Genomic DNA, 144,179 nt, shown 5'->3' with positions numbered 1-144,179 from the left:
GTCAGCAACTCCTTTATTTTTGTTTTCACTAATGGGTTTAATGACAAAGGGGCATGGGGAACTGTAAAGAAACTTGGTGGGAAGAAAGTAGACTGAGTTACAAAGTAAAGGAATTGCTGCCCAAAGCTGAACTTTCATAAAGCAGAATTGTCATTTTACCTGATCTGCTTCTGGCAATGTTCAGTGAGGGCAGAAGATGAAGTCTGCAACATCCAAATGCTACCTGACTTCTCAGGCTAGGATCTTCAGGGGAATTGGATTTTGTATAGGTCTTCTGCTGGCTCTAGCCACAGGGGCAAGTATGGCCCATAAAAACACAATATGCTACTTCCTACCCACCACTGGTTTTCAAATTGTCTCCACAAACTAAAACTCAGACACCTCTGTGTACACTCATACTGGAATGTGATGTGGCAAGTAAACCTGAAGAGAAGCTAAGAAAATCCTGTAGTGGTTAAAATTGTCATGTATTCAGAAAGCATGAGTCAGAATGATCTCATATGATCTCAGATATTATACTGCTGCCACAGTCACATAACTCTCATCAGTATGAACAGAAGTCAGGCATCTTAAGGAGAGACAATACTCCAGAGAGAAACAGAACAACAGAGATTTTAAAAGTGAAAATAATTTCTGATAGCTGTGTCAGTCATCTAATTTTAGTGTCATCTTGAATTATATATATAGTATGTAAAGTAACATGAAACAGCAAGAATATCAATTCCTGATGTCAGAGAGAGGAGTTATTTCTGGCAGGTTTTAATGGATCTGCTGTATCATATGGAAATTTCTTCCAGCTAGCCAGGAATAAAACCACATACAAAACTTACATTCTAACCTTGTAATGGACCCACACCAGGGGACAGTGACAAATTCACAGTTTATGCTAAAGCCACATGTTGTGGTTACTGTCTCTTCTAAGACCCGGTGGGACTTTATGATTGTTGCTTATCTATTTCATAGCACCCAGAAGAGCACTACCTCTCTCGAGATGATACATGACCCTTGCTGGAACACCAGCCTTCTGGTTAAGGGCTGTTCTGAAGCCAGCACACAACATGAGTGGAGCCAAGGGTTTCAAGTGGTTATAGTTACCCAGCACTGCATGCAAGCACTTTAGTTTATTAAGTGCTAAGTCAACACGTAAGAGCTTTTAGCACAGCTGATGTCAAAAAGTAGGAGCAATGGGACAAAAAGCAGAAGACACCCAACCACACTTAGACATCACAACTATGATGCTGGAAGAACATACAGCTGCAATGGCCACACTGCCAGCACAGAAGCAATTAATTGTCAAGTTAATTTGAGACAGGAGACGGTAGTAGCTTTTCAAGTCTGCTCAGGAGTGTCTCACAAGACCAGGAGCCACTCACTGGGCACTGCAGGGGAACCAGTCTGACAGGACCCTGGAGTCAGTGGAGAGGGAAAGAGAGAAAACCTGCAGATGAATAATATTTTCAGGCAGCAGTATCATAGGAAAACCATGTATTAGAAAGACAACATGATCTATCCCAGCACCAGGAACAGGTCAGAAAGACCGGGACAGGATGGCACGTCTGCTGTCTTGTCAGAAATCAAACTGCAGCCTGCGGTGGGCCTTGAGCTGGGTTAGGTACCACTCCTGCGTGGAGAGCAGACCCAGAACACAAATAACATAACATGTACAGGTTTTTTAGAAACTGAAAAGAGGGTCCAGCTCTGGGAATCCTGATAAGAGTCTCATCTTCGAAAGGCAGGAGAAAATGGGACTAGTGCCGATTGCACCTGGCCTCCACGGCGCTGTCCTCGGCCGGCGGACACCTGAGTGACCCACAGGCTCCGTCCGGGCCCTCGGGGCTGTGCCGGGGCTCTCGGGGCTGTGCCGGGGCTCACCCGGGGCCCTCGGGGCTGTGCCGGGGCTCACCCGGGGCCCTCGGGGCTGTGCCGGGGCTCAGCCGCGGCTCCTGCGGCACAGCCCCCGACCCTGCCTCAGGCACGGCAGCGCCGCCGCCCCGCTCAGCCCCGGCTCGGCTCCGGCTCGGCTCCCCGGCCCCGCCCGGAGGTGAGGGAGGACCCGGCGCTCCCCGCCCGCCGCCACACGGGGGGAGTTTCTCCTCAGCGCGGGCAGGTGGGGCCGCCCCGGGCCCGCCCCGCCTCAGCCCCGCGGTACCCGCGGCGTCCCCGGCCCGGCCGCTGCCGCTCGCCGGGAGCCGCCACCGGCAGCAACAGGTCCGTGCCCGCTCCTCCCTCCGCCTGCCAGGCGAACAAAGGGGCCGAGCGCGGCCCCTCCGGCAGCCCGGCCCCCGCTCTGCAGCCATTTGCCTCGCCTGGCATCGCGGCGCCGCTCCCGCCGCCTGCCCGGCCTCCCGCCCGCCCCGAGCCCCGCCAGGCGCCGCGGGAGCCGCCCCGGAGACACCGCGGGGCTCCGCAAGGTGAGGAGCGGGACGGGAGCGGGAGCGGGGCCGGGGCCGGGGCCGGGGCCGGGCGGCCGAGCCTCTGGGGAGGGCTGGTGCCGGTGTCTGCGGTAAGGACCGCGATGTGGAGCCACGGTAGCCGTGTGTGTGTGTGAGAGGGCTTGCCGGAGCACTGCCAGGTTTAATCGTGCTCTCTTCTCCTTCCTCTGGCCCCTTAATCCACCTTCCCTGGGCAGCGGGAAGGCCGGACATGTCCCCGTATCCCTTCTCCGTATGTCGCAGAGGAGCCAACCCTGATGCCTGCGTATTTTTTTTTCCATTTTATTTATTTATTTATTTATTTATTTATTTATTTTAATGCTGCTGACCTATTAAAAATCTAAGTGACTCTTTACACTAACGTTTAGGGATGTGTAACAGCAGGAGATCGCTTCCCCCTGTAAATTCTTCATGGCGTGCTACCCCATCCTACTGAAAGCACACGCAAGTCCTGGGTGAACAGACGCGTGCAGGATTTTGCAGGGTGGAAGATGCTTCAAAAAAACTTGTACTGAATTTCAGTAGGTAGGTTTTTATGTCTGGTGCTTTAAAGCAACAAAAAGCAGACTCCTAAACCCTAACTTACCGTGTAGCACAGAAGATGATAGTATTAAATCCTACAGCCAACATTTTTCACCCATCAAGAAAAACATAAAGCCCTCTAAAAATACTAATATTCTGTAAAGCTTTTCCACAGCAATTAAACCAAACAATAGAAAACTGGAGCAAAAAGCTAGGAAAAAACTAGGGCAATAAAAAATAGAATAGCAATAAAATAGAACAATCCTTCTGTATGATCTGAGAAGCAAAACGGCTCTCTCTTTTCCAGGGACTTAACCATCTGTCTCACAAAAAGGAATTAAGTGGAATGTTTGTGGGAAATAATAATTAAATTGTCACTAGTATTGACAAAGCAGTATTTCCTCCCTTGTTTAACTGTTTGGCCCATCCTACTTGTTCTGCGTTCTCCTCTTCCCAGGGCCCATCACACAGCATTTATTCACTCTTTAATTAGGACATCCAGTACATGCCAGTGGGATGCTCTGGTCATTCACTGCTAATGGCACTGTCTGATGAGAACCTGCCAAGAGCCAAGGACTGGTCCTGTGCCTGTCCCAGCTCCTCTGTGCTCTGCAGGATTTTCTCCTGGCAGTGGTGCTGCTTAGAAGCTGGAGTTTGTGGGACTGCACCTTGATAATATCAAAAGGCTGAAATCTGTAGTAGCTTCCTTTCTTCTATAAATGCCATGTTTGCATCACTTTTCAATATAACAAATAGTCCAAAGAGATGGACAGACTTGAAATGTCAATAAATCTTAGAGCACCATTTATTTGGCAGGAACATTCAATGAAAGTCATTAACTGGCTTTACTATGGTAAAGCAGGATTATAGTATTTAGGGCTGGCCTAGGTTACCATAGAGATGACAATGTGGTGAGATGACTCCGTCCAGATCCTACTTACCAGGGCTTTCTGCATCCTGTAGTATCCTGTTGCAAGAGGATATTAGGGGCAGCTGACTGCTAAAGAGGAGTATAATAAAACATGAAAGGAAATCCTGCAATTTCTTTTAAGGTAGAATTAAGCTTTTTCTTTAAATACTTTTTTTTCTTGGTGGGATCCTTTGTAGAATTTGCAGGGATTTTTCTGTTTATCCCTATTGACATTTTACAGCATTGCAGTTGGGAGCCTGAACAGAAGGAAAGAAGTCGTTTTATACCACTTCACATTCCTGAAAATACCTATTTTAAAAATAAGCTCATTTTCATTGTATTTTATCTCATTACCTTTCTCAGGACATGACATTTTTACTCTTGGTGTCTTATTTTTCAGTAAAATTGTCATCATCTATTGTTTCTGTTTCATGTTTGGTCTCAGTGTTGTTTTGTCAGCGAGCAGGCATGATTAGTTCCTTTCACTGAAGAATTACTTTATAGCAGTTGGGGATTTGACAACCAGTTTAACCTGATATGTGACTGAGCTCTCATTGAGCAGCAAGGGACCCTGCTCCTTCCCTAGCCTGGGCCATACATTCCTTCCCGATTCCCTGTGCCAGAACTCTTCACCATGTGACAACACAGTGAATGGACAGAGATTTTGCCTTCCTCCTGCAGTTAATTAAGCAAGCACTCAGTTTACACTGCAGATGTTGGCATTACAAGTGGGGCTAGTCCTGTGAACAGAGTGTTTAAATCTGTGTGTAACTCTCTGCAGGATCAGGACCAATTGGTTGGCAATGCTGCACCCTTTTCTTCATCCTAAAATGCTCCTTGGATTCTAACTGGCAGTTTTGGCTTCAGGAGGATTACAAGACTGGGTCAGTATTGTATATGGGGGATTGAGTGTTTATGCAAAAAAGAGCTGGCTGGTTTTTTTTTTTTGTTGTTGTTGTTCTGAACTACACATTTGGTACTTTCCAGTTTCTTTCTTATACCTCTTCAATGAGGATGGCAGGAATTCATGGTGGGTTAAGTCAGTTTATTTAATGCAAAAGAAGCACAAGAGAAAAATCCAGTGGTTCTACAGATCTTGCACGGTCTGTCAGGGGGAGAAGAAAGATGTGTCACATAAATGCTTTTCAGGTGTGATGTTTCACAAGCTGCCATTGCTGTGCCTCTGGCTGAAACAGACAGGTTGACAGCCTTTTTTAACTCGCTCGGAAACACGCCAGAAACCACAGTCATTCTATACAAATCAACATGTTGGTCAAGCAGCTTCCATGCTGTTATGTTGTCTGTCACAACATGATTTGCATCAATTGAAGTTATTTTACATTTATGCATTCACAGATTACCACAAGCTCTTTTTTGTTTTTCTGGACACTGACTCCTCCAGCAGTACTTAAGGAGGTAGGTAAGTTTTGCATCTGTTTTGGATCTCTAACTGCTGGAAGGCTGCTGAACTTCTGAATCATTTCAAACTATCAACCTGTCAGAGTTATACAATAGTTTTGGGCTTTTTTCTTGGAAGCAGTTCTGCTTTTTTTCCTTTCCCCCTTTCTTGTAAATAGATTGAAAAAACAGGCCTTAAGCTCTGGAAATGAAATTTCTGCAACCCATATTTTAGGTGTTAGACAGTAAGAACTAAATGCCAACCCTTTGCTATTGGAGTGGCATGTGAACAACAAATGTTCTGATTCCGTCAGTCAAAGACAAATCTGTTCATGTGAGAGTTTTTCTGTTATTGTAGCTTCTTTCATCTTTCCTTTTACAGCAACTCCCTGCATTGCTTTAGTTCAACAAAAAGCTACCGTTTACATTTGTCTGTACAGTTGTGGTGGATTAACCCTGGCTGGATGCCACGTGCTCTATTACTCCTCTCCTCAGCTGGACAGAGGAGAGAAAATAAAATGTAAGCCTTGTGGGTCAAGATAAGCACAGAGAACTATCACTCACCAGTTACTGTTATGAGCAACAGAGTCAACATAGGGAAATCAGAGTGGGATAATGAGAAATAAACCCAAATCTTAAAAACATCTTCTCACCATACTTCTCTTTTTCCCAGGCTTAACTTTACACTTGAATTCTTTACCTTTCCCCCTTCCCCAGTGGTACAGGGGGACATCGACTGGGCATTGTGGTCATTTCATCACATGTGGTCTCTGTTGCTCCTTCTTCCTCACAATCTTCCCCTGCTCCAGCAAGGAAGAAGGTTCTCCACAAAATTCTCTAGCGTGAGTCCTTCCCATGGGCTGCTGTTCTTCACAAACTGCTTCAGCATGAGTCCCTTCCATTGGGTACAGTCCTTCAGGAACAGACTGCTCCAGCATGGCTACTCTGTGGGGTCACAAGTTCTGCCAGAAAATCTGCTCCAGTGTGGGCTTCCCACAGGGTCATGGCATCCACAGCATCCACCTGTTTCAGTGTGGGGTCCTCCACATCTCTGCTGCACCATTAACCTCCATGGCCTGTAGGGGCACAACTGCCTCACCATGGGCTGCACCACGGGCTGCAGGGGAATCTGCAGAATGGTGCACTTCCTCCCTCTCCTTCTGCACTGGCCTTGGAGCCTGCAGAGTTGTTTCTTTCACATATTCTCAGTCCTGTCTTCTCTGGCTGCAGTTTGCTCCTGCACAGTAACTTTTTCCTTTTCTTAACTCTGCCATCCCAGAGGCACTTCCACCATCACTGATGGGCTCTGCTTCAGCCAGTGAAGGGTCTGTCCTAGAGCTGGCTGGCACTGCCTTTATCAGACTGGGGAAGCTTTTGGCAGCTTCTCACAGAAGCCACCCCTGCAGCCCTCCTGCTGCCAAAACCTTCCTATGCAAACCCAGTGCAACAGTGTAAGAAATCCAGGTGCTCATTAAGTTAATGGGAGTTTTCCTTGACTACAGTGGGGTTTGGATTTAAAGTGATGTCAGACTCTGGCTTTATCAACATTCTTTGTGAAACTTAGGTGGCAGTTTCTAGCTGCAGGCTACTAACACAAGCCTTGTTTTCTTCAAAGCCATGCAAGGGAGCAGTACCCAAACATACTTCTTCAATAACAATTGATAATTGAGTTTTGAAGTTTGGTTTCCACAGTAGATTCAGAAACAGTAAAAGTAAATGTCATTTGAGTGTGTTGTAGTGTGAGCTTTGGAGTTTGTCAGTGCCATATGTCTCAAGAAGTTTTAAATTTTGATATAGGAAAATGAGGACAAAGACTGTTTGTGTGCATTCATGTGATAAAATTCACTGGTGCTGCTCTTTGTTGTTCAGGATGAGATCTGTACCGCTCATTCTCTGGGATAGAAGACCTTTGAGACAGGCAAGAGAATTGGAAGAATCTGTTAGTCCAATACCTGGACAGTATTTCTGCCAAGACATTTTGCAGCCTTATGGGAAATAAATACTTGGACTGTATCCCCCAAATCAGGCAGCTTTTCACATGACAGTGGCTGAAAAGTCTCAGTATTTGCCTTGATGATATATTGTTGTGTATCTAAAATCTTCCCAGTCAGAAGCAACCAAAGTTTAGACTTGACTGAAACATCAAAATCTCTAAATAGTCAACCACAAACCAAGACCCCTGAATCTAAGCTTCTTCTCACACCTCCCAAATCATAACCATGAAACCAAACATTTCTCTGTCTTGCATTCTGATGTAAAAGTCTTCCTTCTTACTCTGGGTCTTAGCTGTACAGCTCTGTCCAGATTGCAAACAAATAAATGCAGGGATAGCACTGTGACTGTTGAACATGCTGTATATTTAACTGCCTGCATTAGCAACCCTTTATTCTGTAGCACTTGAAAATGACAAGTTTGTATCATAGATTAGTCAGACATACTACAGTCTTTACTTCTACTCTGTGTCAAAAAGTCCAAAAGCAGATGAGACAGTCCTGTGATCATCATCACCTTTCATGGTTGTGTTGCCAGTCTGCATGTCTCTTCAGAAAGAGCAAGAATCGTTCTGGGGAAAGATAATTCCAAAGTGAAAAGCTGCATGTACATTTCTTCACGGTATTCAGGATGATCTATTTGACACCTGCTTTTCCATCAAGGCCATTGGCCAAAACAGAGAAACCAAATAGACGTGAGATGAATGATTGAACGTTTTGACCTAATTCATAGAGAAGTTACTGGCTTGGCATAGGAGTAAAATTCTTTGGCCTGTTCTTGCTGGAATAAGATTAGATTACCAGGCAATCTTTTCTGTCCCTTTTAAGACACCTGTCTGCCTTGTTCAATGGAAAAAAACATTATAGTGGAAGATACTGAATTGCCTGCTCCAAATTCTTGATGTAAAAGTTGAGCTTAGTCAGAGAAATCAGTTCCAGAAAACCTTTGCCTGAACACTCAAGCTCAGCATATGAAATTCACATTATAGTAAAAAATGCTATGCATCCAAGGCAGAAAGTGTCAGGCCATGAAAATAAGAGTATTTTAGTAGAAACCTATTTTATTTCTGTCTCAGAATGGTCAACAAGTTTTAGCTTCTACTAATGTAAACAGCATACATTACATTCAATTTTCTCTTCTTTCCCTGTTTAGTTCCAATGATTATATAAAGTCATTTCATACTTTAAACCCTCAGTTGCATCATTGCTGCTAAAAGCATTCCCATTGTTTGGTGAAGTCTGGGCTGACAGCCTACAGGTACTCTTGATAGTCAAGGCTTGCCACAGAAGTACCTATGACTGCAGCATGTTTTTTCTGCTTTGAGATCAGCAGGAGTGTTTTTCAATCCTAGCACAAGTCAGAATGGCTCAGTTCTCCAGGCAGTATAACTGAGCCCTGACCCACAAAAGGCAATGGGAAGAAGTACAGAAACTACAGGAAGTAGAATACAGGATTCTTCTTCCTCACCCTCAAAAACATTTTTATTGTTTCTCTGAAAAGTAATACTGCTTTAGTCTGAAGGACAGTAACCCTTCTTTCATAGACTTGATGGTTTGGGCACTTGGTTGATATTTGGGAGTTTTAGTCTTGGCAGGCAAAGGAAGGGGTAGTGACAAGTTTCCCAAAGGGCTTGGTGAGAGCTCTAATTATTTTACAGAAAGGCAAAGTAGCAGCAAGAGTTACTACTGCTACCTTTTAAAATAATTTAGGTTTATTTTGCAGAGGATTCTGGGCTGAGGCCCCCAAAGCAATCAGTCCCCTGATTGCACAAGCTAAGCACTTCATCACCATGGCCTTTGTTTTGAGGATCCAAATCACTTGGCATCTAATTGTACCCACCCATGCATATGTGTGCAGAACCTGTCTATACACACAAGATCCATCCCAGATTCCATTCCAGGTGCTGGTTACAGGTAGATCAGCAGTGCTGTGCTGATCAGACACACAGCATCTGTCTCTCTTGCTGGGAGGTGCATCCCACCCACAGGTCAATTCTGTGTGAGAATATGGCCCTATGTTTCTCCACCTTGGTCTGCTTTTCATGAAATAAAAGAAATCAGGCATCTGTGAGCCACCCAGTAGGTCATGGTTATAGGACCAACAGCAGAGTGTACCAGCAGCGTTTCTGCCATGGCAGAGAGAACTCTGTGCAAGCTAATTCCTTTCCTTCTTTAAGATTAGGGCTGTCATGCTGGAGGTTTTGCTCTGCTATCTGATCTGGCTGTCTCAGGTCCTACATCTTTGCTGCATTGCCAGCTGCCAGATAAAGCTGCCCTCAGAGTCAGCCTTGGCCATGTTTAGCGCTGTGGCGGGTCTCTCCATATTTGAATCCAGTCCAAGGTCTGGGTAGAGACAATGTCTGCAGGAACCTGGAGTTCTTCTTGAAATCAAACTACCTGTAATGTAACTTTTAGTTGCAGCTAGAATGACTGTAAACCTTAAGTCTGAAGAAGTATCTGGGCAAAGAAACCATCTCCAAAAATGAGAAGTGTGCCATTAACCATGTATCTAAAAGATCTCTGCCTGTCCTAACATAACTTACTTATTTTGTCAGTAAACCAGTGAAACTGTTCAGTTTCTAAAAGCGGGGCTTTTAGAAAGGAAAAGCTCCGCTTTTAGAAACTGAACAGTTTCACTGGTTTACTTTCTTAATTACCAGATCTAGAATTTGTCTGAGGAAAAAGTATTTTCATTATTGCCTCCTCTAGAAGTTTTACTTTCTTTTCCTAGGTATAAGTCTAAGATAAATGGGACTGTTTGCTTCCCTTTGAAGTCTGTTGTAACCTCTCACATTCGGTCTTTTTCAAGCACAGTGGTGATATAATTTGGCAGTTTTCTGGTGCTTTGGACTCTTCAATCTGTATGTCCTTTCCATAATGATGTAAAAATCAAAATCAGTTTTATCTTAGAGCAAGAATTTAATTTCCTCAAAAAATGTTGCCTCATCTTCTGTATTAAATGGAGTACAGAGCAGGTGTGTTGGAAGAGTGATCTCATTTATGGAGACCAAGTGCTGTTCTGGAATGCAAAACCAAGCCTGACTCTACTTTGATTTTCAAAAATCTGTCTAAACTAATTTGCTGGTTTGCTTGACTTGGCTTCTCAGTGGATATTCTCCTCCTTCTTTGTTAGTACCAACATTGCCAAAGTGTTCATTGAGACTTTGAATATGTTGGCAATTTGTTGACAATACAGTTTAATACTGAAAAGCATTTCTGCAGTCAACAGTACCACATTATGGTACATTACACACTAATGCCTAAATTAGGCTTTTAGTCATCACAAGCTGATGCTTTGCTTCTAATCAGTGCTTCTGGTGTATTCAGTTTCCAGAATTTAAGGTCAGAAAGGATTTCTAGATCAACTAGTCTCCTTGTGTCAAATTTTATTTACCCTTGTTTCCCAAGTGCCTTCCAGCGAGGCACATACTGAAGATCCCCTTCATCACATCAGAATAAAGATCTTCCCATGTCAGATGAAATGTCCAGCTAGACCAACATCATGCCTCCTACATGAACCATAATATAGTATTGACAGAAGTATGTGGCAGGATAAAAATGTGTTTTTCTCCATGGGATACTGCTTTGTCTTTGAATATTAACACCCTGGCAGTATTCTTAATTAGGATCCTCCTAAGCTGAATGAGTAGCCTAAACCCTTTTTAGGTTTAGGCTAAACTCCCTTTTTGGAGCCTAAACCCTTTTAGGGTTTTATTCTGTAGACTTCTTTGAGCCCATTCTTCACTCTCCCCATCAATTATGGTTAACTTTAATTAACCACAATATGCTCTAGCAGTCTTTTTCCTCAGTAGCATAAATATTTTGCTTTGTTTAGACTTACACTTCGTTTGCTTAGGGTTTCTTCACCAGCCTAAGAAAGCCTTCAGCATGCAGATTTTTCATGTGCCTACACTTGTGCACAGTCATCAAGTCACTGAGCAAACATACCAAGCCCTGAAGAAGTGTCAGCTCTGCATTTCTTGGGCTGACTAAGGCTTGCTGTACTAGTTCTCCAGGCTACTAGCACAAGCTGTGTTTTCTCTAAAGCCATGTGCCTAGGCTGGGTATCACCTTTTGGCTTGGGAGCTGGTGTGCAGTGTGGAGACAAAGGAAGCCTTTGGTTGCAGAATGCTGTTCTGAGTCTCTCACTAAAGTTGGGGGGGGGAGGTGGTTATGTCTCTGAAATTATTTGGTACTCTTCTCTCTTGAAGATTCAAAATCCTCAAAGATTTTGCAATGCTACTTCCAAAATGTAAAGCCTGACCATACATGGTTCCATCCATTCAACCACCATGTTCCATTGCAAACCTACTAATGCTGTAGAGGAAAGGGAACATTTTCCCTGTGGGTACTCTGTATTTCCCAGTACACACATTCAAGGACTGCATTCATCCTTGCAGCTGTAGCACCATGCTGGTATGTTTGGTATTGCTGTCAATTTAATGCAGTGTTAGCTGTGCCCAGATATGATGAAAGCAACCAAACTTCAGTTTATCACAAACATGACCACATGCTCTCATATCTAGAAGTGTAGTTGTGAGCTCATGTGTAGAATTAGAAATTCTACAATTTTGTCACATAGAGTATGGTGTTGCCATGACATACTTCTCTCTTGACCTGTAGTGCTTTAGTGATATTGCAATCACTCAAAACTTCTTTTTTTTTTTTTTTTTTTTTTTTTGTTAAGACTTTGTTTACTCCAAGGGATATTGGAGACAACTTGCACTTAATCTTTGCTAGATTTTGCCTTTGTAGGAGTGGCTATTTCCTTTTTGCTGTGAGAACTCCTGAGAGACAGTACTCCTCCCAAACTATTTCTGAAGAGTCTAAACTGGAAGGAATTGAAAAAGATAGTTTCCTTTTTAAAGAAATGTTTGTCACTATGGATATCACTGTTAGGAAACCTTTTCTCTGGTCATGATGGCTGTTGAGAACTTGTATATTTTTAGTTTAGATTTGTTAGCTGTAATATCAATCAGGCTTTTTATAATATTTTTTTAGTTACTTATTTCCTCTCTTCCTCCCTGCCCAGACACACGCTGCCTTTTCTTCCCCTGAGTTTCTGATGAGGCCCTGCTGTCCACATGTTTCTTGTGTGGTCTGTAGTCATAAGCTGCAACTCTTAAATGTTTATTTTTCTTTGTGGTTGTATGAAAATGTTGTAGTTATGAGATAAAAATCAATTCATACCTCTTTTACATATTTTCAAAAACTTACAACACCTTGAGAGGTCAACATTTGCATCCACACTTGAGTGTGAAGGCAATACTATAAAAGCCACATATTCAAGCAGACAGGGCAAGACACTAGGATTGTATTGTATGTAACTTTAAAAAAGGGAAAGAAATAGCATTATTCTTCCTGCTGTTTTTCTTGAGGTGGCACACTGAAAGACAGCTGTACTTTTTTCTTACAAACAGGAGGTTAATCAAGTGGTTAAGATTTAGAGTTTAAATCTGTAATAGGATCCAAGCAGTGAAGGCCCTTTCAGAGAAATGGCATCTTTATGCTCCAAATGTTTTCCCCATCTACAAAGAGAACATTTTTTGCTCCAAAATTCACAGATCTACTCAGTGACTGGGAGTGTTACAGACTGTTTTTATAATCATGCAAACTACTCTACACTTGACTCTGCCTACACTTCACTCTGGCTAGTTCTACTTTTAAGTCATTGTTTAGTTTTCAAAATAAATATAAGGGATGTTTTTTCTCTTTTGATGATCCTGCCTCGTTGGTCGCCTTACACATCTCAATCAGATGACACCCCTATCCCAAAGGACTTCTCTACTGAAGTAAAAGTTTGGTAGCCCAAGTTTTTATAAAAGCATTTTTTCTGGACTAAGGTGGAGCAGAATGGCATTCTGCCATTTCTGAACTGGTAAGTCTCCTGAGGAGGATAGCCTGGTTTTGTAAATTAGAGTTGCTTATGGTAGGGAAAGCACTGTTTTTGTCTACCATGAGACTGAGTCAGAGCCATTTCCATTTGTGAACTGGAGAGAAGTAACCCAATTCCTCCTACATGCACATATTCCCTGGAGAAAGTGGGTCTTGCTAGAGGAGGTGGTTTGGATCAAAGGCTATTGGCACAGCACAAAAAAAACGAGGAGAGAACAATTCAATACAAGTGTTTAATTGGATTTTATCAGAAGGACTGCCAAATGAATGCAATGCCAGGAAACTTTACCTGCAGCTCTTCATTACAGTTTCTCTGTCAGAAAAACTGTGCCTTCTTATCTGTGCTGTTACTTGAGCAGTGTCTCACAGCATTTGAGGTTGGGGCCAATATTCAGGATATTGTGTGTCATTGCCAAGTCTGTAAATACAGTTCATGTTTGTTGGCAGCTCCTCTGTCCATTAACATTACATCATCCCTAGACCAAACCCATGATAATGAAAACATTTTCAGACCAAGTAATTCAGCTTCTGACTTAAAAGTCCCCATTATAAAAGGTGACCTCAGTCCATAGAGTACTGTGTACTCTCAATAGCTTGCTTCCTTTTCTAGTACCTATCCTGTTTGTGAGTTTTGAAAAAATGTTAAGACCGAGTTTATTTTAAGCCAAATGAGATTGTTGTGTGGTCAGATTGTCCTGAATCATCACAGCTATCAAGTATCTTCTGCAATTATGTACTTTTTGAATATTCTGTGTTGCCAGAAGCAGTACAACTCTTTGATCACTGTAGATAAGAAAAGAATGGAGAGAAGGCCATTTCAGCATCTTCCTGTTTCATATGACCTTTTAACTCAGATCAGTCGTGTTACTCAATAATGGAAAGGTTCCACAACTTCTTTCAATTGTTTTTTCAGCTTCATTTTTGTTTAATTCTTGTATTTTGCTTTCAACTAGACAGAGGTGCTGAGATTGCTGGAGTGGTCAATGCCATCATGGTCATTGCTGTCATTGACAAAATCCTCCGGACCCTCTTTCAGCTTTCCTAAGTCTTCAGCATTACCATATAGTTTCTTGTTGCGTTAATTGCGTGTGGTACTTTGATTTAAGTCCTTCTCGTGCTCAGCATGAAATTCAGCATATTCTTGGTAATTAGCTTTGGATATACCAGAGCATAATTTTCTTCAGAATTCTGCTGCTTGCCATTAGCAAGCAATGTCATCAGTCCTTCCTTCTCCTTGTGATTCCTCAGGGGAATTGTAGTGGGTTAACACAGGTATTTGTTACAAGCTTTTTTCTCAACAACATTTCAAATGTGTCAAATCAAACTTCTGAACCAAGCAGATATTTGAATATGGGAAAAGGCATGATTACTGTGCTTGAGGAGGATCTCACTTTTTTTCCCCATTAGCTGAGAAAGTTGAAAAGATAAGTTTTTCTGGTTATTGTTTGAACTACTTTGAGTATTCTAAATGTTCTAGATTTTCCAATGAAATGAGTTAGATTTTCCTTTGAGACATAATGCAAGACATACATTTCACCATAGAGAGATATTACTGGTATTAGAGTTGCTGGTTTTGACTTCTCACATTTAATCGCCCATACTTGTAATTTTTGGTAGCATTCTTTTTCATTCTTCCTTTATAATTTCACTTGCAAAATCAAGCCACAGACCAAGAGCTTGAAACTATCTGAACGTACTCAATCTTTCTTGTAGAGGGGGTACATAAGTAGAAGTTAGGAGAAGTGGTGTCAGAAGTGAGGTGTGTCAGGAATGGCCAGAATATTATCAGTTGCAGTAGTTGCTCTGTGTACTGCTAAGACTCGATGAAAAACATAATCACATCAACAGGGATGCTGCCCAGTTTATTAATGAGCCAGTACATCTTCCATAGACACACCAAATGTGCACACAGATCACTGCATTTTTTCTTGTCTAGTTTAAACCACAGAAAACTCAGGAAAGCTTGACCTCCAGAGTTTGGGTTTGGACAGCAGGAAGTCTGCCACTAAAGCTAGCCAAAGTTCATACAGTCATAGTTCCATAGAAAGTTCCTAAGTGCCAGATTTTTAAACACTCAGATGAGGAATACAAAGTTTGTGAAATCTGTTCATTCTAATAAGTTTTAAAATGCTGTTGTTACGATCTGAAAGTCTCCAATACCCAGAAATCAAACCTTAGCAATGATTCAGACTAACTGCATGTGATCAAATATAGTAGAAAGTCTTTCACTGGGCAAGTGCACAAAATAAAAAGCCATGAGGGAAGACTGATACTATCATTTAAGTAAAGTTTGCATTGCAAGTATGGGTTTCTAGATTTCCAGTCTGTGTCAGCGGTTTCCAGACAATGTCACTTACCAATTACGCTTTCAGTAAAACAAACCCTAAAAAGTTAGATCTCCCTAATGCTAATTTAACAGGGTAAATTAATTATGTCTGCTGAAAGGAAGCCACAATGCATATTTTACATAGAAATGAGTGTTCCTTGAGGACTGTGAAAAAACTGACAAAGGGGATTTTAATGGAAATTAATAACCTCATTATAAATAGAATCAGGGCTGCAGATAGTTACTAAATTTTATTACGTACATTTAGACAGTTTTTATGTGTCACTCATCAAAACTTAAACCAAGTTTTGATGCTTGGTTCCAAGTCTGGGAAATTCATAAACAAACATGAGGCAAAGAAATGGCACTTCATTAAATTCTAAAAACTATATTTGTGAAATGAAGGTACAATTGAGTGGTGATTGTGCTGACAAAGACTAACCTACTTACAGCTATGAGGGCCCTCCCTGTATCTTGCCTTTTCCCACAAGAGACTTCATGTTCTAATTATCTATTGTGATTTTTTTTTTCTTGCTTCTGCTTTTTATTAACAGAAGCTAGAAATCTTTGAATAAAGACATAAAGCAATCTTTATGAAGTCTGATTAACACCTTGCTTATGCTTTACAGCTACATATGCTGCTACACAAATGTGAGATAGCTCTTGTTCCAAGCACACAAAAAACACTTTCATGTGTTTCATAAACACTTAGGAATATTAGCATACGTATGGTGTCTTTAAGATAGTCTAGGTATATTACTAAAGGAGACATAACTTTAACACTCCCAAACTTCTGACTAAACAGAATATATCGATTTAAAAAATAATAATCTTTCTGCCCTTTGTTTTAAACAGGGGGAATGCATATGAGGAGCACTGATGTGAAGAAAACTTCCCGAAGGTCATGCAAAGGCAAACTTGGCTAGTGGGGACTCGCCTTCCAGAACAGACTGCAGCCTCAGCCTTCCACTGAAAGAGTTGCACAAGGTGAATATATTATGATAGTACTCCTCAGTAGCTGCCGTTGAAGGAGATTTTCGCTCATCACCCAGCGCAGTGTAGGGACCAGTTATCATGAAAAGGATTGCAGTACCTGCAGACTGCTTAAAATTTCTGCAGAGCAACGGGAAAACCAGAATTGCTTTTCAGGCTGTTGAGGCGCTAATGGGGGCGATCCCGTGTCCCACCAGAACAGCTCAGGTTCTCGGGGGCTGAGTTAGCGCAGTTGGCCGCGGGGGTGGCCGAGCCGCAGGGTGGATCCCCCGGGAAAGGAGAAGCGGCGGTTTAGCCCCGGAAACCAGAGACGGCCCCGCCTGCGAGAGCGGCGGCCCCGAATCCTAATCCTGGGAGGCGGGGGGGAAGCAGCGGCGGGGGAGCGGGGCAAGGCGCGGATGCTGAGCGCTGTGGGGTCTGTCCCGCAGGTGATGGCAGCGCTCCGCACGGACCAGGCGCGGCGGCGGCGCAGGTAGCGCGGCTCCATGGAGGGCAGCGGCGCGGGCCCGGAGGAGGAGGAGAGCGGGGCCGCGAACGGCGCTCCCCCCCCGCCGCCGCCCACGCCGGCCGCCCCCTGCGGCTTCAGCTCCTCCCTCTGCTTCAGCGCCGCCGCTGCCGAGCCGCAGCCGCCCGCGGCCGGCGGCCGGGTGGTGCAGAGCCAGTGGGAGATCAACAACGCCGCCTGCCAGCCGGATGAGGAGGATGAGGAGGTGGTGGGGCCGCGGGACCGGCCGCCGGAGGAGCCCGACCTGGTGATCGAGGTGTCGGGCCGCCGCATTCGGGCGCACAAGTCGGTGCTGGCGGCCAAGAGTGACTATTTTCGTGCCCGCGCCTCGCGGGACGTCCTGCGGGTGAAGGGGGTGAGCTACGGGGCGCTGCGGCTGCTCATCGACTACGTGTACACGGCCCGCATGGGCGAGGTGCGGCACGACAACCTGGCGGAGGTGGTGAGCGGCGCCCGCGTCCTGCAGATGCCCTGTGCCCTGCACTGCGCCGCCGAGGCCATGCGCGCCCAGCTCTGCCTCGGCAACTGCTACCAGCTCCTCTGCCTGGCCAAGAAGCAGCGGCTGGCCGAGCTGCGGGAGGCTGCCTATCGCTTCATGAGCGACCATTACCTGGAGGTGCTGCGGGAGCCCAGCGTTTACGGCCGCCTCAGTGGCGCCGAGCGGGACCTTATCCTGCAGCAGCGGATGGATGCCGGCCGGCCCTGCTTGCTGGTGGCCGAGGTCAGCGACGCCTTCGAGCGGCCGGGTGGTGGCAGCCGGCCACAGAGCCGCGAGAGCAGTCGGCCACAGAGTCCCTCCTCCGTGGTGTCGCTGGAGGAGAGCGGCTCCCTCATTCACTGCTACCAGGAGGCCAGCGGCGAGTGGAGGGTGCTGACGCGCCTGCCCGAGGAGGCCAATGCCAAGGGCTGCGCCATGTGTGTCCTCCACAACTACCTCTTCCTAGCAGGGGGCATCGTGTCAGGGCCGGTGGGCAGCGAGCCCCGGGCCCGCCTTTCCGACAAGGTCTTCTGCTACAACCCCCTGACCGACACCTGGAGCCAGGTGCGGCCGCTGGCTCAGCCCCGCTCGCAGCTCAAGCTGCTGGCCCTGGACGGCTACCTCTATGCTGTGGGGGGCGAGTGCCTCTTCACTGTGGAAAGGTATGACCCGCGGGCCGACCGCTGGAGCCCCGTGGCACCTCTGCCCAAGGGTGCCTTCGCTGTGGCTCACGAGGCCACCACTTGCAACGGGGAGATCTATGTGTCGGGAGGCTCCCTCTTCTACCGCCTGCTCAAATATGACCCCAAGCGTGACGAGTGGCAGGAGTGCCCTTACAACAGCAGCCGCCGGCGCTCTGCCGACATGGTGGCCTTCAAGAGCTTCATCTACCGCTTTGATGTGAGCAGTGGCCGTGGTGGGGAGCAGGGCCCCGGCGGCGGGACGAGCGGCGGTGTTGAAGTTTTCCGGTACAACACGGTGGCCAAGTGCTGGAGCCAGTGCGCCAGCCTGCGGCCCAGCGGCGGCCCCGTCCAGCCCTTCCGCTGTGCCCCCTTGGGCAACACCATCTACTGCGTCAACCGGACCGGCACCCTTCGCTTCCGCCTGGCCCAGGACGGTGAGGTGGAAGCAGATGGTGGGCTCAAGGGCACCTTTGACGGGGAGCTTCTTAAAGCTCCCTTGGATGTTAAGGGTGTCCTCCTACCCTTCGTGCTTACCCTGCCCGAGAGGCTGGACAAAACAGGGGACCAGGAGGGCTCTCTCCCGCTGTAAGGTGGCCAGCCTGGCTCTGGCTTCCGGAGAGGGGAGTTGGGTTGCAGATCCTCAAACTCCCATCTGCAGAGGGACTCTGTGTGTTGTGTCTGCAGAGAAAAGGGACTTCCCCTTTCCTCCTCTCTGCTCTCAAGATGTTGAGCTGGTTTTAACTCAGTTGTAACTCTTGTCATGTTTGCTGTGCTTTGTGTGAAAAGCCAAGCACACAAAAGTGAAAGCTGCTATAAAGGATAATCTCTGGATTATGTTTGTGCCAATCCCCAGTCTGAGAAAAACGTTTTTACACCTGGATTTCTAAAACATTTTCGACAACAGTGTCATAATGGGACGCTAGTGTTGGTTGTGTGTTTACACATAGTTGTAATCTGGGCTGGAGCCTTTTCTGTCATTTGTGGTTTTTTCCCCTCTGGGATGATACTGAGGGATAAACATTGCTGGCAACATAGTTTAGCTGTGTTTGTTTTCATGTTAAACCAACTATTTCCTGTGTTTAAAAAATATAGGAAGAACATCTCCATCGCAGCCTTTTATTTCTGGTGCAATAGATGGTTTAAGGAAGCCGTGGCACTGTATTAGTCCCAGGAATTTCAACCACAGATATAACAGATACCTAAGTTAATGTTTTAAGTAACACAAATGTGTGCCGCATGTTTTACTTGGAATGCAAAGAAAAAAAAAAAAAGGTCAAGTTACCTTTTTAAAATGTGGCATTTTATGGTAGATACAAAATGTTGATATGTTCTTTATTTGAAAAAAGTAATGGTTTCTGTATGAAAACATACAGTTTTATAACTTTTTTTGGTCAGAGATTAAATTAAAAATTAATTGAAGGTGTTCAGACTGCAACCAGTTGACATGACTGTGTATGCCACTAGAGCTGGGGAAAAACTTTGTACTTCATATGCTCTTTAATTGACTGCAGGTGAAGGAAGGTTAACCTAAACCAACCTGTGGCAAAAGGCCTTTCCCACTTTTTTCAAGACCATCAAAAGGAGACATGGAAAATAGGAATGTGCTACACATGTTGATTATAATGTCCACTAGCATGATGTTACTTCCCTGTCTTTTGATTCAGAGACTGCTTTATTTATTTTGAGCTAATGATTGCTGTAATCAATAAGTCCTTGTTAACTGCAGTACGTGCTGATGGCGTACGCTGTCATTGTGATTCTAAATGCCCAAGAGTGCTGTTTGTGGGGCAGCATCCAAATGAGGCAAAACCACATAAAACTTCTTCCTGCCTGTGGAAAGTTGGAGCACACTTGTTTTTGGAGCACAATGTTTGTCGTGTTACTCAGAACTGGAAAACGTAAAATAGTCTGCACAGACTATATTGAAAAGGGCACATGAATTTATTTTATACATTTTATATTTTAAAAAAGTCAATAGACAAGGCAAATGTTTTAGCTTTATGGTAAATCACTGAGAAACCTTTTCTGAACAAAGAACCTGTGTTTTTGCTGATACATTGCTGTATATTCAGCATGGAACTCTCATGGACTGTGGAAGAGAATTGTTTATACTCAAAGCTATAGTATAGATTCATATTTTAGAAAGACATAGGGACCTTGCATCAAGAAAAGCAGATCTTTTTATGTTTTATTGAGATGTTTTTGTTAAACAGGACTTTAGCATTTACACATAATTGCTAGTTCCAAAGGAAGGCAGCAGGCTCTGTCCTATGAGACACCATCTGTACAAAGGAGAATAGTGAACTTCATAGATATTTCTTTCCTTCACTTTAATGTTTTGGGGTTTTTTTTTCTCTTCTCATTTTTGTTGCACAGGGTTTTAATGCAGCTGATCTGGTTAGTCATTCTACAGAAAACAGTGGTCCAGTCCTAGAAGTTCTTAGCTGAGTGAGGCTGTTCCCTAGTGAGCTAATTAAAGCATCAGCCAGGCGAGAGCTGTAGGCCTGCAGAGTGTGACATTTATCTTAGCCTCAGTACAGGTTGGTGCAGTGGAATTTAACATCCTTCACAGAATATTTGATTTAATTCTCAGACAAGAATCCTTGGGAATATTGACTCTAAATTAAATTACAGTGTTGTAGCTTGAGCAGGAAAGAAGAATTACATGTTTGCTTTCAGCATAATTTTTATGTTAACTGTAGAAAGTATTTCAAGCTGTGTAGGTGCATACTTTAACTAGAGATGTAAGTACTAGGCCAGATTTTGAAATAGTAGCATCACCAGGAACACATACAAGGAAACATCTGTTTTATCTTGCAATACAACTCAATTTCATAGTTCAAAGATTTACATAGTATAGTTCTTACACTACAGCATAGTGAGATATCAAACCAGGTTTTGCATTCCTATTAATTAAGCATTAAGCACTTCCATTCTGCTAATGCATGAAAATACTTCTTAATGAGTTTTGGGAAGTTTCCATGATTTAAAATGTGACAATAATCCACAAACTTTTGGGATAGAATGAACCATATCCTTTCTTCCAATATTTATTCCTGTCCACTATGAAGAAATACATTTGGAAGTAAGTTCTACAGTAATAAGTGTTAAACAAACCTGTAGTGGTTTGTTTTTTGCTAGCTCCTATTTTTAAAAGAAGTTGAATCAAGTGCTTACCTGCTTTCACTGTTTACACAGTGTCAGTGGGGAGAGTCTGGGCTTCATTAGTAGCTGTCTATCAAACCTGTTTCCTTTGTACACTGCATAGTCACAGCCTGTGATTAACAACAGAGGCATGTTTCTAGCCAGATTTCCTGCTCTGTGGCCTCTGTTTCCTCCCTGGTAGGCCTGAGGCAGGTTTGCTGAGAATTGTTTTTTCCCCCAATTACATCTTCACAAAGAAACACCCTCCCCCAAACTGGGGTACTAAAACCTGAATTTAGATAGTGTTCAGGCATTTAAAGACTGAAATTGTCATTCCAGTACCCTACAGTTTTACTTAAACCTAGCAATAGCTGTCTCTTTGACCTGTGGAGCTGCTGAGCAGGTCCCCTCCACCCATTTGGAACTGCTCAGAGCAGTTCCACACCTACCTACCAAGTGGGATATCCAGAAACCACTGTCGGAATAGGGTTTAATTTAGGTACAAACCAAAGGGCCAGGCCACGCTGAAGTCGTGTTTGCATATGTTTTGCTTTTAAAACAGCCATTTTATCTAGAGTAGCCTGAAGTCTACCATATTTGCATAGGAACATGGAGATCTGTGTGTGCTTTCTTAGCCTGCAAGCAGTCCACATCTCCCACCCGCTGGTTGTCAATGGACTAAAGGAACTCTTGGAGCTAGTCCATGATCTCTAAATATTTATGCATTTTGCATTGTGTGTTAATTGGCTAAAAGTCTCACAAATCATCAAGGTAGTCATCCTCACTGAGTGATCTGAGACTAGCTAGAGAGACGCAGTCTGCCCTGCTGTCTTTCTCCCCCTTGAATCTTACAGTCCTGTTTTTTTAATGGGACATGCAGGAGATAGTTGCCCTAATTTTTCAGGGAGTAACTTTTCCTCCCTAGACTACTCCTATTTTCAAGGTCATCTGCTAGAGAATTTAGGCTTAAATTCCCCCTAAACTGGGTAAGGACTAAACTAGGGCCTTGCACTCTGTGTGTGTATGCACACGCCTGTGCTCTGAAATCTCCATGGCTGGTCAGGAGAAGTACATTGGGACCACCTCCTGCGGCTCTTTCTCAGGGGTGAGCTTCATGCAAATCCTCCAAAAGCACACAGAGGCTCCTGGAGATTGAGTTCTGAGTAGATTCCAGGCCCCACCTCCTGGATGGGTAATTCAGCATAGATTTAGTACAAATGGCTACAATCAGGCAAGTTTTCTTTGGAAAGCTTTTGCAGACAGGCTCTGTGTTTTGGGTCACCATTCTGAGGTGAGATAATCCATGCACTGTACTGGGAGGCCAAACAGGTAATTTGGATTCTTCTCAGGGGTACCACTTTAGTAAAGAGGCATTGCAGTACCTAACAATGAAATGCCTAAAGCCTTAATTGAATCTAAAACTAAATCCTGATTTCAATGAAGAAATGCTATTAACAGATGAAACTTTACCGTTTCTATCTATTAACTGGTTCCATAAAATAGAAATCTTAATTGCAGCAAAAGCATGTGTACAAATTCTGTTTACACTTGAAACTAAGTGAAAAAAATAATTGGCAAAATAATAATCTTGTTTGATCAAAACTTGCACTGTTAAGCAACATGGGGAGGATGTTAGTCATCCCTAGTAATGACTGAAATTGTGCAGTCACCAGTGTAAATTCTGTCCACAGAAAGACTCTTTGTAAATAAAATACCTGGTAATATTTAAAGTGATAAAATAATAAATTACTCACATGAAAGCTATACCTCTCCTGTGCTGTTTGATTGGCTATCAGAGTGCTGTATCCCAATTACCACTATTCATGAGGGGCTATTGCTTTTCCTGATTTACATAGTGTATTCCATTGACTGCTCCATAGATGTGTTAACCTTCATTATCACAAAGCTCAACAGTGGTGCTGGTGCTTTGTGTCTGGACTGATATGTAATGTTTCTTCTGGAATGAATCCAGATGTAGACAGAATCCTATCTTTGGGCTTTTTTGGTTTTTTCCCAGTAGCATTGCTCCTGGGAAACTTAAGAAAACACAAGAAGAGGAAATGGTAGTACTGTTGAGCAGTCATAATAAAAAGCATTTTATAAATTTCTCTTTTTTTCTGCTGTTATTTTGCACACCAGATTGGCTCTGGTTTAACAGAACAGCTCTGTTTGGCTATTACTAATATTATGAGTACTATTGTAGCAAAGTATGTTTCTACCTATTTGCTGCCTCAGCTCCTCTCTGAGGTAATGTAGTGCAAGTTTGTAATAGTTCTATGCATTTAGTAGGTAACTGGAACTGTTCTGACTTTATATTACTGCTACCAAAAGCAGAGATTGACACACAAGCTCAGTAAAATTGTGCACTCAGAATATGTAGTCACATACTTTGATTTGTTTTGGCCTGCTGAATGCTGAGAGCTACTGGAGTGAACCCACTGGTATTAGGAATCAGCAGGAGTGCTGGTTTTGGCTGGGGTCGAGTTAATTTTCTTTACAGTAGCTGGTATGGGGCTGTGTTTTGGATTTGTGCTGAAAACACTGCTGATAATAGAGATGTGTTCATTGTTGCTGAGCAGTGCTCACACAGAGCCAAAGCCTTTTCTGCTTCTCACCCCACCCCACCAGTGAGGAGGCTGGTGGTGCACAAGGGCTTTGGAGGAGACACATCTGGGACAGCTGACCCCATCTGACCACAGGGATATTGCAGACCATTTGTTGTCGTGCTCAGCATATAAAGTTGGAGGCAGAAGAAGGAAGGGAGGACATTTGGAGTGATAGTGTTTGGCTTCCTAAGTCATCTCTATGTATGTTGGAGCCCTGCTTTCCTGGGGTGGCTGAACACTTGCCTGCCCAAGTGCAGGCCCAAGCAAATTAATTCCTTGTTCTGCTTTGCTTCCAGGTGCTTTTGGGTTGGTTAATAAGCTGTCTATTGCAACCCATGAGTTTTCTCACTTTCCCTCTTCTGATTGTCTCCCCCAAATCACTGGGAGGAGTGAGCGAGTGGCTGTGTGAGGCTGAGCCACTGGCTGGGGTTAAACTGGAATAGCAGGCTATTTTGGAGACTCTAACTTTCATGAATTACTCAAAGGAAAGAAATGGGAGTGAGGGATAGGAGGGAGGAGATGAATTCGGAGTCAAAAGTACCTACTATCTATCCAGTGAAACACATAGCAGGGAAGAGAAACCACAGTTGGTACTTGAGACAGTGATGACTATAGGGCCAGGTTTTTTTCAAGTATTTCTTAAAATAGCTATGTTTTTTATCAATTATATTGCTAGTGTTACCATTTTGCACCTGCAGTGCTTCTTAAACCACCACACAGTGTTTAATAAGCTACCTTTTGCAGGAGTCTCTTGCTTTGCTTTTAAGTCTTAGTGGATAAACCCTGGACAAATTTGTGAAATCATGAAATAACAATGTCAAAGCTGCCACTTTCAACAGATTAACTAATGCAAATTCTTTAGACACTGTTGACAGTTCAGGTGAATTATATGTGTAACTGATGTATTAATAGTTTCATTTTTGAAGCATATATAGGTAAAACCTTTTATGTACTCCCAGTTTATGTTGTAATGAAATAAATACTTCAAAAAAAGCTTATGCTCCCCATTAGGGATTTCTGGGTAATTGTTGTTTTTTCTTTGTTATCCATCCACAAAATGGTGTTATATTTTTTCTTAAAAAGCAAAGACAAAATTGTACAAATTATCACACAGGTAAATATTTAGGAAATGTTTCTAAGGCTAAGCAAAAAAAAAGAATATATTCATTTCACATGTTTGGAACTTGAAATATTCTGCAGTGAAAGCATTTTCTTAAATGCAGATTAGCATATACTCCAGTTAACTTTTATTTCCTTTTTTTTTTTTTTTTTTTGACAGTACGTTAAAGTGCATTATTCATTTACTGAAGTTACATGTTTTTACAAGGTTTTTCCAGAATACTCTCCTGTGTTGTGTCACATATGTCAGATTTTTGGCTGGAGTAGATTTACAGCAGCATAAGTAAGAACAGAATCAAACACAATTTAAATTCCCTACTTTGTCTCCTACTTATTTTTTCATCAGCTATTTTGCTTGACAGGAAGTCATATGACCTGTTTGAAAACTCCAATATTCAGAGACTACATGGAGTTGGACTTGCTGTAATTTCTCTTATTTCCTTATCTGTTGCAACATGCAAGCTTTCTTACATTTTCTTAATAAGGGCTAAATTCTGCTGCTGATTAAACCAGGGTAAATCTGGAATAGCTCAGCCAAACATCTTAGATTAGCAGAATTTATTTTTCCATTCAGCCCCAGAGTTTTGTGTCTGTTACAAAATCACTGGGGACCTCCTTTGGAAAACAAGAAGAAAAGTTCTGACTGAGTAAGACTCAAGCAATCAGTCACTTGAGTGTGTTTTGGGGGTTTTTTCTTCAGTAGAACATAAATTTTTTAACTCAAATTTTTCTCTGCGTTGTGAACTACACATTGGGAAGTTTTATCTCAAGTATATAGTCCTGCTTGATTCACTGAACGTTTTGCACCTACATCTCTCAGGATGCTTAGGCCCCAGGCTCAAGCTTCAGGTGTAATCTGGTAAATTATGTGGCTAGGTCCAATAACCTTTGCCATGATTAATTTTCCAGTTCTGAAATGCTAAACCAAACAATTGTAGCACAAAGGATTTGGATTTCAAAGATCTTTCATTTTGGGCACACAAAATCCCCTGTTGTTGCCTGTTTCCAGGTATCATGCATCACTTGTGTCTGTGTATTCAAAATTCACAGTAAGTGTTCATGTAAAACATCTGCAAGCAGATGATGTTGACCTGTATTCCCTTGAAGGCAGAGAAGTCTCGCTGTAAAGACAAATCTTCAGTTGCTAGACTGTTCAAACAGGGAAGTTACATGTAGCTGTCAACTCTCATGTCATACTGAGTAATTATCAAGTGAACAAGAATGTCATCAAACATGAGTTTACAGCCTATGAGCAGATACACCTATCATGGGTGGGGACAAAGGAAACTCAAATCAGTAACTGTTAGTGCTGGGACTGTGCCTAGAAACAAACCCCATTCCTGTTTCAGGATTGCATTGTCTAGGCACCTGTCAAGAGAAGAAAGAAGTCCTAGGCTAAATAACAGCGTGTGGCTAAAAGTAGGCCAGGAAGCAGTGTGGCAGTACCTGCAGGCTTCTCCTTAAAATGAGTGGGAAGAGGATCTGTGTCTCATAAATCCCAACTGGAGCAGCTGCTGGTGAGCAAGCTCAGGCAGACGGAGGGGAACACAACTGTGCCTGACAGCAGTGACACCTGCCTGGCAGGTCACTGGTGGTGAGCAGTGACAAGAAGGAGCTCAATGAGCATCCTGCGAATGACAGCTGTCCTGATGCAGAGTCCTTGGGAAGGAGAGAGAAAGCAATACAAGCCTGGCTGTTTTGTGCCATGCCCTTCACTACTGTGCTCTCACCCTGCAAGAGTGGTGCCAGCTCTCAAATTCCCTGCTGAGCAGCTTATACATGGAGAGTCTTGAAGGTGATGACTTTTTATCCTCCTTTTTTTTTATTATTTCTTTTTCTGCGTGTTTATTTAATTTGTCTTTTTTTCTTATGCAGTCTTCTCTTTTTGCACCTCTCTCATTATCTTTTTCCCCCCCCCCTTTAGAGGTTGTGTGCATTTGTCTCCCTATTCAGACATTTCAGTAGGTAACATAGGGAATCTGTGAATTTGGAAAAATTACCTTTTGGAAGTCATTGAAACTCCTTCCCTGAGAAGACCAGACTTACCTTCTGTAGCCTGGTAATTTTTTTTCCCTTAATACAGCCTTAAATTTTTTAGATGAAGTGTGGAAGACTTAATCTATGTGCTTTTTTGGCAAAAAATGGAACCATGAGCTGTTCACTTCCTAAGGAAATAGAGAAAATTGTGAGCAATTAAATTATTCATAGTGCAGACTTAAGAAAGAGTTTGGCACCTTTTGTTAAGCTTACCTGAGCTTGTAGTCACCACAGAACTGCAGCTGCAGGAAAAAGTATCTGCAGGATTGAAATATCGATCAGCTAGGAGATCTTTGAGGAATAAATAGCACAAACTGCAGCAGAATGAAGTTAATTCCCACACCATTTAGAAACCATTGTCTCAGTGATCAGAGACTAATTTACTGACAACTTGTTAGTGCATTGCAGATGAAGGTGGTTCGTTCTTTCCTGTGTCAGCATGATCTCCATCTCCATGTCTCACATCCCATTCTGTTCCCTGACCTGCTGATTTGCAGTTCTTTGTACATGTGAAAAATTGCAGAGTTAGACAGTAGAAAATTTGTAGGATTTTTTACCTGTTCTGCACAGGTAAGTGGATCTGTCATCTGCAATGATGGATCATTTGTTTCTCATATTTTTCTAAGTAAAGAAAAACATAGAATCTTTATTAGAACTAGTGAAATAAAGGCTGATATTAAAAATAACTTTAGGGAATGCAAATAAGGAAAATAAAGTTTTTCCATCATTGCCCGTCTCTTTTTAGATCATAGTGAAGTCCTAGACAGGTAGTCTTCTTAAAAATAAATTTTAAGCTCTTTGGAAAATGCAAAATCATGCAGGTCCTGGTCTGGGAGCAGCATGCTGCAGGAACTTCGATGGACTAATTAAGAGAAGATCAACCTCTTTCCTTTATGTTCTTACTGAAGTTCTCTGCTCCTGTGTATCTACTGAAAGCAAATGCTGATTCTGACTGTGTGATTCAGTAATATGCCTTGGAGGTGCAGTACTCTATCACCCTAAAGCAAATGAAGTATTTCAAAATACTTACTGAAAGAAAAACTGAAAGAAATTCCTTAATTAATCATCAGCTTCCTTCATATCTCCTTCTTAAGTGCTTCTTCAATGAAGCCAGTGTTATTTAAATGTAAATTATGTCTGGTCCAAGTCTTGTTTGCCTTTGACAGAGTTTGAGTATAAAGGTGTGCTGGTAGTGCATATGGAATGTGTGACAAGCTTGGTCCATAAAAAGCCCATGCTGGGTCTTACTCATCTGGCTGACACACTAATGGGAAGAAGCCCAGCCTGTCATTTACCTCATCATATCTGCTGTCATTGCTACATCAGACTTTCCAGCAGGTTATAGGTGTACAGATGTGTGTCAGACGCACATCACTACATATGCCTGTAACACGTTTTCATCCTAGTCTAGCTAGGGACATTGTGCCTCCAGACAAGAAGAGGAGGTCTCTGCTCACCTCATACTCTTTGTTCTGGCTCCCACTGCTTTCTGACCAGACTGCCTGGCTCAGTGCCTGCAGAAAGGAGCAAAGCTCTATATTCCCTCTCCCAAAAATAAGAGAGGCACTGCAGCTCAGTTGTTACTCCTTTGTAGGTCTCCAGGGAGAGTGCACTTCCAGGCTTCCTCTTACTCAAATTACAAGGTTGCCCTTCATTCCCAAGAGCCTAGAAAAATGCTCAGCTTACATGTGGTAAAAAAAAAAAAAACAAACAAAAAAAAAACAAACCAACAAACTTGTAAAAGTTATTTTTTAAAGGGCAGTAAAAAAACCAGTATTTGCAGTGGCTGCCCTAAATGTTGCTACTGTATTTGAAACAGCTGGAGTGTAGGACCCCTCATCAGATCCCAGGCTTCCTCATGTGCAGTTTAAATGTGAAGGGATTCAGGCAATAGGTTCACTTTCTTTGAACTTTTCCTGCTCTCTGGGGACACTAAAAAAGTCAAAGGAGCCATTTAAGTGACTGCAGCAGTTCATCTTCCACAGTGCTGCTCAGGGACTTTGCATTGCTGTGCCATGGCAGATGGCAGCAGGTGGGGAGAAAACATGGGAGGAATATGGAGCTTGAGTGAAGCATTCTTAGTGAGAAGAAATCACAGGTGCAGATTACCTGGGAAACAGTTCCCTGTTCATATTTTTTTTGACTCTTACATATGCTTGCACATAGTTTAAAAAAGAAAAAGACATAATTCTATGGGTAGTGAATGATTAGTTCCTGCTGCTCTTGTTTTAGGAAGTAGAGACATCAAGAAGACCTGGTTTCATTTCTGGTTCTGCATAAAATTCCATTTATTACTAGCGAAAAGCTGTTAAAGCTTTAGTTCTCTCCAAAGAGAAAAGTGGGGGTCAGGAGGGAGAGAAAGGTGATTCAACTCATTAGGTACTGGAAATAAGTTCATTGTTTTTTCATCAGTAAAGGACTTTGGGAATATTGGCTAATAATGTGGAATGCATTTTACTATTTCAAAATTTTACTGTACTTGCTCCATTCGAACAGAGTGTTTTCTTCTTGTGAAGCTGACCAGAATAAAAAAGGAGTTAAACCATTCCTACTTTTGTCCCTATTTGTGTCCTTTTTGTCTCTATTTGTGGCAGCATTATTCCTGGGCTCTGAAAAGGCAGTGGGATGCCTGCCTTTCTGTACATGCACAGATATCTACAGCAGAGGAACCAAGTGAGTGAAAACAGAGATGTTACAGGAAATGGTGATACCTCTGCTGTGCCAATTCATCTACCTTCGTCTCTTGCTCCTGTATTTTATATCAGGAAGGACGTGTCGTCTTGAGAGAAGTGTGATGACAACGTGGTGTTCTTCCTCAGAGTCTCTTTTGAGAGACTTTATCTGAAATTATGTTCAGTGCCTTGCCTTCTACACATATTTAGGGTTACAAATCAATTTTCAATTTTTTCACTCAATTTTTTAAGATTTTGGGTGAGATTATGCTTTTTTTTATCCTAACTTTCGAAAGTTACATCAAAAGTACTGAACAGTTTAAGAGTCCTTTGCGTGAATTACAACAGGTAGGACCTTCCTTTTTTCTTTTCCAAAATCCTAAAAGGGTAAAATCTCATTAATCTCAGTGCTGAAGTGTTTCTTTTTGTAAACTTTAGAGAATTTAGAATTCTGTCAGAAAAGCAACAAAAAAAAAAAAAAAAAAAAAGGAAGAAATGTAATAAATCCCTTTTACAAGGGAGAAAAGACCCAACCAACTAAACACATTCTCTGGAAAGGATTGCATTTTCATTAGATTTCATAGGTCTTGTCAAGGGCTGCAAATCTGGATACATGAAGTCGAGAACAATACTGATCTGTGCTTCCTGAAAAACTGCTTCTGGGACATCTCTGTCAGTGTCTTTCCATGTGCAGTTGTAAGGTTGTAAGGGTATCTAAAATATACTAGCCATCCTCATTAAAGACATTTTAAGTATTTCTGATGGTGTAGTTCACTGAACAGTCAATTCTTGCCTCTGCTTCTACTGGTGATTGCCTCAACACCTCTGGTTTAAAATTTCAAAACAAAGTATGGAGAAACACTGGGCAGTTCCGTTTGGCAGTGTGGTAACTCTGTCTTCATCCAAACTAGCTACCAGGAGAGCTTCCTCCATTTCAAGGGCACAGCCTGCTTATGGAAAGAGCTGCTTCCAGCAGTCCTTCTGCATATAGCTTCCCCTTCTTTTCAAAACTGGAGGCTTGGATGTCTCTATGCTGGAAATCCTTTACAGACACTGGCTTTTAGTAAACAGTGCAAATTGTTTCTTCTGGGTGCTCAAGCATCCTGTGTAGCCTCTTGCATTCACCACTGCAAGCCATTTGAGAAGAGGGAAAACTCACGAAGAGGTGCTACAGTCAGAATACTTGTTAGTAGTTTCCACTCATATCTCTTCCACAATTTTCTCCTGAGTATCTGGCCTATACATCTGAATTGGAGCCAAATGTGTCTAAGTTTAGCTGGGTTCTTGTAATAAATAAAGACAGTGTTTTTCCTGTAGGCAGGATGGGGCTGCTGGGGATGTGGAACACAGCCTGTTGATCCAAGCTGCCATTTGTGGATATGACTTACTTTAGACTGATTACAGTTTCAGCAGAAACCCCACTTGGGAAACCACACAGTGTGGAGGTAATTGAAAACAGAGCCCTGCACAAGCATCTTTTAAAGTTTAGCACTGGCCTTTGAATTTGTAAATAGAAAAGGCCTGTGACTCTGCAATAAAAACAGTGGCCCTAGTAAATTTCAAGACGGAAACAGAGACGTTATTGTTTTCTCTCTCCTCATATAGTTTGCCTTTTTTTTTTCTTTGGTCTAAGAAAACTATAGCATAGTTCCTTTAATTAAGGGACAGTAGACAAAGCTTTGTCTGCAGGGCAGTGTTTGTGTCAATGCACACAACTGAGTTTACAGGCTCTGTATTTTCCTCCACCTTTTTATTCTGTTTAGAAAAGCAAGACACTTTTCATAGACTTTTTTTTAAAGCTAATAATATCCCCTATTTTAAAGGATGGCTCCCACCACTTCCAAGAGCTTGCATCTAGGCAGATGACTTTCCTTCTGGTTTTTGCACTTTTCTTTCTGTTTTGTTCACTGATGGGTTTATGAGCACAGCCCTCATGGTAATAGTTTACGTAATTATATATAGGAAACATAAATTTTACTTCTTTGTCTGTTGTTAAGTAACAGATTTCAGTAATTTCCTTAGCCTTTGTGCTAATTCTCCATCTTTCACTGTTCTTCTCTTTTCTTCTCATTCACAACTCCTTTTACTACTCCTTAAAATGCCAGCTGTGATCACAGTTGTTATCAGCTGTATTTTCAGAAGAGATTGTATGAAATGTTTTATTGTTCACTAATCACACAGACACCTTTTAGCCAAGGAAAGGATCATCTGACTCACCCTGGAAAATACGACTTTTCAGAATCATCTGTGGCTAAACTCCTACTCATTCAGCATCTCCTAGGTGACAGTGACTTCACGTACTCCACAATAATTTAAAATAAAATATCCCATGGTTACAATCACTAGTTGAATTATGATGATGATAGCGTGGTTTGGTATGTAGCCCAAAAAGCTGCAAAAGACCACTGGGATTATGAACACTGTGGTTTGTAATGCAGTTCAAAAATCTATGTAAGACAGAATTTGGATACTAGTGGCATTATTTTAAGTTGGATTGTCTATCTGACCATTGCAAGCATCAGTGGAACAGAACTGGGAAAAAGAGGGGGAAAATCAGTCAAAAATATCTCAAGATAAAGAAATAGTAGTTTGAGTCTTTTGATAAATGTTTCGCTGTCAAAAAAATCAAGTATTTCCAGAGGTAAGGTACTTACCCTGGGATGTTAAGATCTAATTATTGTTACAGAGATGCCTCTGCCCAAATTAAGGTGCAAAAGAGACTACGGGACTCCTTCTCCCACCCTGGCCTTGGGAAAGTGTGTGCCAACCTGGCCTCAGGAAATAAGTCTGTGGCTATGGCCTCCCCCACACTGAACCCAGCCAGAGCTGATTCTCAGGACAGCTGCTGGGTTTGGCTTTCCTTGTGGATACATTCCTCTCCTTAGACCAGTGATAATTGGACAGTAGTACCACCCTTCTCTCAAGTTCATGTTAAGTGGCTTAACTCACAGTCGAGTTCCAGTCAGGAGGTATATTCAGACAGGGAACAGGCTTAGGTGGTCACAGCTTCTTTATAAAAATTTGCTATACTGGGCAAAGTCCTTTTAAAGAAATGTATAAGCCATAACATTTCAGTGTCTCATATGGGAGAAAACAGCTATTACCTTACTGCTAGTAGGTGGCATATAAATCTAAATGAAGCAGGTGATAGTAAAGCAAAAGACAGATGAAATTTGCATAAACATACAAACTGGTGGGTTGGATGACAAATAATGAAGTGATAGTGGCAGTGCAGAGGTGCTAGGGTGGGCAAGGGGATGATGATCTCTCACAGCAGATGAGACATAACTGGAGCATAGGCATCGAGGGAAGATAAGAACTGTGCTTTGACAGAAGGCCTGTTTCCACAGCCAGCTTGCAGTTTCCTTTATTAGCATTACTAACTGCTACTCTACTAAATTCTACTTGGCATAAACAAAGCAGAGGCTTGAGAGTGAGAGATGAAAGGTTTATAGTCTATTTGAAAGCTATGCTCAGCTCCTGTTCAAATACCTCCCCTGGATAACATACTTGGCTGGCTCTTACCCATTGCAACTCCTTGAAACAAGAAAACACACTGTCATTTCAGATCAGAATATGGAGGAAAACCTGAAATTCTTAAAAAAAGAAAATGCTTTGTTTTCACCTTTTAAAGATTTGAAAGAGCTTGTAAATTTGGATATTTGGGCAAAACAGCATTTTCCATTGCATTGCATTTTAAATTAATAAAAATTTTAAAATGCTGATGGAGTAACAGTCAGTCAGTTAGAAATTGTGTGGGAGGAGGGTGTCAAGCCTGTCCTGTCTCTACCTCCAGTCTATCCAAAGTGCTTAAATCCAGAGCTGAAGTAGGTTGTCAGCCCTGGCTCGATCTCTCCAGCAGCCTGTGATAGCTGGGAGCTGTGATCTGCTCTTCCCCTCTTTGCCTCCTCATGGATTCATTTAACTGCCTCGAGGGCTACTCTCAGCTGACCCCACCACAGGGCAGGGGAGGCTGAGAGGAGCAGACAGGGAGAGGAAGGAGGTTGTAGAAGCAGAGGCATTGTCTGTGTGAGCTTGTTTACCTGCACAGAAAAACAGGGACTCATGGTCGTTGTTACAACTCTACATCCTATTTACAGGATGGGGGACATCTCTGGTGCCAGGCCTAATGGCTCCACACTGTTTTCTTTGAAAACTGCTTTCTCTGAAAGCTGATCAGCTTTTATAATCATGCCTAGAGCACCCAGTTCTGCAGAAGGCTGCAGCTCTCTGCTGCATCGGGAACCCCTGACAGCCTCAGTCCCTCCCCATCACCTCCCTCTCTCCCACATTTCTTCATGGCAAATTCATGATCCTTATTTAAGCCCATACTAGATGGTGGTGCTCTTACTAGGAGAACTCTGATGCTTCCTATCCCTATGGCTGGGTAACGTGTCCAGACTCATGATTTATGCAGAGATAACACAGATATCTGTGAGGCATTAGGGACTCACACATAAGTCAGCTGATTGTGGGAATGGCCTGGGATAGATGGAGTGAGTGGAGTGAGTTAGACTGGCAGAAAGTTTCTCTATTTGTGTGATTGATTGTGATCAGTGGAAAAGGTAACAATGTAATTAAGGAGACAATTTTTCTGCCAGGGTAAGGTGCAGTTCTCTTAGGGAGGCTTTATGGCACAGCTGACTAGGAATGATGGTATGAGCAAAACTTTAGAGTTTAAGTCATATCCAAATACTTGGATATGCCAGTACTCCAGATTATTTTTAAACAATCCTGAAGGAGTAACTAATATCTAACTCCAATGTCTACTCTCCAAAATAGGCTATAGACTTATGTCCCTCATACAGGCCATCAGATGTTTCATTATTTCATGCCAAAAGCAGCAGTTTGCTCAGAAAAGACTGAGAAAGGCATTCATAGACTGTTGATTGTATCAATAGGATGTGATAATAAGAGTTCACATTTCTCTGGGCAGAGAAAAGGGATGAAACTGTTCTTCCTTCATACACAATAAACCACTGACAATTGCCTTTGATACACAGGATTAATCTCTTTCCCTGCCTTTTGTGCAGTTCCTGACCCAAAAGGAGGTTCTGAGATGTCTGTCTGAATGAGAGATTGTTAGTGTGATAGGTCTATTTGGTGGACTTGGAGATAACGTAAATGTGGAGCTGTATGACAGTGTTGGAGGTTTTCCGTTGTGCCCAAAGAGGCATTTATGTTCCTAGGGCTCAATGTGGACTCATTCTGTGGTGCAGTGGAGATGAGTAAGTTTTGTGTGCCTGGAAAAAATATGATGTTGATGAATTAGTTTCATGGAATCATTAAGATTGGAAAAGACCCTTTAGATCATCACAATGATTGATATATTTATGGGAGGGGGAGGGGTGGGGAGGCGGGCAGTGAGCATAAAACTGTGTTTGTCACAAATCTTGTCTCCATTTGGAACAGAAGTACTCCGGTTCACTGGGATATACCACACACATTCATACCTTGTATTTGTTGCCTGAAAAGACTGTTTTTGATGTGATACTGCCTCTCTTTCTCTAAAATCTGTGCCAGTTGTTCTGCCATACAGTTTCTTAATCCTGTTGTTGCTAACTATCTTCTAGTGCCTTTTGTACTTTAAGAAGTTTTAAACCACATTGTTCTAGACCCTTCAAACTGAAAAGTCTCATCCTCTTTTTATGACAGTGAGATGATGCTGAGAGATTTAAGGCATGAGAGATGGGATATAAAAATGTGCTGGACACTGCTGTTTGCTGCAGACAGATTCAGAGTCTGGTCCCTCTCTTGGTTGTTTATGCAGCAGAGTTTTAATGCAAAAGGCTTAAGAGCCCCAGGATCAGGAATAAAAACCAGCATGATTGATTCTTGCTCAGCTGTGAGCCACAATCACTGCAGGCAACGGTGTCTCTTGTCATCCCTCTGATCTAGAGTTTGCATTCCTCTCAGCAGAGGAGCCTAGTCTGCCGCAGTGCATGTCTTGCTTAACAAGTGAAGTCAAAATGCAGCAGCAGCACAGTGTGGTATGCAGGATTAAGTTTATGCTGAGCTTTGCTACTCTAGTTTTCTTCAGCTGTAATTCCTATCATCTTCTCCCCCGACTGCTGTGAGTTCCTCTGGCATCCCACAGTGGGTCACTGGCATAGCAAAATGAGGCCATCACTGGAAACTTGGTGCAATGATTAGAGTGGAAGCTGTATCTGTTATTTTTTTACACAGCTCTCAGAGCTGTCCTCTGCTGTGTCCTCTCACAGCAGCTTCTCTTGCTGCATCACGTTTGCAGTGAGCGATGCTGCTAATCTGCCAGGCTGGGCCCCTGCACAGTGGATGCTTCCTCCTTGTTGACAGCTTGCCTAGGAGGGATTTTGTGCTGCAGACCTTGGAAAAAAATTAGAAAAAACAGAAGAGATAAATGTTGCCCTTCCTCCTTTGTCCTTGTGTGAAAATGAGCATTTGGGATTCTGCCTCTGCGGCCACACAAAAGAGCCTTTCTCTCTGCCTATCCCCAGGCTGAGTTTCCTCACTGGTCCCAGTGTTCTTCTCTCTGGATACCATTCAAAGGACAACTTGCAGTAACTAAATGTCCTCTGCTGTTCAGAGGGGTCACTGCATCAAATACATCATGTCTTTAAACCCTTAACCAATCCATCAAAATCATTATTCTGTGTAACACTGAGGGTTTTTTTTCTGCATTTGAACAGCTTTACCAATGCTTAAAGAGTATTGCACATGTGTTATCTATCTTCCTAAATACATATAAAATATCCTTGAACCCTAAGCAGAATAGCTGCTGTGTCAGCAGATGCTGTGCTTAGCTTAACAGTTTGTGCCAGCATAGTTTTACTGCTGAAATGCTGTTCACAGGTAAAACAATCGAGAACAGGTCTTTTTTTACTGTAATTAGATCAAATTTCACCTGTGGGATTCAGTGAGATTATTCTGGGTGGAAACTAAGCATATGTCCTTGCCACACTGGTGCCGTATTTGCAGACAAGCACAGAAAGAGAAATATCTCGGGGAAAATCTCATTAAATGACTGGTAGATATATTAAAAATGTGTATTTTCTTGAGGACTTTGCTCCAACAGGTTAGAACTGAATGAAATGCCTTAGCTTTACCTTTTTTCTTCTTTCAGAAGAAAAGAAGCTTTGAAAATGTGTAGGGAATTAGAGGACAGTGTTGGAGAAGCAGACTGCAATACTGTGAAAGGGTGGTAGCACTTAGTGGGCAAATAGTAAAACGTAGAAGAACTGGAAGGTGCAGGAGCAAGAAGATGTGAAGTCTTTTAACTAGGGAGTTTAGGATATCCAGAACTGTAACAAATGGTGTGAATATTTTGGTAGATGGAAGTCTTGCTTTTCCTAACTCAGGCTATGCAGTATTCAGAGTGACTCACCTGAGATTGCTTCATATTGTACATGAAGTTCCAGGTGGGCAGATGTCCTATTTGGCTTTTCAGGTGCCCAGAGTGAGCTCAGGCTGTTGAGCTGAACATGTTTTTATGTTTTTCTTCTGGAAGCTTTTATTCTGGTGGTCTCAGGAAAGAAAACACAAAATTCCAAGTTATTAATCTCTTGGACTTAATGAAAGGCTGGTGTTCTTTCTGTCCCATTACCAGACTGTTTAGGCAATGTGATTCTTGAAATAAGCTTTTTTTTTTTTTTTTTTTTTTTTTTTTTAAAAAAAAAAAAAAAAAAAAAAAAAGTTTTATAATGCCACATAGTCTATCTCCCTCTTCTTTCTGGACAAGGTCCTGGACACTCTTCTGGTTTACCCATTTGGTCTGTGTCATGTTGTTCCCTGCCTTGTAGTAACAAATGTATCAGTTTCCTCCTGCTTCCTCCACAGATCTTACCTTCTGTGTCACCCACATGGAGGCTGTGTGTCTTTTCTCCCATATGCCACGGCTGGCAATAAAAATGAGCTTCATGAGAACAAGGAGGAGTTTGCTCTCCAGAAGTGCTTTATCACACAAAGTGTCTCAGTATGCATCTTTTTCTGGGGATGAAGTCATGCGGATTTGGCAAAAAGCAAGGGGCCTGCAGTACAGCAAGAAAGCTGTGGGATATTCCTAAGTGGAGTGAAAAAGAAAGGCATTCCCTTCACACTTTGAGCAAAAGTCATGAATGACACTAAATGCTTCTCTTGTGGATGTGAAATTAAATGTGAACTGGAGGTAGGGTGCAGCTGGCCAGGTGACAGAGTCTCATCAAATCCCTCAGGATAGTATGGGAAAGCAAAGGATATTGGGCTGCCATGTGAGTCTCTTATATACCAAAGAGAAATCTGCCATTTAGCTAAAAAGTCTGAACAGGAGCATTATTTGTAAAATGAGGATTAATTGCATGGGTGAGACTGGCTGAAATATTGCACCTCCTTTCAGGCATTGTCCTTGACTGGAAATGTGGACTCAGTGGAGAGAGTTCAGAGGGAAGCAACATGAGTTTTGGGAAATGAAGAAAGTTTCAGAGCACTGGCTATGTTTGATTTAGAAAAGGAAACCCTGAGCGAGGAATATGAAAAGTCTTTCATTATGTAAAACAGCACTATCAATGATTGGTTGATCTCTTTGTTTCTTTAAGAAATGCAGAAAGAAGTCAGATTAATTTTTGCTTACTCTCTGGCTAGAAATATTCAGGCTGGATACTATGACAATTTTTAAAGGTAGTAATATTCCTATTAATCTACTGAAAGTTGCACAACATCCTTATTTTTTACTAGTTTATTACTAAAAATCTTAATGCCTGAAATGCATTACTCTGTATTTTGTAAGTTCTAGAAGTGTCTTTAGGCCATACAGTACTATTGAGTAATTTCAGGATTAATTGAACAAAGATGCCATGTTTATAACAATATATGCTTCTAATTATCTTGAGAGCACTGTCTGAGAGCTTATGGGCTCACCCACTCACATGTAATCTCATGCTGAACTTTGAAGAGAGCTCAGCAGACTGTAGTCTAATAAAGCACAGGAGGAAAGTAACTTGGAGAATGAAAATCCCTCAAAGAGGATAACAAACATTGAAAATGATTGATTGATTGATTAAATGATTCATTAAAACGATGTGAGGAGAAAGAACAATTGATGATGGCATGTGAGAAAGTGACCTTGGCAAAGCAAGGTATGCAGGTGACAAGGGAGTATCTGGCACAGAGCTGTACAAGAACCATGTGAAAGGGGGAGAGTGGGCAGACTTAAAGCCATGGCAGATGAAGCGTAGGAGGCAGCAAAGAAAAGCTGCCATATACATGGGGATGAAGTAATAGATCTCCTTCCCCCTTCCTTATATTACTGGATGGGAGGAGAGTCTGTTTTGAAAGTGCTGTAAAGCGGAGAGATGGCATTCTTCAGTGTGGACCTACTCTGCACAGCTCCTGAAGAAGGCTTGGTTGTCATCAGGAACTTGTGGCTCTTCCAGGCCTGCCTGCTCAGAAGCACTTTCCTATTTCGGTCACTGCAAATATTCAGTGTTATCTGGACCTCATGTTCCTTCTCCTGCACCAGCCTACGTGGGAACAGACAAGTCTTGTCTGTTTTAGTTTCTTTGCTCCAGTTATACCCTGAATTTACACTTTAATGATTCCATTCCTTCATTTGAATTTTGTCAGTTCTCTTATGGTATGCTGTTCTTCCCTGCTACAATTACAGACTTCCAAGATGGTTGGTGAACCTGCCATAATACGCACAAGCTGCTTCAGCTCCCTACTCCTCCTGTGGTAGTTGTCTCTCCCCTGCCCTCACTCCAATATTGCTTAGCAGTTTTCATTCTCAGCAGCTGCTCCATTTTTAAGTCTACCAGATGCTGGTATTAATAGATAGATAGATAGATAGATAGATATAGATATACATACATATATATGTGTATGTACTATTAAAATGAACAGGTTTATGGCTGTTATGGTTGATCCCTAGAACTACTGGCATCCCTAGGACTACTTTATACTGCACTGTAAAGCCATCTTACCTAGTAATACAGGACTGTCTTCAAACCTCCACGGGCAATGATGCCTTGCTCAGGCTGAATCCTGTACTCAGGAATTGTTTGGGAAAGTGCCATGTCTCATAGTCCAAAAGAGGGGAATTTGAATACTGTTTCAGTATTGATGACTGAATTACCATGCCTGGGAATCTCTTGTTAGCTTGATGAGTAGACAGTGTGTTCTACCTCCCGAAGTTGCCTTAGAGAAGGCTGCCTCTCCAGCAATCTGCACTCACAGTATAGGACAATTATATACAAGATGGTAAATCATTGCTGAGAATCAAGTTTGAATGGATTAAATGAGAAACAGTTGTGCATCAAAGTGAATAAAAATCAAAATAATGTCTTGGATCAGTGGTTATGTCTCTGGGTGTGAAGTGCAGAGACTTTTGTGATCCCTTCTCTCTCTAAATATGTGAATATCAGTATTTTCTGTATGTGTATCTAGAAGCCAAATCTGGGCAGGGAAGCTGATGCGTTTCTGTGAGAAGCTGAGTTCCCAGCAGACCAAGATAAAGTCTCTGAGGACTGTAGCTTGTTGGAAAAATATTTTCCTAAGGGATGGTGGGATTGCTGCTGCCTGGACCAACAGCGAGGAAACACATGGTGCTATTTGTTACACATGATTTTGTGCTTGTGCTCCCCTGGGAGTAGGTGTAGCCATAGTTCTGTGTAGACAGATCAGTTACAGGAAAAATCTTCTGAATTTTATTTGTTAAATACAGGGACTTTTTTGTTTCTTTGCTTGTTTTTTGTCTTTTAAGAATGTTGAGTTTAAGGATTAGGTAGCCAAGAATTTGTGTGGTAGAGGGTCTGTGCTTTCCTTCTGGTGTAGGTGCTAGTAGAATTTAAGTACCCTTCTGAACTAAATTGAAAATTCAGCTCGAAATTTTAAACACACTTGGGGTTCTGATATTTCTGACCACTTTTTGCCCTTACTATAATAATTCTCCTCTGGAAATGCAGCTTCTGAGGGTGCACCTGGCGTTGTGAGCTGAGAACTTCTTGCCTTGGGGCCCCATCTAGTGGGTAGTGGCTTCTACTGAGCAGCAACAAGGGCAGCTTTATTTGTGTAGCTGAGAAAAGCAGGAAAAGGAGCTGATGCAAAAATTTCCTACAGAGCTTAATAATCACAAATGAAATAATTGTTCATTCTTGTCCTGCTGTTATTTTTTTGCTTTCTCTCTAACAAAGACAATGTTACTTCGCATTTTGTGCTGAGGTATTTTCAATAACATAGTGGAGGCATACCCTATCATGGGGTCATGGGGTAAAAAAAAAGAAAAAAAGTAAAGATGAGAGAAGAGAAACCATCAATTTCTTCTCTGTACCCCTGCATTTCTTTTATTAATGGAATGGATGCATTATTTCACTGAGTGTGCTGCAGTCATTGGTAAGTGACACAAGGATATGGGTATTACTCTGTGAAGTTATTCATAAGTTAAGAGGCTTCTTAGGTAAACTTTAAAATAGGAAACATTCCAGCCATACTAAAAGGTCTGTCAGAGCCAAAAATTTTAAATATGTATTTTGTCTTGACAGAAGTGCCAGATGCTACAAACCCTGTTTGGACAGGACCTGTTTGTTATATATATTTATTAGGAAAAGAAAATGTCTTGATACATGAAAAAGGATTTTATCCAAGTTACTTTTACAAATGACATTTTCCTAGCCCATCTGTCAAATGAATCTAGTGAGCCAAATTTGGATTTCAACTACACTTAAGCCATTCAGAGTAGCCCAAAGGAGTAAGATGAATAGCTAGACAAAACATGTGGCCACGGCTGTCTAATATTTTGCCATTTGAAAATAAAAAGAAAGAAGGAAATAGCTAACCTATCTGGTAAGGACAAAGCTGTTTTCTCTGGTAAATGTGTTTCACAGAACTAGCTGTTTTGAAGACAGTGTTTGTAATATTGCTAGCAGTCTTTCAATTTAAGATGAACCCAAATTAAAGCACTTTCTGAAGTGTTTCTGTGCTATCCATATCTTCAGAGAACATCATAAGGGGTGGAGATTGGGTACTCCTGCATTTGTGTAACAGAGTTATTTCACAAAATAGTTATTTTATAAAGGATAGGCTGATTATTTTTATTAAGCTGCTTAGTGGGGTTATTTAAAAATTATGCATGAAATTCCCAAGGTAGAGATATTGGAAGATAGAGGAGAGCCTGGCTAAAATAAAAAGACCATGGTTGAGAAAGAAGCTTTTTCATACTTTGCCTGCTGACCTTGAACATCTTTTTTTCTTTTTAAATTTAGTGTGTGTGTGTAAAGTGCAAGTGAAGTAGCTTTCCATGCCTTCAAAATCTGACTCTTCAGTTTGCTATTTGTAACGGAGAGAAAGTTTTAAAAGACAATATGTGAGTGTGTTTTAGTATGAAGGAGTGATTGAAAAATAATTTCTCTTTTTATTATTACTGACATATTTTTTGTATTTTCTACAATTAGTTTTCAGCCGCTTTCTTTTGTTCTTTAGCTTCTATACCTGACATCCTTTTAACAACACATTTACATTTCCCTATTTTGTTAGCCTAGGTTAGTTTTATACTGTCTCAGGAGTCATGTGGACAGTGGGAAAGATCTTTAGCTGCAAATCCTGGAGAAGTTCCAAATTTATTTTTTTTTCCTTCACTGTTTCTCAGCCTGCAGGGACTAAAATAGTTTCCAAAATAAATGGTCCTGGAAAAAATTACTTTCAGAATAAATGATCTGAAGCACAATGCTGGAGTTACAGCAGCTCGAATGGTCCCATAAGTCCCATTATACTGACCAAAAATTGACCCAAGAAGGGCATGAAGGTCTGACAGAGCTGACTACTTAAACGATTTTTAGGAAATAGATCTTATTTGTGAGAGAAACCTTTTATCACAAATATATATATATATATATATATATATATATATTCCACTCTAGAGTAGATAGCAAATGCCTTTTTCACTCTGATTTCTGAGTTTCAGAAAAAGTCCTTAAACTGAAACAGTATTGATACTAATGATAGATGGAAGTTCTTCTTTCACCTGTATTAAGTGTTGCATCCCAGGTTTTCTTCTATATGGTCTCTTAGATAAGCTATTTCCATTTGATATTTAATATTCCAATTTTAGAGAGACTGGGCACAGTGTCAAAGTCAGCCATTTGGAGAGGGAAAATTCAGTCTCTTTTTATTCCATGTGAAAGAATACCAAAGAGGAGGAGTTGGAACAGAGGAATAGAGCCTCAGGCCCCTCTAAAGAGCACAGGGCTGAGGGGATGGGCAGATGCAGAGTGCTAAACCTCGAGCTGCATGGCCAAGGGCTGTGGCTGTCTCCAGCTCAGAGGGCAGGCTTTCCCTGAGGAGACCTTTGGAAAATGGTCTAATGCTTCCTTCATTCTGACCTTGATGTCGGGCTTGGTGAGCCAGCAGCAATAACAGCTCCAAGGCTGGGGGGAGCAGCCTCATATCCAGCCACTCTCCTGGCTGCCCTCTCATCTCTTCCTCAACCTACATGGTATGGGTTGGGCCCTACACCCATCCTACACTTTCCCACTGTGAAAGGGAAAACAGAAGCATATCCTAAGAAATCACAACCAATGTAAATTCACCTTGATTGTTGCCCAAAAGTCCTCCATGGTCCTGAGAAGCCTTTTCTAGGAATTCCAAATCCACACATGTACTTACCTGTTGAATGCAAGTGAATATTTAATATACTATAAATATGATATTTAATATGAAGTTTGATATTTATCATTTAACTGCAGCCTGAAGTTTAAATAATTTGCAATATTGAAATCACTGAAACTTGCCTATTTGAAACTGGAGTTTATGTGTCATATTATATTGCAGAAGTTAAGTGATGCTTTAAAATAAAATCCAGCATTGGAATGGACCAATTGTCTAAAGGCAAGTGCTATATCATGGAAGCCTTGCTCTGTTATTTTGGATTCCTTACTCACCAAATGCTACATTCTGTGGTATAAGGAAGGCAGTAGACACTTGATCAAAGCAGTTTTGCTGGTGGCCAACACAATGCAATGTGTTTGAAGAGAACTCAGAGGTGTGGAGGAGACTTTCATCAGCTTTTCTCCCCAAATGTAACTTTGGAGTTAACAAGAGCCTCCTCCTGCCCTGCCTGTGGCCACATCTCAGTCCTCCAGGGCCAAGCTACAGTTTATCACATTGCTGAGCATCACTAGGAAGAGCCTGGCTCTGTCTTCTTTACACACTCCCTTTAGGTATTTATACACATTCATAAAATCCTCTGAAATTTCTTTCCTCCAGGATGAGCAGCCAAGATTTCTCATTCTCTTCCTGTGTATCAGTTGCTCTAATCCCTTAATCATTGTCGTGGTTTGTCGGTGTAAATGCTTATGCATGCAAATTTTAATAATGAACATGACAATTATTCCAAATATGGTAAATTAAATACTAGTTGTAAATGGTGGCCAGAATTATCAAGTCATGAAACCTGGTTAAAGAAATCTGAGGTGATTTTGGATATTATTAAACAACTTTTACAAGCAGCTGTATTTGGATAGCTGCCATTTCAATTATTTCCTGGAGGAAGTTGCTGATCTTTGATGTTGATCTTTAGCTGTAATGTATCTGACTGAAAGATATCATCATACTTGGTTCCTCTTCAGATCTCTTTCATACACAATGATTTATCTTTTCTCCTTACTGGGTTGTTGTTTTCTATTCTTTTCTTTTAACAGCTTACATTCACCAAGCAAATATTCATTAGCTTCTGGAGATCAATTCTGCAGATCAATTCTTTGACCTTTTCCTCCTTAACATCCCTGGTGCATATTACATAAGCTTTTTCTTAACATAAGAATGACTTTATTATGCCAGGCCTAAAGCACATTTGGTGTCCTTGCCCTGTCTACAGCAAATAGCAGGTTATTAGGAAAGTTTTAAAGAACAAAGCAAATGTATGTGTTCTGCTGCTCTCCAGAGCAGCTTACATCCTCTTACCCAATTTCAGGTCAAGTCCTCTATGGGAGGAATATAGCACCTCTGCAGCTGTGAATTCAGAAGGGCTGGATGTGAGGGCTGCTTTCAGGACCAGAATTAACCCACCATGTTCTAAGTGCCTGTGAGTTCCATTAGCAGGAGGTTTGACTGGCTGTAGAGAGACCCATCAGAAGACTCTTGGATGTCATTATTAGTTATGTTGGTAAGTTATGTGTTACCCTGCTTGTTATGTATCTGAGTAGTGAGAGATAGTGGCATTGTCATCTTGGTCATTGTCTCATCTTCCAGGCTGGCACTAATGATGGCACATCTAGACATCTCCCTTTCCTTTCTTCTTGAGAACTATTAAGGGAGGTATGTGGAGGTGTGAGGAGGTGGAATAGCAAACAGTAATAATGAATAAGGCACACAGAAAATCAGAAGTCAAACTGTTGAGACAACTACTCTATGTTACCTGAGAATTGAGCTTTAGTGGACTATTTCTATGTGGTTGTCATGAGGCACAATTGTTTCCCAGGGTATGTGACACATGAGGAAATTCCTGTCATACTTCTGTTAGAAAAGGAGTAACACTGCACATATGTTCCTTTCTGCTGTTAGACAGGGTACATGTGTGGTTGTCTGTTCTCTTTTCAGTGCCATATTTTTTTTCCAGCTGAAAATGAAGGCAGTGTTTCTGTCCCACATGTATCATACACGAGTTTAAAGTGTGTGATTCATCAAAAGTGCACAGAAAACCAGCCATCATATTTTGTTGTCCATCTCAACTCACCAAGTCCAGAACAGAGCTCTTACTTTCCATTACACTTGCCTCTCTTTACTGGCTTCATTCATGATTCCTGCAAAGACACCATCTTCCAAGCTGTCAGGCAGTCTCTTCACCAGCAGCCATCACAATCAGCTTTATACTCTTTACATCTTTATTCTAATTCTACCTAGGATTTAGCTGGAAAAAACATCTACAATACATATTTGTCTTTTTATAGGCACAATGCTGAAGCTCAAGTCAAAGCTTTTATATTACAGTTTAGGAATGCAATGCAGGTTGCTTAAATAGCATTTCCCAGAAAACTTTTGAAAATATCATAATCCTAAGTTGTCATTTCGGGTAAGGTTGCTTTTCCTACATACTTCCTGTTTCTGGAATATTAACTTTTTTGTAACAGAGTCAGAGAATGGGTCATGTGGAAAGGACCACAGTAGATTCTGTGTTCCAATCTCCCTGCTCAAGCAGGGCCATCCTAGAGCACACGGCACAGGATTGTGCTCAAATGGTTCTTATATATCACCTGTGAAGAAGACTCCACAGCCTTTCTGGGCAGTCTGTCCCAGTGCTCAGTTATCTGCGCAGTAAAGAAGGTCTTCCTCATGTTAATGTGGAACTTCCTGTGCATCAGTTTCTGCCTGTTTCTTGTCCTGTTGCTGGGCACCACTGAGCAGAGCCTGAAAACATCCTCTGGCACCCTCCCTTCAGATACCTGTAGCCATCTCAGTCCACGTCTTCTCAAGGCTGAACGGGCCCAGCTCCCTCAGCCTTTCCTTGTACAAGATGTTCCAGGCACTTAATCATTTTCATAGCCCTCACTGGACCTGCTCCAGGGGCTGAATGGTCCTCTTGTCCTGAGGAGCCCAGTACTGGACACAGCACTCCAGACGTGGCCTCACCAGGGCTGAGCCAGGGGCAGGATCACCTCCCGTGAGCTGCTGGCAATGCTCTTCCTTAATACACCCCAGGATATTATTGGCCTTCTTGGCCAGAAAGACACACTGCTGGCAAGTTCATATTGCTTCTCTGATATGAACTCCTGCATGGAAGGTAATGATACGCAAATTTCAACTCTAGAAAAAGCAGCACAATTCTTTTACACTAAGTATAATAAGAAGCTGGAGAAAGGCATAAAGGCACACTGCTGGTAAGTTATCACTGCAAACTATTTCTTCCATTGCTTAATGTTTAGCATGACCTATGTCCATCTCTCATCTCTGGTTGAATATCCACTATTATGTCAACACATGGTTCCAATTTCCTTGTTACTTCATTGCTTGCTTGCAGTATCTTCAATGAATCATTCTCTTTTTTCACATATCTGGAAAATTACAATTATATAAACAGCTAAACCCCAAACTTATTTTAATTCTTTGGGTTTTTTTCTACCTTGTTCACAAAAGTCCTGAATTCTTTGTGCTCGTAGGCTGTGCTGCCAGAATAGTCAGAAACCAATATTCTATCTAGCAATTGCAGTGCAATAGGAGTGGGAAGGTGAAGTTTGAGGGTTTATATGTGAGCATCTTCAGAGGAAGAAAATACAGGGTTTTTTTCAATCTAAGAAGCCAGCAAAAAACTACTGTGTGGAAGGTAATGCTAAGCAAATTTTAATTCTAGAAAAAAAAGGCACAATTTTTTATATACACTAAACATAATTAGGAGCTGGAGAAAAGTGTGAGCAATAAGTAAGGATTAGTTCCTGGATAAATCCAAATTAAGACCTATTTCCTTTTATAGTATAAGTACTTCAACCAGATGGTGTTTTAACCATGTTTTTTTCAATTGCGTGGTGTCACTGCACAGAAGTTGCCAGCACAACTGAATAGACTCTGAGAGTGATAAGACAGTGATAACTATGATACTCTGACCTCAAACTATATATTTCCACACAGGAGTTCCTATGCATTGAAAATTCTGGGCTGCTCATTTGGGTTCCTTTGTCAGGTAAAGAACAATGATCTACCACAGAACTCATTGGGGATCTAGGCAACCTCAATAGTTTCTGTGATGTTGTGATGTTACTGCTGTTGTACTGTCATAAATATCCAGGCATCTTGACAACCACACTCAGCTCAAGATTTTTTTGTCTCCTTCGCTGCTGCAGTATTTATGTCACTTGGGAAACACTGCCAGTGGATGGGATTGGGTACAAGTCTAATCAGAAAGGCCACCGAGGCAGGGAAGGAGGACAGCTGTCCTAAGCATTCAGAGCTTTACATTCTGTGCCGTTCTGATGTGACGTAAGCCTCAAGATATTTATTAAGCTGGATGAAAGCCTGCTTTGGTCTTGCAGCTCTCTGAATCTGCCTGCCATTTATTTAGGATATGTTACAGTAGATACCAGCTGCTTGTGGTACCTAATGCCGCCTAATTGCAGTAGAAAATCAGAGTAAAAAAACAGATGGTGCAAAAATTTTACTGCAATCTCAAGCTATCTGTGTACCTGGAACACACAGCTATCTCTGATTAATGTTAAGAATAATAGAATTTTTTTTTTGATTCAGATATCAGTAAGGTAGAGATCAAAATATATGTACTTATATCTGTAAGTTTTTCAATCAGTAATGTAAACATTGCCCTGTAAAATACAGTTGCAGAGGATACTCAGCAGGCCAGTATGTGAAACAAGACCTAGTCTGGATAAATTATGAAAAAAAGAACAAATTAACAATACTTTTTCGAAGTTTTGTTTTAATGTGAACAGTGTTTGTGTGTGGAATCCTACAGTTTTTATTGGGGTAAAAACACCCTTTGAAATGAAATTACTCTGATGCTATCAAATGAGTCAAGGACAATAGCGGGTGACTGATTTAGTGACAACTGAATGGCAAAGAGTGAGAAGATTAAATAATCAGTTAAATGGCATGGACAAAGATTTCAGCAAAATCTCCCCATTAGGAATACTCACAGCTGTACAGGAGGAGCAGTAGCAGGAACGGAGAGAACTGGTGATGTCCAAATGTAGCTTGACCTCAAGCACCATTATATGGAACATGGACAGAAATATTAGTTGGAGATTGGGATGGAATAATCAAGTAGGTCTCTTCAGTATGAAGATGTAATGAAATACTGATTTGTTTTTATGCACTAAGGCATTGCTCTTGAAGACCTGGAGAAGCAACTAGTGAGCAGTTGGAGAAGAATCAGCATAGTTCATTAACACTCCTGCTAAGCAGTGGTTTCTTTCTTTGTTCTTGCTAAAAAGATGAAAATCTATCAAAATAGTGTAAATTTGGGGCCTGCCTGAGACCACTGACCTTAGCACACTTCTTGTTATATCTATATCTATATCTATATCTATATCTATATCTATAGTAAACTCATTCTTTTTGTTTACAGCAACTACAGAATCAAAGATATTGAGCAGTAGTGAGGAACAGGAATTAAGGCGTCCAGTTGATATATCCTTAAAAAAATTGTGCCTGATCTGCATTTGCAATAGTTCTTGCCCATTTACAGTGAAATCATTCCTTGGACATGTTGTGGATGTAAGTAATTTCATTCTGAAATAAAAAAGTACAAATTTTGTAATGAGAGTTACCTGGTTCCAGGAATACAGTAAAAGTTCATTATTCTAAAGTAGAATAATGATCATATATGTCAGGCAATATATCGTGTGGCATGGGACACACATCATAGCTATGTGCTTTCAGTGACATGAACTGTTGGATATGCCATAAAAAGTTCAATGACCTTGAATAGAGTGATATGCCTGAACTTGATACCCTTTGAGGTTTTCATAGCTCTCACGTTGGACTCATCATGCAGCCACTGACGTGTGATGTGCTGTGTATTCCTTTCCTCCTCTTTTTCCTCTGTGAAACAGGAGCACATAATTTCCACATTATCTGTGTGAGGGTATGTGGAGTGTGAGAAGATTTTTACCTGGAGATGTTGGGATGGGGTGAGTGAAGATCCTGAGGACCAGAGGTGTGAGAATTGGTAGACCTGAATAAAGTGATCAAGAAATGTTTAGGGGAAGAAATCAGAGGAACAAAGGGAGGATCACCTAGAAAGGGCTATAAAAGGGACTGATTGTGTATAAAGGACACCTATCTGACTGAGGCCTGTGCCTGAACACCACAGTCTATCCTGTCTTCATTCAAACCTTTCTTAACTATATATCTGTGTCATCCATGTATGTGAGTACTGCATGGACTGACTGCCAGTTAGTGGGGGGACTGGCTGCTGGCTATTGGTGTCAGACTGGGGGGTTTAGGTGCCCTTATACTCTACATAAAGCTATCTAGAGGGACCCATGGGTATGGGGTGCCTGCAACATCAGCCATCCTGAGAGTGTGCATCCGTTTGCTGCCAGCAGTGACGCAGACAGAGAGAGAAAAGGCAACCAGACAGCAAATGTGTGTGTGCTTTTGAACCTGCAGGGTGTCATGTCTGTGCCTTTACCAGTGATCTTCAGCTTCTGTCAGCCCAAGAGGAGAAGGGGACAGAACCAGAGTTAGTTACAGTCAGACACAAACTCAAACAGAGAGGTTATGAACATCAGATTTTTTTTTTTTTTTTTCCCCACTGTGAGAGTACCCAAGAGCTGGCCCTTGTTGCCCAGAGAGGTTTTGTATTCTTGTCATGGTCTAACCCCAGCCAGCAGCCAAACCCCACACAGCTGCTTGCTCACTCCCACCAGCAGGATCAGGGAGAGAATTAGAAGGGTAAAACATACTCCTGGGTTGAGATAAAGACAGTTTAACAGGAAAAGCAAAAGCTGCACACACAAGAACAGCAAACCACAGAATTCATTGCTTCCTGAGGGCAGGCATTTTTTCAGGCATCTCCAGGAGAACACAGCCCCATCACACACAGCAGTTACTTGGGAAGACAAATGTTATCACTCCAAATGTCCCCACCCCCCACTTCTCCCTCCTTCCCTCCCCTTTATGTACTGAGCATGATGTCATATGGTCTGGAATGTCCCTTTGGTCAATTTAGGTCACCTGTCCTGGCTGTGTCTCCTCCCAGTCTCCCATGCACCCCCACTTCCCTTGCCAGCATGACAGCATGAAAAGCAGAAAGAGCCTTGGACCTGCTCAGCAATAACAGAAGTATCTATTATTGACCCTATGTTCAGAGAAAATCCAAATCACAGCTCTATATCGGCTGCTGGGAAGTAAATTAATTCTACAACAGCCAAAACCACCACAAGTCTTCATTTTTGGAAATATTGAAAGTCTGGACATGGTCCCATCCAACCAGCTCCAAGTAGCCTTCTTTGAGAAATGAGCTGGATTAGATGATCTTCAGAGGTCCCTTCCAACCTCAAACATTCTCTGATTATGTGCCTCAGTTTTCTGTGCTTGTTTGATGTGAATACTATATGTAAATGTTGTAAGCAGTAACTCCTGCAGCTGACAGCTACTGAAGTCTGAATACATTAAAATAGGCTTTGAATGGTGCTACTTAATGGTGGATTCGGGACTGCAGCTGCCTTGCCTTCATTTCCAAGTGTGGCAAAACCTCTGGACCACACCACTGAAATGTTAGTCCCTGTCTCTGCCTTCTTACAGCCTGTGGTTCTCTCTAGATTTAGTGTGCTGTTGATGATACTGGGGTTAGCTGATAAGGATTACTGTTGCAGCAGCAGGTACCTGCCAAGTGTGTTGTGTGACACTAGAATAAATATACCAGAATAAGACCAAACATTTTTGTGGTTCTTGTCTTCTCACAGGTCTCATTGTAAAGGTAAATGAAGAGATGCTACTGAGCTGATATTAAATCAAGAAGGACACGAATCTAAGTTTTTCTGAGTCAGTAAAACCTTAATACTGACTCTGATGGGCTTTAGAGGGGCTTCTTGGATAGCAGGGGGACACATTACTGTTTAGATATCCTGAAAAATAATTTATTTGCTATAACTCAGTGAGTTGTAACTCAGTGGTGTGTTTGTCTTCTTAGAAATAAATGAAGATACTTACTAAGAGATTCACTTTACCTTATGTTGCAGGAAAAAAAATCCCAACATTTTGTATGCTCAGGTATTTTAGTGTTTGTTCAAAGATTTATGCTAAAATTGTTTGATGTTCTTGGTGCAGTTCAGTCTAGCTCAGATGAATTGCTGATTGAAAATCCTTGTCTGGCTGTTTAAAACATCTTGCATCTAATGTGGGGTGTTTTGTTGTCATTTTGTTTCATCTGCCATTGTTCTCTCTCCTGGGAGTTGTTTACTGTTCCTTTAGTTGGAAGTGTATTTTCCTCCTCCAAATTACTTGACTCTTCTCTGGTCTCATCTCCACACAGCATAGTTTCATTTCTGGGAAGGGTAGTTTTAGCTTTTGACAGTTTTCAGCTGCTTGAAGCCAGCCTTAAAATACTTGCAAGTTGGGCACTTTAAAAGAAAATTGGGAAGTTCTATTAGAAGAGAGAAAATGCATCAAGAAAGAAAAGAAAAGAAACAGAAAAGAGGAGGTAGAGAGAGAAATGGCTTAGAAGTCAGTAGGGTTTGTTCTCTCCCCACATGAGAGAGGCAGTAAGGTGTATTTCCCTTGGGGATTTGTACTCAACTGCACATTTACAGTGCTGTCAGCAGTAAAGTGCATCTGTTACCCCTCTCTTGCTACCTAATCTTCATGAGCAGCTGCACTCCCTCCAAAACTGTTTTGAGTTCAGTCCTTCAGGTGGTGGTATTCTCTTCTGAATGAGACACATTCTATTGGGTTTGTATGTGGAGCTCATAACTGATAATCCTGAATTTCTGAGCAAAGGCATTAACAGAGGAAAGAACATGAGTTTTTTTTTTATGTGTTTGAATTTGCATGCACTGTTTTGTCTTTCATTTGTAACACCAAGGGAGATGCTGGGACTTGGCTAACTGTGAAGAGAGGCTGCTCTAGGATCACCGGTGCACAGTGTCCATTGTTCTAGCATGGCTTTAGAAACCTCACCACAGGGCTGTGTGAATAATTAGGACTGCTGCAGAGATGAGGAACCTCACCGCTAGTTACCAATCTTTTAATTTATATGAAGCTATAAATATGCAACAAGCATTTGAAGAAATCAGTAGTCAACGTATTAACAAAGCTGGGCTTCAGAAGCTGCCATACAAAGATGTATTAGGGCCTTCTTAGAACTGGGGAAAGATTAAAGCACAAGGCTGCTATTAAGGCACCCTTATAGGCTAAAAACATACCTCTTCTAACACCATTACACTTCATTTCATTACTCTTTTGATGTTTAATCCAATGGCTAAAAAGCTAACACCTCGTTTTCCTGAGCTCCATTTCAGTTGTTTTTCTTCCCCTTTGCTGAAGTTGTTGAGATATTACTTAGGCCTGTATCAATTAAGCAACCCACACCAGGGGACTAGCATAAGATAAAGAAATAGTTCTAAAATACCAAATTCACAAAATACCAAATTCACTTAGCACATGCTAAGTTTTAAATGCTTGAATAATCCTTTCGATACCCTGTTAAATCTCTGCTTTAGAAAAGTTCTTAGGGAAGATCTTCTGTTTGGGAAGTGGAAGGATAAGGAGAGGGCACCTTCTGTGTTAGGGAGCAAGTAGGAATATAATGTAAATTATTTCATAGTTAAAATGCTGGATAATTTTTGGTGCTCTGCTGCCTAAATTTCACCACCAATGAATAACACAATCTTGCAGTTTTCCCTTCTATCTTATTTTGTAATATCTATGAAGAGATGAAGAATTTATTTATTGTCCTTCCTGGACACAACCTGAGACTGGCCCTCCTATATGGCTTGTTCTTGCCTTTGGCATTTTTCCCACAGTCCTTAGGATGCGCTTCCATATTTTTGTCATCCAGCCACACCCTGAAGAAAACTTAAAATAGAAGAGTGCTCAAGTGTAATGGCAGACAGAGCAGGCTGTAAATGCCTCCATTTCTGTAGAGATAATAAATATAGAACAAGAAATGGAAAGCAGAGTGTAGTGAGAACTTCAAAGTTTTCTGAAAAATGACCTTTTACCTCCCACAGGAATATTCAATAGGAGAGAAGAGATGGAGCTGGGTAAGTAAAGTGGGTTTGCTCTGGATTATTACATGCTAATTACTTTGACAGCTGCTTCTGAAGCAACATCTACATTCAGGGCATATGCCACTCTGTCTGTCTCTGTAGATCCAATTCTGTCAGACTGAGTTATAATTCAAGATCAATGGGAGGAAGGGAGAAGTCTGTTTCAAGGGAATGGTAGCCCTAGATGATACAAAAGTAAGAAATGTCCTTACCAGAGCTATTTAGGAAACTTGGATGGACATTGCAGATGGGATAAGAACAAGTTATTTAAAGGCTTTTCCACCTCTTGCTCTGCTTCCCTGCATATATACATAAGAAGAACACAGACTTAAAAAGAATACTTTTCGTCTATCGGTGTCACATACCAAGCAGTGGAAGAGATTGTCATTTAGTGACTTTGACAATGACCGGATTTCTATATAAGTAAATTGAAAATAGATCCTGTTATTTTCAAATAATTTTAAGATCAATGAATTCCCTACCTTTTGTATGTTGCTAACTCACTGATTATTTGAGTCGTTATGGGCTAAGTCAAGAGTTGTCATTAGGTCTGCCATATAGCCAGATTTTCACAAGCATGTTGTCCAATTTCCAGACAGAATAAGAGGAATGTGATTAATTATTCATGCTTGTCACAAATCCTTGTCAGAGGTCCTACCCCTCCTTCCCTTCCCCCATACAGGTGCAATCCCTGTGGAGTTGTCTACCACCAGAATGGGGCAGAGTGACTGATCCCAAGCCTATCAGCTCTGCAGAGCCAGTGCTGCTACCCCATGCCATCTGGGCATGTCAGAGCCACCACAGTAGTGCCTTGTAGCTTCTGGACAGAAACCCAGGAGCCCTACAGGCAGCAAGCATCCATTTTAGTTAGTAATAATCAGGAACCATCAGGGACCACCAAGGTCTCACAGAGTTGACTTCTTTGGCTGTATTTTTTCCTCTGAGTGTTTATGCCTCCATGCATATAAAATTTTTTCTTACTTTACTGATAAGACATAGAAAAATCTCTCTTATATCGACTATTGATGTAATAGAGATGGAAATAATAAGGGTTTTATACAACTGGTTTGCTTTTATATGTTGCAGATATTCTCACATCCAGAGAGCTCTTAAGGAAGCAATAGGGAGGCTCATTTTACAGCCCAGAGCACTAAGGAGATCTCGTGTCTCTATTAATAATATTCTGGAGTTTAAGTCTCCTCGCTGGCCTTCTAAGTTACTGATCATTTTAGAACTTCAAACTTTTCTAAATAAAGAAATTAAACTGTTTTCTGACATTTAATTGCTTCCCATATGCTTGGTGTTGTTGGGAAAAGAAACCCTACTTTTAACATTAACAACTGCTTTTTAAAGGAATGAGGTTTGTCTTTTATTAAAATACAGTATTAAACTGCATATAGGCTAATGCTTTTCTTTTGCCTTTATATCACTGCCTTATTGCGTATTAGGCTGACCCCAGTTTTGGGAGAATCACTCAGTTAGTTCTAAATATAGCACTGCATCTGCCCTTAAATAGGAGTGAAGGGGCAGTAGCCTTTGGAGAGGGGAATTACTTGTTTTCCTTGGGCAGGGTTTGCTAAGCTGGGAAAGGCTGGTCTCCCTCTCTGCTTTACAGTTTTTCTATATGCCGTGGTAAGTCCATTTTCTATCCATGTTTTTCTTGTACAGAACAAATGAGAGTGCTTTTAGGAGGGGGTTGGGTGCTTTCATGTAAAAACAAAATTACCTTCCTCAGGGAGAACAAGCAATAACTAGGACACAAATTGATTAATGGAAAGCAAAACAAAAAAAATAAAGTAAGATTGTTTTTTCCTGTGCATAGTCACCTTGATTTTATTGTGTATTACATTCCCTCTGTTTCTTTCTGCATATAAAAAACTAAATTACAGAAATCCACAGCTCTATTCATATATATTCTTTTCTGATTGCACAAATATTGACAATGCCACTTGCTTGCGTGCTTGCACTGTATGATTTTTCTGAAGTCTGTGTGTAAATAATTAAGCATAAAATCCTATAGTAGCTGGCAAAACTATTTAGCCTGCTGAAGTGCTGAAGAATGGGATGTTGTTAGGCAAAAAAACCCCAAACAACAAAAACAAACAAACAAACAAACAAAAGCTACTTTTATTTTGTTCCTGCCATGCTCTCAAGTACAGATTTCCAGAAGAAGTGTTTCTGGTGTCCATGTTGTTCTAAGCTAAGTGATAGGTTCTGTGCCATATGAAAATTCCAGCTAAATACCACTGATAGAGTCTTGGGAAATCAAGTTCATGCTCTTGAAATTATGCCTGTGTGTTGATAATGCCTATGAGCCAATAAAAGTAGCATAATGAAAGATAATAAATGTTGGGATGATGGGAAATTATTTTTATAATCTCACTCTCCAATGGTTTTGCTGTCCGGTTGAAGGGATATAATACACTTGTCAAGTGAAGGGAAATCTTCAAACTTTGTCAGAACATGTTTGAACTCTGTGCATTTGGAATGTTAGGGTGGCAAGGATTCAAGTCAATGTGGACAAATTGAGCCTCACTTAATTCCCAGTCTTGTATGATCATGAATTCATGAGGTAACATCCATATTAGTATCTTATCTGGGATATATACTGTTCAGGTTCTATTAGAGATATGGAAAGAAAGTCAGTTTGGAAGCTTCCACTCCTTTCCTTCATGAAAGTCACAGAAAATGCAAAATTATGCTCTTTTATAGTCACTAAAATACAGGATCTGGTGCTTCCCTCCACAACAATTACCTTGCTGGAGGGAAGGGTACCCATTACTCTGCCTGCTGCTCACCCCCACAGAGCACAGATCCTTATCATGGATTGTAGACATGACTGTGACCACCCATAATATATTTCAAATTACAACCACACTAACTGTTCTGTCTAGAGCGTGAAACAAGCCATTCAGGGACTATTACAAAGTCCAGGTGTTCATTCTAACTAATCATAGATGTGCTGTAGCCAAATGATTACATTAAATTGCTGAATCTACCTGTATGTCATTGAAAACAGTATCATTTGATGTTGGGAAGTGTTGAAGGTCTACTCATTCAATGCATGAAATTAGTAAAAATGATAGACAGATCTATGATGGCCGGTACTGTCAGCTGCTTGAAAATGTTGCTTTTCTGGAGATTCAGATAAGTAGAAATAGAGGAGAGAACTCAAAGGTGGGATTTTTTTATTATTATGTTTAGTAACAAAAGTAATGCATGCATTTAGGGGGATTATTAGAATCTGTTTAAAACCAGTTGGTGAAATGAGGAAAATATTATTTCTGTGGAAAGAAGATGTGATCGGTAAAACATAAGACCAGCTATGATGCAGCTAAATAAATCAAAAAGAAAAACACAAGAAGTGTTCAACCTTGCTAAATGATGTTTAGAACTCAGCATAGTAAGTGAGAATTCCATGATATTTTTTAAATGATGAGCATTTGTGTTTTATTGTCGAAAAAGCTAAAACTAAATTCTCATGTGGACTGAACAAGATCTTCAATGGGAGGACTTAAACATCTTAAAATGTTTAAGTATATTAAGTATATTTGAGTAGGTTTTTTCATTCACAGAACGTAATTTTCTATGGAAGATCTAAATATGCACATGTGTACAGAGAAAAAAGATTGTAAAGACATACTAGAAATTTTGCGAAATCAGTTTTTTTATCAGATTAGTTTCTTATAAAAATGGAGAGGAATTAACCAGATCCTCTACATCCCATTCTGTTTAGACTGGAATGTCTAGAGCGACATAATGACTCATGATGTTTTTACATGGTTTCCACCAAAGTCAGTTTATGGGAGAAAATGATAATACATTATAAAGTCTACAATCTCTACAGCATGGATACACCATCTAGAAAGGATCACATATTTTTTTTAGGCAATATGGTAATTTTTTATACTGGTCATTAGGAGCAACCAATTAGTAGAAAACGGTTTTTTTTTCCTATCTTTCTTTGTGGTATGTAGGTGATATGGATTTAAATATATTTTATCAGTTAAATATCAGGGTCTTTTATGCATCATAAGTGTAAAAGTTGGCAGCTTCTTGAAAACACTTAACTTTGAACAATGTGAAGGATAGGTAGCAGAACAAGAGACAGGTAGAGAAAAAATTGTCTAAGCCATGGAAAAAATGGGACAAGGCCTCAAATCAGTTCAAATGGTCAAAGAGATTTCTGGCTACATGAGGACAGGCAAGAACTCGTGAATAATTTTAGGGACTTCTGCAGATGGCCAGGAACAGAGATGAGCACAGAAGTGCATGTTGCATGGTATAGCACTGGCAGGTCAGGCTGAGAAAATACATCCTGTACAGTGCATTGCTCATGACACAAGCCTTTTGAATCTGGGAATGCAAGTTGTCTATCTATGGTGTGTGCAGCCATGTTCTTCTCACCATGGCATTTGTCAAGCCATCCATCAATTTAGTTGGTTGTGTGCCTGCTCTCTGAGGCAATGTAAATGATCATGCTAGAATTTACTGCTTGTCCTTTAAATCTTAAATTAACTCGCTTATCAGACTAACAATGTTTATATCAGACCCTTGGCTTCTCTGCTCAAGAATGTGGCCCCTTGTCACGTGGTCCTAGGTTACGGCTTTCTATTCAGATCAGTATTACTGTGTCACAAAACTATGCATATCCTGACCTGGGAGCTCAGCCTTTTACTCACGGTCAAGTAAAAATTTTTATATGCATGCTACAAAGCATGAAGAAACATATGTTTATGTAAACTGACTTGAACAGTCTAATTCACCTGTGGTTCATGTCATTAATCCTTAAGGACATTTTGGCTGAGGTAGTATTTCTCTTTGTGTTTAATAGTCTTCTGAGTGGTTCATGCAGCACATAGATTAGTGTACTTTTGGTCCTTTTGATGTCCTCAGCATTTACTGTCATAGAAACAAATAGGAATAATAAAAATAAAAAGAAAGGAGTACAATGGTGCTACATTGCACTAACAATGTAAAGGTCAGATGATACACCAAATGTTTTAGGATCACCTTTTTCCTGTAATTCTAGTTCTTTTCTTGAAATCCAGGGTCATTAACAGGATGTGAATGGATGTAACTCATGGATTGTTTATGACACACAGGCCATGTGTTTCAGCAAGGCCTCCCGAATTCTTGCAGTAGAACTTGGTACTAAAACTTGAGATTTGCTTTTTTTATAATAATTTAGATAATTACATTGTCTTTCTCTAGACTTACTCTTTTTTTTGTTGCCGTTGTTATTGGACTCTCAATTTTCCACTGGGATTCTTTCCCCCCAATTTCTCTGCCCGACCAATTCCTTCATCTCACTTTTGAGTCAATTCTCCCAATTCACTTGCCAGTATAGGCAAGTCCAGGTGTCCAGACACTGTCACTAATAAAATTTTGATTCAGCTAAATCAATAAATTCACTGGGGTTAAGCTGTCATCAGCATATCATGTTCTCTAACTATCTTAGTGGCAGGTTATCTAAATATTAGAATATATTTCAAACTTCTGATATAAATGTGTATCAGTGGAAAACTGGTAAAATAGTCAACATATTTTTCCTAGGAATACAGTATAAACTTCTTTTATCAGGAGCTCGCTAACCTATATGCTGCTTTTACAGTGGGACTTTGATTTTGCTCTTTTGATACTTTTCTTTGTAGCATTATTAAGTATTAAATACATACTCTGCAAACGTTTTTGAAATTAACGGATGATTACTATTACATTTGGAATTGTTGCCAGGCAGTTCCCCTCTGTGTTAGGAGAAGGCAAAGTGAGTCTGGCTGCTAACAAGCTCAGTTAATTGCTTGTATGAAGGCTGTGAGTGGATGGCTACCTTTGTTTCTATACTAAAGATGTTTGGGTAAATAAAAAATATACGAACCCAAATTTGAGGGGCCCTGAGTGCTGACAAATAGAAGAAAATGTGCTAATTAAAATGTTAGTTGTACATTTAGTGAAAAAGCCTGGACTGTAAATGACAATGGTGTTTTCTCCTCTGTCAGAAATGAAAATAAGACTGATTGGACGGATCTGTCCAGATAAATGGGCATTTCTCTGCAATCCTTATAACGTGGATCTCAGTGTGAATTATATACATGGCAGCATTTACATGTATGTTGATGAATTCACAGGATTATTTAACTTGGCAACATGTAAACATGAGTAGTGCTTAACAGTGGAGTAAGCTTAATCTGTGTTTGTCTTTTACACCTTTGTTTAGGCAAAAAGGTTAATTAAAAAGAGAAAAAATACCATTAATTGTCCAGTTAACATATGAATAAATGTGGAAATCCAGTGTCATGTACACAATAGGCACACAGACAGGAGGAACAAAACCAGGGTTCAATGTCTGCATGTAGCATCACATGATGTGCAGATATCAAAACTAGGAGAAGCCAAGGCTGCTCGTGGGTCTGTGTAGCTCTGTTCATGTAACCAAGACATTGTGTCATATGTTAATAGGTCTGTGAGGTCCATGTCAGCTCAGCATTGCATGAGGGCATCTTGCTAAGCCAGCATCTCTGTCTGAATAAACTTAGGTCATGCTAACTTTCTTATTTCTCTATAAATATAGCAATATATTTCTTTAATGCCTCCACAGTAATGTTGTAAACCTGTTTAATTTTTGTTTTGCAGTGTCTTGTGCTTTGCCTAAAGCTCTCATTGCTGAACTTGTGACTTGTCATTCTCATATCTTTTGAAAAAGAGCTGAAAAGGTAAGTTATGCAGAAGATGCAGTTATGAAGTGATAGATTGTAAAGGTCTCTTTAGATCTCTGAATATTTAAAATAAGATATGACTTCTATTAAATACATCTACTGTTTGCTCCTTACTTTTTCTTGGAAAAGTAAAAGTAGCTGATATGAGAATGTCATAATTTGGGAGCAGCTGACTGCCCTTGACTATCTGTAAGTAACAATCAGACACAGTTACAGTTTTCTACTCTACTTAACCAATGACTAGCATTTTCTTTTTTTGATAAATACTAAATGCTGGAAGCATGGTATATACTGTAATTTTAATTTGTTATATGTTTTATCTAAATGAGTTTATAAGACTTCTATTCAAATCCCTTTGAGCTTTCATTTGATATACATCATGAAGCTGCTTATTTATGTGACTTCTTGTCACAAATTTGGACTTTTAATGTGAGTCTGAGGCAGGTTCTTGGCATGGTCCATGTCCAGGCAGGACCAGGCTGTGGGGAGCTGGAGACTGGTTCTGCTGTGTCATTTCTGGGGCAGAAAGTGGCCCTGCGAGCTGACATAGGGTCCTAGGCTGTGGGCAGGGCAGGAGGAACTCTGAAGGAGCCTGGGCTGGAACAGTCAGGTCTATTGCTGTCCTCAGGACACTGACACACTCCTAACATGTTCCTGGGTGAGCTGGTGTAGCTTCACTTGCCATGGGTGCCCTGAGGTGGATCCCAGGCTGTGCCTCAGCCTGTGCCCTGACTGCTGGCATGGAGCTGGCAGCCTGCACCCTACAGGGAGCGTTAACAACAGGGATGCTCCCCTCAGCTTTCAGTAGCGTGTTGGAGGTCACTGCTGCAATTTACCTAACTAAATCTTCATCTGCTTTATAGGCTTATACTGGGAGCTTCCTTCTGTTGTCACCAAAGTGTAGGTGCCTTGTGGGGGAGGTTTTGGCTGTTCTCATGGGATTCCTCACCACTGTTCAGGCCATGTGGCCCAGGAGCAGAGACCCCCATATCCTACCCAGACTGCAATTACACGAGCTGGCACCTACTCACAAAATGGCTCATGATATTCCCCACTTTTGCAAGAAGCTGTCATCATATTTCTAATGAACAAAAAGGGACGTGGGCACCTCTGTGTTCTTTTAATGATGTGGTTGGCAATCTGCTCAACTCTAACTCAGTGGGAAATGTGCTCTTATCCCCCACACTGCTTCTAGGAGCACTCTGAATGTTTCTTAGAACCTTTTATCCAAATATTGATCAAAAACTATGCCATACTTTAGAGAAAGTCCACAAAAAGGAAACCAGAATGATTGATATCCAGAAAAAAATGCCACGAGGAAAGATTGCATGAGCCAGCTTTGTTGAGTTTAAATAAGACAGCAGAAAAGAAAAGTAAAGAAAATCTTCAACAAGTTGCTACGAAAGTGAGTGAAAACTGTCTATTTGTTGTCATGGTGAATGAGACAAAAACATAGTGAGCCTAAATTGCCAGAATGGAAAAAGTGAAAGGTTTGAAGAGCAGAGAGCTGAAATGTCTAACAGTGGCCAAAAACCTGTCAAATTTCCATCCTTGGAAATTTCTCTGGAGGCGTTAAATGACATTTGCAAAGAAGGGGAAAAATGATTGAGTGAAACATCTTTTACACTATGTTCTATGATTCCATAACTCACACTGTTCAACTGTTAAGATACAGCCTGAGGTACCTACCTGTGTGACTAATGGCTGTGTTTGCTGTCACAAATTGGTGCAATTTTTATACATTTGGGCATGTTCACACACATGTCTACATATCAAAAAATATCAAACCAAAGTGTCTGAAATACATGCTGAATGTGTACATGGCTAAATATATGGCTAACTCCACTCTCTGCAGGAATTACTGGTTGTTACAGAGGAAATATGTCTTCAGTAGCAGTGCCATTTTACCAGAGGAGGCACAAGCACTTTGATCAGTCCTATCGCAACATTCAGACAAGATATGTGCTTGAGGAATATGCAGCAAGAAAGTAAGTGCCACGTATTTGAGCATAGATAGGTCTCTGTTTTGGGTAGTCAGTCCTTAGAATCAAGATACTTACCTTTCCCTTCCACCCCCCAAAAATGTGATTTATATAGAATGGCGGTTTTCCACTTCCTTTCACTGACATGCTCCTTGCCTATATTCTCCCACCAGCACAGCTAAACTTCCTAGCAACATTGCAAAATACTTACACAGACTTTTTAGCTTAGGATCTGTCCTGTCCTCTAAAAGGAAAATTCTTCCTTGTAGGCTAAAATTGAAACCCTGACTTAAGAAAAATTGCCGTGAAATTTATTATAAGTCATAGAAATAAGCTTTTTACCCATTCTTCCATATGACATGATGATATTCCTTCTCCTGAAATTGGCTATAACTAATTATAGTTTTTGTGATTCAATTTCCTTTTTTAAACTTAAATGAAGGCTTAATGCTTCTCATTTGAAATCTCAGAGTTTTAACCAGAAAATACATATTCTTTTTATCTCAAAGCCTGAAACTTTGTATTGTTGCTTCAGAGTCACTGTTCTCCCTACTTAGTAATTAACATGCCTACCTAGCTGTCTATCTAGCTGGACCAGATTCCTTTATGAAAGAGGACAGTTGAAGAAAGTTCTGTGAGATATAAAAAGCAGAAATACTTTGAAAGAGATAATGCTATAGGGAATCTTTATGATTTGTGTATTAGACAGGCTGGTACCCTTGGGGTTCACTGAAATGCTATCATCATACCTGAATGATTGAAGACTGAAATAAATATAAATTTAATAGAATGAAATAAAATGCCTAATGATCCCCAGTGAGAGATGATGGGCATTAAGCCCTAGAAGGAGAAGTGACAATCAGCACCTAGTGCAGTCAGTGAAGATGCGAAGGTTTCTCACTGAACAGTACTCAGTCGTGATGTTCAGCTCATTCAGCTCAAAGTAATTTCTTTGACATTTGTGAGTTCAGGTTTTACTTGAATTTCTGAGTTATAACAATATCTTTTAAATTTGAAGGGCTGCTTCCAGGCAGGCTGCTTATTATGAGTCATCTGGCTTGGGCAAAACAACATGTAGACTATGTGCCAGGAGGGCACGCACCTTGGCCCATGAAGCAATGCAGGAATCCAGGAAAAGGTAAAGCTCTGTTGGTCCAGTCTGACCTGTGTAGTGGCTCTGGTCCCAACTCTTTTGCCAGGGCTCTTTTCAGAGTTGACAGGACTGGAGGCTTCCCTGTCACTGTTCTTCACTTATCTGTTTTGGATGGAACACTAAATGTCTGAGTGTCACTTTAAGTCTCATATTTCAACCCTGAGTTGTTCCCCTAATCCCTACTCTGACCCATGAAAATAGCTTTAAAACAAACAAACAAAAAAACTGGAATCCTCCTGGTACCCACAACTCATTTTGAACAGAGCTACTCCACTATTCCCAAATTTCTAATTTGGATCAATTTAAGTGTTTTAAATTCTTTCCTGTATATCTGTCATGTCTCAGTTACCGCCCTGATAAGAAGTCCCAGAGTAACTGTGCTGATGACAATATTTCCCTTAGTGAATTTCACTGTTTCTGCTCTGCTTTGCTCTACGGTTACTGCACCAAAAACATGGAGGATTTATATTACGAGAAGGAATTTTGCCTTGTTCGTAGAAAATATGTTGTGCAAATCATATACATCTATATGGTTCTGGTATTTGGATTGGTTTGAAATATATACCTCAGAACAGAAATCTCTAGGAAAATCAAATGATTTTGTATAGTTTTATTTAGGTTTTAAAAACTGTTTTTAACTTCAGCAATATAAAAAAAATGGCAAAACATGGCTGGTATTTAAAGTACATTGAAATGGTACAAAGAATTATTTTTAAGTATCAGACAAATGATATTTTGATTCACTGAATTTCATGGAAGTTTTCATATTTGGGTTATATTTTCAGAGTCTTGCCATTTGTTGATTATATTGACAGATGTTAGAAATATCTGATATTCAGTACCTTCTTTTGTAGGAGGAAAAGAGTAGCACAGGCTGTTTACTGAATCAGCATGAATGAAGGAACTAGCTCCTCCTAAAAACATCTATGAGTTGGGGTATTTTTAGGAATACTGAAAAATCTGTTGAATTAGGTTTCCAGGGAACAACTCACAATTTTTTCAAAACTTTGTATTTTCCTTGCAGTTTCTATAATACTTCCTGCTCATCCTTGTCAAAGGACACATTTTTTTGCGTGCAACTGTTCATAAGATCCTTGTGAACTCCTTGATCTGTATCTTTCACATGAGGTCAGGTGATACAGCCCATGGAGCTACAAGAGCTCCAAGGTTCTAAAGCTTCCAAAGCTAAGGGTGCTATGTAAGCAAGGCACAACTTTTAACAGGCTGTAAACAGGCACAGAACTTGCCTTCACTCCTCTGCCTTCCTGTGTCCATGGGAAGGAAAATCAGGGGCCAAAAGGAGAGCTGACAGGTTCTTAAACTTGATTACCAGAGGACTGTGGGGAACTATATCATTGTGACCACAGCAAAGTTCAAGACTTAGAGCTATGGCCCCACAAATACAGGGGGAAAGAATATTGAAGAAAATTCAGATGATTTCATATACTCATTATTGGGATATGCAGACAGAGGCTAAGAAAGATTCCTAATCTAAATTTTACATCCTACTGATATGGTTTCAGAGCCCTTGGTTGTCTGATGTGTATGAGTGACAAACTTAAGCTTCACAATGGTTACCTGACTTTTTTTTCTTGTCCCACAGGAGTCATGAACAAAAGTCTCATGTAAGTGATGAGAAAAGAATCCGTTTTGCCAGTGAGTTGTCTGCTTTGGAAAAAGAGATTCACACAGCCAGGCACCGTGCTCGAGAGCATCTGGATAGACTTGCCGTGCAAAGAATGGTACCTGCTGAATCTTTTTGCTCCTATGCAAAAAATAATTACAAGATATACTGAAATTTAGGCCTGTGCTTCAAATATGAGTAGTGATGAAGCATCTTTTTGTGAATTTAGTTAGATCTCCTACCCTATTTGAGTCTAGTGCCAGATGCTCCTGTTTTTTTCCCATGTTTAATAGGTAGAAGAAAATATGGCTCTGGAAAGACATATCGTTGAAGAAAGGATAAGCCGAGCCCCTGAAATTCTAGTGCGCCTGAGGTCTCACACTGTCTGGGAAAAGATGTCTGTGAGCCTTTGCTTTACTGTACAAGGATTTCCAACCCCAGTTGTACAATGGTAAGAGACTGGCCTTTCCTAGCCCTCTAAAAATGTTGTTAAGCTTTTTTCATTTGAAAGTTATGCTGTAGCTGATAAGTGTCATGCATATAATGGCTTTGTTAAATCCCCTTTATAATCCTCCTAGATGTGCTGGATCGTAGCAGTTGATACTGCAGTGGAAGGAGTGGGAGGAAAACTTGCTGAGTGGCCCTGTGCAATGTGAGAAGCAAACTCAAGCATTTCAGGAGGCAGACAGTGGAAGGCATTCCAGTCTTTCTGGCTGTTGAGTTTCCGAACACAAGTGGGAAAATACACAGAACTCAGAGGATACTTTCTAAGCCAGGATAAAAGTGCACAGCACCGGTGTTGTCATGGGCTGTAGCTGTGGTCATTGAGGAGGAGTGACTGCCCTCCTCTCTCGACAGGTGCTATTCTGTATATATGAGAGCCTCAGGCTGGACCGTAAAGACCTAACATGAGGCATAATTCTGTTGCTGCTCTCCTTTTTTGTGCTGAAGCATTTTACTGTGGTGCAAGATAAAGTTTGCTTCCCATCTTGTGTCAGGGCTAGTGGACTTGAAAGTTCAAGCCCCGTGCCATCTTCTCTTTTCCTCCTTTTCTAGACTGAGTGCTCACCTTCTCTTTCCACTTCCTTGCTGCTATGATGATCCTGCTTTGCCTTCATGCCCAATATGTATCTATCTATCCATACATACTGGAAAAGACTCAGTGCAAGTAGAGAGAGTTCAGATGATACTAAATGATATCTTGATCCAAAGATCTACCAAATGGATTAATAGTTGCTGATATTTATGAATTTTATTTTTTTCTTGATTTGTCAGGTACAAAAATGAAGAATTGATTTCTCCTGCAAGTGATCCAACAAAGTACAGAATTGAAAGCAAATATGGAGTGCATGTGTTACATATTAACAGGTAAATCTTTCTGGGGAATACAACAGGTTTTTTTATACTCTATACAAAGTATTTTATATCAAATACAATTAAAAATTTACACACAGGCTGAAAAAGAATTCTTAATTTCAGCACACTTTTCTGTTGGTACTCAGTTTTAGGCTGAAGAAGGCTCACTGAGTACCTGAATATTAGATTATGAAAATGAAATGATAAATTAGCTACTTCTATTCATTAACTTCAACAATCTACAAGATATAAAAATAAGAGTCAAGTGGCTGAAAAAATGGTAGTTCCTTTTTATTTGAATTATATCTTCTCAGCATTTGAAGTGGAAAATAATATGTTCTTGTCATGATGAAGCTCTTTTAGGTAAACATAATTGTAGCTGAGCAGGGCAGGGATATACGGCTGTATTTGTTTTACTATATGCTGGGTTCTGCTTACTTTTTCATCTCCTTTTTTTTCTTCCAAAAAGTAAGAAATTGTAAATTACTTTTTTAAAGGTTCTAATTTAATTAATTTTATTTTTTCAAAATGTTAACTTTGTGATATAAAATGTGCTTGGGTATAACAGCTTCCCATAAATTAATCCCATGCCTTCTGAAACAATTGAAATGTTACATGAGACTTGGTGTAACCTTTAAAAAAAATATAAAAACCCAAAAATGATAACATGACTACAATATTTAAAAAGAAAATGCATATCTTGGGACACAAACCCCTTCTTCTAATTTCTCCAGAACATGAGCATCAGCTGTGCTGAAACAGCTGGAATATTTGTGGCTAACACTTGGCTGACCAAACATTTAATCTTCTACCCTGTCTCCATCTGTCAGCAGTGGAAGCAGCCCTGAGCACAGCCTTGTGGCATTAGTACAGAAAATAAATGCATCATTCCTTCTTCTTTTGGGAAAGACTACTTGCCTTTGTCGTCCTGCAACCAAGTCCAGCCCAACTGTCAATCTTTTCATAGCTCAGGATGGGAGAAACATATTCCTGTACAGAACCTGGCAGCAAGAATTACCAGGTTGTTGCTTCCTAAGATGCTTCAAAGGCACTCAGTCTTCTATCCCCAGGCCATGAATAACTTGCTATCTGCTCTTTGTACCCATGAAATCTGTCCATACCTCTGTTTCTTCCCACCTACATTACTTTTGAAGATAATAACAGGTTAAAATATACAAAAAAGCTTGTTCTTTTGCACTCCTCCCACTTTCAGCAAGGAAATGGAAAAATTTGTCCTTTGTCTGGATATGTGTGAGTGCCAGTCAGGAGATGAAACTTTGGTCACTTCCTGACAATGAGTGACTGTGACTGTTTATTTCCCTTGGTCAGCACTCCTGAGGTGAATCCAGATGCCAGATATGCAGTATGGAGGCTCTCTTGAGACATTTTGGGAGTAAATAGCTTTTAGAAGAAATGAGAATCAGTGCTGATGCTGCTTCTTCCTGAGCACCTGTAACCATCAGGCTGAAGGGTAATAATGGCTTCCATCCCCTTGGTGCTTTTTATGTCTTTTCTCTGCTGGTTATCAGTCATGTAGGCACAACCAGCTTTAGGGGTGTTAGACCCAGCTGTATTTCAGGCAAGTTCAGAGATAGCACAGAGTCATTTATTGGCACCCACTCAGGTTTTCCCACCTCCTGTCTACTAGTCCCAGACCTGCACGTAGTCATGCCGACTCCCTCATATTCAGCCAAGCTGCCATCTTCAGAGACTCTTGCTCCATTTCTCTTCCATTCTGTCTGGCAGTCAGTGTTGTCTTTTTGCCACCTACGGATTCCTGGCTGCTCTCCCACAGATTTCCCTTCTACACTTAAAATAATACTGGGAGATGGTTATGATTTCTACAGTTTATTAAATTAATATTTCTATTTTTTTTTCTTTATTACTAGTCCATTTTATTTCAAAACTTGATCATCAGCTGTATTTTCTGTCTTAAACACACAGCAAATGGACATGCAGGAAATTTTGTTAGTGCATAATTAACATTAAGTGTATCTTGTATTGAAAGAAATAGATGTATAAATAAAGGTTAAATATGTAAATTATTAATGTTTTTATACAAATGTATCGATTAATTCTGTATCTTCCATTAATATCTTTGTACACTTACTTATATTTTGTATTTTATGAATAATTTTCTTTTTCTGGGAGGTGGAGCCATCGGGAGTTTCTTCCTATCCACTTCTGTGCTCTTCTCAGCTGTTCATACTAAAGTGCTGAGCTGAATGTAATCTTATCCACAGTCGCTCAGAATGGCCTTGGAATTTCTTGGCCACTTTTCTAGCACTTCAGCGAAGCCCAGGGAGTAAAATTTTTCCTTCTGATGCAAGTGTGATATTTATTCCTGCGAGTATTCCCTGATCCCAGTGGAAACATTCCTGAGGCACTGAAACCTTACCGTCACCTTGTTGTCTTAAAGTAGTAACTGGACACAATTTCATCCCCCACTGTTTGCTGTTCCCCAGAACCCATAAGTCTACACAGTAATGAGATAATTTTAATTTCTCTGTCTCATATTTTTATGATGCAACAGTCTCAATTACCACATTTTCTGTGTGCATTCAGTGCTATCATGATGATGTAGTGTCTCTTCCTTGCTCCTTTTAAACATCTTCAAATGGGAGTCTGAGCTCAAGATCTCCCTTGAGCAGTAAAGAAAAGGAGTTTGGAGTTCAAGTCTATTTTTTGCACATCTCATAATTATAGCAGAAGTGCTATGCACTGGGGTAGTGGTTCATCTCATCTTTCAACTCTCATCTGATAGGTTATTAGTAGGAGACTGTGAGGAATCCTTGGAGAAAAAGCTTCTGGTAGTTGAAATGAATCATACATGTCTGAGAATGTGTGGATTTGTTTAAAATGTATTTTTTTATCCCACATAATTTAACTATGGATAGGCACATAGTACAAGAAAAGATTTCTGTATCAGTGGTAGTCAAGGTGAGGGTGACCATTGCTTTATGGCAAAGCTGAAAAATATTTTGATGTTAGTGAAAATCTTAGTAATTAACAGTTGTAACATTTTTAACTTCTTAGTTGCTAATACTTTTTTAGCAACAGAGTTGGGCTTTTTTGTTTCTTTGTTTACTGCGATGACTTCTTATATGGATCACTTGGTTTTATTCAGCTGTGATTGACTATCTTGTACTCCCAGCTACACTAGCTGGTTGACTGGTGTGTAGAGACAGCAGGATACTCCTCCCTGGACTCCCACCCCTCAGTGAGCAGGAGGGTGAGCTGAGCTGGGTGGTAGGAGCAGGGAAGGACATTTGACTTTCCAGAGCACTGTCAGTGTGATGTGGCCACACAGATTCAAATATATAGGGCTCAAGTTTTGGCAATATTTTGTCTTTTATTAGGGTCTTCTCTTTCCTGCTTAATAAAATCACAGCCTAAGCAGTGAATGTCATCGCAGAGGAAAAGGTTTGCATCTGCATCAGCAGAAGTGTGTGGCGGAGCCAGCAGAGTGCAGTGTAACTCCTGCTGGCAGCAGGCACAGCCAGCCTCTGCTCTGGCGCTCCAGTGCTCACACCGCCTGCACTGCTTCAGAGAGAAAAACTTAAAAATTGAATGAATCTTCTCTTCTAGATTTCTCATTTAACAAATGACCCTGTGCGGTCAGTAGAGTGCTATTTTAGGTTGATTAGGCACAAAAGGCTTGAGATGATTTAATCTGGAGAGATAGAGAGTTAGGCGTGCCCTTTCTCCGCTGGAAGTGGAAGCAGAGCAGAGCAGAGCAGAGGTGCTGAGACAAAGGCGATCCCCTGGCGCAGCCCACAGAGCCTTTGAGCTGTGCAGGGTGGGTGGGTGAGAGACTGCAGCTCCCCTGGATTTTGCAGGTATGCAGTATCAGTGGCGGTATAGGCAGCAAAATGCTGCGCTGCTCTCTTTTCCTTGCTGAAAAGGCAAACAATGCGATCTCCCGACTTGTCAGTCACTGTCCCCTATAAGCTGCAGTAGTTGGGGGGTTGAGGAAGTGGCCACCTCATTACAGAGGTCCCTCTTCCCTAAATATGAAATCCAACCAAACAGAAAGCATCAGTCAGATTCATTCTGACTGGAGAATCAGGATAGGAGATGGCAATTCTGCGGAGTATTTACATATTTTGATGTCATACAGCCGTAACACTGAAAATTTTGTCATTTGGATTCAAAGGAGTAATTTTTAACTCTGTAATTTACCACGTACTGCCTCATGTTCTTTACATGCACTGAATTGTGTTCTAATTCAGGCAAAGATGCTATTTCACTTTTAACTCCTGTGTTTAAATCTACACTAGGCAGTTGGATGAATATATGCATTTTAAATAGATGTATCTGCCTGGGGAATGTTCCCCACACAAGTATTAGCACTTCAGGACTTCATGTGGATTCAGAGCAATTTAATTTTCACAAAAAGTATTAGTACCTTGGGACAGATACAGTTCTGCACTCACATTTTATGCTATCTAAATGTACTCTATGCATATTTTATCTGACCTTTGTAAAGGCTGAAAAACACACTCTCCACCATAAAACAAGAATAACTGTTAGACCACACCTCGCCTCCTGGGTACTTCAAATGTAGTTTCTAACTGGTCATGACTCAGTGCACTTTACAGTGCAATTTAGGAAATCTAAGATTTTTTTAGCATAAAAGGAAATAGATAATCCTCCATCTGAGCATTATCTCACACAAAAGAAAAGTCAGAACCTTATGTAACTTGCCATCCTGTCCAACTTTCTTCATAGTGGATGTGCAACAAAAATGCTGTCTAGCTCCTAGCCACTAAACCCCTACATTTCCAATATAAGATTTAAAGGGGTTTCAGTGAGTACTAGGCTGTCTAAGATGGTTTATTTCTATTCTGGACAGTCAGATGAGTGATCATAGCAAAGACATATAAATTGCTTTCAAAGCAGTAAGCTATAGAAAATGGGTAGAGTTGTTATGACCTCTTAAATAGCAAAAAGTGCCTAGACTGTGGAGTTATGTGTTCATAATAACTGTAAGAACCTCATTTCTCTTCATAAAAAACAAGGGAAGCTGTAAGAATGTGGTCAGCTATTTGGTCAGTTACTTCTTTCTTATGTTCTCCCTAAGAAAATGAATTATAAATCTATCACTAACTTTTGTCAAATATTTGCTCTCAGATTTTGAGCTTCTTTTGGCTAAAGATGTGACCCTTTTGTGAATCTCCTGTTCTAGAGACATTTAAGATCGTTATCTGTTTTCTCTACCTTGGACATCATCACAAACAGAAAGAGCTCATCAAAAGATGTATTTTGTTGCTTCTTAGGAGTGCAAAACTATGGGAAGGGGATTGAGATGAGCACAGATATATATCCATTTGAAAAGTTAATCAGGTATCTGCCATTCTGCTTCATTTTTGGGAGGCAACATTGCAGTTCCTACACCTTTAAATTTCCAACACTTTGAGTGGTTTAGCACAGTTTGGGACCCAAAGTTAGTCCACAATACATGTTTCTCTATTTTCTGGATCATTTCTAAGCCACTTTTTGTTTAAAAATAACTCTCTCTTTAGATCCTAAATTCTGTGTAATTCTTGCAGATATAGCTTCCTGTTTAGTTATTTTATCTGGCATTCTGCTGAAAAATGAAGCCAACACTGAGAGCAGATGATGACTGGTTTAAAGAGAGATTTAGTCAGAGTTAACCTCAGTCAAGCAATGCTGATTTTTTTAATCTTTGTTGTTAACACTCTACAGCAACAACAAAATGTTAGAGAGCAGTTAAGTTGGATTTGAGAGAAGTGAAGCAGCCTGAAGTAATGCTTTGTTTATGTGAGGAAATGGCCTAGTGCAGCAGTGGTGGCATAATGTTCATCATTCATTTATGAGCTGTGTGCTGTGTGCTGTCTAAATCACATTCAGGCCTGATCAGCACACACAGCGTGGCTCTCCCAGCAATGTCCTGCCAGGTGTAAGTGTGCACCTTCCTTCAAGAGAGTCTAGCCCATCCAGGAGAAATCTGGGCATGCAGGTTGTAGGAAGACATTGTGCACCTCTGTAAATCTTTGGCAGGATGTGGGTTGGGTTGTGCCTTGAGGGGCAGGAAACCCTTATAGGGCAGTATGTGGGGACAAGGACTGCAGGGCACATTGTGGCACAAACTTTCTGCCAGTGCCTCCTGGGCTCTGCCTGGCACTGCAAATTAAAGACATGCTCTACCACAGTGACCTCCTGACATGAGATAGACTAGTTTTGTCACCCTTCAGGACAGGGCTGCCACACTTCCAGACTTTTCCACTTCTGGAAAGGGTCCCTTACTATCTCCTGAGCTGTGTGTGGGAATCCTTTTGGTGAGCTGGAGCACACCCAGGCATGGCAAGAGCTGTTCTAAAACATTGACATTAGGGCAATCGAGATCCAGTTTCTGGGGATGAATGGTGTTTAATTTGCTAATATGTAATATATGCTATTAAATATACTATGTACTATATTTACACTATTTACTGTATATTCTATATATAGATTCTTAAATTAGGGATATAGCAGAGTGACAAAATACTTTACAGCTCCAGAACAGTTAATTCTGCAATGCTCCTTGTAAGAAATTTTCGAGATCCTTCATTTGTTGTTAACTTGTTTTATTATAGTAAGATACTGTACTGGACTGTGATAAATGCATTAACTATGTACATTTCAGTATAGAAGCATAACATGCCTTAGGAAATTGTCCTGTACTGCAATTTTATATTGCTTTTTGGCATTTCATTACACTAGTGTTAAATAGTGTGAAACTGAGGTAGTAAAAAAAATGTTCTGCTTTTAAAAATTCATTGCAAAGAAGTGTTGTCAAGTCTGACATCTCTCAAACAAGTCCAGAATCAGTAAAGCTTTATACAGCTCTGGGAACAGGTATTGTAACTTCTTTAAAATCCTTCATGAAAACAAACTGTTAAATAACATCCAGCCCAGATAATGGTGATGAATGAGATTATACTCAGCTATTGGCCAGTCACAAGTGGTGATCCCCAGTGCTCAGTGTTGGAGCAAGAACTGTTTGATATTGTTGTCAGTGATGTGGATGAGGGGAATGCGTGCAGCCTCAGTTAGTCTGCAGATGTCACCAAGCTGAGTGGGAGTGCTTGTCTGCTAGAGGGTAGGAAGGGCCTGCAGAGGGATCTGGACAGGATGGATCAATGGGCTGAGGCCAGCTGTGTGAGGTTCAAGAAGGCAAACTGATGAATCTTGCCCTTGAATCAAAACAACCCCAGGCAGGGCTACAAGCTGGGCACAGAGTGTCTGGAAAGCTGCCCGGTGGGAAAGGACCTGGAGGTGCTGGTTGACAGCAGCTGAACATGAGCCAGCCTGTGCTCAGGTGGCCAAGAAGGCCAATGGCATCCTGGCCTGGATCAGCAACAGTGTGGCCAGCAGGACCAGGGCAGTGATTGTCCCCCTGTAGTTGACACTGCTGAGGGCACACATTGAGTCCTGTGTCCCCTCACCACAAGAAAGACATTGAGGGGCTGCAGAATGTCCAGAGAAGAGCAATGGAGCTGGTGAAGGGTCTGGAGCACAAGTATGATGAGGAGAAGCTGAGGGAAGCAGGGGTGTTTAGCCTGCAGAAAAAGAGGCTTAGGGGGGACCTTACTGCTCCTACAACTGCTTCAAAGGAGGCTGTAACCAGGTGGGGCCAGGCCCTTCTCCCAAGTAACAAGTGACAAGACAAGAGGAAATAGCCTCAACTGCACTAGGGAAAGTTCAGTTTAGATATTAGGAAAAATCTCTTCACTGAAAGGATTGTCAGGCAGTGGACCAGGCTGCCCAGGGAAGTGGTTGAGTCACCATTCCAGGAAATTTTCAAAAATCATATAGCTCTGGCCCATGAAGTCATGTTTTAATGGTTTAACGTGGTGATAGTTCTGGGTTGATGGTTGGACTTGATGATCTTAGAGGTCTTTTCCAACTTTAACAATTCTAAGATTTCAATTTTTTTAAATTGTTTTTCAGTCTCATTGTGCCTGTCCAGACTGCACTAGCCTACCCATCTTCAGGCTTTTTGGTTACGTAGTCTACTCTTAGGACTTACCCTTATGTCTTTGATAATTAACTGTATGATAAACTTTTAAAATGATTTTTTGATTTTGTGAAATATGCGGCTGAAGGGTTGCCTCCAGGAGGAGCTGTTAGACCTGTAAATCTAGAGAGATAAATTGCAATTTAATGGAACTTACATCAAATTGTGCTTTAGCCATCATAGTACAGATAGTATAATTTTTATGATATGACACTGTCCAGAACATATGCAAGAAGTGAAAATTAGGTGTCTCATGTGTCTGTGACAGCTGCTACATGCTCCAAATTTGGCATCCTGTTATTCAATTTCCATAAAACACCCTTACATATTCCTTCTCCCACATCTGGGGTATCTGACCTCTTAGAGGACAAGTGCAATCAGAATTTCATCACTTGGCAGTTGCCAAGAAGACACAAATTTGTTCTTCTGAGGGGAAACTAAATGGATGCATTCACAATATTGTATCTCATAACTGAAAACTTTTGAGTGGCCTCCATTAAATTTAATACTAAAAACTATTCCTGATGGACTCCATTTTAAATAAGAAAATAACTGGGGCATCAAGGTTTGTACTTGTATCTTAACAGCTGGTCATATATGTGCTCATGGAACTTCGAAGAAGGATGTATTAAGTGAGACAATCTATCAGTGTTTTGCACTAAGTAAATATTTTTGCTTTATATTTGTTTGTACTGTCCTTGCATAATAATTTTTTCTTACTAAAAATATAACAAACCAAGTCATGTATGCACATAAACAGTTTTGATCAGTGTTCCTCATTTTTTAATCATTTTCCTGGATTGAGATATGAGAGAGGTAAAAAATACCAGTGTCTGCCAACTAGGAACAGCCATAGAAGACAGAATTTTAGCAAGAATCACATGTACTTTTATTCCATGTCTCTCTCCTAAAATATGGCAGAAGAGCAAGACGGATTAAGGAAAGTTACATACAAGAAGGGAATAGCCAGACTGGCATTGTCCAGCTATCTCCTTTTGATCATTCTTTAAAGGCCATTTCCAGTTTGCTCAAGTTACTGCAGCCTGCACACTGAGATGTGATAAAACTGCAGTGATCAACCATAGCAGCTTTCTGATTGTCTTTCATTGATGTCTTGCACTTTGTAGAAAGCAAAGAGCTTTCTACAGTTTCCCTACCAGTAAAGAGCTTTATGCACTTTCCTTATGGTTGACATAGTTTGGCTTGTCATATCAATATTTAAGTGAATTTTTATTTGCATAAAGAGATGTCTGTTTTTCTCCCTTCCCTTTTCAGAGCTGACTTTGATGATTCTGCAACCTATTCAGCAGTTGCAACAAATGTCCACGGTCAGGCATCAACTAATTGTGCTGTGGTCGTGCGAAGTAAGTCCTACTTTATATTTAAAACAATAAATAAATATAATGCTCATGTCATTGAATGTTTCTTGTATGTTTATTCACAGGGTTCAGAGAGGATGAAGAGCCTCACCCAGCTGCGATAATGCCCTTCCACTGTAAGCCTTTTTTTCCTATTTGCTTAGATAATGTATGTCCTCTTGTCAGAGTAATGTTTTAAAGATGAAAATACTGGTTTCAACTTGCTTCTTCTGACTTTGCTTTCTAAGCATTGAGTTACAGTAGGAGCTGTCCAAATGCTCTTGCTTTCCCAGTTGAATTTCTAGATCAGCATACAGTGTAATAGAAAACATCTCTTTCTATATAACAGTATAACATCTCCTGCTCAGATCAGACACTAATATGTGCCAAGTACAATTGACTTGCACTCAAGAATACTTTCATTTTCTCATGCATAGTGCCCCTGTCATACGATGTTTGCTTCACCCACATTGATGTCCAGTTTCTGGAGAAGTTTGGAGTCACGTTTGCAACTGAAGGCGAAACACTGACCTTGAAGTGTTCTATGTTGATCACTCCAGAGTTGAAAAGACTACGACCTCGTGCTGAGTGGTATAGAGATGGTAAGTCATTACATTGAATATAATCTACCTGGAAAATGCTGGAGGAGACATTGAGGATTCAGTTCAGGTTTAGAGCATCACATTCTCAGAATTAAGTCTGGAATAGAGAAAAAAAGTATCTCTAGTTAAATTTTATAGTCCTGCACTCTCAGTTAAATGACTTGGTCAACATTTTCTTGAGCACACATTAATAGCAGCAGGCGGTAATCTCATATTGTGATAACACAATAGTTAGAACATTTACTTGGAAGAGATCCAAAGGCAGTTCTTAGATTTCAAAATGACTCATAGTTGCATACTGTGACCACTGAGCTGAACGGTACTTACAGGGCAGTAAATTAAAGTTTGAAGTACTGAGGTATGGGTCTCTACTTTAATCTTGCTCCAGCATTTATTGTGAATTTTATATTAAAATCACATGAATGTATAATTAGGCAATACTTGTAGAAGCCAGGCCTTTTACAAATATGTTTGCTCTGCTGTTTATGTGCCATGTTAGTAGGTTTCTTACCTTGCCTCTATTGTCTGTGAAAAACCTATGTTATGCCAGGTGAAGCAGTCTTACCTTGAAGTACTCAAAATAACATCACTAAACTATCATATACTGGGGTGAATGGTACATAAACCCTGCAGCAAAAAAGGGTTTTGAAACATAGAACTAGCTACTTAGAGCTTAATGGATAGCCTGTAGCTATTTAGCCCACCACTTCTCACCAATCACAATCTGTGTAAGGTTCTAAAGTAGTTACTCTACCTGAGGATTTAAGGAAAGCCTTGGTTATTTTTGAATGGTTGGACCTTTTCCCAAAGGGACCACATTTGAGAATGGTGGACTTCCAAGACTTATGTGGACTGGTCCCAAAAAAGTTGGCAGAAATTTCCATAGTGGACAAAATGTGATGAATAAACTAAGAAATGTAAGATTGATAAGTCAAGAAAATTTAAGATCACGAAAATCAGAAAAAGAATGATTTTGTTACTGCTTGTTATGCCTTTTGTCTCATGTACATTACAGTTTTAGATATATTCACATCTGATCCTCCAGGGAACAAACTACTACTTAATCTTTCATTCTTATTGTTCTATCATTGTGGATAGTTTTTTGTGTTGAACTATTAGATGTCACTAAAGTAAAAAAGATGAGATAATAAAAATGGCTTTTCTGTTTGGTGAATAACCTAAAATCTAAGGTTGCTCCTTGAATTCAGGTTCTGTTCCTACTGAAGCATACTGGAATTGCTATACTCTTCAGGATATTTAATAATTAAAAATAATCGCTCACTTCACTTTCAGATGAACCATCATTTTCAAGGGTACCTTTACTTTGACCCTTACTGGGCACAGTTTCTCAAGGTGCCAAATTTCTCAAATTCTAAGTTTAAAACTGCAGCTAACAAGAACTTCTAAATTTCAAGGAAATGCACAATATTGTTCCAATTTTCATTGAACATGAATTTTTCTTGCACTATGAACAAAAGCTCATGACCCTTTCCTTTTGTGCCTTCATAATGACAAGATAATTCCTTTTTGATATGTAACAATACTATGCTCTTTGTGTTCCCCCTTATTTAACTTAATAAGTTCTTACTTGTGAAAACTTGGTCTCTTTTAAGCCAATAAGTTTTTGCTAGGGGGTTAGATAGATATTCATCCCATTATTCTAGTTATGTTATGTGAAATAGGATGTTACAAAAAAGCTTAGATTTGTCCTTCATTACAAGTACGTGGATTACAATATTTCCAAGAGGTGTACAGGTGCATTAGCTGGCAGAGCTTGTTCCCAAATGCAGCAGGAATTCATGCACTATGAACCTTTGGTACGTGCTACAGTTCCTTGTGTTGAGCCTCTCGAGAGCTGGAGGCAATGCATAAATACAATGAGAAGTTAATAACTTGCCCAACATCATGTGCTTTAGACCTTCTGGTTCTTTAGAGAGATAATATTTAATTCTACTCTTGCATTAAGACTGCACTATTTCTAAAATTTTTCAGTTTGTGTTAAATCAAATAATAGCAACTAAAGCCCTGAGATGGATATGTATTATTTACTTCTATTAATTATACACAGGAGAAGTATGTGTTTATCTAGCATAAATAAGCTTCAAACTAGTGAGCCTTATTGAGGGTATCTAGTGGACTCCTAGGGGCGTATAAGTCAGCTCAATCAAATCCTCTGAATTGATTTGGGATTTCACAAACGTGAATATGATGTCTATTATTCATGGCCCACTTAGAACAATTCAGGATACTGAAAGAACCATTCATGATACTGAAAGAACAAAACCAAAAGAATACTTCTGGAATGTATATCTAATCTGGCCATTACTTCAGCTGATAGCAGGAAATTTCCATTATTAATCTCTAATGTTATATAAACACTATAAAGCTATATGTACCAGTATTCTGCAGCCATTTATACTGTAATCTAGAATAAAATACTTGACTTCAGAAGGAAAAGTCATGGAGTGAAGAAACTAGCTAAAATTTCAGCAGAACAAAAAACACATAAGAAAAAGAAGTTTCAGTATATAGTAGTTTTCCATGCTTTGTATGAATTTTAATCAGAGTAATGTATTAGGAAAATTATCTTATATATTAAAAACAACTTGTGAGGCTTGCAACACACTGTCTCTGAGGGTTAGTCTTCTGCTAGTAAATTCTGGGAGAAATAACAGAGCACAACACATGAATAGACTGTGAATAGCAAGAACTTGTAATATTACTGTGCTGGCAGGTTTATGAATACTTGTTCTACTAGAACTTTTAAATATATTTGAGGCCTCCAAACTTTATTGTAATTGTCTTGCCTATAAAGTTATTAATCCAGACTGCATTAAAAAAGAAGCAAGCTTCTGTTTATTTCTGGTGGATCTTTGGCCTTGTGTGAGGGAAAGAAGCCAAACACAACTGCCTCCTCAGTTCCTGCTGTCAGATACACATAAAGAATATAAATGGGTGATTCTGGCCTTAGTAGCAATACAATGCTTGCCTACAATTTCTGTGTATTCAAACTATGGTGGCTACCAATCCACTGAATCTTGGAGTCTAAGTGACCAGCTTTTCAGAGATGCTGGTTATTTTTTTTTTTTTTTAACTTAGGATTTCCACAGGGTTCATGCATTGGTTACAGTTTCTAGGTGAAGATATTTTCTGATTTAATTTAAAGTACATCATGTCTCTCTACACAAAGTCTGAGTACCATTGTGACAGGCATGACAGAAAGGGGACACTCAGGTTTTCTATGTAAGGATATGACTAAGGATCTTGTGGGAAGGAACGTGATTAAATTTAGTTTGTGTGCTTCTCATAAAACTACTACATGCTTAGCTGATTATGGAATTTGCTGCTGTAAGATTTAGTAGCATGTGCCTTCTACATGCTTTATTATCCGAATGTGTGTCATGTTTTATACCTTCTTATGCAACTCAGCTGGTATGTGAGAGCACTTATTCCTTTGCAAATGTTTGAGTGCTGGCTCCAAAATCTATTTAAGCAATAGAATAATAAACATTCCTAGATATTCAGATCTTTTAAATACAGTTCTTCTGCATTGATTACAATAAATTTGTATGTGATTAGCCTTATAGAGTTAAAAATCAAAAATAATCCAATCAACTATTTAAAAGGATGATATGAGAAAGTCCCTTGCCTACCATAAAATATCCTCTTAATTCTTTTGCTCTGGTTTCACTAGGCAATCAGATTAATGTGCATTAATCATGGGTCACAACCTCTCACCTTTGAGAGGTTTAACTTTAATTCAATTCTCAACAGGCATGCCTTGAAGGTTTAAGTTTGGTGTGTATTTATAGCATTTTTCAGATTAAGCTGAATTTTTTTTTTTAATTTTGGAAGAAAAAATTGAGTAAACTGACATTTGACCTGAACAGAAAGCAAAACTTATTAAAAATGACACAAGGTTCCACCCTGCATTCATTATAGGGTATGGCAGATTTTCATGTCAATATTTCTAAATGTGGATAACAGTTTTTGTCTCTCAGAATATTAAAGATTATAGTGATAAGAATTTTGTTGTTGGCACGGCATGGGGTAGCACTAGACCTCATGTTCTCTAAAATTCACTGATCAAATCATTTTAGAGAGATGCAACTTATTCTCTGTAGTGTTTTCATAGCATCAAAGCACTATCATTCAGAATAAAACTGGCATAAATATTAGTTTGTGTCCCTGGTTAGCAGAGAACCATGCTAGGACAGAGGTTGTTCTAGCTGCACAGTAACATGTCTGATGGGTCTTCTCTTCCAGATGTGCTGATAAAGGACTCCAAGTGGACAAAGCTGTATTTTGGAGAAGGCCAGGCTGCTCTTTCCTTTACTCATCTGAACAAAGATGATGAAGGTTTATACACCCTGCGCATGGTTTCAGGAGGTGGAATCAGTGAATACAGTGCATACCTCTTTGTAAGAGGTAAACCTTTAATCTGGTTTTGAGGGGAAATTTAAAAACATTATAAAATTTAGTTTTATGAAAAAACCCTTTGTAATAACTGAAGTAAGAAAGAAATTTAGCCCTGTGGAATTTCATAGTCGTGTGATTTGTACATAGTAGTCTGTACTAAAAACCAGTCACCTTACATGAATGGGGAGCTTCAAGAGGAGCATGCTCCTGAGGACATTTTGTTTCCTGAAGAGCCAGAGAAACGGTGCTTGTGAAGAAACAACTTGTTTCTTCCTCTTAATCTCCTTTTCTGGTAGGAAACAAACATCTTTGTATACAATCAGTTCTCACGGTGATGGTTTTGGCTTTAGAGGTTAGGAGCTGGGAATGAGCCTTGTTGGGCATTCTTGTATCTTGTGCCTGGTCTTAGGGATGCGTCCAGGGGAAAGCAAAATAAATATTCCCACCACTATACCAGTCATAGTCATATCATTAACCAGAGAAAAGAAGCAAAGTAAGAAACTAGCTGACTGAAGAAATACAGTTTTCACAAGAGACATAGATAAAAGGAGGTAAATGTATTAAAATAGAATAAAGGTCAGAACGTTTCATCACATTTCCATGAACAGCTCTCAGTGAAGTAAAAATGAGCTTCCACATGTACCTGTGAGCAGAACTTAGTATTCAGTTTTATTTTTCTTTTCATTGAAAGATAAAAATATTTCTGGTAGAGCAGTTCTTTCACTCTCTTAAATACACTGAACAACATCCTTGATGTGGGAAAACTGAAGCAGCCCCACTGAGGCCACTGTAGCTGTATTAATTTTAAACCTTTTTCTTCTTGGAAACATACAGGAACGTATATGCCTTGTAGGAGTGTCATCCAGACAGATTGTGTGGGGTAGGGGGAGTGAATGTATTTTTCAGGGATTTTAAATCCAACTTCCTCACAGGACTAGTGCAAGGGCTTCATCAGTTTTATGTCTTGAATAAGCCACTCTGGCACCCTGATCTCATTAGAAAGAATTTGCTAAAACTATTTATGTCCAGATTACATTCCACAAAATACATTATTCAGGTGAAAAACACCCACTAATATATAAAAACTTTTTTTTAAAGTTTTTGTTATAGTGATTGGTAAATTTTAGGTGTCTCTCTTGTCCATTTTATACTATATTTGATCCTTTTGCATGCTGAGGACCCTGGCTTTGTGCTATGTCCTCTGGAGTCTCTGGTGTTGTCTATTGGCCATTCTCTTGCCTTTTTTCCGTGTAGGCTGTGATCTGATACTGAGAACAAACTACTTCATAACTGATTGGGATTAAGCTCTATAAATTTAGACTCTATACAGGGTAGTTTTTTGTTATAGAAATCTTCTTTTGAAGGGAGAGAACTTCAGCTGTTATGAGATTTCATTAGGAATTGTGGGTCAGATTAGTCAATATCTCTCAAAATGAAGCCACAAAAGGGTATCTTCAAGGTGGCATTTAAGACTATACATAAGACATAGCATTATAAATGTTCCAGGACTTGGCAAATTTTTTATTCTTTAAGAGATTTGTTTTCCTGATCTACATGTTTTCTACTTGGTCTGATTGTTAACACACTGGGTCACAGCTTTCAGTGTGACAGAGCATCAAAAACACATGGGTGGGTTAGGCTTTTAATTCTCACAGAAAATAATAAGTGTTTGCTTCCTAAAAAGCTTTTCTGTTCTCAAAAATATCCTTGAATATTTTTCTGTATAAAAATATAAACATTATGATCCTGAATCATTATTGCAGTGAATTAGTATGTCATTAAATGTTTAGGCTTTCATTCATATAAACAAGTAGCACAATGAACTGGATGCCTTCCCTTTGACTTTTTGATGTATGTCAGAGGAGTTGGGGTCAAAACCAATTTGTTTTTATTTGTGTTCCAGATGCCGATGCATTGATTGCAGGAGCACCAGGGGCACCAATGGATGTTAAATGCCATGATGCTAACAGAGACTATGTTATTGTTACCTGGAAACCACCAAATACAACCACTGAGAGCCCTGTTATTGGATATTTTGTTGACAAGTAAGTAAACATTACCATTTATTTACTTTTATTAATTGCCAGAAATATGTATGTACTGAAGAGAAAAAAATAGCATTATATCCTTTCAATGTATGTGTTCTTTGGATATATTTTTACAGACACTTGGCATTGGAACTCAGTTACACACTGTGTTAAATTACTGGATTGTTCCCTGGCAAACTTTTGGCCCAGATGATTTAGTACTTTCACAGGCAATTCTGCGCACAGTCTGGGAATTAGCAGGGGCTGGAGGCCATTCCAAGTAATATTTGCAGGCAGACACATTTTATCATACACTTAAACTGTTCAATAGTATGGATGTGGGCACATCAGAGAATGAGCCCTGACAGTATTTAATTTATAAAAGCTAGAATCCATGGGCATCTCGAATGAGATTTAGTCTCTTTAATCTCTATACTGCAAAAGCTGAAACCTAGGAGTTATTACATTATCTTTTTATTTCTTTCTTAAATGTAGTACATCAGGAGCTCAAGGCCTGGACTCCGGGGAGCTGGCAGTTTAAATCAGACTGGCAGGCCTCTGTCCTTCAGTGAGCTTTGCACTTTGTTGGGGTTTCAGCTCAGTGCAGGCAGCTGGCGAGCAGGGGATCCAAGCTCTGTTTTGCATGTCTCTTCCACTGAAGTGAATGCTTGTTCCTTGTAGCCAGAGCAGAATGTCTGATCCTTAGTGTCTGAAACTGTCAGTCAGCAAAGCCTTACTGAAATGATTTCATAATGTATACTGGTCTGCACTTAAAAGCAACATTTGGAGCTCATTGCAATTTTCTACCCTGTCATTTGATCTAATTCAATGATAACTGTCTGGGAATAACTGGAAAAATAGTGGTTTATGAATGGCAGTCAGTATGAGGAAATTAACTTGAGACCTGGGGACTCTACCATCTATATCCAATTTATGCAGTACATAGATTATAAGAGTATTTCACCTAGATTGTGTATAATCTAGTCAGATGTGCCATTTGACACGTTGCTTGTATCACTGCAGTGCCAAGGAGCCCTTGATCATGACATGACTTTTTTCTGGTACAGTCAGGGCAAAAGAGAGTCTTCTACGCAAAAGTTTATAGTAGTAGGATAAAAACTATATATATAAACACACACAAAGCAGTTTGTATGAGGACATCACTCTGCTTCTTGGTGACTCCTATACTCCCATTTTGGGAGGGAAAGCACAAAGAAGTTTACTTGAAAATATGACAAGGAAGAAATGAAAATGATTAAGTGAATCTTGCAAATTCATCATGTTCTGTGGGGATGAATATTAAAAATGAAAGTGAATAATTTATTCTTTACATGACAAGGAAGAGAACCAAACAGAAAGGAGGTAGAGAGATCTGAAAAGGTGAAAAACCATGGAAGAAGGAAAATGACCTTTGCATTTTGAAAAAATATGAACAGAGTGGGAATTGGATCTCTGATTAGAGAAGGGTGTACAAAGTGTGTGACTTTCATGAATGAGATGTATGGTTTAGCTCCTCAGCCTAGCAAAGGTGACTTCCGTGGTTCAAACCTGGTGTGGGTAGCAAGGGGCATATTTATTGTGAGATGAGACTGACAAATGCTGTCTTCTGGTTTTCCAAGATGTGAAGTAGGTTTGGAAAACTGGGTCCAGTGCAATGATGCTCCAGTAAAAGTGTGCAAGTATCCTGTTACTGGTCTGCAAGAGGGACGGTCTTACATATTCCGTGTGAGAGCAGTGAACACTGCTGGCATTAGCCGCCCTTCTCGAGCCTCAGAACCCGTTGCAGCACTTGACCCTGTTGACCTGGAGAGAACACAAAGTAGGTTATTCAAGGCTTCTTAAAAAAAAAAAAAAGATTCTGTTTGCCCAGTTAACTTAAGGAGCAGAGTTTATTTCTTCCTTTGATTGAATATCTCACTACAGAGTGCAAAGTAGCATTATGAGAGCTTCTCCATGATTAGAGTAAGCTGACTTGCTCTGGGGAGTAGCATATTGCTTTAGCCTTGTCCTAAACCCCTGTGCAGAGTCTGTATATGATGTACATGCACACCTTCTGTTTCATGTCTTCCTTTTAGTCAGAGGGGAATTAAAGTAATTATGAATACCTTAAAGCACTGTCCCAATGTTGCCTGTGAAATCTGAGCTGAATATGCAGTTTCCTTTGCATGTGTTTTATGTATGTGTGTATGCTTTATGATTAATTCTTAAAACAAAAGTACCGTTCATGATACACTTGATTACTAATCTGTCTCAAAATCAAATCCATCTACTGTGACTATGACTCTTGCTTTTTAACACATCTTTGAATAGTAGTCTCATCATGCCCTGTTTTCCTGTGAAAGTGAATAAACCAGTATATGACTTCAAGTTGACTCTGTCTGGGGAAAGATTTAATAACAACATAGAAACAGAGGTATACAGGGTATACAGGCTTTTGAACAGGTGACAAACAATATTTTGCTACATTTGTAAATATATTGAACTAGTTCAAGAAACTAATTCAATATTTTGATCAACAGCTGTTCATGTGGACGAAGGGCGAAAGATTGTCATCAGTAAGGATGACCTTGAAGGTATGTACCATTTCTACAATTTCAGTCCATTTGCTTATACTCCAGGAATTTTGCATCATAATTAGAAACATAACTTGAAAAGAAATCCATCTAGTGATAAAGTTTCTATATTAAGAAATAAAGACACATTATGACTTGCAAGGTTGAGAGAACACAAATGAACAGTGAGCTCTAAAAGGATGGAGAACATCAGACTCTCAACAGCAAAACTTTTATGATACGTTGACAGCATTTTCTCACCTTTTCCTTTTACTAGTGCTAAGCTGAGTTAAATGGCTGAACATTTAATTGCCCATTTGGGCATTTGATTCCCCTCTTTCCAGCTTTTTGGTAGCTTAGTGTAGTTTTTTCTGGATTGATTTTGACTATATGAGCAAGTTAGTGCCATTCTCATGAAAACGTACACAAACCATATCAATTCTTTAATTAATATATCTACCTGAATACAGAGGTTATTCTTAAGGTTGTAGACTAAGTAATGTTTTTACTCAGGAGAATTGGAGAGATCCCTGACAACTTTTGAGATAAAGTTTGATTTTTTTTCTGGTTTTGATTGTTTTTCTATGGAATGATTTGTTTTTTAGACTTGAATAATGACCTTCATTACACTTAAACTGTTAAAATTATTAACTATAATGGCTTAAAATTTTTTAAAAAAGTGTCTGTCTGCTATCTTCCACAAAGATCATAAAGTTGTAACTCCAAAAATAACACAGTAAAAGAGATATCACCTGAGAACAGATGTAGTTTGAATGAGAATCAGATATTAAATGTCATTCATGGTGCACGGACAGGACAGATGAAGTTTCTCTATTTTTGTAATAGTATGCTAAATGAATTGATATGGGTATTACAGGATCAGAGGCACATGACAATATCAGATTGTAATTGTCTTGTTTGGCTTCACAGATCATTCTTCTGCTTTCAGGATTGCCTTAGAATGATCAGGTCCAGTAAATGGCCACTCTGGAATAGTCATAAATAATGATATTTGGATTTTGGTCACATGAATGTGTATATTTAATAGAGTATGAATATTCAAATATCACTCTTTATGTAGATCACTACTTTCATCTGCAAGACTGGAGCCTATTTCTGAAAGAGCAATTGTGTAGACCACAAATGATTTTCCTTTTTACTGCAAGCTGTCCCATTCTGGCAACCATTCTGTATCCCCATGTTATATCATTACAAAGTATGAGAGGTTTTTTTTTGTTTCAAGAATGAAAGAACAGATCTTGAGTTTCATTACCTGAAATCAGTTGGAAGCCTTTTGTTTTAATGATATGAAGGATTATTGTAATTTTCTTGACTATGTGTCATCAATTTAATCTTAAACTCAGCTGATTCATGTACCTTTCTGAAAAAAAAATACAGTTGTAGGAGATCAAATATAGAAAGCATTGTGAGAAATAAATTTTCATTGGATATATCAGTTTGCTTTAAAAAAGGTTTGATTTTGATTTGATAAATATATATGATGAAATAATATCAGTGTACATTTTGAGCCCGGTTCATTCTACAGATATGTATAATCATGTAAAATATCACTGCCATGATTTAGAGATTATTACTGAATTTTTTTTTCTCTTTTTTAAAGACAAATCTTAAACATTTAGAGGATATATGCTCTTTTCTTTGCCTGAGAAGTGGAAAAATTTACCTTCAAAGAACAAACCTTTTTTTTTTTCTATCACAAGCTATAAAGAGAAAATTTTTTGGTGTCTGCTGAGTTGCTTTTTCTGACCTACTACCAAGTCAAAGATCCTTCAGGACTGTGTAGCTGTTGCTGTGTAGAAGTCCATCACAGGTCCATGACAGGTCACTCTCCCATCTTGTGCTGTTTTATTGTAATTCCTTGGACAGCAGAACCAGATTTTTCTCATGTTGTGGTCAGTGAGCAGGACCACGAAAAGCTGAACTGAATTCTTCCAGCCTGTCCAGGGTAGGCAGGTTGTCTCTAACACTGCTGGTAACTCTGCAGAGTGAGTGGGGTTTGATGAGTCCACACTACGTAGTGGAGTCATCAGAGGGCTGGTGACATATTTTTATGTCTCTGATTCATAGATTTTAGAAGTGCTTTACACTATACAGCTGATCATACCATCATGTTATAAGATATATTGCTAATAGGTTCTGCTCCTTTTTCCTGCTTTCTTCTTTGTTTTAAAGGTGCTTTTCTGATTGTACTTCCATTACAGCTATTTTTTAAATTCTAATTTATCATAATAAATATTTAGATTTCTGTCTTCAATCAGAAGTGTTTGCACATAGTAAGTAGGCTTTTTACTAGCAAATTGAAGTAATTCAAATGCAATCAATGAAAAAAGTGTGACAAATGTAGAGAGTTTCAGGGAGCACATTTAACCTTTACTGAATGAGTAAGTAATTAGCTATTAATACTGCAGTTTTATTTATCAAAATTTAATTGAACTGATCAAGTGAACTGCACAGATGATATCACAGCCCCTAATAACAGAGCATTGCAGTGCAGGGTGGAAAAGCTGAATCAGAAAGATGAGCTGCAGCATGAATGCTGATGCAGGAGTTAATCTGCTGTTTAACACTTGCTACGTTTATTAATCTTACAGGGGATGTTCAGATTCCAGGCCCTCCCACCAATGTACATGCTTCAGAAATCAGCAAAACATATGTTGTACTCAGCTGGGATCCACCTGTTCCCCGTGGCAGGGAGCCACTGACGTATTTCATTGAGAAGGTACTGCACTGCATAGTGGTGTTCTGTTGAAAGGTGCTTCATTGGTGTGTGCAATTACATTCAACCCATTTTCAGAACAGCAGAATGAGCAATAAAACTGACACTTCCTGTGGTCTTGCAGGATTTGGAAGTGGGATATTAGAGAAGCATGGATAATCAAATGTCTTACTGCAAGTTTTAATGAGCATTGAAATTCAAGGTCCAAAGAAAATGATTCCCCTATGCTATTTGCTTATTGCTGTCTAAATGGGAACAAATGATTATATAAAGTAGCAGTTAAAAAAACCCACAAAACCCCCCCCCCCCAAAAAAAATCTATAGTTTTCACAGTCCTACAGGCATGATTGTAAGTTTTCAGTGTTTCTATAATAAAGGGAAGTTTTTGTTTGTTCTGCAGTAGAGCAAAGAATAAACACTAACTCATATTTTGACCCTCGCTGTTTGCAGGCTTATGGCAGCCTCCACTATACACTGACATTTCCAATTTATCCCCTGTAAGGTCAGCAAAAAGGCAGATGCCTGTCTTAGGTTCACTAGTCCCTGGTATTCTTCATAGCTGCCTTCCTCTTCTCTTAGAATTGGAAGAGGCTTCACTGTTCACAGTAGGAGAGGTTTGTTCTTCATCTACTTATGTGAATAAAAATTAGATAAATCTTTTCCTGAGCCATGTTTCTAAATTATATTATAGCAACTTATTACAAAGTTTTCCTGGTAGGTAAAATGGACTTCATACCTGACCTCTAGAACACTTACAGGTCAAGCTATATTTAGTTTTTATGAATTATGCCTCTAGCATATGCACCCTCTTAACAATCCACAAACACTAAACCTCTTCATAAGACTGCCATATGTTCAATTTGCACCATGAATGTTGCAACAGCCTTTTCTCAGGGCCTTACTATGCAAGTTTTTTTATTCTCACATGTAAAATTCTGCACATTCCTCCGCAGTTCATTTCCCAGCTGTCCTGTGCATGTCACTCCTCTTTTTGCAGCCCCTCACCTTGTGTTTTCCCTCTCACACACACAAAACCCCCCTCCACTTCAAAAGAACTCCATGGGCAATTTCTACATTCACACAGAATCACAGAATCACTAGGTTGGAAGAGACCTTCAAGATCACCAAGTCCAAACCAAGTCTAACACCTCAACTAGACCATGGCACCAAGTGCCACATCCAGTCTTTTTTTAAACACATCCTGGGATGGTAACTCCACCACCTCCCCAGGCAGGCCATTTTAGTACTTTATCACCCTTTCTGTAAAAACGTTTTCCTAATATCCAACCTATTTTTCCCTTGGCATAGCTTAAGACTGTGTCCTCTCATTCTGTCAGTTGCTGCCTGGAGAAAGAGACCAACCCCCACCTCACTACAGCCACCTTTCAGGGAGTTGTAGAGAGTGATAAGGTCACCTCTGAGTCTCCTTTTCTCCAAGATAAACACTCCCAGCTCCCTCAGTCATTCCTCACAGAGCTTGTGTTCCAATTCCTTCACCAGCTTTGTTGCCTCCTCTGGATGTGCTCAAGCATCTCAAAGTCCTTCCTAAACTGAAGGGACCAGAACACAAGGTGTTGCCTCACCAGTGCCCAGTACAGGGGAAGAATGATCTTCATCCATTACTTGCTGGATGCTGAACAAATCCATGTAAAGTGAACACCACTCACTGGTTAAATTTTCCAGGTGACATGACCATTTCTCCCTCTCTGCCTTATACATTCAAAAGAAGTAATGAAAATCTTAATATAAATAAATATCCAGTTTTTCTTTCTATGCAATTAAATATAATGTCTTTCTTGCATTTATTCCCACTTACATATGTCTTCTCTTACCTATAAATTTCAAGAATATCAATGTAAGTATTTTGAACCAGTTCTTGTCATGGAAATACCTTATTAGATACAGAATATGCAGAAATAGTTCAGATAAAAAGCACAGAGGTAGATTTTCATTGAGTGGTCACCTACATTTGGTTAGCTGAATTTCATTCCAAGAATGAATTGTAAAATATACATTATCTGCTTGTTTTATACAAATAAATTTATATAGCTCCAAAAACACTACAGAGCAGTGACAATGATGAAAAAAAGTCTCAATTAAACACCAAACTTACTGAAGGAAAGTGAGAATGAGGACTAAAAGGCTATTGTTAGAAAAAAGAGGTTAGACGTACTAATTAATACTGAATCTAAATTTTTTTGCAACAATAACTAATATATAGAACAGCTTAGTTATATAGTTCTATCTTAGTTCTCGGTGAATGTTTATTTTTTTTGCTTTCCCCTGTCATCTGTTAATTTAGAACAGTTTCTAATTATTTTATTTCAAATAAAGAAGATTCAGTCCTGAAGAATAAAAATGTATTTGTAAAGCCTTCAAGAGACACAAAATGGAAATGAGTTTCTGTCTTCTCTTGAAATACTTTTTAAACAGATAAATCAAACTGCAGAACAAAATGCAATGCTGATTCTTTGTGAAAAGAAGAAATTATTGTTTTTCATGGAAGGAAGTAAAATATATAGCAAAATTATATTTATTTCCTATTTTGCAGCTTTTTATTATGAAGAAAATTGATGTTATATTTCTTTTTTCTGTTGAGAACACCAGGTGGGTTCACTACCTATGAGAAAGATTTTGATACATGGACTTCAGCTGTTTACATTATTATTATTATTTTTCTATTGTAGGTGTCATTATATACAGGGTAGTTTCCAAGCACCCACAAAACCCTGTTCCACCTCTAAGAAATTCACAGTCTATCAGATTTTGTTCCCAGACTTTCTGTTCCAGAATTTTGTAAACATATAATTTGTATGCACCTATCTATGTGCCAAGGAAATTTTCTTCAATCTGTTTATTAGGCATTTGGGTTTTACTAAAATTTCAGAAAAATTCCATGACTAATTTTCGGTTACACAGTTTATGTGGGAAATCTAATGGACAGCAGACTTCTCTCAGAGTACTGATTTGCTGGCTCTCCTCTATGTGCAGTTGTGGAGATGATAAGCTCAGCTGCTGCATTGAGAATACTCAAAAGTAATTACTTCATTTGATGAATGCTTTTAGGGGACATGACCTTACTCAACAGAATAATTAAATATAAAGGTGTGAGTAAAGTAACATTTCCTGCCCTACCTTTCTGCAAAGTTTGGATTAGAGCTTGTTTGCTTGACTCCAAACCTTTGAGTGTTCACGTGAGTTTTGCAGGACATGAAAGTAATTCTTTTGGGATCAATCACAGTTGACACTCACAGCCCTAAAAGAAAGCTAGCTGTATGTACAAGTGTGCATATATTGAAGTCAAGACAGGCAAGGAGGCAGTGAGCTATTCAGACCTTTTGGTAGAGTAATGGAATGCACGAGCTATGAGAATTTGCATATGTTTAAGTCAGGCATTTGAGAGTGATCCTTCTCTAAACTCTTAAATAAATCCATGACAGGATGCAATACAGCAACGTGTTCATTTTTTGACAGTTCACAGAAGTGATTCGTGGCTTTTTTTGTTGTGTTTTTGCAGTCCATGGTTGGCAGTGGAAGTTGGCAAAGAGTCAATGCACAGGTTGCAGTAAAATCTCCTCGCTATGCAGTGTTTGACCTTGCAGAAGGAAAACCATATGTTTTCCGAGTGTTGTCAGCAAACAAAAATGGCATCAGTGATCCATCTGAAATCACAGAACCTATTCAGCCACAAGATACTATTGGTAAGATATTAATTGTAAGACATTAATATTAATATTATTAATTTTAAGATATTAATATTTAAACAAGATAAGATATTAATATTAAAAACAATAGATATTTTACAAACTGGAAACAGACAACTCTCATTAAATTAGTATAACTACAATTACAGTAATTTATTTGTGTTTATTTGTGTTCAGTTCTGTGAAGGATTTGAAAAAGATAAAGATGCTTAATTTTAGAGACTTTCCTGAATTTTCCTAATGGTCACAAGCCTTGATACTGAAAAGAATAATCAGTATAAAGTTAAATTATTTTTAGTTATTCACTCTTCAGTGTTCTATTAATGTGATATCAAAAAATAGGTTGATCACTAACTTTGATAATTATATTTTCTGGCTCAGGTAATTATATACTACATAATTCCCTACAGTTTCAGCTAGATAAGGTAAACTTTCATTTCTTTCTTAGTATTCTGAGCTGCACATTACTGCTGGTGCACTATTCCTGTGTCATACAGATGAGTAGACTTCAGGGAAAGGGAAATATACAACTACATATTCAGTGTTGATTTTCCAAATGAAAGTGAAGTGTTTATCTTGAGGTCACATTCAAAAACACAAATGAAAATTTAGGGAGTGGTTATTCATCTTATTTTCTGAAATATTTGTTTTGTTTTTGCAGTTTTGCAGAAGCCACACATAACAGCTTGATGAATTGATAACTGTCACCTTAATTGCACATATCTTACCAGTACACTTTCTAGTAATATACAAAATATTTACAGTATCTGATATACCATAGTTAAGAAAATATAATCCATACTTTCAGTTTGATCTGTAACTACATGATAAGTAAAAGCATCTTTTTCTTTCATATATTCTTGATGTGATGTCTCATTAATGCATATAAATTATTTAAACCATTCCACATTCCCCAAGGTAAGGAAGAAAAGCACTGTATTTATTGCATTTAGTACAGAAAATAAGCTATCCCTTAGGGGTTAATGCAACACCTTCTACATAACTCACAGTTTTAAATAAAGCACAAAGCAGAAGAATCTATTTTAAAGAGCATCTTCAGGAGTATTTTCAGAGACAGAGTTTGCCACCTGAGCTAAAATATATCAGAAACATGTCTCCTTTTAGTTGCCTGCACTTGGTATGATATTCTTAAGGGTGGCTGAGACACCTTCATGTGGACAGCAGTCCTTACACAGGGATTATGGGCACCTTATGAGCAGGAACTAAAGAATGGTAGGGGTATCCTTGGCCATCATAAATAACACTTAAAATGATGCAATTTAACTCCATGGTAAAAGAGTATTCAGTTTGAGACTAAATCTAGAGGTGCAGTAGATGCCTCTGTTCTGACTGGCAATTTGACCCTGGGAAATAAGTTGGCTGATGTCATAAGATCCCCATGTCACAGTAGTAGAGTGTCTGTTTTGGAGTGAGAGGAATAATTTTCAGGACCCTACTGAGCACTGATGGAAGGCTCAGTTTAACTGGCCAAAGAGACATTCTTTTCAAATGCTTTCAGTTTGCCATTTCAGAGGACTGTAGGTATTATCTCCCGAGTCATATCTGAGAACTCTATGAAGAATGACAGGTGGTCCAAAATGGCCCTAAATTATTTTATTTGTGTAACTGAGTCAAGCTCCAGCTCTTTGAGGATAGCGGCAGCTCAAGAATATGTGCTTGTAGACACACATAAAAGCCTAAATGTAGGTATATCTAGACTGAATCAATTTGATCTTATTTTATTGCATATAGTAGTGTGTAAGTATTAATTTTTATTTTAGTATTGAAAGACCAAGTGGAAAACATGCTGCCTTTCTTTTGTTTCATGCTGCTTGCTGTTCTCTGTAATATCAATCCAAGGAAATTAAAATACTTTCAAAAGGCGAGTACTGGGTGCCTGTCTTAACCTGTCATGTTAGGCTGAGACATTGCTGTAGTTTCTTACATTATGAAGGATCAGATAGATATTTTATAGTGTACAGACTCTGTGCTGGTTCTTGCTAAGATTTTTTTTTCCATTTGGATCCCAATATTTCTGGTTCTATTTATGCACTTTCATCTGTTTAGATTGGTGTAAAACAACAACAACAACAAACTTTCTTTGCATGTAAAGTAAACTTCATATTACGGTACATTGGGAGAACTGTAGTCAACAGATTGAAGAAAGTTTTAACCTCTTTTTCTTGGTGATGTTGAGGTTCATCCTGGAGTATTGATTCCCAGTTCTGGCTTCCTTGGTCAAGAGGGATGGTTGTAAAGTGGAGAGGTCCACTGTATGGGAACCAAGATGACCAGAGGATTAGAGACTGTGACCTATGAAGAGAGGTGTTTATTTAGCTTGAAGACTTACAAAGATGATTGTGTCAAACTTCTCAGCATTGTCAAATGACAAATTTGACAAATGACAATTTTTTTGGCAAGAGCCAAAAATTGTATCTTAGTAAGTTCATTCTGGACATGTTCATTTAATGAGAAAGGTGCAAGGTGCAAGAGTGCAGTGCTTGAAAAGGTTGCGCAGGTAAGCTGTGAAATCTCCAGTCAGAAGGTTTCAAGAGTCGTACAAATCCGTGACTGACACATTACTGTTGGTGATGATCCCAGCCTCAGTGATAGGGTGGATGGATTAGATGATCCCCAGAGATCCCTTCCAACCAGTGTTCCTATGCTTCTATAACATTCATCTAGCTACTTTAAGATAAACTTCTGACATTCAAATATATGCTTAAACCTATCCTGAAAAGCTCATATTTTTGGAACTGGGGCTGTCATTAGTAAGACAGTATTTCTTAATCCTCATGATATCCTATCTCTGTGTGCATTTCTTACTGACACAGTAATGTTACAAGGACATAAGCTATACATCAACCTCTTATTTGAGAGAAATTTGAGAGTGAACATTTTCATATCTATATGCTTTTATCATATTTGAAAATGCATATTCCTATAATTGACTATCATAAACCTGTATAAAATCATTTAGGTAAGGACCCTCACATCTTAGAGCATTCTAAGAAAAAAATAGAAAAAAACCTTATTTGTATACACACATATATATAAGTATCCAGACTTAGAGTGAAAGAAATATATTAAAATGCATGTCATATAACAATATTTACATGGTAGGAGGAGTAATAGCTGTAGTGATTAAATATGATCAAATTATACAGTGTTTCATCTAGTTCAAATTACTTTTATTTTTATGTATTTACTAATATTATATGTTTTATCTCTTTTTCTTAGTTTTGCCATCTGCACCTGGTCAGGTGGTGGCCACAAGGAATACAAAGACATCAGTTGTAGTTCAATGGGATAAACCAAAACAGGAAGAGGATTTATATGGCTACTACATTGACTATTCTGTGGTGGGATCAAATCGCTGGGAACCCAGTAACCATAAACCTATTAAATATAACAGGTATTGATAATATTTCTCTATTTTTGGGAAATATGAAAACTGTAGGATATTTTTAAGACATTTTTTGTGCTAAACCATAGGGTTATAATTGAAGAAGAATGTTGAATGCATGTGAAGAAAAACAGTCTGCAGACTCTCAGAGCCAAGATTTCCAAATTGCAGGGCAATTTTCCTCACCTTTTTTTTTTCTCCAAGAAGCAGCATATTTTTTTCTATTCCATGACTTTGAGTTTTAAGAGCAGGTTCTAGAGAAAAGTTCAGAGGACATGAACAAGTGCAAAATATGCTCTTTTTAAGTATGAATTTTGTTGTGGGGTAAACAGACCTGATAAGGAACAGTATGAGAAAGGAGAGGGAATTCTAAAGCCTTATCATAGTCCATGAATAACACAGCAAAAGGTCATACCATTTCTGCTATAAATATGGTGGCAAAAGTGCTTTGGCAGCTGACACTATTGTGCAGGAAAGCCAAGTGTCCCATTCCAGAAACATCAGAACTCCCTGATCTGTTACATCTCTGGATAAAGGACAGTAAACCCTGTTTCTAATTCTCTTGTCATGACTTTAGCACTGTTTGAATTTCTAATGATTTCTTACTCCTTCCTGAAGATATCAAACTTCATTATGGGATTCTTCAAGAAATTTTCTCTGTGAAAAATCATACTTACTTTTATTGGAATCAGTCACCAAATGCAAAGTTTAGATTTGTAGTTTGTATTTTCTATAACAAGTATATCTATAACAAGTATTTTGTTCAGTGTATAAGGTCAGTCATTACCTGAGTGACTTTGTATTCTGATGAGTCCTTTTTTCAAGTAGTCAAGAAATTTGATCAAAGAAAAAGTAGATATAATTCTTAGTCAAAGTGGGTTGGGAAAACACAAAAATAAGAAAAACCATTTAATTTCTTCATACGTGAAGATATCTTACAATAGCATAGCTCTGAGTATTTAGTACAGTAATTAACTAGAACCTCAGATCAAAAGTGAAAACTATTTTTGACAATGACTATAAAACTACAGTGAAAAATACTGTTCCTTCCCAGAATAGATTAGAATTTAGCAAGCCAAAGTTCAGAGGGAGTATATTATGTTTTATCTGACTTCACCTGCTAGATCAGTACTGACAATCTAATGAGTACTGTGATTTTTGCTACAGTGTCCCATCGAGTTATATTGTACTACATCATGCCATTGTATTGCAGTTTCCCTCTTGGAAATATTTTCCTTTGTGAAGCACTCATGAAGTTGAGCTTTTTATTTGATACAACAATTTCATATTACAGCATAGAATGATTCCTGAATAACCCTAAAATATATGCTAATATATGATGCTGTGTTTTTTAATCCAGGTTTGTTGTTCATGGTTTGGAAACTGGAGAGCAATATGTGTTCCGTGTGAAAGCTGCGAATGCTGTAGGATTGAGTGAAAACTCGCAGGAGTCGGAGGCTGTAACAGTGCAGGCAGCCCTTAGTAAGTGTGATTCTTGTGCAACTCAGCTTCTTGTTTCCCAAATGAGTGACATATTTTCAGCAATTATCTCCTTTGGTCTGATTTACTATAATAATATACCTTGCAGCCGTCATGCACATCTATTTAATGATGTCTATTCTCTGGCATGTGGCTATTCTAGAGAAAATACATTGTTTTATAAAAAAAGTTATTTATAATGATTGTTAGAAATATTGGATAAGATGCATTTTAGTGACCAGGTTGCCTTTTGCTCCTAGGTTGTATCAAAGAAATTTAAATACTGATTAGTTTAGACAATTAGTTTCTAAGTGACTTGTAGTGGAGCAAAACTTTTTAGCATGGAATCTGCTCCATTTAGAAGAGTTTCAGTAAGCTTTATTACTGCATAGCTGAACCAAACAGAAAATGGCCTTTATTTGCTCCAGGTTGGAGCACAATCTACTTCCTCTGGTGTCCTACAAACAAAATTTCTGTGTAAGAACAGTCGTGCAACCTTCAGTGGGAATGGTACATGTTTATTGAAAGGTTGAATAAGTATTTACAACAAAGAGCACACAGATCTGGGCTATCATGGTATTCGGTTTGAATTAAGGGACAGTGTCAGCTCCATACTGAAAAATTTTAAATAGGACGTGTTTTCCCCAGCAGAGTGCCCCATATCTCTGGGAAAAGACCAGTACACATACTTGTAAGAAATAATCCTCTAAAGGTTTATAATTCAAGGTAGTCAATTGAAAGTATATTTGTATGTGACTGACAAAGTTACTTTATTTGACTTTTTTAGGAGGAAGTGTGTCTCATATGGGTAGGTGGTGCATGGATGGACACCTGCACCTCTATCACCACAATGTTGTAAATGCACTTGCACCTATTTGTCACTGTATGCTTTGGAGATGAGGGTTGCATGGGGCATATCACCAAACAGAGCATGTGGATCTTACACACACTTATGGGATGTGGGTGGCTTTTATCCATTTTTGTAGATTTTACAGGAAGTTAGCAGGACTATTTATGGATGACTTAACATTAACATGGCCAGAATCTTTCTGCACTATTATTTTAAGACTATTTACAGGAGTTCGCTATGGTCATTCTTTTTTACCAAAAAGTGGCAGTAAACACAAAGGCTCCATTTTGTGACCTCTGAGTATAGCACCATATCTGGAAAAAAAAAAAAAAAAAAAAAAAGAAGAATGAAAGGGCAGTTCTGCTGATTACTATCTGTTTTTCATGGTGATCACTAGTACAGATACAAAATCAGGGACTGTACTAATGACTTTGCTAATGTATTCTCTTCTGAATGAAGTAAGTTACATTCTCTCGAGTTGTACTGGTAATTCACCTGAAAATATCAGATCAGCTTTAGGGCCAGGTGTTTAGCTGTACCGATGGAAGCACCCCAGAGCCAAGAAAGGGGTATTTTGGGCAGACTTTCTAGTATGGACAAATGCAAAACTGCTTGCTACATGGGGTGCTTGCTATAGGGAGGGGATTAAAAAGGTCAGAAAAAGTTTTTTTTTTAATCCCTAGGAAGTTGCCTTGGTGACATTTGTGCTTCTGCTACAGAAGGGAGTAAACCCATGCAAGTAACCTCATGAAGGACATTACTTTTCTGCCTCAACATAGGTTAAGTTACTGAAAGTCTAAGTATCTTCTATTCTTTGGAGGGCAAAAAAGCAGCCGCAGTCTGAATAAAGCATATAATATCAGGATAGTACAGGAAAACTGTGGTGGCCATAGATCAGTCAGTCATATGAGTTAATGTCATTCAAATTTATCATCTTTTTTCTTTTTTTTAATTGGATGATTTTTGACCATACTCCAGAAGTATTTGAGCAGCTTGGTGTTTGTTGTTTTTTTTTTTAACTAGGAAGAGATCTTCTGACCCACGTAAATCTTTTAGCATAATTTTTGGTCTGAGGACACTTGCAGGCATTACTCTTTCCCTGCAAAGATCATCTATTCTTCCTTGCTACCTTCTGAGAGGACAAAACATTAGGCAGATGTTTTAAAACCTTTCATGTTTGTATCTGGTGATAAAATGAATATTGGTTAGCAACTTTACAACTACTTTGTTCTCATTATGCAGCTGAGAGCAGTATGCTGCAGAAAACAGAAGCAGAAAATGCTAAGCAACTTCTACACTGCAGTGTTTCAGACTCTGTCCTAACTCTCAGCTTATCTCCTTTTAGCTTGTCCTTCATACCCTCATGGTATCACTCTTCTGAACTGTGATGGGCATTCAATGACCCTTGGCTGGAAAGCACCCACATACAGTGGAGGTTCACCAATCCTTGGCTATTATATGGATAAACGGGAAGCTAACCATCAAAACTGGCATGAAGTCAATTCTTCCCTTATTACCCAGACCATTTATACGGTTAGTATTTTTTGATCATTATATTTTTGGAGTTGATTTGAATTTTTTCTTTGGACCTTTTTTAATGGAGAAATTCTTTAAATACTTGCATCAACAAAACTAGGCACTTCCATTTGGAGTACAACAAGGTTAGACCTGGACTAAAGAATCGGTGCCATTGCCTACTATGAAATTCTAATATGAATAAGGATATTCAGATAAGAAATTTTTTTGAGGGAAAAGTGTGAATCACATTTTTCAGAAGGAACAAGATGAGCTATAAAATGTTCTACAAGCTATTTTCATTAATGATCACTGCATGCATCACCACTATAACAACATACAGAGAAAGGATAGAAGCATTTAGCAGGACAGATAACTGCTCTCTGTAGAGCTGAGGATTTGTAAATGAAATGGGGATGGGTTGAGAAAAAATATAACTGTCCCTGTTTATACTCTCAAAATCTGCCTTCAGCTGAAAAAGCATGTATATTAATGAACTCAGTCTTATGTCTTGTCACCTCCTTTACAGAGTTTTACCAGTTTTGAAATAAATTACTTCTGGTTGCACTTGCAATATATTAAATGTTTCTTAAAATAGGAAAATTTGGATGTGAACTTCCATGAAGAAGAGTTAGGTAGACAGGCTATAGCAAGGAATCAATCAATGTGATGCTTTTTAAATTAAATTAAACAATCAGATTTTATTCACAAATACTTAAAATTTTATTTCTGCAAATTCCCTGAAAGCCTCAGAACAGAAGTAAGCCTTGCAGGTATTTGACACTGAAGTAGAAGATGATGCAGATGAGCTAGGAAGAATGTTTCATGCACAGAAAGGCAGGCAGAATACTCAGGTGCATGTGGGCTTGTGACTGATTCTATGACTGGCATCTCTGATGCAGCAGCTGGAGCATGGATGGTGAGAAATAAAAAAGAGCAGGTAGGATAGGCATGAAAGGGCAATCTTAAGCAATGCTTTCCACATATTTTTATTTTTAATGCATTTGTAAACAAATGAGTAATGTAAATTAGGGGCCACCACTGAGAATTTAACTAGATTTAAGTGTCGGTCCTGCCAGTAACTGCATTTATGCCTAAAGGTGAAGCTTTGTACATTAGTTTGAATGACTAGAATCTGAAATACTGATGGGAAATAAAACCAAGACAGCTTTTATAGCACAGAATATTTTATGACATACTGCAAACAGAGAATGCCCGAGATACTCAGTGCAGCACTGGGAAATCACTGAAGGTTTAACCTTCTCTGATTAAATAATTCTGTGGAAACTCCACAAATATTCTTTCCCTGAATAACCTGGGATTTCAAATTAATTTTTACAGGGTGATCTGTTATTCTGTCTTGTGGGTCACACTATATAGCTCCTTGTCTTCAGGAAATTATTTTAGTACCTGACTTTCCTGTGTTACCTTGTTTGCTTTGGTCATGTATTTGATGCTACCCTATGCATTTGTTACCATAATCTTTCTAATAATTAAAAAAATCACACCAAAATCCTTTCTTATCTCACCTTTTCAAAGAGAACTATTTATTCATGAAAATCTAAAACTATCTGGTATGTCCACTAGGAGCACTACTCTCAGCTGTCTCTCTTGAGACATGTGATTGAATATATTTGTGGGAATATTATTCAGAGGAATCAGATGTCAAAGACCTGTTTTTTTGTATTTAAGGGTTCTAGAAGAAGGATGGAAGAGGGTTGCTGCCATGAGCTGTTCTGGGTGTCAAGACATTCATGCCTTTTAGTCCTCTACTTTGATCTCAGAATCTGAGATGCTGTGTGGGGAGGGGCTCATTAGATAAATCAGAGCTCATTTACCAGAGATGTTTGTAGAAGAATAGTCTGGATTCTGCTCATCCCATTACCAGTGCTTACTTTTTCACTTTATAATTGTAGGCAACATTAAGAGAAAGATTCACACAAGCCACAAAATACTACTGAGAGGCTCTTTCCTGGAGTTATATAAGCACATTGTAGAACTAATTGGATTGCTTTTTCTTTTAGTTTACTATAATTTCCTTTTCTTCCTAGTTGAGTCCATTTAAACCAATACACCATTTGAACTCTTGCTTAAGTGAATGGCTTATGAACAGCTGTTCACAAGCAATGCAAGAAGATATTTAATTTTAGAACAGTCACCCATAAGTATCTGCTAGTGGTCATTCATTGACTGGGCTCCTTGAACCTTTGCTCTAAACCTTTACAACTTTTCATGCTAATATATGAGTGCTGTTATTCCTAGGATGATGTGACTGAAACGTGGACATATTATATCAGCTCTGCAGTGAGTTTGGTTTAATAGTAAAATCTTGAAATTATATCCTTCAGCATGGCAGTAAGGCCTGGTAATTAATTAACTAATGTTTATATTCAAGTATTTATTAATAGAATTTGAATCATGACTTCTGATATATTGGATTGTTTTCTCAAATGAAAAAAGGTAGAGGATTTGATTGAAGATGCCTTCTATGAATTCAAAGTTGCTGCTGCAAATCTGGTTGGAATAGGTCAACCTTCAGATCCCAGTGAGCATTTTAAGTGTAAAGCCTGGACTATGCCAGAACCTGGTAAGTCTATCAGTTCTTCATGAATCTTAATTCAATATAAAGTCCTTAAAACACAGCCACAGAGTTCCACCAAACTCTGCAGGATGTCTTTTGCTTAATTTCTTCCATAGTACCTGTTGAGATTGCCCTTGCTTCTGAGATCTGTTAAAAGTTACCTCCACACCTCCAATGATGACATTGAGTCTCCTGGGAAATAGACGACCTGTATTTAGCTTGTTGAGTGTCCTTTCTTTCACTGCTCTGACCAGCTCAGAAGAATGTTAAACCTTTGGTCTACGTTTGTGTCTCTATCACCTCTTCAAGCCCTACAAGCTTCACCTCACACTCATCATCTGTACAATATCTCTGCACCATAAATGCAGTCTATTAAGAATATTCCTGGAGTTTCAGACTCAAAAACTATGTTAGCTTTTGGTCATAAATAACACATAAGAGAGGCCTGTTTCTTGACATAGAGACAAGTAGCACAGCTAGTCTGCTACTCTCAAATACTGTGTCGATGTATGTGTGTTTCCCTTAGGTTGTACTCAGGTGTTACCTGAGAGATTATTATTGGCCAGCTGTTAGAAAAAATGTGCTAACAAACATGCAGTAGGAATGGCTGTGTGCCAGTACCCAAACCCTGTGTTTAGATTGTCTGTTGTTTGGCAGTGGAGATGCAGCAGAAGACTATTAATTGCAATTATAAATACTGTGAATTTGGGACCTTCACCAAAAAGAAGTTAAACCACAATCTACCTCATGTGAGCATATAAATGTTATGTAATACATAATATAATAGATATGATATGTATGTATGTTATAGTTTTATATAATATATTACATATAATATTTTTAATATAAAAATGGTAAACATCTAAAGAATTAGTCCCGGCCAGCAATGCTCAAGACCTGTAAATAAGCTCTAAAAGGGTTTCTGGAGCTCTATTCTTATTTTATAACACTGTAACACCATTACTCGTACTGAGCAACACATTTGCTGAAGCTATTTCTGATGTCTGGACTGATTTGCTTTAACAAAGTGTGTCACAAGTACAGCCCATACTGAGAACACAGGGACCTACCACTTTAAAATATTTCTACCTTCTTTTCCCACAAACGCTGTAAAATACTGCTTTATTTTTATATTGAATTCTGTTCTGTACCTAAAAATCCATTGTAATACTTGTTTGTGTCATCATGTGTCTGACACCTAAACTATCTGTTCTGAGCCTAAATATTCACACAGTTATTTTCTCAGTAAAGAAAAATACCCACAAAACTCCTAAATTTGGATTTGTAAAACTTTCAAAATTACTAGTGAGGTGGCATAACATGGAAGGGAAATTTCAGGTTTTTTGTCTATGTTACAGATAAAAGGTAGTTCTTACCTGGAACAATAAAAAATTCAGTAAGATCATGGAATTGTTTATGAGGGCAGACTCTCAAATCCAGCTACTTTCTCACTTGCAGGTTACTTGTACCCATCTCCTTGACAGAGACTTGTCTAATCTATCTTTAAAGTCGTCTCCTCATGAAATTTCCAAGTTCTTTGGATAAGATCCATTTCTAATCTTGCTATGCTTTCAGTTTAAAAGTTTCTCTTGTATTCCTGAATCTTTCCTCCTGCAACCTTCCCTATAGATCATGTATGCCTTATTGTTAATGAAAAAAATTTTGCCCTTCTTCTAACTTTTTCTTGTTGGTTCACTGCTTTCTTGGATGGCAGTGTACAAACTGGAGACACTACTCCAAATAAATATTTTTCAATGCTATGTAGAGTAACTGTAATGCCAGCTCCTGCAAGTCATTTGCCTGCTTACAAATTCCCCTCTATTTGACCTCTAAAACAAAAATTGCCCTCTAAAGTTCCAAGTTTAGTTCTTTTAAATGCCCATATTTTTCATATTCTTTGCTGAAAAACTGTTTGTTTTCTAGCTAAATTCTTCAAAGTTCATAAATCTTACCATATTAATTTAATGACATGACAAAGTTGTCAATAACAAAATGGTTAATTTCCTGACGTTAACTCACTTCACTTTAATTAAATTTTCTTATAACCTCATAATATTTGGTATAAATGCATCATCATTTGAACAATTATTTTTCCTAAAGAAATTATCTATGAATTATGCTCTCTACAGTGTTTTCAAAACATCATTGAAATTACGTAGTGTGTAAAGAAGTGAAATTATTCTTCATTTTTAATGACATATAAAGAAATAAAAGGTGTTTTCAGGAAATCAGGGGAGTGAAATTTTCATAATGAACAATCTGACCTTTTTAGTGTTTGGCTGATTACATTGTTCTCATTATGATATGAGTTGAACAGACAGTATTGCTTTCCTCCTACTTAAAAAAAACGCTCACTACAAGCAGAGATCATTACCCATTCTACAAAAAAACCCAAATCTCCAAAACCTGTTAAATATTTCACAAGCCTTTTTAAAAATACATTTTTAAACAATGGCTTAACAATAATGAAAAAAAAAATTGAGATTTAAGGCTGGGAGAAAGAGCCTGACCCTCTTCCCTGACTTACTAAAGATACTGAGGACTAATTTAAGGTGACTGCAATATCCTCTTAGTGTCAACAAAATATTCTTCCACCTTTTGATATAGAAAGAATGTTTCCTTAGAAAGGTCATAACCTTTTGCAGGATTTCCAGCATAAGTGATGGATTCTTAGCCCAGAGTCCATAATTATTTCATCCTTCTCCAGAACTTTAGTCTTAGGTGTCTCTGTGAGTTTCTGTGAGTTAGCAATGATAGTTAATGGATTATCTTACATTGCTTTAAATAAAAATAAATTTCTGGGGTCTCAGACTCCTCAGAATAGAACATGCTTCATTACACTTTTCTTTCTACTCTCTAGATTTCTATCGGGTCCATTTTACAGTGGAATTTCAATTATCTGTGGATATATAGACATTCAGATTGGGATTTTTAAAGAGCCCTGAGGGAAAGCTTTAGTTTCCTTGAAAATGGAAGTCTTTCCATGAGAAATCTAATATTTATCCTTACAAGGTCTGCAACAGATACTTAATATGTTTCTTTTCTGAATTGTGTTACTTTACTTTGGAGAAAAAAACTTTTCTAATTTTTTTCTTTCCCCCAGTTTATTTGCTGAATATCTTCCTTTAGAAATTTTATGTTCATTCATCATTGGTTAACAGCATGTAGGCCAGAATAGCAATCAGATTCATATGTAAGGCTTTCTACTCCTTTTTCAAATTTTTTTAAATGGTAAGATATGTGGTAGGGAAAATTAATATCTTGAAAACTGAGGGAATCTTTAAATATTCAGCTTTCCTTGCTCTACATCTAAAGCACAAGAAGCAAGCAACATAAATCACTGAAGATGAGTATTCTGTCATAAGTATTTGACCATGTTAGGAAATTTATATGATTATTTATTTACTAGTGTAAATAAATATCAAGAGTATAGTAAAAAATAATTGCAATAAGTTAGACTGAACAGCACTTCAAGAGTTAGGTGAAGGAGAAGGAGAATATAGTAGGAAGAACATAACCTGGTAGTTGCAAGCATAAACTCTCAATTGTAGAGTACTCTTATTAGTAGAGTATCAGGATATTTTTGGCTTAAATTTTTCTTCTAACAGCTATCATTCATTCTGAGAAGTTCCTCTTGGCTGCAGCTATCTAGTTCACAATAAAAATTCCTCTGTCAGGGAGTAAGAAGCCTGATCCAAAGTCCCTTGGTGCCACTGGATTTTGGATTACTTTGAAAGATCATGGCTCATGTATACTAATGAAAAAACAAAAATCCTGATGTTAAATTATAAACCTGAATCAGGCACAGTGAAGCAACTTTGATGTGAGGCTGGTGAGTTAAGCAATAGACAAGAAGCCTCTCTTGCTTGCTGGAAAACCTTAAACTGCATGGATTTTCCACATGATTAACTTAACCTTAAAATAGAGTTACTGAGATAGCTAAGCAAGTATGCTTCAGAATACTAATGTCACTCATTGTATAAGGCAGGTGTTGCTGTATACAGCCATGAAGTGAAAATTACCTAAATACCACATATACCAAGTGTTTTGTAAAGGATGAGATTTTTGAAAACAAATACAGTAAAAAATTATAGCAATACATTTCGACCTCTACAGGGACAGCTTGAAAAACTTCAGTATATGGAAGTGAATTTCCAATATTTGAAATATTTTAGGTCCTGCCTATGATCTCATGATATGTGAAGTTAGAAATACATCACTAGTTCTTCTGTGGAAAGCTCCTGTGTATGAAGGCAAAAGCCCTATTACTGGGTATTTAGTGGACTATAAAGAAGTAGATACAGAAGACTGGATCACTGCTAATGAAAAACCTACTACAAAGCGCTATTTTAAGGTAACATTTTCATTAATTAGTATTAATATAAAACCAAGTACTAGAAGTTCTGATTAAAATATTATATATAAAAAAAGTATTTGAACTTCAGCTTCTGCTAATATCTTCCTATCAATAAACAAAATAGTTTAGATTGTTTTTTAAATTGGCTTTGCCCTTTATCCTTTTTAAGGTCACTGATTTACACGAGGGTCATACCTATGTTTTCAAAGTCCGTGCAGTGAATGATGCCGGCATAGGGAAGTCATCTGAGATATCTGAACCAGTGCTGGTTGAGGAACGGCCAGGTAAAAAGGAACTGTTTGATCTCCTCTCTTTCTAAACTACTAAAATACTTGGAATTGAGTTTAATCAACCTAATTCAGTATTATATCACATATAAGTATTTAAAGAACTAAGATGCTCTTAGCATTAAAACTTAAAGAAAGTATCATGTGGATTACAGTGACAGTGATTAGAATTTTTTCCTTTACTTACTGCAGGAGTTATTTGATAATCAGTTATTCTGGTTTTTATTCTAACGAAGGGGCTACTTGTTGTGACAACACATTTATTAAAGCTTCAGGAATGATAATAAAATTGATTTGTTTAAACTTTCATGTCATCTCATATTCAGTTATATCTTATTCATTTGTTTCTCAATAAGCATTTATTGGTATTATCACTCCTTGCATATAGAGTAAGAAACTTACTAGCATGTGATGCTGAGTCAGCATATGACATAAACCTGCTTTAAGACCTGCTAATAAAATCAGTATCTTTTAGGGCAAAATAGATGTGGCCTTTAGTAATTTATGAATTGCACCTTGAAAGAAAAATGCAGTTTTGACATTTGAGTTTATTCCTATTTTGCAGGAACAAAAGAAATCTATTCTGGTGTGGATGATGAGGGTAATATTTACCTGGCTTTTGACTGCAAAGAAGCAACAGATGCATCTCATTTTGCATGGGGTAAATCTTATGAGGAGATTGATGATTCTCATAAGTTTAAGATTGAAACAGAAGGAAATCAGTAAGTCACGCCAATCTACCAAAGGAAATTTTTAAGTCATGTTAAAATGTGATACCCAGCTAATTATATTTTTCTTCATTGGTGATTTTAGTTCTAAGCTGTACTTCAAAAATCCTGATAAATCAGACTTGGGAACTTACTCTATCTCAGTTAGTGACACAGATGGGGTTTCCTCCAGCTTCGTTATGGATGATGAAGGTAAGGTTCTTATAATTTCAAATCTTTCTTCACTGTATCACCTCAAGTGCACTAAAATTTGCCCAAGGAAAATAAGAAAAGAACTCTACAACTCTGATATTATTTCCTATGCATTAAAGAAAAAACAAAAAAGAACACACGGCAGGCTTTGTGTAGTTACTTATTTTTCTAATTATCATAATAATGAAAGCTCTGATAACTTCAGGCAACATTTTATAGATAGAGATAAAAAAAAGGCAAATTATAATTGTTTTCTTTTTGCTGGCATTATAATGATTGTAAATATCTCTTACACTTTCAGTTGTGCTTGAGGCTCTAGATGCAGTTTCTCATAACCAAGATGCAGGAAATTAGTGAGAAAAACAATGGTGCTTTAACAAGGTCTACAATACATTGGGTCAAATTATCATTTGGTTTATGCATATATTAGTTTTGCTTTATTTCATTGTGGCCATTTTCTTTCATTAGATTCACAATTAATTTGCTTCAGTCTCACTTTGTTTTATCATTGACAAATGCTGACATAAAAAGCAAAGAGGAGAGTTTGCTATTTTGAATAAAATAAAAGTTACTTTTGTGCTTTCCCTCTCCTTGGCTGCAATTGCTCTGACCAGTTCCTCGAGTATTAAAGTCCCTCTGCTTCTCAACCTACTAAGCTATTTAAGGAATTACAGTGAGAAATATGTCAAACCACTCTTTCCAAGCAGATGTTGAGAAGAAATGTATGTTCAGGGAATAATAATAATAATATTATTATTAATAATAATAATAATAGTAATAATAATAAAACAAAAGAGAAAAGGAAAAAAAAAAAGTTTTCCAGGACATGGAAGATTTATGAGCCATTATCATAAGAACTGTCCTTTGTCTAAGTTTTTAAGCTTCACTCTGAAATCTTTCTGTAGGTCTTGTCACCATCTGCTCTACCTTTTAAATTATTTTTTTTACATTAAAGCACTGAAGGTGTTTCCTTCTTTTCTTCTTTTCTTCTTTTTACATAAAGCAATGAAGATATATCCCATACTTCCTCTATGTCTTTCCTGATCATATGTGACTGAAAATTACAATTTTATTTGTACTGGATCCCTGCACAAGTATCAGATTTTGCATCTTAACACTGACAACCATCATTTCACTGTCCATTTCTCTCAGAAGTTATAAATTCTACTGTAATTTTTCTAAATCATCTGTCATGTCATAAATCCATGCTAATTTTCTCTGGTCTTTATCTGTAAATTTGGAATTGGTAGTAATACTCATTTTTCAAATCTTTATTAGTAATGACTATGATAAGGAGAATTAGTATGAAAATCTAAAAAATGGAAATCTAGACTCTCACACAGCCTTCATGAGGATCCACTAGCTAGAACTTTCTGTACTGTGTTCAGACTAACATGCATTCAATCTTTTTTTCTGCCAGTAAAACAAAATTTTCAGGAACAGTCTGAGAAAGGAAGTCAGGAGATAAAGGAACCTTATACACTGCCTAGAAGCTATTGTATCCCATCTTTTTTTTATATTGCTATTTTTAAAGTTTAAAACAGTTTTTGGCCTTTGTTTAGATTCCCCTGCATGAGAAAGTGTGGACTAAAATGCATGCAAATAGGAATATTTGGTAAATCCATGTATCAGAATTTAAGTTTCCTAAATCTTATTTTTCAGTCATTTTCTGAAGAGTTGTGTATTCACGTACAAGCTTTAAAGAGATAACTTTGCTGATGCTGAAATTTACTTTCTTATTTGCTGTCTGTATTTTTTAGAATAAATTAAAACATCAACATTTTTCTTATTTTCAGAGTTTGAACGTTTGATGGCATTAAGCTATGAAATAAAGAATCCAAGTAAGTTGAAGATCTGAATCTATTAGATACTTCTAGAAGGAATATAATTACATACTAATGACTGGAGTTCCAAAAAGATTCTTCCTGAGACAATGGCAACATCATTTTTTAATGGCAGCTTCATTTACCATTGAACACCTTGTTTGATTATCTTTTAGTTTGTTTAGAAGAATATTAGTTCATATTGAATAAAATCATCATTCCCGAGTGTTTCTGAAGTTTAACTTTAACAATACATTGTTGTTACTAGCCAAATGTTTACTCAATATACAAACAGTAAACTGCAAATCCTCTTCTCCCTTTGAGAAATTAATTTAAAAATCAACCAAAGGCTGCATGAGACAACTTTTCCCTGTGTAAAATTTATTTGATATCCAGAAATCCATAAATAATAGGGAATTGCTAGTATTTTATGATCATATTTCTATTTTTTGCAAGGTTTCATGAACTATTGATTTTTAATTCTTTTCTTTTTGTAGCAATACCACTGAAATCAGAATTAGCTTATGAGGTTCTTGATAAAGGAGAAGTTCGTTTCTGGATTCAGGCTGAAAGCTTATCTCCAGATTCTACTTTCAGATTTGTTATTAATGACAGAGAAGTCGAAAACAGTGACGTAAGTACATCATGAGTACTATACATAAGCGAATTTTATTTAATAAATCTGCAGGTTTCTATTGTTATCATAGAGTCATTTAAGTTGGAAAAGACCTTTAAGATCATGGATTCCAACAGGATGCCATCGTGTTGGAGCACACCAACTCCACCACTAAACCATGTCCCTAAGTGCCACCTCTACTTGTCTTTTAAATACCTCCAGTGATGGTGACTCAAGCACTTCCCTAAGCAGCCTGGTCTAATGCTTAACAGCCCTTTCAGTGAAGAAATTTTTCCTAATATCCAATCTAAATTCCCTTGGTGCTTCTTGAGGCCAATTTCTTCTTGTCCTATGGCTTGTTGAATGGGAGAAGAGACTGACCCCCACCTGGCTGCAACCTCCTTCAGGCAGTTGTAGAGAGCACTACGGACTTCCCTGAGCCTCTGTTTCCCCAGGATAAACAACCCCACTTCCCCCAGCTGCTTCTCATCAGACTTGTGCTCCCAACCCTTCACCAGCTCCGTTGCCCTTCTCTGGACACACTCCAGAACCTCAATGTCTTTCTTGAAGTGATGAGACGAGAACTGAGCACAAGATTTGAGATGTGGCCTCATCAGTGCTGAGTACAATTATTGCTGTGGTCTTGCTGGCCACACTGTTGCTGATGCAGGCCAGGATGCATTTGCCTTCTTGAACTCCTGGGCACATGCTGGCTTATGCTCAATCAGCTGTTGACTAGCACCCCCAGGTACTTTCCCACTGGATCACTTTCCACTTTCCTCCCCAAGCCTTGTTTTATCCCAAGGGAAGTACCCAGCACTTGGCCTTGTTCAACCTCATGCAATTGGTCTTGAGCCATCTATTCAACTTGTCCAGATATCTCTGCAGAATCTTCCTACCCTCCAGCAGATCAACACTGCCACCCAACTTGATCCTTTCTACTAGATCATTGATAAACATATTAAACAGGACTGGCCCCACAGCTGAGGCCTGAAGAACATAATTTGTGATATCTGCCAACTGGATATAACTCCATTCACCACCACTTCTCCCCTGACCATCCACCCAGGGGCTAGTGCATGCATCCAAGCTATGAATAGCCAGTTTCTCCAGGAGAATGCTGTGGGAAACAGTGTCAAAGGTTTGACTTAATTGCAGGTAAACAATGTCCACAACCCTTCCTTCATCCACTAAGTGGGTCACCTTGTCACTGAAGGTTATCAGGTCAGTAAAGCAGGACTTGTCTTTCACAAGCCCGTGCTGGCTGGGCCTGACCCCCTGGTTGTTCTGTGCACGTTGCTTAGTGTCTCTCAAGATGTATCTGCTTCTTAATATTCTCTGGCACTGAGGTCAGGCTAACAGGCCTGTATTTCCCTGGATCCTATAGTTTCTTAATATCATGTTATTAAGATGTGATAATACCTGAAAAGAAAGTCAACCTATAAATCAAATATTTTTTCCAGTCTAGAATTCCTGTTGCAGAGTGAGCCTATTCATACTGGAAAAAGACTTGGACTCTTGTCGTTGTAGGACATGAAAGAAAGATGAGAAGCTCCAAATATTTCAGAAAGCAAAGAGCACACAAAAAAGGCTTTATTGTCGAATTCTTACTACCTTTTATAAAGTGTTCCAATATGGACTTAACATGATTGGTGAATAGGAATGACACCTCTCTAATTCCATTGGTTAAACTAGAGAAATGGCAAAACGCCACCTGGAGAAAGATTGTTTTGAGAAAAGATAGTCCTTTGCCAAGATGGCTTTGAGAATAAGCTTTCTTGAGAAATTTTTCCTTGGGAAAAAGTTAGCAGCTGCTTGCAGGCTAAAACCTCTCAGACCCAGAAATAACAGGCCCATATACTCTCTCTATTCATTTTTGGTATCTAGATGATCGACAGCCAAACAGAAGGAGAATTTACACACAGACCAGTTTTAAGCAGAAATATTTTAGAAAAATAACTCAAGAAAATGGCTCTTCAAGTGAGTTTTGGATTCCAAACCAACAAGGCATGCTGTTCCCAAAGACTCTCTGAGGCTGGTATTACTAGTTTTAAATATAATGTGGCAGGCACTTGACAATGCAGCAGTGTTCATAGACTTAAAATTTTTATATGGTATCATTATTTCTATTCTGTTTTTTTAAATAAATTTTGGATTAGAAACTGGGCATTGAACAGCTACATAGAGATGAAAGGGTAGATCACCATCGTCCTGCATTTTTATAGCTCTAGGAAGACCTCTCATATAAAGGGGCATAAGAAAGTTCTCAGATTGGGCTGAGATGAAAGCAAGTTCATGCCTTTGCAAGGCAAGAGTATGGTTCATCTACAGGCCATGAGCACAGCCCTAGAAATACATTCCTGTGACGAATTCATCTCCAGTGCTGCTGTTTGAAACATTCATTTTATTCCTGAGAATCCAAATCCTGGTTTAGGTCAGAGAAGCTTTATCAGCATTTTTATACCATTGGAAGGCAAAGAGCATTTACTTTAATTACATATTGACAAGTGGAAGAAGTAGTATTTCTGAGTAAAATAATTCTCTGTTTTTCTTGCTTTAAGAAGTAATAAACCATAGCACTGAAAACCTGAATATTCATGCCTAGGATGTATTGAAATGACAGTAGTCTCTCTTGGCAATTTTCATGGAACAGAATGAGCTATTTTTAGTTTGCATATGTTTTGGAAGTGTTGACATCAGAAAAAGTCTTGAAATGAAGCTGCATTATTTCACCTCTTTAATTAGTAACCCACAGGTGACATTTATGTTTGGAGACAGATGATATTTTTGTGGAAAGTCACATAAAAGCCTAATATTTATGATGCCCATAAAATCATTGAACTTCATCTTGCTGCATAATGGCAATAGTTAGAAGGCTAATTGCACTCTAAAACCTGTCTGGAGACTGGGCTACAGTCACTGAACATGTTCAATAGACCATTATGCTGGTGAATTGTTGCCTGATTCTTGACATTGGCTGAAGTGATAAATTTTTCCTGCTAAATCCTAACAGGGTGTGTTTTTTGTAAGATTTCAAAATAAGCTTAAAATGGAATTAACTGAGCCTCATTTACTCAGGTTTAATTTAAATATTTAAATATTTTGTTTAATAAAAATAGAAAAGAAGTGTCATAAAGAATCAGATTGAAACATACATCTTGCTTTTTAAAAAAACTTTTCTGCTTCTGACAAGATTTAATTTAATATTCTTCCTGGGAACTCATTAAATAAATGCCAGTGTAGTCCTTGACCTCTGAAGGGACGAGGTTGTAAGCAAGAATTTGATTTTTGCACATTGAGATTTGGAATGATGATTTGAAATTTTTGATAGTTTAGGTAAGTTTATTAATGCTATTTTTAACCTTTCTCACTTATCACCTTATCTACACAAGTAGATTTTCTTGTGTAACAATTAATTTCCCAATTAATTTAATCTTGTCTTATTCTTTTACATTGTATCTTTCTTTGCACTATGTATAGGAAATAGTGTATCCAAATTAACATGCATATCCCTTAAAAATTATTATCTTGATCAATCTGTTAGCTGACTGCTTTATTAATTCCACATCTTTGCTTTTTCTTCGTTCTTCCAATACCCCATTAAGATTTAAAAGATGTATATATTTGAAAATACCAGTACTTGACTGTGTGACACTGTTCTTCCAAACTTGTTATCCATACAACAGTGAGTCTGTTTTTGAGGCTGGCCAAGACACTTTCCTTGAAGCTAAAGTAGATATATATGTGGGGTCATTGCTACTACTTTTGGATCTTAGGGGACTTAGAGGTTCCTACATTTCAGTAAGATTCTAAAGAGATTAATAAGTGACATTTTTACTGGCTTTTTCTATGTTTCTTCTCCTTAAACTTTGTTAGTTTAATACTGTTTTGTACTTTTGGATACCAATAAACAGGTTTATCAAAGCTTTCTTTTTATAAGACATCCTGTCTCCTTTTAACAGCATGTGTAATAAATTTAAAAATAACAGGGTCTATAGTAATTCACTTCATGCAACATTCAGATGGTGACATTTACTGTTCTGTGCAATTGTAAATGGAAGTTATGTATGTGTAATATCCTTGGCCACATTGTTTACCTAAAAGTATTCACCAAGAAACTTCTGTGGGTTATTTTTACTTAGCTTTAGGAATTGTTAGTTGAGATTCAAAAAAAAAATCACTGTTAGTGGGAGACATTGTCCTCATAGTTGTAACTCACTGAATAAAAGAGGATATTAGTAAATCATGGTTGCATCTAAAACAGTACCTGAAAATTCAATACACATATTTTGCAAAGATTGTCCAGTATTAGCTTGTAATTTTCTGTTTCCCTGATGATGCTGGCCAATAATTTATCTTTCTAGAACATTTAATAAAAAGCAAACACATAAAGGACACAAACATTGAAAAGCATATTTAATTTTGAATTCAAGTCAATTTTGATGTTTGTGTATTCTGTAAACACTTAAGTAGGTAACTATATGTCCTGAAAGAATTGCACCTCTCTTTTGCTGAATTTAGTCAATCCCTTTTGGTTCCCAGAAACTTTGTGGGGTTTGCAGGAGTTACTTTTCTCATGGTTGTTTGCTCCAAGTGTTCTTTGAAAATTACACCTAGCATTGAATGAGAAAATAATTATTCTCTTCCTAGATAAACTTTTTTTTTATGAGAAAATAAGATCCACTATTGACTACTATATGTGTCTCAGATATTAAGTAGGGATGACTTTTTGGGTTTGGTGTGACAGATTTATTTGAAGTTCCACATTTATGTCTAGAAACATAATATTTCCAGTTGTTTCTGGACTCTGCTAGGAATAGTGCTTCTGCCTAGCAAACCCCCTTGCTGAACTGGAAGCTGTAATGCAGCTAATGCAGTCTGTTAGGCTTTTCAAATATGCAGAGTGCCATAAAAAATGTTTTCAAATACAAACCAGCTATATTATGATGACTTGAGAATTCCAAATGCAGCTGCACACAGAGGTTTCTGTCGCCACTGGGATCTTATTGTACAACAGTAAATAAAAGCAGAGTTCTCTTCCCTTTTTTTACAATTAAGAAGACATGAAAAAGATTGACTGTGGGGGAAGGAATATAAATCATAATTTATTCAATAAGAATCATAAGTAATTTACACTGTAATAAACTACTTATTTGTTTATTTCAGAGGCATAAAATAAATTGTGACCGTTCAAATGGCATTATAGAAATGGTGATGGAAAAATTTACAATTGACAATGAAGGTACCTACACAGTACAGATTCAGGACGGAAAGGCCAAAAACCAGTCCTCATTAGTTCTCATTGGAGATGGTATGTTCACTGAAACATTGAAACATTGAAATTTTGACTCTGATGAAGAAGTGAACTTCAATTATTCTTTAAATAATTTAGTGACTAACTCATTTTTCATTCATCTCTTCTAAAATTTAGCATTCAAGGGAGTATTGGCTGAGTCTGAGCTCCAACGAAAGGAATTTCTCAGAAAACAAGGTAAGATGGAGCAGATTGGTGACTTTAGGCCCAGTTTGCAGGTAATGATTCATCTCTGGTGAATGCTAAGTGCTTACATCCCCCCTTCTTTATTAGAGGATGAGTATATTGTTCAGTCTTAGGAGACACTTGAAACCTTGGTGGATTCTGTTTTCCAACATTGGCAGTTTGTGACAGAACCTTCACTAAGAAGAGAAAAAGGAGTTCTCACAAAAGATTATCTTTGCTCAATATTCATGAAGAGTGTGCCTACTGTAGGCTCTGGTCCAACAAAACATTTAATTGCATTAAGTTTAAGCATACAAGTTGTCTGTTCAATATAATTGACAGAAAAGTAGACAGACAAGACAAGTAGTGCTAGACAAGGAAGATTAAAAGCTTGACCCTAAAGTTTCTATTGAGGCAAAATTCCAGGAACTAAATGTATATTTGTTGCATAGTCGTTATACAGTTGTAGAGTTTGTTATATACTCGTTATTGATATTGCTTGCAGCTGAATGAGAAAATTATTATTGGATACATAATTCAGAACTCTATCCTTGTGAAATCCTTAAAAAATTGAACTTGAGCTCTAGTTTGTAATTTATACTTGTAAGCATATGGCTTTCAGGATGAAAGTAGCAATAATAATTAAAAACTTTTTCCTAAATAGCATAGGTAAGATTCTGTATAGAAACAACATAATTCTATTATTTTTGTTTTTGAAGTCTGTTTAAAATTTATTTAGGAAAGAAAGTATACGCTTTACAGCATAAACTGACAAAATCTTTTAATATTCAAGGATTTAAGTTAAAGTCTTGGACTTTGCAACTTCCCAGGTTTGGACCTTGATCCTGCCAACGCAAAGACATATACATTTTTTGAGATAAGTAAACACAATAGTTTTCAAAAGGCTGTGTATGTCAGCAAATTTTCATCAGCATATATTTATTTGCAGGCTTGGAACCTTCATAGGAAAAAATGAATATTTTCTCTTCTGCCTGTAATATTTAATACATTTTTAAACTTTACATTATTTGGACAAACAATGTTTGTTGTGGGTTTATTGTTTTTACATTAAATACATTATTTGTATACTTGTTTGTAGCTACTTTGTTTCTTTCCTCTGCTTAGTTGGCAGTTTGGCACAAAGGTATTCAATGAACTACTTTCTTTTATTCACCATTTAATATTTGGAATACTACCCACTTCACACAGATTCAGGGATGAGATTCAGGTTTCTAAGGTATAGTGTAACTGTAATTGCTGTAACTGGGATGATAAAAACTTGCAAGATTTTCCTTCTAGTGCATGGGTAATTCAGGAATTCCTTTTTGTTCTGGTGTAAGGATGTTGCAATTGTCATCCTTTTTCTTCCTTTCACTGGATCTTTCTGTTGCTCTGCATTCTGTAACATTGCTTTAAGATTTTTTTGTTTCTTAGGTCCTCACTTCTCAGAGTTTTTGTATTGGAAGGTTACAGAGGAATGTGAAGTTTTACTTTCTTGTAAGGTAAGAAAACATACTAGAAAAGATTTTTAAAAATATGTTGATGATGAATTGAGATAGAAAAATGTGAAAAAGGATTTGGATACCTTTAAAACCAAAAGTTTCATATGAAAACTATTTTTATTATTTGGAAAATTTTAATATGAAAATTTCTGTCTTACTCTTCTTCAACAGTAGTGTTAATGAAAAGAAAAACAAATATGGAATATTTCTAAATGTATTATTAGGTGGTCCAATTCTTTATAAAAATAGTGAGCCATAAGAATGATTTACACAAAATATATATCCCTTAATATGTATCTCTTCTATTCTTCCTCAAAAATAGCTAAATCCCCCCCCCCCCCCCCCCAGATTTCAAAATCTTTCTTTACCATTTTCTGATTTCTCTAATTCTCTAACAAAGTGTCTATTATTTAATCAACTGTAATCAAATGTGGTACAAAGACTTCTAGAATTAAGGTTATAAAACATGATTTTAAAATTATTTTTGGCTAATGACTTTTGAATCTTAAGTAATGATAATGTGTATTGATTTCAGTGTAACTTCTGCTATTAACATCCTTAAATGCCTTTCTGAACAGATAAATTTTCATTTGTTTTTCTCTTCTAGAGGGACTAATTAGAAGCCTGAATAACTAAGTAAAATTAATTCAGGCATCGAACTTTTCTTCATTCTTTTTTCCTCTAATATGAACTCTTTTGTATTAATTTTCTCCTTTTCTTTTGAATAACTTTTGGCTTATAATTAGATTAACTTGAATCATTCATTATGAGCAATTTACGTGCACATTTGTGGGATTTTTTCTCCTTCCTTTTTTTTTTTTTTTTTTCCTGCTCATTAACTAGGAGACCCTTAACCTCAAGTTATTCCCAGCAGAACTGACCTGATCCTGAAGCTGCCATTCCATGTGCTCTCATTTTAGGGCTCAACACTCATTAGTTCACATCATACTTTTGCTGGAGTACTTTATAATCTCCACATGCATGTGCCACAGGCATGAACCCTGCTTATCCTTTCACTCACATGGGGAATTAAATATTGCTGAACCAGATATGCTAGTGTTAATTCTCTACAAATTAATCTGAAATTATCCTTCTTTCATTGACTGTCAAGCCTGTTCATAGCACTGAAGCTGTGAGAGGCTGAGCATCTGATTATTTGCTTTTCACCAGTGTACTTTTTGTTCACAAGGTCAAAACATTTTATGTAAATGAAATCTAGGATGTGGGCTGCTTGCACACTCATCATTTTAACTATGCTATTGACCTTATAATGTTTGTTACTGTTAGTATGTGACTGGCTGTTAGGTTCACGTGGTACTGTTGTTTATAGCTGTTTAACTTATATTTGCGCATAGGAAGTGTTTGAAAAACAAAACCTGGGTTTGTCCTTCAAACTCTAGATATCTGACAAATTAGTTAGAAGTGTGGCCACTCCATGCTATTTCTGGGGTAATAAAAACAAGCAAGGAATAATCTCTGCCATCTCAGCCCATATCGTAACACTTGACCCAGGTCTCTTTCAGTCTCTGCTCAGTGCTCCTCTGCAAAAAAAATATTGTCAATGGAGTTTTTCCCTCTTCTAAGAGCCTGAGATAATCTGAAAGAAGTATCTATAAAAGAGGGCATCCTGGACTTTTTAAATGCCATAGCATGGCACAGGGAAACGAAGAAACCATGTCAACTGGAAGCTTGTGTAGGGCAAAGGACTGACTGTTGATCCAGGCCCATAACAGAAATGATGGACAAATATGGATTGTATTATAAAAGAGTAGATCAAATATTACCTCACATATCCTTTATTTTCTCTATGATTACACCTGATTGAATTTTGATTGACTTTAGTATTTAATTCTGAATTAGCTGGGATTGATGACCATGTTTTTATACTGTAGCCCCTCTAAGTCAGTGGAACATGGTTGTCCATTTGAAAGATAATTTGATGGTGTTTGCTTTTTTCTTTTTATTTTGTGCTTATTTTTCTTCATATGCCAGCAACTACTGTCATTTTGCTTCTAGTAATTCTAAATTTTGGAACTTTCAGAAGCTACTTGCTCTTCCACAACTTTGGCCCTTATTTGTACTGTGTCTGTTAAAAGCAGGATTTTTGGTGTGTGGCTAAACAGTGAAAAATGTAACATTTCATAGTAAAAGCCAACATGAAATAACTTCGGCACTGCAAATTGCATGTGTCTGAAACTCAGTCTATTTATTGTTCAGATTGAGTGCTAACAGTCTTTGATGAAAAATTGTTGAAAAGCATTAAAGGCTTGTTCCTTTGGGCTTTGTTCAAATAAAATTGCCAATCATGTCATAGGACTACAGGAACAGCCACTTTGTAGTTACTGGTAAATATAAAATGCTGCTCACTTTTCTCCAGCAAGTCATTGCTTTGGGCCCAGGTGGTGATCTCAAATACTGCCAGGGATCCATAGCAACCACACTGGTTATTAAGGAAGGATAGATGTGATTAATCTGAGCATGTTTGATAGAGATGCCTAGGAATCATTATAGAAGACCCTCTATTTGTCACCTCTACAGAGAGCTTTCATAGAGCTGTTCATGTATGGAATGACTTCTCTAATGTAAAAAGGCTCGAAATTAGTGCATGCTTTTTCCTCCAAGCAAGCCACTTGAAAACTGTTGCGGATCTGTATAAAGTTCCTGGTTGCCCTCTAGCCATTTGTTCTGTTTTTTGCTTTTTCTTTAAGGAGCCTTTTTAAAGCAACTGCCTGGGGACTGAGAAATATCTTGGCAGCTCTGTTCTTCTACCAAAGCCACAATGACTAGGAATTCAGGCTACACATGAAAATACTGTTGCATTTTTTTGGCTTTTAGCAGGGTATGGGGATAGGGATGTTAAATAAACTATAGTGTTTTTGAAAGTGAGGGTAAAAAAAATACATATATATATATATAAATTGCCAAGGTATCTAAAAAGAGCAGCACTTTTAGCTTGAGTTCATAATTTGAGGTAATTTATCCATCAATATTTCAAGTGTGTCAAATATATAGTTTTTATATCAAAATTAGAACAGTAATTCAGGTACAGCTGTAGTCTATTTAAGTATTGTTTCAATTAATTGCTGCTACTACAGCATAATTCTTGCTTTTAAATAAGTGCTCTGCATATACACTACGTTAGGTTAAGCTCCTTTTGTTGGGAGAGACTGCAATTTGTAGGATTGCTCAGGTCTTTGTATGCCCCATAGGACTCAATGTAGAAGGTAAAATAAAAAAGGGCTTTTGGTGCAGCTCACAATTTTGAAGTCTTTGATGCTTTCAGGATAGTGATTTCAGTTGCTTTCTGCAGCTTATCCATGAGAGACATGGCTTAGGTAGCTGGGATAAATCTCCAAATTGGCCAAAGACTAAGATAAGGCCTAAGTTTTGTGTTATAACTCTCTGGAGTCACAGGGCAAACACAAAAAGATAAAGGAGAGTTCAGAAGTTCTAATTTGAAACATACTTCTTTCGCAGCTATCTCTAGACAAACTACAAGCACAGAGCAAGGATGCAAAACCATTTGAGGGAAGAGATTGCCAGGATTTTCTTTAAGGATTTTACAGGGCTCTGAAGTTGTAACCTGTATACTGTGCTGCAAAGAAACACTGAGGACTAAGATTTGCTTAGGAGGACTTGGTTGAAATTGGTTTTTTGCTTAGCTTTATTTGACATGTATTATAAAAAAAATGGTTTCATCTGTTGAAAGTACCTGTGTGACTTCCCACAGTGCAATACCTTTCCTCAGGACACAGCCAGGCTTATGTGCCTTTTCTGTTGTACAGGTTGCAAACATAAAGAAGGAGACTGATTTTAAGTGGTATAAGGATGGTTCTGGGGTTGAAGTTGAGGAGCTGCCTGATCTGCAAAAGGGAGAATGTCACCTCAGTATTCCCAAGGTACTGTATCTCCTGCTGAATACAAATGACAGCTTCTGCTTGACACACCATGGATTTACCAGCCAAAGCAGTAAGCCAGCTATCATGATTTTTTAACAGTTGTAAGAAAAAATGTATTTTCTACCCTTCCATTAGCTGGTGAATAACTACTGCTAGCAAAAAGTATCTGTTTTTTTAATCAGCTCAGAGTTCGTGCTTAAGTTGCTTCAGAGTCCTTGGGTGATATGTACCTCATTCTTGATTATTACTCCTTAATTTTTCAACTTATTCAAGTACCTAATTTTTGACAGTGTTTCAGTTTCATTGCCTAAAACTGATAAGTTTGAAGTTTATGGCTTCTTAAATTTATCTTTATGCAAACAGGATAATCCAACTTCTATATGAAACCTTAACTTGCATAGTTGCTGCCTTTGTGAAGTGAAAAAACCTCCCAGAACAAGATTTTCTGCTTTCATTAATGTGCATTACATCTAAATTGTTTATTTATTGGCTTCATATTCTTTTAATTTCCTTCCTTCATTTCCCTTGAAGGAGGATATTGACTTACCAGCTTCATTTTTCTGGAGTAGCCCTCTTTTGGGAGGGTGGTTTCTGCTTGTCTTGGATTGCTCTTGTTACTTGTCATTCAGTTTTATGATATTAGTGCTATGGTTTATGTTCTTGTGGATTTGTATAAGTCTAAGTATTAAGTCATCTCCAATCTATATATAACTGTTTGTATATTTTCCTTCAGGTTTTAAAAGAAATTAAAATAAACCCGCAAAACCCAAAAATCCCTACTGCCTTTAATGCAATATCACTGTGATAGATTTCAGAATGTAAGCTCTCCAAGGGTAATGAATTAATTATTTACTTAGCCTAGATATAATTTAAATACAGTTGCTACTTGAATTCAAGCAGTATGAAGGAGCTGATATTACAGGATATAGATTTGCTGTTTTATTACAGGATATAGATTTGCTGTTTTATCATTTACATAATTTTAAAAAATGATCGTTTCTGTTGAAGAAAAATTACATTTCTAAAGTTTGTGTAGGTTGCAGTTATGCCTTGTTACATCTTACTACAGTGCTTTTAATTTCTACTGACCAAAATCAATCCTGTCTTTTTGGAACAAGAGAAAAAAACCTCACGGTTTCTACAGGAAGTTGAATTGAAATCAGAAAAGGTTTTAGACTTAAGAACTAAATGCATCTCCATAAAAAAAGCATGAGCAAGCTGTTCATAGTTTCTATCTCCTCTCTGGTAAGATTATTTATCCAGAAGAATGTACAATGTATGTTGTTTTATTTAGAAAATTACGTAGGTAACTAGTACTATCTAGTACTATCAAGTTTGTCAGTCAACATCTTGTGTTTTCCTTGCAGCTGTCTCGTAAAGATGAAGGAGTTTATAAGGCAACACTATCAGATGATAGAGGTCATGATGTATCTTCTCTTGAATTATCAGGAAAAGGTAACATTCAATCTACTGTAATGGAATAATGACCTTCACATGTTCTCTGGAGGTGTCAAAGATCTATCCTTGCAAATGGCAAATTAGCATAATTTTTGGCATTCTTTAAATTTCATTTCTCTTATGTTATAGAGACCTGAACTGCAGATCAGCACTTTAGGAGGGGTGACACTTGGCACTGTTGTGATTAATCTCTAGCATTTTGACAGGCAGGAGATGAAGTATGTTTTACCCAGACAGACACTACATTTTAATGGAGATCTCTCTCTCTCAGGTTTGCTAAATCTACAAATAAAACCTAAAGCAACAAAATGCTATATTCATATGGGACTGTCAGTAGGGACTGAGAGTGCTTTTGATTCCAAATCATAAAACTGTTTTGTGGGTTAGCATCAGCTGGCATCTCAGCCCCACACAGCCACTTGCTCACTCTCTTTCAGTGAGATGGGGGAGAGAATCGGAAGGGGAAAAGTGAAAAAACCCTGGGTTGAGCTAAAGACGGCTTAATAGGTAGAGCAAAAGTTGTATATACAAGCAAAGCAAAACAAATAATTCCTTCTTTGTTTCCCAGGGGCAGGTAAGTGTTCAGCCATCTCTAGCAAAGCTGGGCTCCATCACGTGTAACATCACATGTAACAGAGACTTGGGAAGGCAAACACCATCACTTCAAATGTTCCTCACTTCCTCCTTCTTCCCTGAACTTTATATACTGTGTATGATATCATATGGTATGAAATGTCCTTTGGGTCAGTTGGGATCAGCTGTCTTGGCTGTGTCACCTTCCATCTTCTTGTGCACCCCCAGCTTCCTCTTGGTGAGGCAGTCAGAGGAGAAGAAATAAAAGACTTCCACATTGTACAAGCACTGCTCAGGAATAGCTAAAAACATCCCTGTGTTACCAACACTGTTTTAGTCACAAATCTAAAACACAGCACCATAAAGCTGCTATGAAGAAAACTGACTCTATTCCAGACAAAACCAGTACATTTTCTGTCCCTTATTCCATACCATTTATGTCATGCTCAGGTCCCACAGTTAGTAATATGTTCTCATTAATCATGTCCTCCCTTCCTGTCCTTTGATATATACACACAGATATCATTCCCTTAGTCTGTGGATTTGTGTATGTATATCCTGGCCACTGGAATAAACAAAAGGTACAGTAGGTCTCCATCATATGGTCAGGGGCTCAGTTTCCAGTGACTATACTTCCGGTATGGCAAACTGTGTTGTGCTTGAATGTACAGTGAAATGCTTATTTAGAGAATTCACAGTATCTAATTCTGTGGGTCCAGGAGGCTTTGAAAATGTCAACCAGCAAATCCATGAAAATTGGACTATTGAACCAAACAACAGGCCTCCTAAATGGTGGAGTTAGCTTTGAAACATAAGAGATATAAAGAGAAGTCTAACAGGAGCAGAGAAGACTGAATATTCTATGGGGCGGATTACTTCAAGCTCAGTATTCACTGATATTCAAATGAAGTTAAAAGAAAATAAGAGAATATAATCTAAAATAGATGCATGATAGACATTTAGAAAAGGTTTCATATGATATCATACATCACAGTGAGATACAGCAATCCTATTTACATTTAATTTTTTGATGTAAAAAATGTCAGTTTACTTTGACCTTGATGAGCTCAGTTGGTTAAAGCATAGTGCTAATGATGCCAAGGTGGTGGGTTTGATGCCTGTATGGACCATTCACTTAAGACTTGGAACTGATGACTCTTGCGGGTCCCTTCCAACTCAGAATATTCTGTGATTCTGAGTCCATAACAAACACTGATCTGTTGCCAGCGTGAGTGAATTTTACTTAATTTTGGTGAATAAAGCTTCCCTGGATATATTTGCTTACATTCCACCAAATATGCCAAAGTGAATCTAGAGTCATCCTAAATGCATGTAGACATTTGTCCCAAATAATGGGTATTTTTTGGCAGGCTCCTAATGGAAGGAGAAAGACATTTTAAAAAATTAACTCAGTTTACCAAAAATCTTAACATTCCTTTTCCGCATATGGAGGAAGTACCTGTAACAAGAGGAAAAAGATGAGTATCAGGTTGAGTCCTTAAGATGTGGTTTACTGCAGAATGCTGTATTATCAATTGATAGTCTCCCAGGCATTTTTCTTTTGAATAAATTCTGCCCATTATTCTCTCAGAAAAAAGCCCCACCCTCATTTGGACAGTATGGTTAATATAACCCTATCTTCTCAGACATCTGTATTATAAGATATATATAATATGCAATTCATGTCCTTATATCAAGGTGTCAGAAGAAGCATACTGGAGATTTTGGAACTGTAGCATGATTTATTTTAGCTGGGGCAAAAATGTGCATATACAGATCAATCCAGAACAAATATTTAAGTAGTATTTTCTGAATTTCCCCCAGTTCTCTGACTTCCATTTTCATAAAAAATCATCAGTGTTGAATAAGCATCCTTAAGACTTGACTATGCATTCTTTAGATTATGTTGGTTCTTTCTTTTCTACATTACATGGTGTCACAGAATATGATTCTTCTGCTATGAAAGTGTTCCCCACTCTTGTGCCCTTGTCTCCAGGGTTCTCTCCTGCTACAAACCCATCAGCTCTGTGATATTTCAAAAGCTTGATATGACACCTGCTTTATTTCACTTGCTGTTAAAGGACTTCACTTCTGTCAAATGCCACCCTACAGGGAGAAGGTGAAACTATTTTCACCAAGAGATAATTTCTTTTTCACCTGCACTCTCCTTTGAATGTGAACTATTCAGTTTTAATGACTTTTTTCTTTTTGCTGGCCTAAGGGAGAGAGACAAAGATTTGTCTGCAGACAGCTGACTCCACAAAAGGCAGAGATACTGAGTGACACAGCACAGAATTCATACGCTGTACACAGACAGTTTCCAATTTGTCCTATACACCTGTTGCAATTTTAATGGTTTTCGTTGCTTAAGGATATGAAGACTTCCCATATTGCTTTAATTAAACTGAACATAAAAAAGCTATATTCTGATTGAAATTTGATGGTACATTTTCTTCCTTTTTTTTTTCTTTCTCTCTGCAGTTTATGATGATATAATGTTGGCATTGAGTGGAATGAGTGGTAAGTAAACGCTGTCTTGAATTTTCATGTAGTTTTTTATTTTGAAGTCACATGAGGCTGAGACAGAAAACTTATTTTAAGTGGGAAATCTCTCAGAGTCTTGATGCTTATATTATTATGGAAATTATTAAGTTTCTGAACAGGCAGTTGGCCTTGCTAATTGTCACTATTAAAAGGGAACAAAGTATTATTCCACCTGGCTTGTTTGGTTTAGATACTGTGAAAATGTTGCAGCAATAATTCTCTTCTCACTTTCCATTAGTAAGTGAACTTGATACAGAAAGAATGAGGTTCTGAATCTGTCTCCAGTGAGAACCTGTTCTTTCCACTTAAAGAATAAGGTTTGCAAATAAAGAATAAAAATTTTATGCAAATAGAATCATTATACTACTCTTTCGTGGAAATTATATAACTAGACTATTATTTCACAATGGATCTCTCCAGTCATGATGCTTGTATATGGCAATAAAGTAATAAATTTATACTGAACTTTTACCTGATATAAATCAGCAGATGTTCCCTGAGAATTATGACAACTGTCTCTGTGATACTTGAGAATCATGACCGAGGTCTTGAATTTTCTTTTGTCCAGGCAGTACAAATAGTTCACTCCTCTATTTCCTGTTCATTCCACTATCTCTCCCATTTTATCAATATATACTCTATTTAATCTAGGTAAGTTTGCCTCTCCACTGAAGATTCTTTGCACCGAGGAAGGAATAAGGCTCCAGTGTTTCTTGAAATACTACAATGAAGAAATGAAAGTCAGCTGGTGCCACAGGTAGATGAGAATATTTTTTCAATTTTTCTTGATAAAAAATTGCTGTCTTTACAATTTAATATTTACTGTTCTGTGGCAATAATTTATAAATTGGACCACATTAATGAATTTCTCTTTCCAGAACAATATATTCTCTTTTAACATAGAAAGTACATAAGGTAAAAGAAATATGAAAAGGCTTGTCCAACACCCATCAGGAGGGCTATAACAGATGGAAAAAAAGGAATCTACTGTATTGTGTTCTCTTATTCAACACAAGACTTTTTGTCTTCTATTGTATAATTTGACTGGTTCAAATATAGCAAAATATTTGGGCCAAGTTTCCGATTCAGAACTGCCTTTTTTCTAAAGTTCTCCAGTTTTAGGTGAATACCAAAGATCTGCTTTCACAGTTTAATAAAAGCCTGTATTAAGAACAGAATTATTTTTTTCTAAACTGATACAGTCTTAATGTGCTGGTTTTGCATTGATTGAAGAAAGTTGTAGGAAAAAAACAATTAGTGACTAGCTTTGAATATTGACAACCTTAGAACCAATTAGAGAGCTCGAAACACCCCTGGACTACACAGTTAAAAATCAGAATGCCAGGAAAAGCTCTTTTCCTTCTGGCGCGGGGGCAGGTACCAGCCGGCCTGGCCGCTCAGGGCAGTGTGCCAGGTGTGCCAGGCCAGGGCCTGCTGCCCCACTGCGGGGAAAGGCCATGGATACAAACATCCAGCCTGGGAAAGGCCATGGATACAGACATCCGGCCTGGGGAAGGCCATGGGATACAAACATCCAGCCTGGGAAAGGCCATGGATACAAACATCCGGCCTGGAGAAGGCCATGGATACAGACATCCGGCCTGGGGAAGGCCATGGGATACAAACATCCAGCCTGGGAAAGGCCATGGATACAAGCATCCAGCCTGGGGAAAGGCCATGGATACAAACATCCAGCATGGGAAAGGCCATGGATACAAACATCCAGCCTGGGAAAGGCCATGGATACAAACATCCAGCCCAGCCTAAAGCCTGCCCCGCCACTGCCCTGGGCCAGAGGAGGGTCTGCTGGGCCCGGCAGCGGCTCCTGGGCTCGGCTGGGCCCACCCCGATACTCTCGAGGGGTGGGAAAAGTGTCCGTCAGCCTGCCCGGCCACATCCTGGTGCAGCCTTCAGCCACTGCCCAGAGAAAATGGTATCTCTTTCCTTGCACATATAAAACTTGCAAAGCACTGACTTTTCTCTGAATCTTAAGAAAGCCAGAGGAAAGACATGTAAAGAGGCGATATGAAGATAGCAAAGTCATTTAAGGAAGAGTGACATCTTAGATGGAACAGATGAGATAATGCCTTGGTTTTAGGCTAAAAGTCTTTTATGAGCTATGGTAATAGACTGTAATATGCTAGAATATCCCTTTAAACTGTGGAAAAAGTAGGCACTGGGGAGATGATGAGAGTATTCAAATTGTAGATATAAGCAAAGGCATTTGTGATGGACTAAGTAAATACTGAAGTAGCTGTGACCTTATCAGAAGCTTGAAGAGAGAGAGATAGATGAAGATGAGAATCTGCCCCTATAAAGAGAAAAGATCTCTATTCCTAGAGATGAAGAAAAAGCCTTTGCTTTTAGATCTGTTCATCTTTAACATGATACCCCATGAGCCATGACCCATACTGCAGCAGTGGGAAGCTGTGTTATATGGGAGGGACTTCACAACTGCAGATTTCCCAGGCAGCTGCTTTTGTGAGAGTTAAACTCCACAAGCAGACTGTTCTTTCTTGTGGAAAGTTCCATAGTAGACTAAAAGAGACTTCTCTCTATAAATGAACTGATGAAAGACTGTTTTATAAGTGGTAAACTGACCTAGAGTTTCAAGGTTTGTCTTTATACGTTATCTGTGAGAAAGAAAAGAAACTGTTGGGGGAGAGGAGAAGTGTTTTGAAGGTTTTATTCTGAATCTTATTTTTTTTTTTCTCTCTGGTAATTTTGTTAATAAACCTATTTTTATACCTTTTAAGTTTTGAGCCTGCTTGGTTCTCTCCTAATCCTATCTCACAGTAGAAAAAGAATAAATAATTCTAGTAGACACTCAAACCACTAATTTTAAGAAACAAAAATTGGCAAACGTGAAGCCACTGCACTTAAGTAACCCAAAATATTTTAATTTTGATACTCCTCTTTGAAAAGATATTCCATGGGGCACAGAACACCTTGAGAATAACTCTCAGAGCTGAGAACATGGCTGAAAATTAGCTTCAAAGTTGCTAATAGTTTTCTACTCTCATGTTACATTAATCTTTCACTTTGGAGACAATCACATCATCTGTGTATTTGCAGTTAAATATGTGTTCAAATGTTTTGTTATGCCAAGCCTTTGCTCGTTTGAAACTGCAGGTAATATTTGAAAGGATTTAAAAGCTCTTCAAGAGGTTTCAACTTTCACATTTCTTGATGGCCTACAAAGATGACACACAGTAACTGGTCTGACTTAGACAGGAATAGTCTGGTTTATGAATGTTGTCTTAGCCTTGCAATGCTTTCTGTGAAGACAGGAACACAAAGAAAGCATCAATTATCACATTCAGGGAGCTCAAGACCACTTCTGCAGGGCTGTGCAACCGTATTTATGTCTCAGACTTTGTATTTATAAAGTTCTTTTTTCATAGTAGTGATGCTAGTATGATGGCAAGGAAAAGAAAAAAAAATTGCTTCTGCCTTTTCTGTATCTGCTTGGGTTTTAAAAGTGACAGTCTATTCTACCATCCATTTCATAGCAGTATAAAAGTAAAGAATGCTACATGGCTAATATGGAAATATCAGTGTGCATATTATTTATATTTATATGTATATTTATAATATTTATATTTTTCTATTTCTATTTACATAGAGAACCCCTCAAATATTTTAGATTTTATAATGTGTTACACTTTGTCTTGAAGATGATTAAACACAGATTCTGAATTAATAAAATCTCAATTCTTATATGAGTACAATGACTATAATCTGAGCTGTTAAATACACCAAAACAAACAAACCAACTGACCAACCTCTTCCAAACTTCCCATCTCCTTTAAATGGGGTTATAACAAATATGTTTCCCTGGGGAAATTGAAGCACTACACAGCTCATGATTTCTATTGGATTTTTTTAGCATGTAAATTTCTAGCTAGCATTTAATTATCCACTGTCATCCATAGCATGAAATACCATACAAGTCCTAGACCTTGTATTCATCATCCACTCAGGGCACAGAAGGAAACATTGTATGTAATATTTTCTAATATATAGCAGTTTCTATCCAGAAATCTAGTTTGGTAGGCTGAAATCAATTTAATTAATCAATTTAAAGTTGTCTTAAAGAAAGGAAAATGGTAAAAACACTTTTTCACCATTAAAATGATTCTAGCTGTGGAGTCTAATTAGCTCTGTCTAGGCAAATAAATTTAGTGATCAAGGAAAAGCTAAAACTGACTTCATTTATTAAAAATTCCAACTAAAGATGCTTGGAGAGGAAGAACGAAAAGAAGTATTTCTTTAGTTAATGAATAAAAGAAGAAAGTTCTCTTTGAGCCATTGAAAGTGGTCAGGTTTATATGCTCTCATTAAATAATTTCTTCTATTTCCTCTCTTCATGACAGACTGTGGACCAGAAAACCACCTGATCTGAAACTGCAGAGAATGTCTTTTATTCTTAACTAGGTGGTGATAAGTCAAGCTGATGCCATTGTTTTTAAAGAGTTTTTATTAATCATCTGCAGTTAAGAAATTTTCTTTTCTTGCTTTTTTAAAAAACAAAAATGTATTTTAACTGATGCTAGAGTAATTTTACACAAATCTTTTGTTAATTGATTTTTGAAGTTAATGAAAGACAAAAGATATCTTTCCTTCACCAGAAAAGGTGATGTGCCTATAATTTACAACTCTTATGTATTATATTTTACTGTGTATGAAATGTACAGAACCATAAGCACTTTCACACAGAGTCGTGTATATGCATAAAGAGGTAAGCATAGCTCTTTGTGAGGAGAGAAGAATGAGAAAATTGTGAACTAATGAATCTTAGAAATGAAAACACAAGCTAATATTTTTGAAGTGTTTCATACTTCCACCTGGAAGCAAAGAGTATTCCGGAAAAATAAGCCCATCAGTTGCAATCTATCTATACCTCAGGAATAGTATGTTATCTTTTGTGACTTTTCATAGATGATTTTCTATGGACAACATACATGAAAAGAATGTTCAAACTCACCTCTATTAACATTTTTTTTCCCCCAGGGAGTCTAAGATTTCTTCTGGTGAAAAGATGAAGATTGGAGGTGGGGAGGATGTTGCCTGGTTGCAGATAACTGAACCCAGTGAGAAGGATAAGGGGAACTACACCTTTGAAATCTTTGGTGGCAAGGAATCCTACAAACGCACAATTGATCTGTCTGGGCAAGGTATAGGATATAAGATCGGATTTGTATTGTGCCTGTTCATAGATTTTACTGGAAATAGAGGAATTACAGTAAAAATAGATAGTTTTTGTTTAGAACCAGTCATAGTTAAGTTTGATAACTGTTATTATCTTTTTAGTCTCATATCTGTTTTCAGCACCAGCTGCATTAATTTTCAGGGGTCTGGTTTATCATTGTGCTACTGTCTGACCCTGTATGGCTTTTAAAAGAGTTCTGACATGGGTAAGTGTTGAAATGTTTATTGTGCAAATGATGTTCATGGAAAATAACCCTCTCAATTGTTTTGTTACAGCTTTTGATGATGCATATGCAGAGTTCCAGCGACTCAAGTAAGTGCTGCATCTTTTGTATTTTAATGCCATAACAACAGTGTCTTTGTTTACAAAAATATTTTATTACTAATTTCATCAATAACATTGTATTTTTTCTTTCTCAACAACTTTAGGGCTGCTGCTTTTGCTGAGAAAAGTAAGTTTATTTTACATTTTATCATATGTGTTTTACAATGTGATCTAGTGTTCTTTTTAAAGCATCCATCATGATGTGCTGCCATAACTTACTGAGTTCTATGGTTATGGAAATCCTCTATTAGCTCAAAACATTGCAGTAACAATAGTAATTAAATACACAATACAACTGTGTATTTAGTTGTCTTTAATTGCAATGGAAACCCACTAAATACTTTACATATTGCAAGCCTCCACTGTATCTTCTTGTGTCTGCAGAGATTTGGTGAAGTGTGAATTCTGTCATAGAAGGAGGTGTTGATTCTGAAAGCTGCTGAGAATACTGAATATTGGGATCTATCTATTAGGAAAAAATTGCCTGCTGCTGCCTGTTCTGCACTGCTTGTGGAGATCCAGACTGTAGGGAAGCTCATTACAGTCAGGGACTGTAGGATTACTGGAAATTACATCAATTCCCTGGTGATGACATGATGCTTCTGCCCACAAAGACCTTGGCAGAACAAATTTTTTTCTTAAATTTTAGATACCACCAAGATGCTAAAAGCACCTCCTTACTTTGCTCTGGGCCCAAAACACAAACTGTCAAGCTCAGCAGTACCTTCAAGGTTGTTATGTGTATCAGTTTTGAATGCTGTGGCACAATCTCTGTGAAAAAAATCTAAAGGGACTACACAACACATTAAAACCCTCCCAAGATATCACAAAAATTGTATTTTTTAAAAAAAGATTTAAAAAACCCCCAAAAAGCGCTGTGAGTCATGACACCAAAATCATTAAGAAATTACTAATTTTGAGGTCTAAACTTCACACAGTCACCATATTTTTCTTTAACTCCTAGATCGTGGTAAAGTAATTGGTGGTTTGCCTGACGTCGTTACTATAATGGATGGGAAGGTAAGGACAGCTTTTTTCATGTTGAGCAGTGAGATGTTTACTTTGATGTCAAAAGGTGAGGGAATGCAAATGGTTTCATAGAAACCGAAAGGAGAAGGAGAATAATTTTATTTTTAGTTCAAATCTGTAATTTCATAAGTATAACAGACACAAATTATCTAAAATGACTCTGGAATATATCTGTTAGATTTTTAATATCAACTTATTAAGACAATTATTATGATTTAATTATTAGTTTCTCTTAAATTATGTAACTTTTGAAAGCAATAGTAATTAAATGTTGCACATGTTTCAAAAAGGACAGAAAGAATAAAACTCATGCTATTAGACACAAGATTATTTTCCCAAAATTTTATTTTTGTGTTTGTATCGTCATTCCTTTAAATATTTTATAGTAAGTCTAGTACCTATATACTCTTGGCTAACTTTGCCTCCTAAGCAGTATCACTTCAAGAATACTCACAGACTTAGCTTGCGACTGGATTCTACTCATAGTGTGTAAATCTTCCTTCAACATTCCGACTTTGGATGCATGAATCGTGCAAGGCCACTTCTATTTGTGAAGAATATGGTGCTTTTGATCACTGAAAATTTCTTCCTGTTTTATTTTCTCTCTGAGTTTCATCACACTATTCAGTCGTCGTCAGTTGAGAAAAACCTTCCTCAAAAATATGCATGTGTGAACACAGATATCCATTTCTCAGCTCCTTCTGGATCAGGATTTGGTGAAACCTGAAAGGGAATGTGGAGGGAATTTAAGGAAGAATTTTGGTAGAAAAAGTCTGTTTGAGGTTGTTAACACTAGGGTTTTTTCTTTGTTTTATTTTTTCCTGTTTTCTTTTTTATTTTTCTTTCCTACACAATGTTGCATATGTTAAATTCTTAAGGTGACTTAGTTATCTAGGGCCAAAGTGAGTTTTCAGCAAAGGTAGATGAAGTACAGACTAATGAGTGCAACTTCTCAGATGTTTCATTTTTTCTGTGATCACTGTACCTAAATACATGCAATTTACATACACACACTTAGAGGGTGATCAAAATGGAGTTCAGCAGTTCATCTATAAAAATCTGGGAGAATGCTCATGAATATTTTACAAGCTCCTTAAATTTCAGTTAAGCTGATGAAAAATGCCTAAGGTGCCAGGATGGTCCATTACATAATGTCAGCTGTTTTCTGAATATGCTTCACATGCATGTAACATGGTTGGACAAGACTGTGAACAACCCTGTCTAGTGGAAGGTGTCCCTTCCTGTGGAAGATGTCCCTCCCCATGGCAGGGGGATGGCAAACAGATGATCTTTAAGGTCCCTTCTAACCCAAGCCATTTTATGATTTTAAGAACACTTTACCAATATTTATGTATTATTTATTCTTCATAAAATGTTTCCACTTTACCAGTCAGCCACACCTGGAATCAATGTCCAGTGATTCATGCTGTGTATTCTATTTTTAAGTGATTTTTTTTTTAATCATCTCAAGCAATAACCTCAGGAGGCCTTGGTCAGAAAAGATTTGCTCAGTTCTCCTCCCTGCTGTCTACAGGGAAGCTTCAAGGATGTTTTTAAAACTATCATTGCCTGAACCTCATGTCAGACTAATGGGTTGTCAGGAGTCTCCTGCAGGCAGGACTACAATGACAGTCCAACTTACCATCTTCAGACACTGTAACCCTGAGGCTATTGCTGTATCACAGTTACTGGTGAGATGGTGGAAAGTCTGAATCAAGGGAAAAAGAAATATTAGGGACTCTACTTTTCAGTCTTCAAGAACATAATATTATGTCTGTGCTTAATTAGCTAAGAAAAAAAATGCCTAAAAATAATACAATGAATATTCTGGTTAAAAAAATCTTACTGATCTCTAAATTACTTCTGTTTTTCTCCCTCAGACACTGAATCTGACCTGTACTGTATTTGGAAATCCTGACCCTGAAGTGGTGTGGTTCAAGAATGACAAGGCCTTTGAAATTGATGAGCACTATGCATTTTCACTGGAACAAGGGAAATATGCCAGTTTAACCATCAAGGGGGTGACTTCAGAAGATTCAGGCAAATATAGCATCCATGTCAAGAACAAGTATGGTGGGGAAACAGTGGATGTCACTCTAAGTGTGTACAGACATGGTGAAAAAATGCCTGAAATTAAGCCTGGCCAACTTGCTAAACCCAGGCCAATACCACCATCAGAAGAAGTCCTCAAACCTGAGGGCGAGTGAAGATCCTGTTACACATGAAGCTTCACCCTATGTTTGACAAACAGAATAGAATGCGTGAGCTGTATTTGAGCTATTGTCACACAAAATTAATTGGTAATGTCCAAATGGAAACAGTTTTTAAGTTTGCTTAGGGAGATAGCTGTGCTGTGGTACTGTACACATCTGCAACAATTTCATTTTGAATGCATATAATAGAGTAGGACTTGTAAACAATGAAAAGCCAAATTCCTGCCAGAGGTAGGAACTATATGCAATGGCAAGTTTCAAAAACCTACAAACCTATAGTGAACTTTAATTTTCATGCTTCTCAATCCTCTGCAAAATAACCCAAAGTCCAAGCAATCCAACAAGCCTCTGAGAACAAATGTCCCATCAGTAAAGGTAATGAACTACAGTTATATAGATATTCAGAGATAGTCCTTTTGGCTTTGAAGACCTTGGTTCTGTAAGTTTAGTGAATAGTCATGCTTTAGTAGTGATACTCTTTTTCCATCAATAGTGTGACTTTAGTAGACTTTCACAAATGTTCACTTTTTATTCACTGAACCATAGGTCACATGGTTGTATTTTGTTTTTCCTGCTTTGTGCTAATAAAACTTTAAAAGTCACCTTTGCTACTCACTGCTCCAAATCACACCTAACTAGTTCTATTTACTCTTCTTCATTGTTTAATTATTGCTTATTGCACAATTTCACAGCTGGTAGCATGCAGACTATCGACTTTCAATAAAGAATGCAAATTATGGTTAATCACAGTCACTGGGTGGCACTTGCAACATTAATTTTACTTTTTACAATACAGGTCAAGCTTAAACTGGCACCAGAAGATATGTATACAATTCAGTCACTTAAGATAATTATGTCTTTGATTCTTCTCGCAGTGTAAAGAATCAGGGAACTCTTCCATGGGTGAAGTGATGTTCTTCTAGGCAAAAATTTCAATACATTCTTATTGTGAAACATTTAAATAGGATGGGCATCTGTTGCTGACATATCTCTCATAAGATACGTAATGGAGTGTTTGCAGTGCTGGCTTTTTTGAATCAGGTTCCCTGTTCTGTAGAAAACCACCTATGTACCTAGAAGAAGTTTGCTCCTTGCTAAGCAGCTTCCAGCAGAGTTCTAATGGTAAGCAACACCCATGATACACATCCTCTCTTGTGACTTCTTCCAGTCTCTAGGATAAATGAGATGAAAAGGGGGCATTGTGCGATATCGGAGCTTGGATAAAGGGTCACATGAAGAAATGGCAAAATCTGCAAAGAAACTGTTAAATCTTCACTGAATAAATTGGATGAAATAATTTAGCACAAGTCTATAGACTATAAATTTGTGTTCGGGGTCACTGCTAAAAGCTGATGCTCAGTCTTTCACTCTCAGTTTCAGCTTCTGAGCTTAAGTGTGAGAAATACAGAAACAAATGTTCTGACTTCTCTCCTCCCCCTTGCAGCAGACAAACTGAAAAACTCAGGGAAATGACAGTTTTGGAACAAATTTTATTTTAGGGTTTCTTTTTTTTTTTTTTTTTTTTTTTAAATTTCTGTGACATAAACCTTTCATTGCTTTGTCTGGGACCCAATTCACTTGAACCACAATTTTTTCATTTTGAAGAAAGATGAAAAGCAGATGAAATAAGAAACCAACTTACAATCTGTCAGATGCACTAGGTTGGAGCACACATCTGGGAGACAGAAGAGCAGCAACCTCTCCCTCCTCCTTCCTATCCATGGAGATTTGATTGAGTATCTCTGACTATCAGGGCTCTGATAGTTTGGTTTGTATTTGGAAGTGCTGCTTCTATTTTCCTCTCTCCTTTTTTTTTTTTTTTTCCCTTTACCTGACTGAGTAAACAGATTGAAAAAGAGACCTAAGCATCCTGCCTCTTATATGAGCTTGTTAAATGCTAGATTTGAGAGGTTCTCTCCCTTTCTTGTATTTTATCCTAATTTTCAATAGTCAAGGATGGATTGAGGGCATGATAGTGTAAACTAGTCAGTTCAAATCTGATGGTTTGAACATGATGAATGATGAGGATGGAGTCACCATAGTTTCAAATTCTCCAAAGACTAAAACCTCCTTTGCAACTCTGATATCTGTGAGTAGTCATGATAAAACACAACAGACCACCTCTAGAAAGGGAATAACCTTTGATCACACTTTATTAAAAGATGTTTTGATTTTGAATAAAAATCTGTTTGAAAGATTTTTGTATCCAGAGCAAATGAACAGTGAGTTTATATTTAAATACAGTATAAATATCCAGGAATTATACTCAATAGTGATGAAAAAGATTTTTTTTTACTATGAAAACTTGCGGCTAGATATCCACGTTCTGCATCTGGTCATTGAATGAAAATATCCAAGAGGTTTAAACACTGAAGAATATGGTACTAATATGAAGTAATTTAGCTAGGAGATTTTAAGACACAAAGAAAAGTAAGGATTTACCATCTGAGTATCTGTCAAAATAAGAAAATGTATTTTTATAGAAATCCATAATCACAAGAATTTCAGCAAGTCTCAACAAAATAAACCATATTTTCTTCTTTTCTATTCTAATTTCTTATTAAAGGTATTTAAGGTTTTCAAAATCTTATTATGGCAGGCTCACAGAACATCAGAGCCAGTCTCCATAGCATACAAAGTGAGTATTAGCAGGAATTTAATATTGTTCTTATCTCCTTCTACAGTACACAGGTTAATTTTAGCTGACACTATCAAATTATTGCATGTTACGGCAGCTTTTCAAAGGTATCCTTGGGCACAGGAGACAAGGTTAGTCTCATCTCTGTTGTACCTTTTACTGGCCTTCTTAGTTAAGGAAGTTTCACTTATTTCCTTTCTGGCAAACAGAAATAATTTATTATGACAGCTAATCCTCTGCTGAAATACAGAAATTATCATTCAGAGGAACATTGTATTCTAAATCTAAGGACTTCCTAGAAACTCTTTCACATATTTCAGTGTTCAGTGTACATTTGGTTCCTTTGTACACATTTAAAAATCTTGTTATCAGTGCTAGGAAATGAATTGGTTCAACTCTGTTTAAAAGGGACTATCTTTTCAGAGTCAATGTGCAGCTAGTTGCCTGGAGGGGGAATATACAGTCAAATGGATATCGGAGGGACAAAAATTATACTCTGGTAATCTACTCAGATGGAATACATGGTGAGGCATATTAGCATTTGCACACACCCTCCACAGACCTGGTGTTAGCAGTAGTTTAATTAATAAACATTTGAAGGGGGAAAACAAGAAGATAAGATTTGCTCAAGAAGGTCTGATGCCAAATTAACCTATTCACATTGAAGTCAAGGGAGATGGACTCATTTATACTGCATGTGCATCTATTATTTTCACAAAGCCAGGAGCCCATTACAGTGAATTAGCCGTTTCTGTTACCTTTAAGAAGAAATGTTTCTATTAGAATGATTTTCTGTCACACTGGTGAGTTTTGTGTTGTCTGAGTTTCCTGTTGTGCTTTTCTGGGCAATGCTAGCGTGAAATGGAGCATCGCTGCCTTGTCACGGGAGGCAGATAAGATGTCAGCCAGTTGTGCTGATGGGCCAAAGTCGAAGCTGTGCCTGTCATGTTGGCATTCTGCTGCAAGGCTGGCAAGGCTGCCTTTTCTCCAAGCACCTGCTTACTTTGAGGCTGCTTTGATATGTTGCTGTTTATTTGCTGGAAAACAAGTTCTATGAAAATTCCTCCTAAGGCCAATTTACAGGTGCTTTTTATGAGGAAAAGATTTTTTTTTATGACAGTGTTTGCCTCTAGTATAAATCTTACTTAAGCCTATAAGGCTCACTTGCATCCCACAGCTCAAAAACTTGTACACACTTCATTAATCTGCTCTTGTGTAGAGACAGAGGTTCAGTGATAATAGCACCTTAAGTGATGTTAAGGTGCAGACAATTTTTAAAGGCATCTTTGAAATATAATAAAGCACTTTATTTTCTTTTTTGTAAATCTAAGAATAAAACCTCTAGATGGCAGCAGAAGAACAAGATAGAAATAAGTAGATCTTAAAAAGTTCTGCCAGCTATAGCATATCCATCATTTTGATGCAAACACATCACTTAGGCAATGGGAGATTATTAAAAGCATTATACTTATGCCAGTGACAAGGACAGGTCCAGCAAATGACTGTTTCCTGGAAATAGCAGGTGATTTTGCAAGCAATAACACTGCCTCTTAATCTTTGCATGACACACATTAAGAGGTTAAGCATGCCTTGTTAAAATATTGCAAGACCCAATTTTAGATCAAGTTTCTCCTTAGGATATGAAAACCCCAGAGTATCAACCATGTTTATGACAGAAGATTTGAGTTTGAGCTCTAAATGCAAGCCTCTCAGATTCAGCATCTGGTTTCCAAAATACTGTTTCCAATACTCTAAGGCCCATGCCCTACAATTTTTATTCAGTTTTTACAGAGGGATGATTCCATTTAAAATTAACTTGAGATGTGTAAGCAAAGAGCACAGGTCTGGCTCTCAGCACTGCCTCTGCAAGATTCAGTGATGTCAATACCTGTAAGAAACTACCACTAGCCTTCTCGATTAATATTTAATTCCTCATTGGAATATGTATGTAATTCAGTACTAGCTTTGTCCTCAGGTAGCTCAAGGTTTATCAGACTGTTGTATTTTAAAAATAGTGCACTTGTTTTCATGTCATTTCGTTTGTGAACATTTGAACTTCATGTGGGTGCAGTAAAGGACAGTTAATTTGCAATAAATGTGCCATTTTTTAGGCTAATGCAACCTCATTTTATGTTATTGTTTCTCTTCTGTTACATCCATATTGTACAGCTGACACCTGATAGGAAAAAGGGACTTAGACACCCTAATGCAGTTAGAAGGGATATGGTTAATAGCTGCAGCTGAAGCCTTTCCCATGGTATCCTAAATTATCCAGCAAGGTTACCCAATGCAGATTTCACCAGGCACCATCACATCCCAAGAGTGAATTTGCCCTCCACCCTGCTGAGAGCCTCTGTGGGAAGCCATTATCCATCCAATGGCATTGGTGCACACAGCATGGAGAAGAGAGGCAGATGGAAAGAACTACAACTTCTGTTAAAGACAGAGCCAGTGCAGCTCTTTACCATTTTAAATCACAGTACAAATGATGATCAAAATTTTAGTCTGCTGGCTTGGTGACCTCCACTGGACAATTTTGAATAAAAAAGTGCACTAAAAGCCAATCCAACAATTGTAAATCAACCCAAAGCCAGCCCTCCTGATTGCAAGATAGTATGTGAAAAAGAACTCCATATAGTCATGTGCCACTTTAGCTGCCTGGGAAAAAAAATTCCTTCCACATATGAAAATGGCAATCAACCTCCTGCATGGTGCTTAATGGGAGGTAAAACACAAGACGACTCCCTGGCTGGGAGTTATGAGGCCACATGCAGATGCCTCCATCTGAGCTAATCACTGAAACTCCCTTCTTGGAAATGGAGAGAAACAAGTACCAGTAGGGCACAAGTCGTCATTCTAAAGCAGGTGTCTCAAATAAGTGAGATGAATCATATATTCTTTCCACTGTCTGTAAAGGGAGCTTATACTAAACTTGTTGGATGGGAGACATCACATTGGCTGGTGTTTGAAGTCAGGTGTGATAAATTCTTCACCATCTTTCTCTAATTTAGCTCCTTAGTTGAAGAATCTATTTACAAATTTCTTTCTTAATACCTGATTTTTTTCTGTGTTTTTATAGGCTGTCTTCCTCTACTGAACTATTGTAATTTGCTGCCTTCTTTGTGATATTCATCTTATTTCAAAGTTCCTGTGCAAGCATTTTTTTGTCTTCCATCAGTCACTAGGTCTCAACTCATAGGTGATTCTCAACATTTGGCCTTTATGAAGACATTGCATTGTGCCTTCAAGTCTTTTAAATCTGTAGGTCTTCATCCCACTTTTTGATTATCTGTGACACTGCTGTTAGTGTAGAAATTGTTTCTGCCTTTGCTCAGTGCCATCTCTCTGTGGCAACTTCTCAACCAATGAATGCCATAAGCTTTTCATGGTCTGTTTGTGTCCTTTAGCTATGCCATAAGATGTGCCTTGTGCAGTTTCTCTGTTGTGCTGGCAAAGTGCACCCTCTGGCTGGAGAAGCACCGTTCTGTGGCTCTTACAAGTCCAAGTTCTTCTGCCCAAGGCAGCTCAGCAACTGGCAAAAGCTCTGAATACTCCTGCTTCTGGGCTGGAATCTGTCTGCTTTGGTCTTCTGTTTGACTAGTTCCAGTTGTCTTTCTCTTCAGCTCTGTTACTCTGTATGTTTTGTGATTTCTTGGTATGATCTGTCTTCCCCTGTCATTCCATCTGCTATCATTTAATCCTGCTTTAATGGCAGACCTCTCCCAAGAAATAAAAGAGCACAAGGCTTACTTTTCTATTCCCTAGACCAACACCCTTTACATATCACATTTACGTCTTCCAGTGCCCACTAGAAACTTTGGTATCAGCTTAAGTGCCCACTGGAGACAGTACTTACCCACTCTAACTTCAGATCAAGAAGTGTTTAGGAGTGTGTGAGCTGACCTGAACCAAAACTTTGCTAAGGTGACTCCAAACAAATAAAAATACTAGCTAATTAAATTCAGTGCTGATGCCTTAGTGTTGAACAATTTTCTCAGAGGTTGTAACTGAAATGTCCAAGCACCAGTAGTCATATGAAATGTGTATGTGATAGCAGCAAGACTTAGTGACTTATTAGTAAGTAAATAATTAGGGCTACATGGCCTACTGTTCTAAAAACCACTTGTCAATAAGCAAGCCTGTCCTAATGAAAATTAAATGTTTGGTTCAGCAGCTTTTGAATCTAGTACTGTTGGTAGCTGAACCTAGCATTTCTGGATGTTGACCCTTTCCTGTCCATGATGCCTTTTTATTATTCACCCATGATTATCTTTCCACTAATTTTTGGAAAAATGTGTTATGATTAACTGGCATATTTATACTTGAACTCATCTGCAAGATACACAGAACTATACAGGCTTAAACCTTAAACTTCCTGATTTTCTTGGCTTTTGGATAGACCTCCAGGTCACGTATAGTAAACAGTTGTGGCAGCTTTGGCTGTTAAAGGTTATGTTCTGACCTTTCAGGAGCAGGTTGGGCTCTTCTGTGATCTTTTTGCTTATCTTGGTGCATATCCCCTGCTGCTGCAGTTTGGCATTTATGACTTGTCAATGGGATTCCAATTTTTCTCAGATGTGTCTTTTCCTGTAAGCATGACATGCAAGCCTGTTTCACTTTGTCATGAGGTCTTAAACCTGCCTCTGTGTTCTTTTTTAATACAATCATGTTTTACATGCACAGCTCTCCAAATAGAAAGACAGTTAAATTCCTATGAATTTTACTTCTTCAGGCTTACTCATATGAAGCAATTCTGTGTCCCATTCTTTTGTGACTGCCTGCAAGTGACCTGCTGCAAATCAGAGAATACTTCTTGCAGACCTCTCTGCCTTCTACATCATTAGGTGTCATGATTTAGCACCAGCTGGTAACTAAGCACTATGTAGCTGCTTGCTCACTTCCCCCAGTTCTTCACACTGGTGGGGAGGAGAATGGGAAAGAAAAGGCAAACTTTGGGGGTTGAGATCATTACAGTTTACTAATTAAAAAAAAAAAAAAAAAAGGCGCCATTGCTACTACTAATAATTGTAATGAAAATACGTGTGTGAGAGAGAGAGGGGAATAAAATCCAAGAGAAACAAGAGGTGCCCAATACAGTTGCTCACCACATGTTTACCAATGTCTGGACTGTTCCTGGGCAACAATTGCCCTAGACAACATCCCCCAGTTTATAGGCTAAGCATGACATTCTCTGGTGTGGAAGATCCCTTTGTCCAGTTCAGGTTAGCTTTCCTGGCTATGCTCCTTCCCTGCTTCCTGTACACCTTCTCTTTGGGAGAGAATGAGACACTGAAAAGTCCCTTATTTAGAGGAAGTACTAAGAGCAAATAAAACATCAGTGTGTTATCAACATTATTCTCATACCAAATCCAAAACACAGAACTTTACAAGCTATTAAGATGAAAATTAACTTTAAACCAGCTGGAGTCAGGACATCAAATCACCTGTATTGTAACCTATTTAATTAACCATGATTTCTTTTCTCAGAAACTCATCCTTACCTCATAGTAGCGAAGATTCACAAACTTCACTTTCCAACCTGCGCAAAAGGCATTCTGATGGGCTCTGATCAGGCCTCATGTCCATCCCATGCCAAAATGTATGACTATTTCATTCCAAAGAACATAGCTAGTAATTCCCCTTCCATCAGAGCACATCTCTTTGGGCCTGACAGGCTTTAACTGAAAGTGCCATGGGCTAATGACTTTGCAGTAACTGTGCTCCCGGGTCTCCTCCTGAGGCCTCAGACTGTAATTAAAGATGCTCCACAGGCATTTCAGGATTGGCAGCTTGCTTATATCTGTCTTTATTCTTTCAGATGATCTTGTATTTTGATGTTAAAGAGACAGGGGTATTCTGAGTGGCTAAAGGGACCTTTGTCTTTAGTCTGAGCAGTTAAACAAGTTGAGCCTCTAAGGGATAACCCATCCAGAAAAATGCAGCCAAGACGTGCAGTGTTTTTCTCTTTCAGGAATGATACTGGGAAAAATACCAGCACACATTCCCTAGAGACTGGGCTAACCCTTGAAGGATTGCTTTTTCTTCTTGCAGGAGCAATCATTTGCAGCATAAGCTGAATCTGGTTCACACACTAACAAGCTTGACCCACAGTGTGGAGAGCCTCAGATAATACTGACAGCCTAAATGAGCCTTCTTTGAGCTCTCTCTGCTTAGCAGCATGGCTACATGATGGTGATCTCCCCTGGAGTTGGGAAACTTCTCAAGGTTGTGACAGAGCGAGCTTTTACCGTGACTGATCTTTGGTAGCAACCAATATTGTGCATAAACTTGCAATACAGTAACTTTGATTTGAGTTGTTAACTTGGATTTTTGTCTTGATAAGTTTTGAATCAGAGGTCAAATGATTATACTCTATAGTAAAATAGTGAACCTTGTCATGGAACTTTGTTAAACCACAGCTTTACAGCATCATATTATTACTGCTTTTGCAGTACCTTTGGCAGCAGTTCCCAAAGTGGTCTAAATTCATGACAGATTGAATGGAGGCACAGCAGGAAAGGGGATCTGAGGGATCTGTTTCTGTCCTTTTCAAAATCTGTGTAAATAGGACCAAGTTGGTAAATTTTAGTTTGCCCATGAGTAGAGATTTCCTAGTGGTAAAAGTGTCTGATTGTTCTGTGCACACAGGTCAAGCTCTAGCCAGCCCTAGGAGTCCCATTCTCAGGATCTCTGAGCAGCACTGGACCTGCTAAACTTAATATACGGGGTGACCTGAGCACGTTATTCATGATGAAAAGTGGGATGCTCTCTTCTATCTGAGGAGGTGCTAGCTAGGAATTCTTCAGTTTGAAGAGTTTCTTCTCCATACCAGCCATTCAGATGTCAGTAACAGAGCTGCCACAAAATAAAGATTGTGTTTGGGCTATATAACCTGATTAAATGTTCTTTTCTGGTTGACTGGCAGTGGGATGGATATCATATAGTGCAGAGCAGGAGCTGCACAGCTATCAGTATTCTCTCTGCAGTGATTTCATCTGTCAGCTTTTTGCTTTGGCTTTATAGAACCAAAATCTTTAATAGAAAAAACAATAAGAGATCCCGTGACCTGCCAGTTTCACTGATGTGTCCCTGGTTCTCTGTACCCAGCTTCAGTGAGTCATTGTGGCCATAACCTCAGTGTTTATGTGTCTCTTGATCTTCTGGCATGGTACAAAACAAACCTCAAGAATCTAGCATAGATTTTTCTCACCTCTAGAAGTACTTTCCTTTCAAAGTTCTCTTTTGTTTTCATTACCTTGCCATTGGGGCCATAAGTTATTTTGTGAAGAGTTCCAGCTTTGCCTTTGCAAAACAGAAAAGAAACAACAACAACAACAAAGCTCATAATTATATATTAACTGCCATTTTCTGATTTTTAAGCTCTGCTCTGTTTTCTTTACTTTTCTGAATTATAATAAATGATTCAATGATGAATCTAAACCGATTTTGAAAGACAAGGAGAAGCTATTTCACATAGCTCTTATTTTCATTTTTAATTTTTTTTATTTTCATGGCTAATTCCAGATGGGATATGATTATTCCATCCTTTTTTACAAGGATTTGATTGAGTGCATAAACTCTTGTGCAGTATGAATCATACAGGAGAAGCTTATAACAACTGCTGCATTATTCCTATTCAACCCAGAATGGCAACACCTTAGCTATCATCTACTGGAAGTACAATTTATATTGAAAAATTTTAATAGATCAGCGTTCAAACTCTTCACAGAAAAACAAAATTGTGAGGATAGGACAGCAGAGAAAAGGTATTGCACTTCAGGCATAAGAAATGTAATGAAAGAAATGTCATGGGCAACTAAGGCTCTTGAAAAACTGAGGTTGTGACCTGGAGT

General features: G+C 38.6%; 2 protein-coding genes and 1 long non-coding RNA gene across 10 annotated transcripts; 2 read left to right on the top strand and 1 right to left on the bottom strand.

The window, feature by feature from the left end:
* The first annotated feature begins 2,348 nt into the window (after window positions 1-2,348).
* Window positions 2,349-28,765, top strand: KBTBD11 (kelch repeat and BTB domain containing 11). Of its 6 annotated transcripts, XM_083857601.1 has the most exons (6): window positions 2,349-2,411; window positions 2,801-2,957; window positions 4,646-4,748; window positions 5,221-5,284; window positions 16,330-16,461; window positions 16,896-28,765. In XM_083857601.1, exon 6 carries the CDS (start codon window positions 16,953-16,955, stop codon window positions 18,720-18,722), a length of 1,770 nt encoding a protein of 589 aa, XP_083713727.1. In that variant the 5' UTR covers window positions 2,349-2,411; window positions 2,801-2,957; window positions 4,646-4,748; window positions 5,221-5,284; window positions 16,330-16,461; window positions 16,896-16,952; the 3' UTR covers window positions 18,723-28,765. The 6 variants fall into 6 exon arrangements, with proteins under 6 accessions (XP_083713727.1, XP_083713726.1, XP_083713725.1 ...); XM_083857600.1 differs by lacking the exon at window positions 2,801-2,957; XM_083857599.1 differs by having other exon boundaries at window positions 2,370-2,957.
* Window positions 28,766-54,906: 26,141 nt separating this feature from the next.
* MYOM2 (myomesin 2) lies at window positions 54,907-134,989 on the top strand. Its single transcript, XM_083857512.1, has 38 exons — window positions 54,907-55,000; window positions 60,002-60,081; window positions 61,940-62,072; window positions 63,085-63,204; window positions 64,823-64,961; window positions 65,137-65,294; window positions 66,119-66,211; window positions 75,498-75,586; window positions 75,667-75,717; window positions 76,018-76,182; window positions 80,449-80,610; window positions 82,505-82,646; window positions 84,248-84,447; window positions 85,148-85,201; window positions 87,793-87,920; window positions 91,435-91,618; window positions 94,862-95,036; window positions 96,388-96,509; window positions 98,702-98,893; window positions 101,336-101,458; window positions 105,628-105,806; window positions 105,979-106,093; window positions 106,662-106,818; window positions 106,910-107,016; window positions 108,813-108,857; window positions 109,337-109,473; window positions 114,622-114,766; window positions 114,887-114,946; window positions 116,369-116,436; window positions 120,222-120,335; window positions 121,703-121,790; window positions 124,848-124,886; window positions 125,562-125,667; window positions 129,924-130,087; window positions 130,398-130,434; window positions 130,551-130,573; window positions 131,411-131,466; window positions 133,356-134,989. The coding sequence occupies exons 3-38, from the start codon at window positions 61,966-61,968 to the stop codon at window positions 133,680-133,682; spliced, it is 4,371 nt and encodes a 1,456-aa protein (XP_083713638.1). The 5' UTR covers window positions 54,907-55,000; window positions 60,002-60,081; window positions 61,940-61,965; the 3' UTR covers window positions 133,683-134,989.
* LOC310907350 lies at window positions 84,351-103,280 on the bottom strand. 3 transcript variants are annotated; one of them, XR_014589605.1, is made up of 5 exons: window positions 102,829-103,280; window positions 97,612-97,670; window positions 95,214-95,281; window positions 93,796-93,934; window positions 84,351-84,431 (listed from the first exon to the last, which is right to left on the bottom strand). It is a non-coding gene; the product is annotated as an uncharacterized lncRNA (long non-coding RNA). The 3 variants fall into 3 exon arrangements; XR_014589606.1 differs by lacking the exon at window positions 84,351-84,431 and adding an exon at window positions 95,815-95,841 and having other exon boundaries at window positions 92,672-93,934; window positions 102,829-103,278; XR_014589607.1 differs by lacking the exon at window positions 84,351-84,431 and having other exon boundaries at window positions 92,672-93,934; window positions 102,829-103,276.
* Window positions 134,990-144,179: the final 9,190 nt, after the last annotated feature.

This window comes from Zosterops lateralis (assembly GCF_965231275.1).
Source record: "Zosterops lateralis genome assembly, chromosome: 3".
In the NCBI taxonomy this organism is placed as follows: Eukaryota; Metazoa; Chordata; class Aves; order Passeriformes; family Zosteropidae; genus Zosterops; species Zosterops lateralis.
The sequence above is the reverse complement of the archived record's forward strand: the minus strand, read 5'-3'. Positions and strand labels throughout refer to the sequence as shown.

Excerpts from the sequence above, each read along its gene's own strand:
- MYOM2 (XM_083857512.1), top strand. The coding sequence starts at position 61,966 with ATGTCTTCAGTAGCAGTGCCATTTTACCAGAGGAGGCACAAGCACTTT. Across the intron at positions 75,718-76,017 it reads TGCGATAATGCCCTTCCACT|TGCCCCTGTCATACGATGTT; the intron begins GTAAGCCTTTTT and ends TCTCATGCATAG. Across the intron at positions 120,336-121,702 it reads GTCACCTCAGTATTCCCAAG|CTGTCTCGTAAAGATGAAGG; the intron begins GTACTGTATCTC and ends TTTTCCTTGCAG.
- KBTBD11 (XM_083857600.1), top strand. The coding sequence starts at position 16,953 with ATGGAGGGCAGCGGCGCGGGCCCGGAGGAGGAGGAGAGCGGGGCCGCG.